Source organism: Acomys minous, assembly GCF_964271855.1.
Source record: "Acomys minous genome assembly, chromosome: 4".
Lineage (NCBI taxonomy): Eukaryota > Metazoa > Chordata > Mammalia > Rodentia > Muridae > Acomys > Acomys minous.
Genome location: NC_140486.1, coordinates 119,945,373 through 120,048,442, shown reverse-complemented (window position 1 = coordinate 120,048,442; position 103,070 = coordinate 119,945,373). Strand labels below are relative to the sequence as shown.

At 37.1% G+C, this 103,070-nt stretch overlaps 1 protein-coding gene across 2 annotated transcripts; it reads left to right on the top strand.

Moving 5' to 3' along the window:
* Positions 1-11,070: 11,070 nt before the first annotated feature.
* On the top strand, positions 11,071-79,032 carry SLCO6A1 (solute carrier organic anion transporter family member 6A1). Of its 2 annotated transcripts, XM_084778776.1 has the most exons (14): positions 11,072-11,602; positions 13,350-13,610; positions 15,249-15,440; positions 17,106-17,202; positions 23,917-24,032; positions 27,935-28,044; positions 31,538-31,682; positions 38,942-39,137; positions 47,213-47,366; positions 58,639-58,826; positions 65,023-65,087; positions 68,170-68,307; positions 73,801-73,958; positions 78,878-79,032. In XM_084778776.1, the coding sequence occupies exons 1-13, from the start codon at positions 11,278-11,280 to the stop codon at positions 73,935-73,937; spliced, it is 2,124 nt and encodes a 707-aa protein (XP_084634902.1). In that variant the 5' UTR covers positions 11,072-11,277; the 3' UTR covers positions 73,938-73,958; positions 78,878-79,032. The 2 variants fall into 2 exon arrangements, 1 of the variants encoding a protein (XP_084634902.1); XR_014778579.1 differs by lacking the exons at positions 58,639-58,826; positions 78,878-79,032 and having other exon boundaries at positions 11,071-11,602; positions 73,801-73,939.
* The last annotated feature ends 24,038 nt before the right edge of the window (positions 79,033-103,070 follow it).

The following is a 103,070-nucleotide window of genomic DNA, read 5'->3' as shown; positions in this document are numbered from 1 at the left end:
ATTGTACCACTGATAGCGCTATTCAGAGTTATTATTCTTTGACTGCTCTGTATGTTTCCTAAATCAGATCCCATGGGACTCTCAGAGTACAGAATTGAAATGGCCTGAGCCTTCACTTGTGGTAAGGGAGCGTTAGTACCAGTGTGTTGAAGCAATAACCCCATTGGTTTGTAGAACCATGGCTAGAGAGATGGAAAACTTAGAGAAAGTGAGTCTTGGCATTGGACAAAATGCAAAGACAATTCTGCAGTTAGATGACATATGACAGTTTTAATCACAACCCACCCCTACCATGAAGATGAACTGGATTACCTGCGTGTGAGTCATTTTGCACTGACTACTTGGAGTTTGTGGCAGTGCTTTGTTTTTGTGCTCCAGTTTGCTCGTTGTAAAATGGAAGCATGTTGTGCTTCTGAGAAAGATTGTTATAACTACCATGACTAAGGAACAATAATCGAGTGCATGTTTCCTGAAAGGTAGTCACATAGAGCAGGGGACTTGCAAGCACACCGTGGGGCTTGATTTTTTTTTTTTTTATTTTCATTACTGGAGACTGTATCTTGGTCCTCATCAAGCTTGGTACTCAGCAAGCACTCTATGGCTGAGTTACATAGTGCAGCCACACCACTTTATTTTAAAAGCACTTGATAGAGATTATTTCTGTTGTGCCATACAGAAATCTTTGAGTAACTAGATGATATACTTTATTTATTTATTTATTTATTTATTTACTTACTTACTTGTTTGTTTGTTTGTTTTTCACTTTACATCCAGATCATAGCCTAATCTCTCCTCAACTCCCAGTCCAACCCTCCATCCCTCTCCCCACCCACATGCCCTATTCCTCAGAAAAGGGGGAACCCCTTTCCCGTTCACCCAGCTCATCAAGTCTTATAAGGGCTTAACATGTCCTTTTCCCCTGAGGCCTGGCAAGGCAGTCCTCCCAGGGAGGAAGTACTTGAAAAGCTGGCAAGAAAATCCATGTCAGAAAGAGCTAACCTCCCCTTGCTAGGAGACCCATATGAAGTCAGAGCTTCCCATCAGCTACGTCTTTGTAGGGGGCCTATGTCCAGTACATGCAAGGTCCTTGGCTAGTGCTTTAGTCTCAGCAGATCCCTCTGGGCACTAGTGAGTTGGCTCTGTTAGTAGTCTGTTGTCACCTCCTGGTCTTTTTCTCATTCCTCCCACTTTTCCACAAGGCTCCCTCTGCCTTGCCCATGTTTGGATGTGAGTCTCCGCATCTGTTTTCAGGTACTGCTGGGTGTAGCCTCTCAGAGGACAACTCTGCTTGACTGCTGCCTAGAAGCATAGCAGAACACTGTGAATAGTGTCAAAGGTTAGTTCTCCCCCACGTGGTGGGTCTTGGGTTGCTCCAGGCACTGGTTGGACCTTCTGTCACTCGATGCTCTATCTGTTCTGTCTTTATCCATGCACGTCTTGTAGGCAGGGTAAATTTTGAGTCAAAGTTTTTGTGGGTGAGTTGGTGTCCCCCTTCCTCTACTAGAAGACTTGTCTAGTTAGAGGGCGTTCTCTTCAGTCTCTTTGGCCCCTGCTACTAGGAGTCTCTGCTAGATTCTCTCTCACATCCTCCTGAAGCCTGCCATGACTTAAGTCTCCAGCCTGTTACCAAGATGCCCCCACCCACAGTTTCACTTTTTGCCTCATGACTTTTCTTTTTATATCTCCACCTCACCCTAGGTCTGATCTCAACCCCGTTGTCTCTGTGTTTCCTCCCCTATATTATTCCCTCCCTCATCTGCTACCTCTGTCTATTCTATTTTCCCTTCTAAGTGAGATTTAAACATCCTCCCTTGGATCCTCCTTGTTACTTATCTTCTTTGATTCTGTGCATTGTAGTATGTTCATCCTGTACTATATGACTAAAATCCACTTATAAGTGAGTATATACCATGTGTGTCTTTCTGGGTCTGGGTTATCTCTCCTCAGGATGATCTTTAAACAGTTCCATAGATTTGCTTGCACATTTAATGATTATTTTTTATTTTTAAAAAACTGAGTAGTATTCCATTGTGTAAATGTACCTCACTCTCTTTTTCCATTCTTCAGTTGAGGGACATCTATGTTGTTTCCAGATTCTGGCTGTTACAAATAAGGCTGCTATGAACATAGTGGAGCAAGTGTCATTGTATGGTGGAGCATCTTTTGGATATTTACCCAGGAGTGTTACACCTGGTTCTTGAGGTAGAGCTAGTCTTAATTTTCTGAGAAAGCACCAGGATGATTTGCAAAGTGGTTGTTTAAATTAGTAATCCCACCAGAAATGGAAGCATGTTCCCTTTTCTCTATACCCCTACCATCAGGTGCTGTCACTTGAGTTTTTTTAAAGGTGCTTTTTTAAATTAAACATTTTTTATTTGTTACATATTTATTTATATTATTTCACATATGTACAATAGACGACCTATAGCAAGAAGATCCATGACATAATCAGGAATTATATAAATGTTATATTTTTAGTGTTTTGTCTTACCCACTCTGACATGTGTAAGATGGAGGCATGTTGTATTTTGTCAAAGGCTTTTTCTACATATAATGAGATGATCATGTGACTTTTTTCTTTCAGTTTGTTTACATGATGGGTTATATTGATGGATTTTCAAATACTGAACCATCTCTGCATCCCTGGGATGATGCCTATTTAATTATGCTGGATGATATATTTGATTTTTTCTTGGATTTGGTTTGTGAGTATCTTATTGAATATTTTTGCATCAATGTTCATGAGTGAAATTGGTCTGAAATTCTCCTTTTTTATTGTTGCGTCTTTGTGTGGTTTGATTACCAGGGTGACTGTGGCTTCATAGAATGAGTTTGATAATGTTTCTTCTGTTTCTATACTGTGGAATAGTTTGAGGAGAGTTAGCATTAGCTCTTCTTTGAATGTATTTTGGAATTCTGTGTTAAAACCATCCAGCCCTGGGATTTTTTGGGTTGGGAGACTTTTGATGATAGCTTTTATTTCCTTAGGGATTATAGGACTGTTTAAACTGTTTACCTGATCTTGACTTAACTTTGATAAGTGAAATCTGTCAAAAATAATCAATTACTCTTAGGTTTACCAATTTTGCAAAATACAAGATTTTGAAGTAAGACCTAACGATCTTTTGTATTTCCTCAGTGTTTGTTATTATGCCCCCCTTTTCATTTCCAATTTTGTTAATTTTGATAATCTCCCTCTGTTTTTTAGTTAGTTTCAGGGGTTTTTCTATCTTGTTGCTTTTCTCAAAGAAACAGGTTTTTTTTTGTTTCATTGACTCTTTGTATTGTTCTCTTTGTTTCTAATTTATTGATCTCAGCCCTGAGCTTGATGATTTCCTGTTGTCTACTCTGCTTTGGTATGTTTGTTTCTTTTTGTTCTAGAGCTTTCAGGTATGTTGCTAAGTTGCAAGTTCCAACCTCTTTATGAAGACACTTAGTGCTATGACCTTTCCTCTTAGCACAGTTTTCATTGTGTTCCATAAGTTTGGGTATGTTGTACCTTCATTTTCATTGAAAGCTAGAAAGTCTTTCATTTCTTTGTTTTAAAATTTCATCCCTGACCCAGTATCATTGAGTAGGGAGTTGTTCTGTTGTTTCTGTTTTTCTTGAGTTCCAGCTTTAATCCATGGTGGTCTGATAAGATGGAAGGAGTTATTTCAATCTTCTCTCTGTTGAGGTTTGCTTTGTGGTTGAGTATTTTGGTGCCCTTGTATTTGGGGCATAGCTGTCCAGGATTGCGACATTATCTTGGTGTATTTTTCCTTTGATGAGTATGAAGTGTCCTTCTCCATCTCTTTTGAGTTTTTTTGAAAGTCTATTTCATTAGATATTCGGATGTCTATATTGCTTCTTGGGTTCATCTACTTGGTAAGCCATTCCTAGCCCTTTACTCTTAGGTAATGTCTATCTTTATTGCTGAGGTGTGTTTCTTGTGTGCCCGAGAATGATGTTTTTGCATCCATTCTGTTAGCCTTTGTCTTTTTTTTTTTTTTTTGCCAGTTGAGGTTATTGATATTGAGAGATATTAATGACAAGTGGTTGTCAATTCCTGTTATTTTGATGGTGCTAGTGGGAGAGAGAGAGAGAGAGAGAGAGAGAGAGAGAGAGAGAGAGAGAGAGAGAGAGAGAGAGAGAGAGCGCTTCCCTTCTTTTGGTTTTGCTGATGTGGGGTTATTTATTTCCTGAGTCTTCTGGGTAGTTAGTCTCCTTGGGAGAGAGCTGTGTGAGGGGGCCTGGATCTGTTGTCCCATCTCCTGGGATGTTACCTCCAATCCAAGAAACATGAATGTTGGTATTTTGAGTTCAACTGTTAAGTTACCCTTAATAACCACAGTCTCTATTCTCCCACTCACATACAGTACACTTTGGCTGCTACCATCTTCATATTAGCTATCAGATTATATAATTTAAAATATTAAAATTGCTAAATTGGTTTTTAGTTTTTCAATGACAATTAAACTGCAAATACACTTTGTGGTTACCAAGCTTAACTGTAGTAGACAAAAATTAACGACAATAATTTGACAAAGAGTATTCACATTATTTGTCAATTTAATGAAAAGTAGATTGCAGTTCTAACCTATATATTAAAACTCATCAATCATATGTTCTCTCCTGTAACATTCATGTCTTCAACACTGTTCTTAATAGCTACTAACCTATTCAGTCCTCATAATATCTCAATGGGACAAGGACAATAATTAGTAGCATTTAACAGAAGATAAAACTAGCCTTCAACCACCTTTCTGAAGCAGACTAGTCTTCTTCATCAATTCTTAATCAAAACATGCCTCTAAGGCATGTTTAGATCAGGGTTATCTATTAGTTTCTTAAGTGAGGCTTCCTTCTTAGATGACTACAGGATATGTCAGGTAGAGAGAGTTAACTGGGACAGGGTTGGTAAGATGTTATAATCCTTAAAGAACGGGAGATACATTCCAAACCATTTAAATGATAGAAATATTGGGTGGATTACGTAATAAAACATGTTCTTCAAAAGTCAAAATTGTATTGCTCTGTGAGGGAATGACTCCTTTGGAGTTTAGATTAGCATCCTCATTCATCCTTTTTTGTTTTTAAGTCAGGATATCTTGCTTTGCTTGGGTCTTAAGCCTGCCTCATCATCATGTTGGGTTCTTTAATGTGGAAAATAAATATTTCATACTGCTGATATGCAGGTATACAGTGCAGACATTAGCTTTTCCTCTCTATAACTAATATCCAAATAAATAAGTAAATAAATAATAAATAAATAAACATAAATATAAAAATATTTTTATTTTGGTGCCAAGTTTTGGAAGTTTCAGTTCCTCTAGGTTGTCCTCATTGCAGTAGGCTTATGGAAATGTAGCCAATGATGATGGAAAATTGTTACTCCCAAACCTTGAAGTATCTAAGTTAAGAGAATGGGATCCTGCTCCTCTCACCAAGGCAGAGACCCACTGATCTGAAGACCTCCTACTAGGTACTTTAGAATGGTGACAGCACCAAGATGTATATGCACATATATATGTGTGTGTGTTTTACTATTATGGTTAATTTAAAAATATGGCCTAATGAATGTTTATTATTAGGATATAATTACTAAAGCAGTGCTTTCTAACCTGCTGTAAATCAATAAAAAATGCAGACACCTCTTATGTTTTAAAACAGCCTTCGTTCACCTGGGGCAGGGCAGATACTAATCCCCTAAACTACCTTCCATATCTCTCTGCCCCCAATCTCATGCCATCTGCTTCTAATAATTTCTATCGAGCTACCTCTCACCCGTAATCCCACATACTTGCTAAGGTTCTTCATTTGGGCCAAACCCTCCATCCATGCCAGATTTGTGCTTCTTACTCCACCTGACCCACATTGGTGATCTCTTTCTTTCTCCTCTTCCTCTCTCTTCTCCTTCACAAGATCCTCTTCCAGTCTCTTACAGCTTCCCTTCCCAAGAACCTCTCTGTCCCCCAAACCTGCAATCCTTAGCCATGCCTAACCCCTTTCCCTGCCTAGGTATATCAGCTTTTTATTAGTCTAACAGGAATAAGTTGTTAGTCAGGGTCACACAGAAATATTTAGGGTACATTAAAAGACTGCAACCAGGAATTAGCATCAAAATACATCAGACTAACCTCAGGAGCTAGCATGAAGATAGAAATTAGAGACACATTAACAAATGGGCTGAAGGCAGAAATTGGTTTAATAAGATAATGGAAAGACTGAGAAATTAAACTGGAAGAATGAAATATTCCCATCAAAATACCAACACAATTCTTTACAGACCTTGAAAGAATAATTCTAAAAGTCATATAAACAACAACAACAACAACAACCCAAAATAGCTAAAACAATCCTTTACAATAAAAGAACATCTGGAGTTATCTTCATCTCTGACTACAAGTTATACTACAGAGCAACAGTAATAAAAACTGCATGGTACTGGCATAGAAACAGATTGGTTGATCAATGGAATTGAATGAAAGGCTCAGAAAAAAAATATCCACTCACCAATGGACACTTGACTTTTGACAAGGAAGCCAAAACTATACAACTTCAAAAGGAAGCACCTTCAACATGTTGTGCTACTCTAATTGGATGCCCATGTATAAAAGAATGCAAATAGGTCCATATTTATCAAAGTCCTTAACATAAATCCAGGATCACTAAATCTATTAGAAGAGAAAGTGGGGAAGAGCCTTGAACCCATTGTCACAAGACACAACTTTCTAAACAGAACATCAACAGCTCAGGATCTAAGATCAACAATTAATGCATAGGACCTCATGAAACTGAAAAGCTTCTGTAAGGAAAAATACACTGTCAACAGGACAAAAGGGCATCCTACACACTGAGAAAAGATCTTCTCTAACCTTATAGCCGACAAAGGAATAATATACAAAAACAAATAAAGAACTAAAAAAGTTAAATACCAACAAACCAAATAATCAAATAAAAAATAGGGCACAGAGCTAAACAGAATTTTGAACAGAGGAATCTCAAATAGCTGAGAAGCACTTAACGAAATGCTCAATGTCCTTAATAATCAGGGAAATGCAAATCAAATGACTTTGAGATTCCATTTATACCCTTCAGAATCCCTAAAATCAAACACTCAAGTGACAGCACATGCTGGTAAGGATTTACTCTTCCTACAAGATATTCAGGGGTAAATATAGAGCAGAGATTCAATGTCTAGCCAATGCATAGCCCAACCTGAGACCCACCCAATGGGAGAAAGCCAAGCCCTGACAATATCGAGGATACTCTGCTATGCTTGCAGATGGGAGCCTAGCACAGCTGTCCTCTATGGTGCTCCCTCAGTAGCTGATCAAAACAGATGCTGAGACTCATGGCTGAACATTAGGCAGAGCACAAAGAGCCTTGTAGGAGAGACAGGAGGAGGGATAGAAGGATCTGGAGGGGACAAGAACTTCAAAAGAAGATCAGCAGAGTCAACTCATCTTGGCCCAGGGGCACATATGGAGACTGAAGTACCAACCAAGGACCATGTATGCACACTAGGCATAGGCCCCCTACACATATGTAGCTGATGGGCAGCTTAGTCTTCATGTGGGTCTCCTAGTAAGGAGATCAGGGGCTGCCTTGCTTGGCCTCAGTCCAAAAGTATGTGCTTACTCCTGATGTAACTTGATGTGCTGGGGTGGATTAGTTGGGGGGGGGGGCTCCCTTTTTCTGAGGAGTAGGGGAGGAGGGGCTAGGGGGAAGAGGGAGGGAGGGTTGGACCTAGAGGAGAAGATGAGGTGACTATGATCAGAATGTAAAGTGAATACATAAATAAATAAGTAAATAAACAGACAAATGAAACTAACACTGTAGGAAATTGCTCCTGTATATATTTTGCAAAGAAAAAGAGAAAATAATATTGCTGATAATTAGAAAAAAAGAGTTTGAGCTGTTGGTGTTCTGTTCAGAAAGTTGTCTCCTGTACTAATAAATTCAAGACTCTTCCCCACTTTCCCTTCTCTTATATTTAGTGTATCTGATTTTATGGAACTAGAAAATATCCTGAGTGAGGTAAACCAGACCCATAAGACACATACAACAGGAGCCTAGCATAATGCCTTCTGAGAGGCTTCATCCAGCAGCTGATGGAAACTGATGCAGAGATCCACAGCCAAACCCCTGGGAGTTTTGTGGAAGAGTGGGAGGAAGGATTAAGAGCGCCAGAGGAATCAAGGACACTGTAGAAGGACCTACAAAGTCAACTAACCAGGGCCCATGAGGTCTTACAGAAACTGAACCACCAACCAGACAGTGTGCATGGGCTGGACCTAGATACCCTACACACTTGTAGCAGATGTGCAGCTGAGTCAATATGTGGGTCCCCTAACAACTGGAGTGGTGACTGTCTCTGATTCTGTTGCCTGCTTTTGGATCCCTTTCTCCTAGTTGGGCTGCCTTGACAGGCCTCGGAGAGAGAGGATGCATTTGGTACATAAGAATTCAGAGGTAATTATGCATTCCTGAAACCTCTGCTGGTCCCTTGTAGGTTACCAAATGTTCTAAGTTCTATTTTAAAAAAAAGAAACATTGTCATTAAAGAGTATTATGATTTAGTCCCATTTACCAGAAATAACTAATTCTGCAGTTCATTATCAGAATAAAAGAAAATTTTCTCATGGAGAAGAAAGGATAATAGAAAAGACGTTTTTTTTTCCCAGAAGGGCAGATAGAAATACAGAAAAGTAGTCTCCCCTGGACAGCACTGGGAAGCATTTCCAGTTGGTAGGCTTTTGATAACTATTTCTATTTCCACAGGAGATAGAGGACTATTTAATTTGTTTACCTGGTCTTGACTGAACTTTGGTAAGTGACACCTGTCAAGAAAACTATCCACTTCATTTAGGTTTTCAAATTTTGTGGCATATAGGATTTTGAAGTAAAACCTAATTATTCTTTGGATTTCCTTTGTGTCTGTTGTTATGTCTCCCTTTTTACTTCCAATTTTGTTGATTTGGAAAGTGTCTCTCTGCTTTTTGGTTAGTTTGACTAAGGGTTTGTCTATCTTGTTGCTTTTCTCAAAGAAACATGTCTTGGTTTTCTTGATTCTTTAAATTGTTCTTTTTGTTTCTAATTTATTGATTTCAGTCCTGTGTTTGATTATTTCCAGCCCTCTATTCCTCTTGGGAATGTCTGCTTTTTTTTTCTAGGGCTTCCAGGTGTGCTGTTAAGTTGCTTATATGAGATGTTTCCAATCTCTTTATGAAGGCACTTAGTGCTATGAACTAAGTAGTCTTAGCACTATTTTCATTGTGTCCCATAAGTCTGGATATGTTGTACCTTCATTTTCATTGAATTTTAGGAAGTCCTTTATTTCTTTCTATATTTCTTGCCTCACCCAGTTGTCATTGAGTAGAGAGTTGTTTAGTTTCCATGTGTGTCTAGGCTTTTTGTTATTTCTGTTGTTGTTGAGGAAACAAAATTTTCTAGAAAACAGTTTTTAGTGCATGGTAGCATTGGTCAGAAGTGTCATCTACAGCAAATCTATTGGAAGGCTAGTGACATAGTGTGCAAATCTATGACCAAATGGAGTTAGATGGTTTACTTAGTGGTTTCCTCCATACAATTTTCTTTTTAGAACTAAATAGATGTTTTAAGTTGACAGTGATGAGATATGATAGATATCGATTTACATTCAGAATTTCAGATACACCAAGATAGGAAAGATGTTTTCTTCAAGGCTGCCAAATACAAATAACCAAAACACTAAGAATGTAACATTTATATAATTCCTGATTGTTTCATGGTTCTTCTTGCTGTAGGTAGTTTATCATATATATGTATAATATATAAATATATATTTAAAATATATAATTAATAAAAAGATATTCTGTTATACTCAAAAAGTAAAAAGTAAAAAAAAAAAGAAAGAAACTCCTTTGTACACAGACATTTAACAAACCTTTTTCACCCAAATTAGCATTGAGAAAAAAACTGCCATGTAAAACCTGACTTTGATTTAGTGTAGAGTCTCTGATTACCAACCTGCTGATAATTAACCCAGACTTTAAAGAGTTTGTGAAGCAGGCATCCCTAGTCAAGAGTTTAAAATAAAATTTAAAAATTAAAATTTTTACTTAAAGTTAATTGTCTAATTTAAAGAATATAAATGTATGCTATTTTAAAAGTTAACCCAGTAGGCACAAAAATATATTGTACACTGTGCATAATAACCTGAGTTCAAGTATGAAAAATAGAATACTAGATGTTACTGAAAATAAAAATTATTTTCCAAAAAGAAAACATAAATATTAAAGTAACAGCAGATAACATCTGTTTGAAACTTCTAAACCTACTTTCTTTAAATTTAGCCAAAATATTAAACTATATGTCCATAGGTGTCAGCAGACCATCTTTTAAGAGCAAATGGAGTCCTTTTTGGCATCTAAGTCACAAAGGAAGTGCTACAAATTTTGACAAACCTTGCAACTTGCAAAATATAGTAACAAGTCAAATAAAGGTTTCCATATCAATTGTGATCACAAGTCTAGATTGATCTCTTAAAGTTGAATTCTCAAGCACCAAATTTTTGGGGAATCTATGTTCCAAGACAATACCGTAGGCAAAGACACACACACACACATACACACACACACACACACACACACACACACACACACACACACACACACAAGAAAACAGGCTATGAAATCCCCATTACAGTGGCTATCTTATGTTCCCTCATTTTTCTCTCTTTTTTATCTTTTTACCTTCTTTCCTTCCTTTCTCTCTCCTTTCTTCCTTCCTCTCTTCCTTCCTCCCTTCCTCTTTCTGCCTCCCTCCTTTTTCCTCTCTCCGCCTTTATTTATTTATTTAGTACTTTTTAACAAATGTATATCAAATATGATTATCCAGTTGTAGAGACACCACACTGAAGCAAGTGTGGAGATTCTGGAGGTTCGCGCTCTGGCCTATGCTTACACATTTCCCCCTTGTTTCATTTAAAAAATATTTTATTAGTTATTTGAGCACTTTGTTTAACATAGTTTAATCATATGTATGTCCTTTCCCTCTTCCTGTTTTCCCTCCTCCCCCGCCCCTCCTCCTTGTTTCTTCGAGAAGAAGGAATACAGCCTCTGAACTTCTGCAACGTCACCCAACCCTTCTGTAGGGACGTTGACCTCCTACATGGCAAGTAACAGTAACGTTCCCTGCAGAGGTTAAGAGTGGCAGCTCGCCTAGTGACAGCGTTTACTCACCTAAACCCAGGGACTACGCGAGTATCTCAAAAACCACCGCAAGTCTCTACCGAGCTGCTTTTGATAAGCCATGGCCCAGAGCCGGGTACAAATGCAAGATCCCGCTAAGGAGGCTCCGGCGGAAGCGGAGCCTGGCAATGTCCAACAGGAGCCTGGGGAATCCAGGAAAGTAAAGCCATATCTGACAGCACTTCCAGCTTCCCTGATGAAGTTTACAAATCTCCAAAGAGCGAAAACGCCTACCTCTTTAGGTGCAAAGATTTTACCAGGTGCAAAACGGAAGGTTCTCCTGGAGGGGTCATTTGGCTTAGGACCTCTGGTTTTCTCTTCTTGCCAGCGGTTCAACAACATTAACTCCTTCCTGGCTTTGTATTGTACTGTGGTCCTAGCTCAAGGTAAGTTGGAGGAGCAGGGTTGCTCTGGTGAGCGGAGGACACGAGTGAGTAACCTCTGGCTTGAGTGGAATAAAAAAAAAGTGAACACAGTTCTGTGTTGTTGCCTCAGGTCTTTGTCCACCTGCTTGGCAGGGTGCACTCCACGTTTTAAGTATTAGGTTCTACTCTCCAATAGAAAGATGATGAAAAGGTGGTGTTAACTCATGTTATTTGATGACCAATTTAAGTTCTGGGATCAATCTTCAAGATGAAAATAAAGTCAAAAACAGCATTGCTATTATGACCAGGTTTCTGCTCACAATTTTGAAACACTGGGTCAAAGCATATTTCTATCTAGATTTTGTTTCCTCACCTGTGAATTGAGGGGGTGGTGAGGTTTTAAGTGGTTAGGGTTAGGGTTCTACATCACAGAAAAACACAAGGGCGTTTTTAACCCACAGATTGCCTCATTTCTCCCTTGTCTTCCTCTTGATCCCCTATTATTTTAATTATATATTTTTATAAGTAATTTTTATTAATATAAAATATCACTTTTTTTTGCATGCAGTCACAGAATTTTATCAACGCACCTGTGAATGCACTTTCACTTGAAAGTGCTCAGATTAGCTTGGAAACTACATTTGCCCACAGTCTTCCTGCTGGCTCTCACGCTTAGCTATTGCCAGTGAGAGGCTGGGGCAGTAGGTAACAGAAGTGTAACCGAGAATCTGCTATGGTTTTCCTGTTTGGGGGGTGGTTTTGAAATCAGGAGCAACACTGAAGATCTTGGAGGTAAAGTAAGGAATAGATACCCTATCATCAGCAATCATGACTGTTTCAGCAGCACTGTTATCCTGGGTCTGGCCCTGGTAAAAGTTGGTTCTTGGAGCTTTAGGAACTTTAGGAAGGATATGGAGTCCTGGATCCCTGCAAACCAAGGAGTGTTTGAGGTACTTGGACAATAGCAGCTATGATGACCGCAGCAATGACATGTGATCCAGCCATTCTGCAGACGTCCCACGAGTTTTCATTTGTGACTATTTTCTGTTTTCACTCCAAGAAACGTATATCTTTTTGTAGCTATTCCTTGTATCAAATTATTTTTGTTTTGTTTAGTACAGCCTTTTTTTTTCTTTCTTAATTCTTGATGATGGTTGTATACACTTTATACTATCATTTATTTAATGCTCAAGAACATGAAACAATTTATATTGAAAGTATGAATTTTTAAAAAAAGGTTGAAATGCTCAGAAGTGTTAAGCCTCAAGCACAAAATCCTAGCTATGGAACAAAACTAGCTATGGATGGGTGTATACACAATATGTTATCATGTATTTAATGCTCAAGAATGTGGAAAAATAATATTGTATGTATACATTTTTAAAAGATTAAAAATACCTAGAAATGTTAAACATCAATCCTAGATATGGAACAAGGTTATATTAAAAAAATACAAGCTGGATTCCAACTGTATTTATAGTTTTAACTATAAAAATTAGATAAATATCCGTTGTGTTATTTATCAACTCTTCATATATAGTATGTTTAAAAAGTGATGAGATGATACAACCATAATTGATCTTTAAGAAACTAATATAGGTAGTCACAGAAAGCTTCTAAAATTTAAGTAAAAATATTCATGGAGGTTCATGAAATCATTTCTGTTCATAGATTTTTCTTCTTCATAATATTATAAATCAGTGTAAATTAATTTTTTCTTTGCATATAATGCTTATATTTCCCTTTTGTCTTTCTTTTGATGTTTTAGGTATTGTATTTGGTCTTACTGATCTGAGTATTGTACATTTTGAGAAGGATTTTTATCTGTCAAACACAGAGAAAATTCTGTTGACTATCTCTTACGATTTAGCATCTTTATTGGTAGCAATACTTGTAGCACACTTTGGACATAGAGGGAACAGGGCAAGATGGGTGGCAGCTGCTGCCTTTGTAGTAGGACTTGGATCAGTTTCACTTGCTGTACCATACTTGAAATATGAAATTGTAAGACCAGTGGAAGAAAGTGAAGGTAAGAATTTTTTTCAAACACACTATCATATACTAACTCAGTATTTATTTAAGTCATTGGCTTAAAAAGTTTAAAATAGTTCATGTTGTCTGTGTGTTCTTCCTTGTTTATGTAACTACACTAATTAACATCTGATTTACCTCTAACAGATACTCGAGGAAAGAATATTGTGGGATAATTTATAAAATTATTTCTCTTATACAATTTTATGTATGTTACAAGTCTCTTGAGAAGGCTAGTAGTTTACTTTATTTCTACAAGATACTTTAATTATTCTCTTCATTTCCTTAGTAGCATAGACCCACATAAGTTCAAATACAGGAATAAGCCTATACATATTAAAAAGGTAATTTTTCTAGATACTTCTACCATTTCAAAAATTGGACACTACTCTTTGACTACCATTTGAGTCTGTAAAGATAGTGGTTTTAGTCAGTCTAAAAATTTTCAGTATTCCTAGTATAGAAGATCTACTTGAAAAATCTTTATATATAATCCCAGATCCTTTCTAATCATGTACACATGTTAATGTACCTGCTAAGCTGGATATCAACAAGACTTAATGAATAAGGGAGATGTATCCATGTGTACAAGTGTATTAGTTAGTGTTTTGGAAGTTTATAATGTGTGGTATATTTACGGTGTTTATAAAATATTAAATTTAACAGTAGTTGTCACAAAGCATAACTATTTATAATAATATAGTTACATACTATTTAATGCATACAAACGTGTTATGTACATCTTTGATATTAATAGAACTGACATTTGCTTCATTAATAAGATGGCTTATGAAAAGCATTTTCTTCCTTTGTTCACTTAACAGTATTTTGGTCAGAAATGGTAGAATCCTCTGGAGCATGATACATATTATAAATATTATAAATTCTGGTCAATAGTTAATATTATGAACTACCTTTGCAGAGGACCTGAGTTTCCCAGCATGCACATCAGGCAGTGAGGAACCATCCATAACTACAGCTCTAAAGGATCTGAGACCCTCTTCTGGCTTCTGCAGGCATTGGCTTACACACACACACACACACACACACACACACACACACACTTTTAAAAATAAAAATAAATATTTAAAATGTTATCAGTGCTGGGAACTTTAGGAAGATATTTCATATACAAACCATGATAGTTATAGGATTTCAAGGGTCTAAACTAGACAATTATTTAATTAAAGTAGTAGAGCACATATAATTTAAAAATTGTTAATAAATTTTTTAAAAGACCTTGAAATGAACTCAGATGGTGGGCCTTCCAAGGATTTCCAGGTACTTTTATTCTGAAGACAAACATTAGAAGAACAGGATGCAAAGTATAGGAAAATGAATATATGTCTTACATATATGTGAATGTATGTGTATTTATATAAGTATATCTGTGTGCATGTAATCCTGTGCATATAGATAATCACACTGTTTCGTTCATAATATGTTTGCCTTCTCCAGTATTCCTGAACATTTTTAGTATGCTCTTTCTATTTAGAATAACATTAATTGTATGACCACACTCGATGTGAGAGTATTAAATAAAAGGAAAAAAAAGCATGATGGTAGCAACTACAAATTAACTGTACATTTTATTTTGAATTCCATTCACTAAAACATAACTCTTATTTTTTGAAAGAGTTGTGCATAGAAGAGGAACTTAGGACAGTGACATTTTGTGGGGAAAACATAACACCGCACAGATCAGAAATTATCTATCTCTTCCTACTCGGCCAGTTTCTCCAGGGATTTGCAGGGATGCCGATTTATATCCTGGGCTTGACCTTCATTTATGACCATGTTTCCACACACTTGGCTGGCATCTATATAGGCAAGTTTGCTTTTTCTAAATACGCATGGTCCATATTGAATGTTTATTGAATTTCTGGATGTTTTAAGCGACACAGAGATAATGTTGTTCTGTGATGACACTGCAATATGTACCGATGGTTTGCCTTTCAACTTCAAAATCATGTTAGTGTGCCTAATTCTGAGATTTGGAACACTAGACAAATCATCTAATATCCCTGATATAGAGGTAGATGTCAAAGATGTAGAAGAATAGAAAATACCTGTAAGTTTTAAGTAACAAAATTTTCTCTTTGTTACTCTTTCTCTCTCAGAGAGAAAGGGGGGGGGGAGAGGGAGGGACATAGAGAGAGAGTTGAACACAGTGTCATCGTCTGTCTTGTGTAAAATGTGTCCTACATTAAGTAAGCATAGATACATCCCCCAAAAATAGTCTATCATTTTAGTACAGTGTCTCTCAAAAAATAGTCTATCATTATTTACTTTAGTATAGTGTCTGGTCCTGGTGGGCCACATTGAAGATGATGCATTTTCACAGAGATAACTAGAAATTATTTTCAAAAATATAAAACAATTTTGTACTTGCTCTTAAGTTATCTCATGAGTAAATAGTATGGAGTTTGCCATCCCAGCCACAAGGAGACTGAGGAATAAGTATCATGAGTTTGGAATCTGTGTCTAGACTGCATAGCCAATAACAGGGCTTCCTCAGTCAGGCATACATGACAAGACTCTGTCCTAAGCAACAAGAATAACAAAAGGAAATAGGTAATAGCTTACATTGAAATAATACAATTTTCCACTGCGAGTAAGAAAATCTTTCCAATAGACTAAAATAAAGAATACTCCTACTTATATATACCTTTACAAAAAAAAAGAATAAAATACTTGTCTTACTAATATTTGTCAAGATTGGTAGAAAATACCCACTATAGTTCTACTAATCAGAACTTAAGATGCATATATGTATAATATAGAGAAAGGCTTATTATATTGCCACCTCCTGATACTCTGGAAGCTTAGGTAAATAATGCAAAAATAATCATGAAAATGTACTATATTACTCTAATGATGAATTAAAGAAAATATACTTTATTTGTGTACATATTGAGCATAGATATAGTTATACTGCATTAAACATATAGTTTAAATAAGATACAATTAAGTTCATAATTAAGTTATCTGAGTATCTAATATTTGATTAGATAAGAGGAAAAGCCACCCAGCTGTACTGTTACACAGTAGTCTAGATGGGTCTCTGCCTTGTCTTAGGTGAGATTAACAGTCACAATCAGTAGACACTGAGTAAAGCAGATGGCATTTATAAGAACAGGTCTCACTGAAGCAATATAGAGTCCTAACAGGGTAGACTGACTGTTGCCAAAGAAGCAGTGATTGTGGCTCAGGACCAGCATCAACCATGAGATTATCATCAGCTCTTGCATGAATTTCCCACCAGCTTCCTGCACTACTTGCTAATTTGGCATTTGTTAGAATAAATTTTAGAAATTATAATTTTTCTCTCTCCCCTTCTTTCATGTCCTTTCCTTACTCCATTTTCCTACCCATTGTGCTTCTCTCAGGTAATAGAAAATAGCATGTAAAAATTTTCAAATATTGTAGATAGTTCAGTTGTTTTTCTTATGACCAAATTAGATTTTTAAGCTCTTTGGTGCTCTGTTTGAAGGTATCGGGGATGCTGTACAAGTACTGGGATATGCTCTGGCTTACATAGTCGGAGCAAGAAATACTAGACCTTCACATAATCACATTCCAGCAGCAGAGTAAGTCATACTATTTACTTTTTTATTTAGTTTACATTGTATAGAAAGCTTGTTGATACTTGTTAATACCATAGTTCATAAATATTACATAGAAAAATGTATGCAACTGTGGATGATGTGTACATTGTGGCAAATTAAATACATTTACGGTATGCATTCATGATTTTATTGTTTGAAATATAACTAAAACTTTTACTTAAATGTTCACTAAAGTTTATGGGTTTTTTCCTTTATTAATTTATTCTTGTTACATCTCAATGGTTATCCCATCCCTTGTATCCTCCCATTCTTCCCTCCCTCCCATTTTCCCCTTATTCCCCTCCCCTATGACTGTTCCTGAGGGGGATTACCTCCCCCTGTATATGCTCATAGGGTGTCAAGTCTCTTCTTGGTAACCTGCTGTCCTTCCATTGAGTGCCACCAGGTCTCCCCCTCCAGGGGACATGGACAAAGGTGAGGCACCAGAGTATGTGAGAAAGTCATATCCCACTCTCCACTTATAAAAAACATCCAATTTTCATCTAATACAATGCAATGGTAGTAGTTATATTCATGGTATGTAAAAAATTTCATAACATTATGGCCTTTCTCGTTCATTCATTAAAAAAAACAAAAACAAAAAAGAAACAGCCCCTACACAATACCCAAAATGAAAAGGTAGGATAAGGTTGGATCACCTGGGCTATTTGTCTTGTCTTTTTCAGTGTCTGGGGTCCTCTTACTCTGCAAAACATATAAACTTTCAAAAGGTATTGTACATTTTTGTATTAAAATATGTATAAGCTGTGTCCTGAGCACAGGTCAGTTTAAGATGATTCTTGGTAAAAAACACATTTCTATCTATGCCATTTAAAACGATGGCATGATAAGGCCTGAGGATTCTGTAGCCAAAGATTTACGGGCCATGTACAGTTCAAGTCCTGGCCGGAGACGTTTTCTTGTCTCAGTCAGTCTCAGACTTGTTCCCAAGTGGAAGGATCAGCAAACTATGTTACCTATCCCGTTTTGTCTTTTTTATTTCCTTCCTTCTGTCCGCAGTCATGCGCTGTCAAGATTTTCAGGAGATCTCTCTCTCTCTGCCAAACCTTACTTCCAAAAGTTTGGGTGGAACACATCGCTTTTTGTTTCTTGAGACAAGAGCATATTTTTTTTCCTCTCCAACACGACACATTCCCTGCCTTCCATTTTGGAATTAGGACCTTTGTATGCGGATTTAATTCATCAGTTCTTTCTAAAATCCATTATGTCTTAGTAGGTATACTTCTTGTCTCATTTAAAAATTTAAAGCCAGCAGATCATTATTTGGTCTATTTTTAGGAGATACTGTATTTCCCTTATATTGTGTGATCATTGTTTAAAAAATATCGTTAGATCTTTTTATTATTGTATGCCCTGTAGGATAATTTATGCCTGGACAGGTTTTATGCCATGTCTAAAAAAAGCATTGTATTCCAATGGATGTACATGCTGCAGCACCATCAGCCCAAATTTACAAAGCCATCTTTAAGAGAGCAACCATCTCTGACAAATATGTAACCTTAGAATCATGCTCTCCAGAAGTTAAGGCAAAAAAAGCCCATTGGAATTCTGAAAAATGAACCTATGGCATGGTACATGTAATTCAGGTCTCTAATATCTGCAATTTTGATTCAAAGATTCCTCCAGTCTCTCTTCTATGGCCTTTAATTTAGCATCTCTTTTTTTTCCAGTCTCTCCTTCCTCCAACTCTCTCTTTTTCTGATCTCTCTCAAAAAAAGAATATACAAAACTGAAATTGTTACTTAGAAAACTATTTGTATGCTGAGAGAAACAAACTCTAATGAAATCCATCAGCACTGTGTTATTGTGTCTTCCATATTTGTTAACATAGAAAATAATCTTGAACCTCAAAAACCTCTTCCTAAGGACTTTACTTTTTTTAGACCTAGCTTCCCTTGTAGACCTTACCAGTTCAGAGGCTTGAAGCTTTCAGTCTGGCTCTGGCTCCTGCTTCCAGAGAGAGGCTTTTTTTTTTCTCTGCTTCCCTCACTAGATCCTGATTTCTTCCCAACTCTGTGAAGTTACTAGGTCTATATGTGTTTGCACTTCTGGCCCTCAAGAGTCAAGCCAGCAAGAGCCCCTTCTCAAATGCTAGAAACAAGCTTGCTTTTTGTTTGCTTGCTTGGTTTTTTGGTTTTTTGTTTGTTTGTTTGTTTGTTTGTTTTGCTTCTCTGGGGTTTGTATGTATCAGTTTTTGTTTTTCTGCAGCCACTGAAGGCCTTGTTGCTCTGAAGTAGTCTGTCTAAGGAGGAAGCTGGGAGCTCCTGCCTTTGAAAACGCAGTGAGAGGAAAATAGAACAGATTTTAGAGCAGACTGGGGGCAGGTGTGGGCAGGAACAGGAGGATTGGGTGGAGAAGGAATAGGGAGATAGGATGGAGGGGAACACAGGGAGAGACAGCTGGAATTCAAGGGCATTTGAGGAGTGATATGGAAACCTAGTGCCCTGGAAACTTCCTCAAATATATAAAAGTGATCCTAATAAGGTCTCCAAAAAAAACGGGGAGTATGGAGTCTCAGATGGTCATTCCTTTTCAACAAGGGAAGTTTCCAGTAGTGGGGCTGGGGTAGAGTTGTTGGCAAAGGGTGTCCTATTGTGATCCCCAAACAACACAGGCTGTTACTAAGGCAAAGGGATGCTCTCCACAGACAGCAGATCCACATTACCAAGGACAAAATCCACATGACTCACCGAACATGGAAGAGTCAAGCTGGTGTTTACATGGAGCCTTATCCTCTAGGTACTAGTGTCTTTATTGTGGGAAGGGACACTGCAAACTACTTGAAAGTGGAACAGGGACTGAGTCACTGAGTCTTCAGGGTTTTTAAAGTATAGAATCTTAGTCATCTTTAAATAGATTTGTTTTCCCCCTTCCTATGTATAATTTCTCCTATTTCTTTTCTTCACCCAGCTGCTTGGGTTAAGACTTTAAGAGCTCTCTTGAGTAAGGGTGCAGAGAGTAGATACTCATTTTTACATTCTCACTGCTGAGGAAATGCTTTCTGATTGAGCTTGTATATCACAGTGCTGGCTGCAGCCACGGCTTATGTCCTTTACTACACTCGTGTCCATGACCCTTGAATACTACTTTTTTGGGGGCTTTATTATTATGAGTGGTTGATCTTTTACTATGGCATTTTTTCAACTATTAATATTATGAGGCTTTTTTTGTCTTTGAATTAATTTCATACACTTTCTAGCAAGTATTAGTAACAAAGAATTTCATAATAAATTAAATATTCTCATATTTACTTTTTCTTTTTTCAAACTCTAGTCTGTCCCACGCATATTTTTCTTATTTGTGTATTAAAACTATGCTTGTTAATATTTTATATTTTATTGTACAGTTTATTAATTCTTTACAAGAACACACAGATTATCAGACTTATCAATTATTAGGGTGTGGTTTTATAAAATTGCTCTTTGGGGATAAAGAGATAGGTCAGCAGTAACAAGCACATGTTCTTTCAGAGGACCTTTGTTGGTTTTCTAGCATCCACATGATGTCTCACAGTCACATGTAATTCCAGTTCCGGGATTTCCAACAAACTTTTGTGAACTGTGCATATGGTGTATTACACGCACACACAGGCAATTATATTTGTATATATATTATGAAACTTTTCAAATAAAGATAAGAATTTTTTAAAATAAACACAATTACTTTTATTGGTAAATTCAGGATTCTGATAATGACCAGAGTACTTAGATTTCAACTGAATTCATGTATCTACTGAACATCATTATTATCTTTCCATGAATGAAGACAATGTGCTGTCATATTTTTCCTAGTCTTTATGATTTTGTTTAAAATAAGTTTTATTATATGCATTATTGAATGTACATTAGGAAACTAATGCATGGGGCTTTCAGTTTGCTGATTGTCTTAAATGGAATCAAAACAGTTTTTAGTTTTCAAATCACTTATTCCTACCATTCAAAAAACACTTTGATTTCAAAAATGTATCTGGTAAGTATGATCATCCTGTCAAAGTCTTTGCTGACATTTAATAGATTAAGGTTTTGCATATAGTTGAGGCTTCCGCTCTTCTAGGTGTACAATTACACATCGTATGAAATAAATGTGTCATATGTGATATGTTATTAAAAACATACAAGTGAACTCAAAGTACTAAGAAACACAAAACTTCTGGATATTACAAACAATGGGGAGCTGAGGGCAGTGGGGATCCATGTACGTTCAAGGTCTTGGGGGATTAAGATGAGGCTGTGCAGCATAGAGTGTCCTAGAAACCTTTCCAAAGGAAAGTCATGGCATTCCTTAATTACAGAGAAATTTAGCATATACCCTCCCATCCTTGCCAGCTGCTCAGGTCAGTGAGAAGTAAAGGAAGCCTTCAAAAAAAAAAGAATAGGGGAAAAATACAAATAGGAAAACCAGAAAGACCAGAGAGGTATAAAGTACATTTCACACAAGGGACTGGAAGGAAGGGATTTCAGATGGCATGTTGTCTCAAGGGTCAGGTGCAGTATACAACAAGGTAACTTATGCAACTCAACAAGGCTTCTTGCTGTAGGGGTTCAGGCACAATTTATTTTTAATTAATTATTCAAATTACATCTTAATTGTTATCCCATCACTTGTATCCTCCTGTTCCTCCCTCCCTTCCGCTTTCACCCTATTCCCCTCCCCTAGGTCTATGACTGAGGGGGACCTCCTCCCCCACTATATGATCATAGGCTATCATGTGGTCAAATATGGGGCACCAGAGTTCATGTCAGAGTCAGTCCCTGTTTTCCACATAACTGTGAATAATGTCCTGTTCATTGACTAGATCAGCGTAGGGGTTTGATGTTTACTACTTGTATTGTCCTTGGTTAGTGCAGTAGTTTGAGCAGATCCCCCTGTGCCCAAATCCACCCATCACGATGTTCTTGCAGGTTTCTAGGACCCTCTGGATCCTTCTATTTCCCCATTGTCCTATATTTCTCTTACCTAGAGTCCCAGTAGGATGTCCTCACATCTATCCCAATCTCCTGGTAAGTGAAGACTTTCATGGGACAAGTCTTTTGGGCTAGTGCCCAATTATAAGTGAATATATACTATGTGAGTCTTTCTGGGTCTGGGTTAACTCGCTCAGTATAATCATTTCTAGTTCCATCCATTTGTCCACAAATTTCAGGATTTCCCTGTTTTTAATAGCTGAATAGTATTCCATAGTGTAAATGTACCACATTTTCTTTATCCATTCTTCTACTGAGAGACACTTAGGCTGTTTCCAGGTTCTGGCTATTATGAATAAGGCTGCTATGAACATGGTTGAGCATGTTTCCTTGTTGTGTGGTAGAGCATTTTCTGTGTATATTCCAAGGTGTAGAATAGCTTGGTTTTGAGGAAACCCTATTCCCAGTTTTCTGAGATAGCACCAGATAGATTTCCTAAGTGGTTGTACTAGTTTGCATTCCCACCAGCAATGAAGGAGTGTTCCTCTTTCTCCACATCCTTGCCAGCATGTGGTGTCACTTGAATTTTTTTATCTTGCCATTCTGATGGGTCTAAGATGGAATCTCAGAGTCATTTTGATTTGCATTTCCCTGATGACTAAAGACGTTGAGCATTTCTTTAAGTGTTTCTCGGCCATTTGATATTTCTCTATTGAGAATTCTCTGTTTAGTTCTGAGCCTCATTTCTCAACTGAGTTATTTGGTTTGGTGGGTTTTTAAAATTTTTATTGTATTAATTTATTCAGATTACATTTCAATTGTTATCCCATCACTTTTATCATCCTGTTCCTCTCTCCTTCCCACTTTCACTCTATTTCTCTCCCCTCCCCTTCTATTCACAATAGCCAGAACCTGGAAACAGTCTAAATGACAATTTTCAGTCTTGCTTTCACTTGACCACCAAACCCCTAGTATCTTTTATGTGGAATTTTAGAGTGTTGAATGTGGTGTTTAATTTCTTGAGTTCTTTATATATTTTGAATATTAGATGTTTGTCAGATGTAGGGTTGGTGAAGATCTTTTCCCAGTCTGTAGGCTGTCGCTTTGTTCTTTTGACAGTGTCTCCTGCCTTACAGAAGCTTCTCAGCCTCATGAGGTCCCATTTATTAATTGTTAACCTTAAGACCTGGGCTGTTGGTGTTCTGTTCAGGAAGTTGTCCCCTGTGCCAATGTGTTCCAGGCTCATCCCCACTTTTTCTTCTAACTGATTTAGTGTCTCTGGTTTTATGTTGAGGTCTTTAATCCACTTGGACTTGAGTTTTGTGCATGGTGACAAATAGGGGTCTAATTGCATTTTTCTACATGTAGACATCCAGTTAGACGAGCACCATTTGCTGAAGATGCTATCCTTTTTTCACCTGCAAGGTTTAAAGGAGCAAGATAAAGATGCAAGACTTGGCTTTCCAGAGGCACAAAATAAAGTGGAGACAATTTTAAATAGGAACAAACAGCAACGTATGCTGCCTGAATAGTACCACTGAAAAGAACAACGGAAATATTGGGCTCTGATGGGAGCAAAACCAAACCATAATGTTGAATACTACCAAGTGACTCTTCAGCGAAACCCCAAAATTAGTAGTGACAAATTACAGAGTGAATGCAAATTAACAGAAAATACTCCCATTCTCCCAACTAATTATGATTTGTTTTTTGTTTTGTTTTGTTTTTTTACATGTCCCTAGTTGAAATGTCCTACTTTTCTCTATTCAAGGGTGACTCATTCCTCTCTATGGTGGCAGATCAATTTTTGGGCTGGCTTTCTTAGTGCCACTGCACTTGCATGGTTGACAATTTTACCACTGCTATGTTTTCCATCTATTCTACCTGGTGAGTATAAGAAAAGAATTAGTTATAGCAGGTCATACCCTCATTTCCCATTCTCAGAGCATAGGAAATCAACATCTCTTTATGAATACACCCTCCTACAGGTATTGTTCTGTATAAAGAAGTGTACTGTCATAGTGTTGTTGGGTTTCTTTTCTTTTCTGTTTCTTTGAACAAATAAAGCAATATCACATTCCAATATTATATTTATGCACTACATTTTATTAGTACATGTTTGCATTGCTCATTATTTCTTTATTATTTAAAGTGCATAGGTGTCTATTAAAAATGAACCATAATCAAATTGACAGTTCTAGTATGAGAGTCAGGATTTTCTTTTTTTTTTTCCTTTTTTTATTAATTTATTCTTGTTACATCTCAATGGTTATCCCATCCCTTGTATCCTCCCATTCTTCCCTCCCTCCCATTTTCCCCTTATTCCCCTCCCCTATGACTGTTCCTGAGGGGGATTACCTCCCCCTGTATATGCTCATAGGGTATCAAGTCTCTTCTTGGTAACCTGCTGTCCTTCCTCTGAGTGCCCCCAGGTCTTCCTCTCCAGGGGACATGGTCAAAGGTGAGGCACCAGAGTACGTGAGAAAGTCATATCCCACTCTCCACTCAACTGTGGAGAATGTTCTGCCCATTGGCTAGATCTGGGTAGGTGTTTAAGGTTTACCGCCTGTATTGTCCTTGGCTGGTGCCTTAGTTGGAGCGGGACCCCTGGGCCCAAATCTGCCTATCATAATGTTCTACTTGTAGGTTTCTAGGACCCTCTGGATCCTTCTACTTTGCTATTCTCCCATGCTTCTCTCATCTAGAGTCCCAATAGGATGTCTTCCCCTCTGTCCCAGGCTGTGGTCCAGGTAGTTTAAAAGAAAGGCTGCCTATGAATGAAAGATCCAAGAACCCTGCAGTCTCTCAGCCCACAGAGATGGGTGTCTCAGCTGGTCTTCAGTATTCATTATAATCCCAAAGAAGTAGATTGGGATGACAATAAAAGAATGGGCTTGCTAGTGAGGGAAAGATCAAGCGGGTGAAGAGCAAAGGCAGCCAGGGAGGAGCTTGAATATTCAGTTATTAAACAAGTAAAACTGGAAATGGAAGACTAAAATACAATATACCTAAACATTTGGGATATATATGAAACAGTTCTGAAAAGGAAAGCTTATCACTTTCAGAACATATGTTTAAAAAAAAATCAGTCAGTCCTTAAGAAACAGGAAAGGACAGTAAATACTTGAGAAATATTCAACATCCTTTCCTTGCATTGAAATTCTATCTCCACTTGGTTAGAACAGCTATAATCAAGAGAACAAATGCTAATGAGGATGTGGGGGAAAGAAAACGTTTTTTCACTGCTGGTGGCAGTGAAATATAAACTTGTAGAGCTATATATGAACTGTGAAGGGTTTTCAAAAACTCATGAAAGTAAGGGAGGTCGGTCACAACCGCCTGTACCTCTGGGCTCCACAGGCAATTTCTCATATGTGTGCACTCGGATGTGTGTGTGTACACGCGCGCGCATGTGCATGTGCACACACATACACATTTACATGTAATTAAAATCCGCTTTTAAAACCTAAAATAAAATTATCATATGACCCCGTTATACCACTCTTTTATGTATATGCCTGAAGATTCTCTCACAGAAATAGCTCTGTATTTCTGCTTACTGCCTCAGTATTTACAATAACTAGAAAATAGAACCAATCTAGTTGTTCACAAATAGTTTTATAGGATTAAAAATAAGTGGTACCTATGTTTTGGGCGCATGAAGGTTCTTGTACCCACAGGTCTCCATAGAAAGCAGGAATGTTAAGCATGAAGGATTGTTCTGTCAAAGAAATTGACATATTACTTGTTCTTCAATCCAGAAATCTGGGAATTGTAGGTGAATAATAGCCTGTTGGTCTGTATTACCTGTTGGGTCCAGGCATATCAAGCTCCTAGAACCAGGACTAGTAATTTAATGACCCTTATATTACCTGTACATCCAGGGCCTCCTCCAAGCTCCCATAATCTGGACCTAAGATATCTTATTGTCTAAATGACTTATATTATCCATATATCCAGGAGCTTCTCCAACCTCTCACAACCAGGACCAGGAGTGGCTGATAACCCAAATGACCTATATGCTGTCGGTATGATCAGGCTAGCTTTTCATTAGGCCGTTAAGCAAATACAAGTAGCCTCTCTCCAGAACCCATCTTCTTGGAAAAGATGACATATAATCTGAGTTGAATTTGGATACAATTATTGCCTTCTTGTGCACCAGCAATTGTATTACACCAAGAAACATTTTTCCAAAATTATATTGTGTTTAAATGTGCTGACAAGAAATTGCTTGGAATCAGACTCCCTGATGTTTGATCCAGGTTAATGAAGCCAATATGAACTGAGTTTGCATTATCGCTTTTTTCATGGTTTGTTTCCCTGCCTGACACCTACAGAGATGTCTTGACCTCTGAGAGGTAGATTTTTATTCAACCATAAACAAAAATGAACCCATAAACACTTTAAGGAAACCGATAGAACTAGAAATTATGTTAAGTCAAACCAATGAGACTCAAAAGGTCAAATACCAAATGGTTTTTATCCACATGTGGAATGTGAATTTTTTTAAAAAATAATTTATGTCTGTATACACGTGTGTGTGTGTGTGTGTGTGTGTGTGTGTGTGTGTGTGTGTGTGTGTGTTGGTGCACATGAGGGGTGGAGAGAGAGGTTTTGAGTGTGACTGAACTAGAACAGTGATCATGTGAGGGTCTAAAGGGAGACTATGGGAAGTTGGCTACACAGTGGTGAAATACAAATAATACAGAATCAGACATTGGGAGTTAGAGGAGACAGGAGTCACTGGAGGGGGACAAGGGCATATTGAAGAGGAATAGAGAACATTAACAATTAAGAGCAGATTATGATGACATAGTGTGACAATAAAGGTATACTTGACAACTTTATATACTATACTAAAGTGTCTAAAAATAAGTGTTTAACAACTTTAGAAATCAGAGACATGCTTATTGAAACTGTTTTGATATCCCACCTCCCACCATACAGGATAGCTATCGTTAAGAAAGTTCCAACTAGACATATTTCACGAGCAAGTAAAACCTTCATTATTATCATTGGACTAAAACAACATTCATGATAGAAAACAAGCCTAGAAAGAAGCATCAAAGAATGATGGATAAGGATAAAGAAAAATTTTTAACCAGTGATGCTTCACTCTGATTAAAGAAAACTCGCAAAACTTACAGGAAAACGATTGACATAGCATACACACTTAGGACATGAAGTGAAAACAGGAGTTTTGTGAGAAGAAAAGATAAAAGGGCTGGGAGAGGGCAGTAAATGTAAGGAAGAAAAAGTGTATCGATATGTGTCTGAGAGTGACTATGTTATATTTGTTCCCATTATTCATACTTCTACAGTGTTACTATGTACTCTTAGCAAAAGTTCTCACTTGGTAGTGCCTTTCACTTACCATAAAATGCTTTGTGATATGTGAAAGTGGCTCTTTGAGGGGGTCATTTTAGAGCTGTGTCATCACATGCTATTTGTTGAATATAACTGTTGAATTCTGCATTAAGAATCAATTAATACAGCCGTAGGGAACCAGTGCCAGTTAAGGTACCCACTTCCAGCAGTTAAGAGACATACATAGTAATTGACTGCAGAATTAGGCAGTGCAGATATGAGAAATTTTCATTATCAAATAATTGAATTTTGTAATACTGTAGAAAAATTTCAATTCTGAAATATACATGGGTTTTAGTTTGTTTTAAAAAATTCACTTGCCTTTTCATGAAACAAACAGATGATTATGTGTACAAATGCATGATTTGTATTTTCTCACTGACCTTGACATATCATAAGATTATTTTCCTTGTGACCTATAGGAGCAAACAAGATAAGATTTCAGAAAAGAATGGGATCTTTCACCATAGACAAAAGCTTTAAAGAAAAGAAATTTGGATCTGGTTGGTCGGATTTGTTTCAAGCCCTTCGGGTATAGTAAAATATTTTTGTTAACCAACTACTTAGAGTGATCTACTTGCACTTCCGTGATAGTTAATTATTTTTCACATTCCATGTACCGTTTTTTTCAGCTATTTATATTTCTTCCTTTAATGTACATTCAGAATGTATGTCCACTTCTAAATTGAATTACATTTTTTTCTTAAGTTTCTTTAGAACTTTACCTGTTTTGTATAGTGATCCCTGGAAGGCAAAGCACATGGCAAGCATTTCCTCCCAGTCTACAGGTTGTCTGTTCACTGCAGTGGCTGCTTTCTTCCCTGCACGGGAGCCTCTTGGTTTTTACATGATCACATTTATCTACATTGTTTCCGTTTTCTGTACCTTTGGAGTCATAGACAAAAAATATTGTCACTGCTCATAAATGATATGGGGTAACCTTTGCATTATTAGGAAAATGTCATTTGTAGATTTATACTTTTTGACCTTACATTCACATTTTAATCAATGTTGAGTTCACTTTTGCTACAGAATGAAGGGCAGGATCAACTTAATATTTTTTGTATGTGGATACCATAAATGGAAGAACCTGTGCCTTCTTCAGTGTATACCCTTTGACTGTTTATCAAAACCTGCTGGCTATAGATGACCAGATATTTGTAGGGTAACCTGCAGAGTTCTACCTTTGGCTCACTGTGCTCTGTGTCTTTCTTGTCATGCTTCTTTGTCTACTGTGGTTGAATAGTATGTCTCAGTATCAGATGTACTGAGACCTCCAGCTCGGTTGTGTAACAGATTAGCTCAACTTATTGGCATCTTTTCTACTACCTTAGGAATTTCAATCTTGTTTTTAATAGTTCTGAAATGACATCACTGGTTTTGTGATTAAGGTTCCATTGAATATACTGATCAGGTTTTTGTTCAGTGTTAATTCTTTCTATCATTATAAAAGATAAAAGATATTTTTGGTTTTTGTGTTTGTACTTTAATTTCTTTCAACAGTATTCTACAACCTTCACCATAGAGATGCTTCCCGTCCAAGGCTCAACTCATTTCTGGGCATTATCTTGACAGGTGTTTTATTTGTGCTCCCATGATTTTTTTCTCAATTAGTTCATTTGGATATTTAAATGCTTATAGATTTTATAGTTTGTGGGTGTTTTTTTTTTTTTACAAATTTCCTGAATTAAGTAAAGTATCAGTTCTAATATTGTTTTAGTATTGACTTTATGTTTCTCTGTACATGAAAGCATAAAATCTTTAAATAGTGTGAATTTGACTATGGGCCTTGCTATTTGTGGACTGTATGTCTAAATCTAAAATTAGATTGTTGACTAAAACATAATCACAAAATTATAAATCACTCAAAAACTCCTTTAACAATGATTCATAAATAATTCATAAAGAAATTTGAACTCAACATATCTATATAGTGAACACTCAGGTAAATTGACAAATGTGCTAATTGTGAAATGGCTATGTCCATTTATGAGAAACTTAGTTCAATTATATATATGCATATGTATGTATGTATGTATGTATGTATGTATGTATGTATACATATATATTTAACACAGTAATAATCAACCATATTGCATGAATCTTATATTCTAAAAAATGAAAATTGATCCAGATTTCATATGGCAGAATACAAGCACAAATACAAGCGGAATAAAAGCACCAGTAATCTAGTAACAATAAGACATTTTAAAAGACCAGAGTAGAAAGAATAGTATAACATTGTTTATCTTCATCTAGATGAACCATAGTTATAGAATAGAAAACTTAACAATTGGATATAAATATATAATTTGCTGTATGATAGAAGCAATTGAAACAATATTGTTCAATGTATGTAATTATAAATATTAATTTTCCTATGTCACATTATATTCACAGACACTTTCCAGTTTTATAAAGCTTTTTAGGTTTAAAAAGGGAGTTGATGCTGATAGTGGGAGATATGTATAGCACAGGTGTGGAAATATATTTTAAACTAGTCTTAAGCAACATAAAGCACAAAATGAAAGTTTATAGGTTAGGTAATATATAAAATCAAGAATATTTGTTCTGTGAATGAATATGTAAACTCTATAGTAGATGAGTAATGGCTATGAAAATCCAAGAAGTTAATACATAAAATAGAGAATGTTTAGAAAATCAACCCCAACCATAAGGGAGTGTAATAGAATATTACATACACATACACACACACACACACGTGAACACACAAACACAATTTCTAAATTATGCGGAAAAATGCACAGGCTCGTGTGTATTTGCATGTGTGTAGATGTTCACGTATGCTCAAGTTTACTTGCAAACATGTACACATACATGTGGAGGCCAGGTGCCATCGAGTTTCCTTCCCCAGGTAGTACCCAACTTTAATTTTTGAGGCTTGCTATGTAATGCTAGACTAGCTTGCAGTAGGCCTCTAGGACCATCCCGTCCCCCATCTCCATCTTTCAGCACTGATGCTATGTGTGTGCAACACAATGTGTGCAATTGTTTTATATGAGTTATGAGATTTAGTTCAGGTCCTTGAGCAAAGCAAGCACTTTACCAACTGCTGCATCTCTCTGGCCCACAAAAAAATGCCCATTTATGTTTAAAACCATAGAAGCACGAAGAAATATTACATTGTGTATGTCTCGATGACAAAATTTTGGAAGCCTACAAATGTTAACATATGTTTGCAAGTGTTTTGAATTATGTGGTCTATGCCAGTCTAAGCTATTGTAGCTTAACACAAAACTGTTTTACTAATCAGTGCAAAATTTGTATGAGCTTATTCCTCTTAGCTGTACATGGGTTTGATTAGAGTGCTTACAGACTGAGGGGTAGAAGTATCTCAAGGCTTCTTCATACTCTGATGTGGCCTTCCTATCAATTATAAGGCCCGTCCATGCTCAGTACTGATGGAATTGTACACTTCTCCAAGGAACTGCCAAATCTGAAATATTGTTCTGATGAATCTTAGAATACATGCTACTTCATTGAGCTGGATTCTATAATATTAAAGTGTTGTTATTTAAAGACAAAATCTGGAGGAAAATCTGTATCAAAAAAATTACTCATAAACTCCAATATCCAAAAAAACACTTTTAAGGATGCACAATTCTAATGATAATTTCACAGGAGATCATGAGTATATACACAGGACTTCTTATTATAGCCATGTTGGTGACATTGCATAGTTGAAAGTGAGATAAATGTTTAATACTACAAGAAGCAGTAAGTCCAGTGAAATCACATGACGCAAAATTACATAACACTCACCAGCTGAGTTAAGTATGAGTGTATCTAATACGGCACCAAAGAAATACTTTCACCAAGCTGACAGATCCAGAGACAAAAATCTATGTTTGCTTTAGAGAGAAACCAAACTACAAGTATTTTAATGAACTTGCCTATTGGAAAACTATATAGTTTGTTTTCACAATTATGTACATTTATGTCAGACTGTAGGAAACTGGCTCTTTTGATTAAGCATCGTTGTACTGTGACCTTCTCTGTTTCAGTGTCTGTTCAGTAACCCGCTGATTTTATGCTATGCGATGAGCAAAGCCACAGAGGCCCTGACTTTTGTTGGAGCTGCAGAATTTTTGCCAAAATATTTAGAAAATCAGTTTTTGTTAACTCCCTCCTTTGCCACTCTGCTCACAGGTAGATGTTTTTGTTGCTATGATGAGTTTAAAGTTTTTGCGATGTGTATATTTAAGTGTGGTGTGTATATTTTAAAAATATGTCAGAGAAGCAGAAGACACAGGGTGCAGTGTACTTAAGTGACGCTTAATAAAACTATAATCTTAAGATAACTTCTCTCTGCCCCCAAGGCAGAGATACAACCTCTATCATCTATGGCTGTTTACAGTGCAAACAAACATGTTTGCAAAGGGTTTAAAACAAAGAGCAGTCTGCTTCAAAAGTCAGTACATATATATAAAACATTTATATAATTCCTGATTGTGTCATGGTTCTTCTTGCTATTGTTAGTCTATTTTATATATGTGTAATAGTATAAATGTATATGTAAACAATAAAAATGTTTAATTGATAAAAAATTAAGCTGATAGGAAAGATATTCAGCTAATAACTATACCTAAACTGTGTGATATAGGAATAGACTAAACATTTTCATAACAGGAAGAAATCATAACACATATTACTTAACTGAAGCTTTCCTTAAATATGGAAACACACCAATGCTGAAAGAAAGATACATAAGAGTATAGTACGTGAACACCAACCACAGTGAATATGTAACTACAGTCATTCTAAACACAATGGCATTCCAAGCAAATGACTTACTTTGTGAAACGATCTAATGGAATAAGAATCAGTAAGTGATGTATATCGTAAAGTAAGTAGACATGCCTAAATAACATGGCTTTAAAATATATAAAACAAAAGTCACAGAAAATAACTGACCCTCTAAGAACTGGTTTCTGTCTCACACTTTCGTTCCATTGCTAGTGCTCTTTCACATCTTGGATTCTAAAGTAAAATAATTTTCTCCTTGATTTCATTAGCAGGAGGTTTACTGTCCACTCTTCCAAAGTCTTTCAAATTAATCTCAATCTACATATTATCTTGGAAATTATTATCCATATGATATATTTCACTTTCTATTAAATGTGTCTATAAAGTTCTACATAAAACATCCACATATTTACTCTTCCACAACATTTTCCAAATACAAAGCAGAAATGCCTTTAAAGGTCCTTTCAAATATATGATGGAAGTGTAATTATTTATATGGTTAATTCAATAGCATCATAAGTTTTTAGAAATCATGTTTTGTTTGTTACACATTTTATTTCTTTATGTTTTTATATGTGTATCTGTGCATGGTCTTGCAATAACACACACATGGAAGTCGCCAGACTATTTGAGGGACTTCATTCTTTCCCTCTACCATGTATGTCCCCAGGACTGGTGGCAAGCATCTTTACTTGTTGAGCCATCTTGCTAGCACCCAAATTAAATTCTTCTCTTTAGCTTGATTTAATCTCTTGGCAAGCCTTTCAACTAATGTTGTTTGTTGAGATGGGGTGGGATGTAGCCGAGGTAGGTCGTGAGCTTGACCTTGGTCTGTACCTTAGGCTGGTTTCTAAGTCTTCCTTCTAGTTTTTGCTATGCTCTCCCATACACAGTTTAATTCACTTTGGTTCAATTTATCATATTTTTCATTTTCAAGCTTTGTATTATTTTTCACAGTCTCTCTTTATTGAGTTGTTTTCTCTTATCTTGAAGAATCTTAATTCGCTCATACTGTTCATCTGTTATATATTGCTGATTTTCATACTTATTTTTTATACTGAGATTTCCACATGTTTTCACATGGAAAATTCTTTACTTTTATATTGTGGCCTTCATAGTGTAGTTTGTAATAATTGATTTCTCATGTAATGTTGATATATTTACAAAAGTACTCGATAATACAATGTTTTATACGTTTTTTTGTGAACAAAGTTTTCGGACACAGACTGCTATGTAAGTAAAGCTCAAATTAGTGATTCTTCAGGTCTTGAAAGAGTGGATAAACTCTGGCACTGCAAACAGATTTGTAGGCACCATAAGCTGTGGCATGCATACTCAATGGTGACTCCAACTGGAGTGATGGCACTGTAGGGAATTGTGGACCTCTTAAGGTATTGCAATGTAACTGTGTCATCTGGGAATGGTTCTTATGTTGGTTACTGCGTTTGTATTGAAGAATCCACGGAATGACGGAAGGGACTTCATGTTGAATGTTAGCAATTAGAAGTGCAGCTTTTACTGAATGACACTCATTACCGGCCTTACCAGCCACATGCAGTCTGCCCTGCTTCAGCTTTGACTAGTATAGATAAAATAAGAAGAAAAAAAAGAAAGAAAGAACATTGCAATATTAAAATTTAAATACAGAGAGGAAAAAAAGCGAGTGAAAACATCTTCCTGGCTAAGATCTTTCTGGATCTTGTAAATCTGAAGTTCACAATGAATAGAATGATAGTAGTAGATTGTATTTTCAGATTATTCTAATTCATCAAATTAGTGGGAACAGAGTCAGGCCATGGCCAACGTCTGACAAAGTCGTGGGGTGTAGACAGTTCTAGGAGTGGGTAGTCTCTGGAGTATTTTAGTCTTTGGTGCCCTGTATATGGATATTAATGGTAGAGCAGTGAGCTTGTCTTGCCACATGAGTGTAGGGAAAATGTAGGCTGCTTTATGTATATCTTCACTTAGGAAGATTTATTTTAACTTATTTTATTATAATTTATTCACATTACATCCTGAATGTTATCCCCTCATACTTATCTTCCCATTCCCACCCCCCATACCTCCTCTGCGCTATTCTCCTCCTCTAGACCTCTGATGGGGGGCCTCCACCCCGATCCTTTGGTCACAGTTTATCAGGTCTCATCAGGGTAGCCTGTATCCCCTTCCTCTTTGTGCCACCAAGGCCACCCATGCAAGGGTCAGTGATCATATCTCAGACCCCAGAGTTCATGTCAGAGGCAATCCCCTCTCCCTCCTCCCCATACACATGGAGCATGAGCTGTCCATCTGCTACATCTGAACAGAGGATCTAGGTACTCTGCATGCTTTGTCCTTGGTTGGTGCATCAGTGTGTGTAGGCCCCCTGGGTCCAGATCCACTAACCTTGGTGGTCTCCCTGTGGAGCTCCTCACCCTTCTGGTCCTTCCATCCCCCATTCCATACAATTATTAGCTCTCCTTCCAAGATCCAGATGCAATTCCAGTATCTGTCCCGAACCCCCACTTGGTGAAGTTTTTCAGAGGACATCTATGTTGGGTTAATATCCACTGATAAAGGAGTATATACCATGTGTGTTTGTGGGTCTGGGTTCCCTCATTCAGGATGATCTTTTCTTTTTTTAAATTTTATTAATTTATTCATATTACATCTCAATGGTTATCCCCTCTCTTGTATCCTCCCATTCCTCCCTCCCTCTTATTTTCCCCTTACTCTCCTCCCCTACGACTGTGACTGAGGGGGACTTCCTCCCCCTGTATATGCTCACAGATCTTTTCTATTTTCACCCATTTGCCTGTAAATTTCAAGATTTCTTCGTTATGATAGCTGAATAGTATTCCATTGTGTAAATACACCACAGTTTCTTTATCTATTCTTCAGTTGTTTCCAGATTCTGGCTATTATGAATAAAGCTGCTATGAACATAGTTGAGCAAATGTCCTTGTTGTGTGGGTGGAGTGTCTTTTGGGTATATGCCAAGGAGTGGTATAGCCGGATCCTGAGGTAGAACTATTCCCAATTTTCTGAGAAAGCACCAGATTGATTTTCAAAGTGGTTGTACAAGTTCACACTCCCACCAGCAATGGAGGAGACTTCCCCTTTCAGTTTTTTATCTTAGCCACTCTGATGGCTGTAAGATGGAATCTCAGTAGATTTGATTTGCATTTCCCTGATGACTAAGGACATTGAGCATTCCCTTAAGTGTTTCTCAGCCATTAGATATTCCTCTGTTGAGAATTCTCTGTTTAGTTCTGTAACCCACTTTTTAATAGGATTATTTGGAATGTTGGTGTTTTATTTATTGAGTTCTTTATATAGTTTGGATATAAGCCCTTTGTAGGATGTAGGGTTGGTGAAGATCCTTTCCCAGTCTGTAGGCTGTTGTTTGGTTCTATTGACCATGTCCTTTGCCTTATAGAAAATTTTCAGTTTCATACAGTCCCATTTATTAATTTTTGACCTTAGAGCCTGAGGTATTGGGTTTCTGTTCAGGAAGTTAACTCCTATGCCAATAAGCTCAAGGCTTTTTCCCACTTTTTCTTCTAACGTATTTAGTGTGTTTAATTTTATGTTGAAGTCTTAAATCCAATCCGCTTGGACTTTAGTTTTGTGTAGGGTGATAAATATGGATATATTTTCATTTATCTACATGTGGCCATCCAGTTAGTCCAGCATCATTTGTTGAAGATCCTCTCTTTTTTTCATTGCATGACTTAGCTTGTCAAAAATCAAGTGTCCTTAGGTGTGTGGTTTATTTCTGGATCTTCAGTTTGATTACATTGGTCAACCAGCCTATTTCTCTGTCAGTATCATGCAGTTTTTATTATTGTTCCTCCATAGTAAAGCTTGGAGATCAGGGATAAAGATTGCTCGAAAAGATCTTTTATTGTACAGAATTGTTTTAGCTATTCTGTCTTTTTTGTTTTTCCAAGTTGAGAATTGATCTTTCAAGATCTGTAAAGAATTTCACAGGTATTTTTCTAGGGATTGCATTGAATCTGTAGATTGCTTTTGGTAAGATAGCCCATTTTATTTTGTTGAGTCTCCTGATCCATGAGCATGGAGGATCTTTCCATCTTCTGATATCGTCTTCAGTTTCTTTCTTCAGAGACTTGAAGATTTTTTCATGCAAGTATTTCACTTGCTTGGTTAGAGTTATATTGTTTGTGGCTATTTTGACCGATGTAGTTTCCCTAATGTCTTTCTCAGCACAATTGTCATTTGTATACAGGAGGGCTACTGATTTTTTGTTGTTGTTGTTGATTTTGTATCCAGCCACATTGCTGAAGGTATAGGAGTTCCTTGGTAGAATTTTTGGGGTCACTTATGTATACTATCATATCATCCATGAATAGTAAAACGTTGACTTCTTCCTTTCCAATTTGTATCCCCTTGATCTCCTTTAGTTTTCTTACTGCTCTAGCTAGGACTTCAAGTACTATATTGAAGAGATGTGGAGAGAGTAGACAGCCTTGTCTTGTCCCTCATTTAAGTGGAATTGATTTTAGTTTCTCTACATTTAGTTTGATGTTGGCAATAAGCTTGCTGTATACTGCCTTTATTATGTTTAGGTGTGTGCTTTATATCCCTGATCTCTCCAAGACTTTTAGCATGAATGGGTGTTGGATTTTGTTAAGTGTTTTTCAGCATCTAAGGAGATGATCATGATAGTTTTTTGTTCAGTTTGTTTATATGATGGATTACATTGATGAATTTCTTTATACTGAACCACCTCTGCATGCCTGCAATGAAGCCTACTTGGTCATGGTGAATGATGTCTTTGATGTGTTCTTGGAGTTGGTTTTCAAGTATTTTATTGAGTATTTTTGCATCAATGTAAATAAGAGAAATTGACTGGAAATTCTCCTTCTTTGTTGAGTCTTTCCATGGTTTAGGAATCAAAGTCACTGTGATCTCATAGAATGAGTTTGGTAATGCTCCTTCTGTTTCTACTTTGTGGAATAGTTTGAAAAGAATTGGTATTAGCTCTTCTTTGAAAGCCTGGTAGAATTCTGCACTATATCCATCCGGCCCTGGGCTTTTTTTGTTTTAGTTGGGAGACTTTTGATGACTGCTTCTATTTCCTTAGGAGATATAGGACTTTTTAATTTGTTTACCTGCTCTTGATTCAATGTTGCTAATTGGTAGCTATCAAGAAAACTTCGGAAGTTTCATTCTGTGTAATGGATATGTAGACAGTATTGGGGCTACAGAAATGTGTTCTTAATAAACACTAAAGTTGAACAGACTGTGGACCATGTGAAATGGGTATATATTTGCTCTGAAGGCTTTTAGTTTTTGAAGTCTGGAGCAGAAAAAAAAGCATCCAAGACATGGTGCATGCCTGGAATGTCCCTCAAGCATGTTTGAACATACACGTATCAGTATGTTGTGTCAGGGACACTCACCCAAGGTCTAACTATCTCGCTGCCTGAGGTTGCTTCTTATCCAGATGAATCACTGAGGAGTCCATGAGAAGTCTGAGATTGTGCCAGGATTTCAAATCTCAGAGTGGCTGAGTGTTTGACAACAGGATTCTCCTCCGGGTAGCTCTTTAGCTGAGCTTGGACCAAGCTTTTGTTAATTTCTTTGTGTAGCTAGCTTGTTTTCAGATGCACAGCTGGGTTTTTATTGAGGCTGACTTGTGTGCAGGATGCAGCCTTCAGTGCCAACTCTTGTCTTCCGCTGTCATGTTACTGCCTTGTGGAGAGTCCACACTCCTCCTTAAAGATTTGTATTCCAGAAGCCAGGGCATTTGCTCACTAGAATTATCATTCACCCTAGTATGTGGAATGTGCCAGGTTTTATTTTCTGTCCAGACAACTTCTAGTTCTCACCCACTCATGCTTTCATGACAAGTTTCAATCTATAATTTTGTTTCCACCCCAAAGAAGAGAAAACTATTGTCAAGTGTACCCATACCACCACCTTGGACCTGAACTTCAGTTTTATCAATTATGTGTTTTATTGTTTACTTTTATTCTTTTCCACCTATCATCTTTATTTCTTCCCTCTTTTATTTTTTCCATTTTTGTGGTCTACATTTAATTTACTATGTTATGCTCAGTTTTTTTTTCCATTTTTCTCTTCCTCGTACTTTTTTTTCTAAGCTATATTCTTTTTGTGATTTTTCTCTTTCTAAATATTTATGTTTAAGGAGAAAAATCATACCTTATACTAGGCACTCTGGAGGCTTACATTGTTGTAAGACTGTTCATGTGGACCATCTGTGATAGGTCCCAGTGAGGTGGTTGTTCCAATTCTTATGCATGGGGTGATTTTAGGACGTGTGTTACTTCATTTCAGTCTCTTGCAATAAGCCATACATTCCAACTCTAATCGTCTAAGAAATAACATGTTTCAATAAAACAACTCCTAACAGCTATGTGGCATAGACTATTCCTGGTTTGTACTAGATACCCAGTAAGTAGTATAGGAGAAAAACATCATCATCACCACCAGAATCTAGAAGAGCTATAATGGTCCCATTCCTATGCAGAAGATTGTACATTTTCAAGTTTGGATTTATTAAAACACTGCATCTTCTGGCCTTTCATTCTTAGTTTCTTTATCTGTATGTGAGTATTGGGAATGGCATCTATAAGTAATTTTTAGCACTCTCCACATATATGTTTAACAGTATTTTCTTTCCCCTTTCTTAGGAATAATTTTAATTCCAGGAGGTGCAATTGGAAATTTCCTGGGAGGTTTCATTGTTTCCAAGTTGAAACTGTCTTGTAAAAACCAAATGAAGTTTATATTGATTACATCTGTTTTATCACTTTTGCTGTTGATATTAATCGTTTTTGTAGACTGTGAGACAGTGAAATTTGCTGGAATCAATGATGATTATGATGGGTAAATATATGTTTGCATACTAGATTTTTAAATAATAAGTCAAGGTATATTTTAGACTAGTAATCAAGTAACATTATATATTTATATAACTCTTAGCATAATTAAGCATGCAATTGAAGTATCAAACATAGTTTTACATTTAAGGGTCCATATCTCACAGAGAAATGTTTATTTATAATGCATTCATTAAGGGATTTATGATCAAAACTATAATTTTGTATTAGGGCGAGTAGCAAGTACAAGAATTTACTAGAATGTGTGTAAAGTGATTTGACCTTGTGTCCTTGAAATGTTCTGTCAGCCTTCTTATGGACATTAAAGAATACATATAAAGTATATTGGAACATGTACATTGTAAATTAAATATCCAAAGTTCAAAGGGCTTGTCATGGGGTAACGTGAAATATGTACAACATAATGCAACTGAAAAACAAAAGACTAAGCAAGTGAAATGATAAAAAAAAATAATAATAATAGCAATTTCAACTATGACTGAATAGCTTACAGCAAACCAACAGCCAATAAATGCCACTGGAGCTATCCATAGGCCTATAAAACATAACTGTAACTTTTTCAGATTCATCCATAGGACTTAGAGGAAGTTGATGATTTTGTAGACATGGCAACAAAAGGTGTATCTGTAACCCAAAGATGATAACTTTATAAAACATAAAAATTAAAACCCTTTTCTATGCAAAAACTTTTGTTATTCTGATGGACTGAGTGTACTAAAGAATAGAGAAATATTAGAAAATTAAAAATTCAGAGAGTTTGGAGCTGGAGAGTTAATGACATGTCAACTGAAAAAATCCCTGACATAATGGCCTCTTCACCACAGCAAGAAACAAATGAAAAAACATATCATTTTTTTAATTTGCTTGCAAATGAACAAATAAAATGCCCAAACAAGTTGCCCAAATATCCAAGGTGAACAAAAGCACTTAGGAAAAAGTATAATTTTACTCATTTAAATTAATACTTAAGCAAAGGTATTGTAGACACTCACATATGTGACTGCTGAATGTTATAAACATGTCACTTCTCTACATATTCGTTTTATAATTATTTATAATCCATAGAATATATTTTAAAATGTATTTAATTATAATGGAATCATACAATTTCCCTCTAATAAACATTTCCACATACCTCAAAAAGCCTATATGCATAGGCAAAGCAAAACCAAATATGAGTGGAGTATACATTCCGTTCAAAACCCAAACAATGCAACCAAATTCAAGAACTCAACAGCAAGAGGTAAGAATTTAATGTGAAGCAAAAACATGTGTGGTGGTATTGTCTTAACTACAGGTCTTTATTAGATTCAGAATACAGAACTCGGTGATACATTACGAATACTTAGAACTTCAATGTATGCAAAGCAGACATTCCAATCTCAAAAGGATGTTACATGTTTTAAAAATATATTCCTGGCAAGTTTGCACATCCAACTGGAAATAGAACTCAGGACACCACTTGCAGTTTTACATAACTCTCCAGTATGTAAGAGATCTACATATGTACAGTAAATCATGTAGTGCTGGTAAAAAACAGAAATTATATTTCTGCCCTACAGCAAGAAAGAATTTACTACAGGAGATAGAATACTTTAAATTTATGAATACATTTGTGTATTTTTATGAACGAAAGTTATGTTATAAACATAAAAACATGATCAATTTATGTCATTTGATGCAAAAAAATTATAAAGGTGTTTCCTTCTAGCCGAGAGAACTTTGGGAAAAATGAGGAGAAGTAACAAAGGTTTATAATATAAGACACTGGACTGCTGGATTATGATTATGTATATTCTTTTGAATGCTTACAAAATAATGCACAATTAAATTTTTTTTCTTAAAACACTACTCTGTCTCAACTTTAATATCAATCTCCTAGAAGACATGTCAAAATATAGGATGCTGTCTCCCATCATTACAATTTTTAATACAGCAAGTCTGAGACCTTGGACATTCCCAGGGAATGGTGACACTGCTAGGGCAAGGGACACCTTTCCACAGCAGGGTTTGGAAACATTGACTGTGAGCAAGAATGGCTCCATCAAGTGCCCTGGAAGCGGCTGAGGGGCCAGTGACATTAGTATTCGCCTTGGGTTTGCTTTCATTATTCGGAGCCATTTCATTTCTCAAAACAACACCAAACACATTTGAAAATTTGTTGCGAACTTACACAGTATAGTATGCGAAAAATTCTTGAAAATACATGTGATATACACACTAGTAATGTTTCCTGGGCTCTATTTTCTATCCATATTTGGTAAATACAAATCCTCTAATTTTCCACGTGTTCCAGCTAGCAATGTACTCGTTAGTTTGTCAGCTTCAAGTTAAACTCTATCACTGAGAGAATTTGTTGCTTTGCCCATCCTTTAGAGCTTTTTTTTTTTTACTTTTGCCAAAAAGATGAAAGTGATCATTGTGTCACATTGTACATAGCATCCTTTATATATGACAGTGAGCTTCAGTCATGAAATCTTAACAATATAGTCCCTGGAAGAAGATCTCTACAGAACAAAGTCAGTTGATATTGCAACATAGAGGGGGAATCTCAGAAGGCTCCATCCTTAAATCAAGAGCTGCATAAAATTAATGGCCATCAGGAAGGGAATATTCAGTCTGGTCCAAGTATGATGTGAGTCCCCTGATTGGTTATCCAACCCAGAGGGCATATATGTGTATATATATATATGTGTGTGTGTGTGTGTGTGTGTGTGTGTGTGTGTGTGTGTGTGTAATGTCTTTTTCAAACATCATAGAGTATGCTTCTGAGAAACAATTTTAGTGTTTTTATATATAAGTTAAGGAAATTTTTATTTTAAAATAAGAATTTTGCAGAAGAATGGTATATGAACACTTGTAACAAATTTATTCCCAATTCGTAATTTTCTTTTGCACTAAAGCTGCCTTACTTTTATTTAGCACATACATGGCTGATGAAAATAAAATCAATTTACTATACCAATTGTATAGATGTTAGGTCAGGTACACACACACACACATATATATATATGTGTGTGTGTGTGTGTGTGTGTGTGTGTGTGTGTGTGTGTGTGTGTGTTTGTGTGTGTAGATTTAAATATCCCTCATTCTCAAGCATAAAGAACTCAGACATAAAAACAAATAAAAATTAGATTTAAATCATACTGTATCAGTGGTACTCTTATTGAACATTCTTATAGAATGCTGTTGCATTTAATACATATCACATATTTTTCTCATCAGAAAGGGGAACATTCTTTAGGATAGACTATACTTTAGGTAACAAAACATGCCTTTAAATGTTTAAACAAATAAAAAATAATGTAATTATATGTTTCCATTTTGCCAACAAAAATAATATAAAATTAGAAACTAACAAGGTAGACTGTGAGCAATGTGCAGATATATCAGAAGTCAATGAATGACATGAACACCGACAATGGATCAGCAAGTAAATTAAAGAGAAAAATTGAAACAAATAAAAATATTGAAACATTTGACATAAAAGCAATAAAATGCAAGTCTATGACAATAAATAACAGCATCATAAATACAGACGAATGCAAAGAAATGATAAGTGCTTAAGGTGATAAATATGTGAATTATTTTCATCTCATTGCCGCATATTATATTCATGAATTTTTAAAACATAGTTTATTAATTTACTTATATTACATCTCAATTATTATCCCATCCCTTGTATAGTCCCATTCCTCCCTCCCTCCCATTTTCCCCTTACTCCCTTCCCCTATGACTATGACTGAGGGAGACTTCCTCCCCCTTTATATGCTCATAGGGTATCAAGTCTCTTCTTGGTAGCCTGCTGTCCTTCCTCTGAGTGCCACCAGGTCTCCCCCTCCAGGGGATGTGGTCAAATATGGGGCACCAGAGTTCATGTGAAAGTCAGACCCCACTATATTCATGAATTTATCAGATAATATAAATTATAATCATCAAAGAATCATCAGGAAAAAAAGCTTAACAAATCCAAATCAATAGATATACTAAAAAAAATTAAAAATGGAATCTCTTAAGGTAGCCAAACACATCTTGGTAAAATTCAACTTCTGTTATTCTTGAGGAGATGAAAATGTTCTACAACACATAGGAAGCTAATGGAGAAGGGTTGTCATGGACCAGAGATCAGCCTGGCTATGCAGTGAGTTTAGGTCAAGTTAGGCTGAAGGGAAAGGATCTGTCACACAAAGGGGAACAAAAAGAGAATGAGAGTGAGAAAGGATGGAAGAAAGGAAGAGGTAAATAAATAAATAAACAAACAAATACAAGAAGTGAGGAAGGAAATGAAGGAAGGAGGGAGGGAAGGAGATGGAAGGAAGGAAAGAAGGAAGGAAGAAAGAATAAAAATTGGGAGGACATGAGGGGAAAAGGAAGAAAATTAGGAAATGATCTGATAATTGACTAGTATTGTGATTTCACATATACACAAATATACTAAAAACAAGATTGTGTACTTTAAATGTCTGGTTGAATATTAAGCAAAAATGTTATTTTTTAAAAAGCATACAGTATACATTTTAAACTGGAATTTAATGATTAGTACTTCAATTCATTATGGGATTCTAAGTTGCTACAGCTAACTTTATAGTTAAAATGTGTGATGTGAATGTTTTTAGTCTGGCCTGTTATTCACATATCGATGGCTTCAACCCCTGTGTATAATATTAGAGGGAACTCTGGGGATGTTATTAGTTTTAGTTGACAGCATAAGGATAAAGATTTCATGAGTCACATTCATTTTCTCACAAGTAGAAGGGTCCAGCGCCCTAACTACTCCATTTGAGGACACACTGAAAAAAAAAATGGTCCCCCGTGACATAGTAACAGGGCTATCATTAAATATGGAACTTGTTCCTTTGGCGTTATCTTGGCTAGTGTTTTTCTCAGTTTGAAAGAAGCTAGCATCATCTGAGAGGAGGGAGTCTCAATTAAGGAACTGCTTCCTTCCATATGATCAGGCTTTATGCAATGCAGTGAAACATTTTCTTGATTAATGATTGAAATGGGACAAGGCCATTGTCGATCATGTTACCCTGAGAAGTGGTCCTGGAGTGTATAAGACACGGGAAGCTTCGTGGAAGAGGTGTGTGGGAGTCGGGGGATAGATAGAAAGACCTGGAAGGGACAGGAGCTCCACAAGAAGCAGAGCCAACTAACTATGGTCCAGAGGGGCCTGCTGAGAACTGGAGCATCAACCAAGGACCGTGCACGGGCTCAACATAGGCCCTTACAAATTTGTACCTAATGGGCAGCTTGGTCTTCGTATGGGTCCCCTAGAAACAGGAGAGAGGGCTGTCTTGGACATGGTCTCTGATGTATGCTTTTTCACTACTTCCCTCTGGTTGGGCTGCCTTGCCAGGACACCATGAAAGAGGAAGTGTGTGTGCAGCTCTGATGGGCCTGGCTATGCTGGTGTGGGTTAGTGGGGGGAACTTCCTGTTTCTGAGGGGTAGGGGGCAGGGAGAAAAGAGAGTGAGGGAAGGGACCAGGAAGAGGGGAGGGAGAGGGCTATGACTGGGATGTGAAGTGAATAAATTAATTAATTAATAGAAAAGAAACCTAGTAAGCCAGGTAGCATCACTCTTTGTGGGGCTCTGCCTTTAGATTTCTGCCTTGATTTCCTGCCCTGACAGTGACATGACAATTGTAACCTGAAATAAACCCTTTCCTCCCTAAGCTGAAATTGGTCAGGATGTTTTATTGCAGCCCAATTACAGCCAGGCACTGCGGCATATGCTGTTAATCACAGCACCTGGGAAGCAGAGGCAGGCAGATCTCTGAGTTTGAGGCTAGCTTGTTCTACAGACAGAGTGAGTTCCAGGACAACCAGGGCTACACGGGGAAAGCCTGTTTCAAAAAAGAAATCAAAACAAAAAGCCTAAGGAAAACATCTTGTTCCTGATTTCACAGGCCCCAGAAATAATCAGAACAGCAACGATGTTTATTTTCAACATTTTATTTTCAAGTTTTATTAGAGGTTTTGCTAAGTTAAGTAAAAGAGGGGCCATTTTGAATAAACATTATCAGTAAAAATGACTGTATACCTGTATGTCCTTGAACTCACTATGTAGACAAAGCTGGACTGAAATGTACAGAGGTACACCTGCCTCTGCCTCCCAAATCCTGAGATGAAGGGTGTGTATTATTATGCCTGGCTTTCAAGGACTTAAAAAACAAACCAAACCAACAAAAAAGCACACACAGACACCTAACCAGGGTCCAGAGGGGCTTGTGGAGACTGAAGCACCAATTGAGGAACTCGCATGGGCTGCACGTAGGTCCCCTACACAGATGTAGTCAATGGGCAGCTCAGGCTTCATGTGGGTCCTCTGGTAAGGGAAGTGGAGTGGGAGCTGTCTCTAACATGGACTGTGTTGCCTGCTTTTTGATCACTTCCTCTTGGGTGGACTTCCTCACCAGGCCACAGGGAAAGCGACATGTTCAGTCTCATTGCCTCTTGATAGGATGTCGTGAGTGGGTGGGTGGAGTGCTCCCCTTTACTGAGGAATTGGAGTGGGGGGATGGGGAATAGGGCTGAGAGGAGAGTAGGAAAGGGGCTATGACCAGCATGGAAAGAGAGTAATTAAACTTTAAAAATTGAAAAAATGTCACAGAGTGTTAAAACAATAAAAATAACACATACAAAATAAAAACTTTGTTTCTGATCATGAAATACAGCTAATAATACTTTTACCAGTAATATAATATACAAAGTAACAGAAATAGACAAATAACTTGAACGACTTTCAGCAAATAATATGCATATACAGATGGAAAGTACGTAGTTAGAAATAAACGCATAGCCAGGCTCAATGGCACACACACGTAATCCCAGCAGTCAAGAAGGCAGAGGCAGGCGGAACATTGTGAGTTCAAGACCAGCCAAGGCTAACACAGAGAAACCCTGTCTCAAAACAAACAGCAAACCAAAAATGAAAAAAAAAAAAAGAAAGAAAGAAAGAAAGAAAGAAAGAAAAGAAAAAGAAAAAGAAAAAGAAAAAAGAAAACAAAAGAAAAAAGAAATCCACTCTCATTGGTCTCTAGGAAAATGTGGACCACAAACCAGAATCTTTTTTTAAATTTTTTATTAATTTATTCTTGTTACATCTCAATAGTTATCCCATCTCTTGTATCCTCCCATTCTTCCCTTACTCCCCTCCCCTCTGACTGTTCCTGAGGGGGATTACCTCCCTCTGTATATGTTCATAGGGTATCAAGTCTCTTCTTGGTAACCTGCTGTCCTTCCTCTGAGTGCCACCAGGTCTCCACCAACCAGAATCTTAACTGCGGTTCCGGTATCAGATTGGCAAAAGCCAATGAAATGATGCTGTTGAGAAGAAATGTGGAGAAGAGTTGAAGATCCTGTGTGCTGCTAGCAGATGCATGACCACAAGCCACATTGGAAAACTGACAGTTTCTTGAAAAGTCTTAAAACATAAGATCACGGAAACATATGTTCACCTAAGAACAAGTGAAGACCCATCTGCGCAAAAGAAGGAAGAAGCACATTGCCTCGTGTGATAACTTTTTATAAAATCTGACAAATGAGCAGGAAGAGAGTATTGATAAGTAGAAGAATTACGAAAGCGTAATGGAAATCTTGTGTGTTAACATGACGGTGGTGGAAATCTCACCACAGTATAAAAAAAACAAAAAAGTCAAGTGATACCTTGCTAAGTTTTAGTTTTAGATTTTGTGTGTGAGTATTCAACCTCCGCGTATGTATATGTACCACATGCATGCATGGTGCCTGTAGAGACCATAAGAGCAGAGCAGATTGCCTGAAATTGGAATTACAGATATTTGTGAGCTGCCATGTCAATGCTGGGAAGGGAATTTTGGTCTACTGGAAGAGCAGGAAGTGCTCTTAAGAACTAAGCTATCTCCTGAGGACTATCAAGTGTTATGCTCTTAAATGTGCATTTTGTTATGTTTTCATACCTTAGTAGATCTGTGAAAAATGTTTCAGTAAGCATATTTGTGGGTCTTACGGGTATCTTGATGCATACGTTACCACTTGAGATGACGGTATTTTATTTGTGTTTAATCTCAACTCCACAGATCTGGTACCTTAGGGAACCTCTCAGCTCAATGCAATGCCCACTGCGGGTGTACAAGTTTAGACTACTCTTCTGTGTGTGGGAGAGATGAGACCGAATATTTCTCTCCCTGCTTTGCTGGCTGCTTAGAGAGTAAACACTTGAACAATGAAAAGGTAAGTGTCAATATGCTTCTTCCTCCCCAGGGACATGCTCAATTTGCAGATAGTTGTTAGTTAGATCCTACTTCTACCTCACTCTAAAATTTGGCTTTTGCATTTTCCTTATTTTAAATAAGGAAACTATTTTAACCACATGGGAAGAAAGCCTGTTTTCTGTTTCCTGAGGTATCTTTCAACAGCACTCACTGAACTTTGGACACGATCTTTGATACACAAAAGGGTTGCTGCAGTGCCATCCTCTGAGTTTTTTTTCTTTAAAAGTACCTTCTGCTGAGAGTCACAATGCCTCCTCTGCATTTCGCTCTGCTGTTTACGTCTGCTCCACAGTAATTCAGATATGACTATTATTTTTTATGTGTATGTGTGTGTGTTGGCGGGTGTTGAATCCAATGCTATACTGCTGAGCCACATCCCCAGTGCCCAGTTGTTTGTGCACCAGATCTTACCATATATAGAAGGCTTTCACAAAACATACCTGATATTCTTGAAAACCAAGACCTATGGAGAGTTCACATGAATGGGAGAAATACGGATTAACTGGATTGTTTCTGCTTTAAAACCTTAGTTACACGTCTTCTGGCACTAACATGAAATTTCTTATTTCCTGGACTGCTACACCCACTCAGAACTAATTTATTATTTTTTCCTAGTCCTTTTCCTGTTGTAGAAAACAAGTACAATTATGCCACTTGTCTATGTTTGTGGGTTTCCCTTTTTTAAATTTTGTGTGCTTGCATGTCTTGGTGTGTGTGTGTGTGTGTGTGTGTGTGTGTGTGTGTGTGTGTGTGCAGATGAAACACATGTGCGCAAGTATGATAACATTTGATATTTAAAAATGGAGAAGGTACTGAGACTCAAAATAGGTAAATAAAGTCATCAGAGGACTATTTCTGCTGCCATTGCTTACGAGCAGTCTACCTTGATTTTTGCAGCATTCTTTCACAGGCTTGGAGCTCCACCAAGTGGGCTAGGATACCTTGCCCCATGTACCTCAGGGATCCACACATTTCTGTCTTTGCATGGGCGGGATTACAAATATACCACTACACTAAAATTTTTATGTGGGTGCTGGGATCAAAGCCAGGCCCCATTCTTGGCACCCCACTGACTGAATCATTTCTTGAGCCCCTGGGTGAATATTTTGTAGTTGTTGATTAAATTTTTTTGAACTGGCACAAAATTTAGGTATATGTTTTTAAAATTCTGTGTTTATTTTCTTCTGTTTCCTCCTTTTTTTGAAGGAAAGAAAACAATAACTAGGAAGATTTATGATTATTGACATTATGTCAACACCTAGAGTTATATTTATGATTTATTATCATAACAAGATTTTAAACAAGCATTAATAGAAAAGAGTTATGCCATTTATAAAAACCATTCTTATTAAATGTCATATATTACACTAGTATTTATGCATTTCAAATATAAAAGGAATTTTAAATGTAGTATAAAAGTATAATGAACTAACATATATAGTTTTACATCATCAAATATTCATTAACTAACTTAAAGTCCATTTCTTCTCCTTACTATGTTAAAATATGTAAATGTGCTATAATTGTCCACCATGCCACCATTTATGGAGAACCTAAGCACAGTATCAGTATTGCGCTACTCTTCTTTGTGGGAAATACTGCTTAGGAACAATAATCATGAAATTCTTTATATTTTTCTTGTATTTCTACAAAGAAATGAGCTTATAATGCACAGCAAAAATAGAAAGATTCCTCAAAATAGTCACACACAGTATGTGATATCATATGTTACTTAAAAATGAAAATAAAATCAAGTAAATAGTGTAGGTGTTAGAAGATGTATAGGAAGACAGTAACCTTTGTTGGAAATAATAGCAATGAAGTAAAATGAAAGACTATGGATAGACAAGTCTGTTATGGATAGAAACAAAGAATGTACAAAATCAGTATTAATTTCAAATGGGAAAGAACTGAAACAACAAAGTAATGAAAAAACAGAGAAACACCGCCTTTATTAAAACAAAAATATGTATTTTCTTAATATTGATAATCTAAACAATAGGACTCTTTGAGACCCTATCTAATGCTTCTTAACAATGCTCACATTTTTTTTACATTTACAAATATATTATATATTAAAAACCCTGGACTTTTCTTTATGATCTTGTACCTTTAGCTGTTTATTATTATTATTATTATTATTATTATTATTATTATTAGCCGATGTAGCTATGAGTATAAGACAGCAAAGCTAAGAACTTCTATCAGTAGCTTCTCTAGTTCAACAGAGACCTCATTTCTGGTAGCAAAAGTATCTGGTTGTAAAAAGTTGGTAGTAAACGTCTTCCTCAGTTGCTCTCTGTCTTAAGTTTTGAGACAGGGTCTGTCATTGCATCTGCTCTTCAATTTTGTTAGGCTGGATGGACAGTAATCTCAAGGGAGCCACCCTTCTCACTTTCCTAACTCCAAACTAGGGGTAGAGATGCACTTTTCCCAAAGCAGCTGTGTATTTAAATTTGGTTCCATTTGATACAGGATGAGCACTTTACTGAACAAGCTGTTTCCGAAGCTCTATTTGTTCATACACTTTATTTTCTGTAGGCAATCCTAACTTTTATATCTAATGACTTATTAAAAATGGAAAATAAGTTTTTTCATACAATAAATTGTGAGGTATCCTGCCTCCTATCCTCTACTAGATCTTCTCCACTTCCTTACTTACTCAAATTTACAACCTTTGTTTCTCTCTATCATTAGAAAGCAAGCAGGCATGTATTAATAATAGTAATAATGATATTATTAATAATATTAATAATAACTACTTAGATTTTTCAAAGCCTAATTTAGTTAGGGTTCTTAAACACTTCAATCTCACATCTAACCCACAGATAAGAGAAAGGGCAGAAAGAATACTAATAGGAAAAATGGGTTGTGGACCTGTTTAGATGTAGTTCCTTGGACCAATTCCACTCTGCATTGTCAGGATACCAGTAGTCTAGTCCAATAGGCAACACCAAACAGCAACACAAATCTATAGAGGTGGCATAACCCAGCAGAAACATCAAGGCTCCTGCTGAATCTTAGCACAAGTCAGTGTAAGTGGCAAGAATCAGCCAGAGTACCAGGAGAAGCTTTCTGGAACATTTCTCTCTGCAAAGCGAAGACCGGCAAAGCATTCCATGGTGTAGCAGTACAAAAATGTCCTCCCATTGTCAGAAAGGTTCTATTTTACTCCTTCCAAATATTGGATGCCCTCTCACGTGGCTGATCCCAGCACAGCATCATATGCCTACTTACAATGCATCTTCCAGAAAAACATAACCTGCCCTCTCACAAAGACAGCTTTCAACAAAGTACCACATGACACAACTGAGTTTTCAAAGATACAAGAAACTTCCATATGATGATGATGATGATGATGATGATGATGATGATGATGATGATAATAATAATAAGAAGAAGAAGAAGAAGAAGAAGAAGGAGAAGAAATTGATGATGATGAAATAAAATGCAGAGGAGGACAAAAGAAAGGAAAGAAAAATCATTAAAAATACAGATACTGAGACACACATTTCACATACATAGAAAACCCATAGAAACAAAACTGAAAACAATACTTTATAAATAAATTATCTGTAGTTAATAAATACCCCCCAGACAAATCATTATGGAGGCGGGGGGCTCCAAAAAAACCACTGAGTTTGAGTTTGTTTTGTGTTGGCCAGCTACTGATGGACATGCAGCCTGCACTTGGAAATACTCTGAATGTCCAGGAAAACTTGGTTAAAGAAAGCTATTTTTTCCTTTACAAGTGAGTGTCAACTGGAGGTGGCTTCTGTGTTATGGATAAGGGCATGTATCTACTTCCTCTATCAGAGCAGAGGACCCAGTCTGGCCCAAACCTATGTATGAAGTCTCTATATGCTCATATGTTCACCAGTCCTATTGTGTCTAGAAGGCCTTGGTTTCTTTGTTTCATCCATCTTCTCTGGCTCTTTAAAATCTTTATTATTCCATGTCAGAGTCAGTCTTCATTGCTCTGGCAGGGCTACCTCTCCAGGCCGCAGGGGAAGAGGATGTGCTCAGTCTTGATGTGACTTGTTATGCTGGGGTGGCGGTGGCCTCCCCTGCTTTGAGGAGTAGAGGAGGAGGAGGAGGGATAGGAGAAACAGGGAAGGAAGGTAGGACCAGGAGGAGATGAGTGAGGAGGCTATGACTGGGATGAAGGTGAATAATTGATTTTAAAAATCTTCTTCTTCTTCTGAAGAGTTCTATGAGCCCCCAGGGATTTGATGGAAACATCCCATTTATGAGTGCGTATTCCAAGGCCTCTCACTGTCTGCAGTTACGTTTTTTGTTTTTTGTTTTGTTTTTTTTGTTTGTTTGTTTTTTTTGTTTTTTGTTTTTTTTTTAGTTATTTTGTTTTTGCTTTTGCTTTTTGTTCCCTTCTACTTCAGGTGGAAGGTTCTCTGATAATGGCTGAATAAAACACTGATCTATGAGTATATCAGAATATCATTAGGAGACATTTTATGTCTATGTTACTTTAGCAGAACAGTAATATTGGATTCTCCCCTGTGTGGTCCTGGCCTGTGTGGTCACATTCTTTTGGCCATTAAGAAGTGCTGGACATGGGTCCAAGTCACAGAGAGTGGGCTTTAAATCTAGGCAGACAATGATTGGTTACTATCACAACATTGGTGCCACTATTGCATCAGCACACCTTCAGGCAGATCACCACTGTAGATGGCCATGTGTGTGGCTAGACTGGTGTTTACCTTTTGACTTTGGTAGAATGTGAGAGTGCCTAATGGTACCTTAGATATGAACACTGGTCCATAGGTGCAAAGGCTGTAGGTAGGCACCAGCTGAACTTGTCCAAGTTCAGAGACTTATTTAAGTATTGTCCTCAGCAATAAGTCCTTAGCATCCCTTTTTGAAGAGCCAACTATATCCCTGGCAATGGCCTGAGTTGTTTGGGAGTTTTCTTGGGACTTCCGTGGCCAGTAACTCCCAGGTGTAACCCATTCCCAGCACTGGAGGTTTCATTTGATGGTGAAAGATTTCTTATAATTGGAGTTTGGTCTCCCCTGCTATTTGGTAGTTCCTTTGAATGCCTTTCATATATGTATATATTTTAAGAAGAATCTACTATATTAGGGTTTCCAGAAGACCTCTTAGGTGCCCAATTAACTGTCCCTCCTTATGTTCCCTCCCTTAACTCTTTCTTGCTTCCCCCTTCCCAACTGATCCTCCCAACTCTGTTTAAAAGTAGTTATTTCCATTAATCTATTTTCCTGTTATTAAATGATCCTATATTCTACAGTGTTTACTCTACTCTTAAGCCTATTTTTGACATTTTAATTTCACTTTTATGATCCAATTATTTCACAGAATACAAATATCTAGCAATATTATGCATACATTCTTTTGCTTGTATTTTCTGATACACTGTTTTTTTTGCTACAAACACAATCAACCATATCATATAAGAGTTTAATGAAATTTGTTGTTTATGTCTTCATTTAAGGCAATTTATTAGTTATTTTGCATTGCTTACAATAGTATTCCAAGTTACGAATATCACATGTAAAAAGATAGCCTGTTATAATTGCACAATTTCCTATTCTCCTCTTGTTTTCGTTTTATTTCTGTGGCTGTATTATGTGTATGGCACAACTGTTACTTCTCATTAATGAATTATTCTTTCTTCATAAAACATTCCTTTCCATGTCTTATAACTAAAGTTTGTCTACAAATATATTTTAACGGTTTTAGATTATTAATGCTAATTTTCTTTTCGTGATTAAGTCTGATTTATACTTCTTATTTGAATATATATTTAAACTTCAACTTTAAATTGTAGACTAGTAGCACTTAATATAATTGATATGAAAAAATTTAGTCTATCTTCATTTTTATGAATATTATTAGTTTTTCAAATAAAAGTCATTGACTCATAAACAAAAATTTCACACACAATGATTGTTAGCCACTCAACTAAGCACTTGCCTAGTTGCAATTTTATTTATTGTTGGAATTTATTATATTTTGCTGCTTCATTTCAATGGCATTTTATTATAACTCATTCCTTCTTATATAAACACTGTTCATCATTACTATATAAATAGTATGTGAAATGGTTTGATTTTTCAACTCTTCTCACGTGTAATTTGCCATTCTTTGTGATGTTTCTAGGTGGTGTGAGGGAAGCCAGAATACATTACCTTCAAGTATGCCTCTTTAATATCAGTATTTTTTCATTTGAGCATACTTAAGACATAGCTCTCTGGCCTCTCAGTTTTGCTAAAAGCAGGGGTGGGGGGAGGGGAGTCCTTGAGAGTGTTGCTATTGCCTTATCTACAAAGGAGAGAAGTTCAGCTCTGAGGTATCTCTTACCAGCTTAGACACAACTCTAAAGGAATCTACAGGTCTCACTTCCTTAAACAGAAAGTTGGGTTTGTTGTTGTTGTTGTGTTGTTGTTGTTGTTGTTGTTTTGTGGGGTTTTTTTGTTTGCTTGCTTGTTTGTTTTATTCTGAGTCGGGGTTTCTTTTTATAGTCTTGGCTGGCCTTGAACTCACAGAGATGCCAAGAGCCGCCCTGTTGAGGGGGCTCACTAGGCATGTGGGCTGTCTAGGAGGTGATCTGGTGTTTGCAAGGTCTTATACCATGATGTACCCCAAAACTACTTCCAGCCTCTGACATGCTGTCAGGAGCCATTGATTTGGGAAAATCCAGGAGGCATGAGAGATCTCTGGAGGTGATCTGATATTTGCAAGGTCTGTATCGTGATGTGCCCCAGAATTGCTTCCAACCTCTGACTACCCTGTCAATTGCGCACTGCTGCATCTCTCTGAAATCTGGCATTAGAGCCGGGCACGGTGGTGCGTGCCTTTAATCCCAGCACCCAGGGAGGCAGAGGCAGGTGAATCACTGTGAGTCTAAGGCCAACTTGGTCTACAAAGTGGGTCCAGGACAGCCAGGACTACATTCAAGGCCAGCCCGGTCTACAAAGCGAGTCCAGGATAGCCAAACCTGGACAGAAACCCTGTCTCGAAAAACCAAAAATAAATACATCTGGCATTGGTGTAAATTGTTATTTTCTGGGTACCGACCAGCTCTGATTGAACAAACTTCCTAGAGGATCTTATTGAAGATGTACTTTTAGTTATCCAGATGAATTAATCCCTGATTATGGAATTCCTGATTTGGCTCAAATAGTTTTAAAAGTTAAAGTTAGTTTATGGCTCCAATAAATACCTTTGTGGACCTCCAGATGCCTCACTAGGATAGCCTACCTACCAGCAGATTTGTGGCTTCAGATAAGCCTCCAACGCAGATGGCACCACGAATCCTGGTATTTCACCATAAATATAGCCAACTTTGTTTAAACCCATGTGAACCTATGTGGAATGAAGTTACCTAGAGATGTCTGAATTTACTCTGTTTCTTAGAATGAAAGACAGACAAAATTATTGTCCTGCACTCATAACAAACTAAGAGATAGCTGGATAATGTATAGTCAGGTCCGTCCTAACTGATAAGTTGTATACTCTTGTAAGTTTCTGACCCTGTTAACCTTAGACCCTGTCAATCTTTGTCATTCTGAACTCGCCATGAACTTATGTAATAGATACATAGATAAGAAATGTTTAGATTTAAAACATGTAACCTGTTGTATTTTTAGAATGCATCTGTTTTGTGATTAATTGTACTGTTTTGACTATGAGGTAATTCCCTGTTCTCAGAAGTATAAGTATGGTCTTCTACAATAAACGAAAAAGAGGAGAGCGAGAGAAAAGTTGAGGAGAAAAAATGAAGCAGCTCAACTTCAGTTGAAGTTAAGATGCCCGACTTCATCCACCTTTTCTCCTGATCCTCTTCTCTTGAATGTATGTGTGTGAGTGGTTTATTTTCTATCTCCCTCTTACTTCTTATTTCTCTATAGATTAGCAAATAAGTTAGCAGACTCAGGGCCATCAGCCTTCTACAGCTAATAAGCCTAAGTTTACACCAACTTATTGGAGATCTCCGTAAAGGGGCCTATCTACAGATCAAAGAGCCTCCTTTTACCACCCCGTGCAGTTTCTAGCCAGAAGCCGCTTTTACAGCCTTAGCCATAGGAAAAAAGGTGGTCAGTTTAAGTTCTCCTCAGCCGCGATACAGCCAGTCCCTAGAGAAGAAACCTTGGGCTCTTATTCCCTTTCGTTCCTTTTTCTTCTTTCAATCCTGATCGGTTGCCTGAGCCATCAGCTCTGGCCACCCAAGAGATAAAGTGAACAAGAAGGGCACCCGCAATCCAACCCCAGAGAGAACCTACCCTGGACCCTCTCCAGAGCACTAGCCGGGCATCAACACAGAGATCCTTCTGTCTCTGCCTCCTGAATGCTGGGATCGAAGGCCAGCACTGCCAAGCTACAGAAAGTATTATTTTATCCGAGCACTTTTATCTTTCATCCTCTGACTAATATCTACCTCAATTTGGAAGTTGCTTTGATTTGGGGAGTCTGAGTCAGTCAGTGACTGTCCCCCCCGCCCCCCCCACACTTGCTTCTCACTAAAAGGCCACGCAAGAGGTAAACATCATTCTTGTTCCTCCGATGATCTCGGGCAAGTTCTGTCCTCTTCTCCTGAGCACCTCTCACTGAGACTTTTCTCAGCAGGATATACTTCTATTGCACGTTCACATTTCATTCAGGTTCAGCCTTGAGACGTTTCCTCTTGCTCCTTGCAGAGTATTTAGAGCTTGGATCACTGACATTCTGTCTAATATGCCTGATAACTTTGAAGTTCATCTGGAGAGCTCACTTGGCTATTACTATAATCCTTCTCTACTTCCTTATCAACAAAAGTGCACACATCCCATTTCATCCAATACACTTCCATGCTTCTACTGATCAAACCCTAGCTATCTTTCCTCGGTCCATGACTTCATTATCAATTATCTCGCTCAACAGCAAGGCCCTTTCTTTTCGGCTCATGCTATTATATGGCCATATCAAATGCTTCAACCCTTATAGCGCCTAGTATCCTGAAATCTCATCAGCTGACCACTAGGCTTTCAGTGTTGGACTCCATCACCTTGGTTCCTGTGCTTTGTAGACAATTACTGTGTCTTGGTTCTTAAAATTTGCTCAGCAAATTTACTCATATGTGCTCTTGACCCAGGCACCAATCGTAATACTAGGGACTCTTCTCATCTGGCATTTGAGTGGATTAAAATATAAAGGAATCCTTGAAGCGCATCAGAAACATAAGAAAAGAAAAGTGAAATTAACATGCCATTTTCTTATTTTGTTGTGCTGCCTCTCTGGAGTAAAAGATCTTAACTTCCTCTGTGGCCTTCTTGTTTGGGCTCCAGTTAATTACGTGGAGATTCCAGGAAATTCTTTTGTACCTACTCTCGACATAACAATGTGTAGGATTATTTTCATTTATATAACTCATTCCCTCAGCACTATATTTTGTTGTACTTTACTTCAATAGCCTTTATGCGATTTGTCAGCTTTTGTCCTTGTCTTTCTGTGACATCAGCCAGTAGAGTGGCTTCTAGGAATAAAGACCAAATTTCCTTAACCTACTTTTGCAATTACCAGGTTTTATACAACTTGTCTCATCCCATCCTGGGTTTTTGTTTCAAATTCTCTCACATTCTTTCTGCAGTAGTTTTTGTGCTTGATCACTGAGACAGACAAGAAAGTTTTATCCCACTTCTTCGTGACTGACTGCTTTTCTTCTCTTACCTGCAACGTGTTTCTTGACAGCCTTGTAATGTTCTTTCACGGGTTCTTTAAGGTTCTTCTCAAATAGCACTCAATTAATTATGCATTCTGTGATATTGCTAAGTACAAAAGATGTTTCCCTTAATACTTCCCGCAATTTTTTCTTGCTCTTTTTTTTTTTTCTTGCAAGTAGCCACATGTGAATCATAAAACTTTGCTTTGTGTTCTCCAATTGTTTGCCTTTCTGAGCAGAAAGTTTTCTAAATGGCAAGCAGATTTCTGTTGTATTGTTTACAATATGTTTGCTCAAAGTAAAATGAGGTTGAGCACGTGGACATTTAGAAACGTTGCTGAAGGAATAATTTTGGTTTGGGTCTTTGTATATTTATATTATTTAATATTTCTACTAATTCATCAACTCAGCTGAGATGGTTTTGTACTCTTCTTTCCCTAAGTACTCAGGCCCAAGCCATCTTTAAACCTCTTATTAGCAGTATATTTATTTTGTCATTGTTTCTCTGCTATAATTATTGTTCTGTATCTCAGGATATTTTAAATGACCTAAATAAATTCCCAAATGATCTCTTTATCTGCAATCACTATATAAGTCTTTTTAGAGTGTATGTGTGTGTGTGTGTGTGTGTGTGTGTGTGTGTGTGTGTGTGTGTGTGCTTCTGCCTCCCAATGCTTGGATTACAATTGTCCTTTTGTGTGTCTTGAAACCATTTGATTCCTAAAGCAATGTGTCTACTGTGCTTAATAAAAATCAAATCTGCCATGATTATACACAAAACAAAATGTTAATAAGGTTATGTAATATTTCACAATTGGATAATTATCCACTTTTCAAATATTAGCTGGAATTTAATTTTATTTGTTATATTATATTTAACTGTCCTTCATTTATATTAACATCCAATGACAGTAAATTTAACATGTTAACTACTATTTCTTAAATTTGTAGAACTCTTTCTTATTTACAACAACTATACACCCACAAACACCTACACAAAAACTACTTCACTGACGGGCAATAATCTCTAATTTTACGATTAATATTATACTTCTAAATAATGTATGGCTGGTTTAGCATGAGAGTATTCATCAAAAATATCAGTTCTTAGCTAGATGTGGTGACATCCAGCTTCAATCCCTGTTAGTCTGTGAGTTTCAGACTAGCCAGGGATAAATGGTGAGAGCCTGTCTAATGAATGCTGAGAGCAGGAGAAACAGCCTTTTCCAGGGAAGAGCACACCAGCTGGTTATTAGTGGTCTACACTGCAGACATGCACATAAGTAGCATAAAGACTGAGCAAGTTAGTGTATACACACATATGTAACAAAAATTAAAAACAAAAGTTGAAAGAGGGACATATGGAAAGTTTTGGAGAGGGTAAAGGAATGAGAAACTGATGTGATTATGTTGTAAATAAAAAATATTACAAGAAAAACAAGAAGTTGGGCAGTCTGCCTTTGTGTGTTGGCTAAAATTTAAATCTTCTAATAATGGGGCTATTTCATCCTAGGTGCTTCTGAAATACTGATTTTTTTCTGTTCAATATTTATAGACATTCTACAATTGTTCTTGCATTCAAGAAGGAGTGACACACTTAGATACTGAAGGTGATTCAATTGATGCCATTCCTGGAAAATGTATTACCAAGTGTTTTACATTGCCTTTGTTTTTTGCTTTTTTCTTTTCTGCGATTGCTTTTTCTAGTACAGCTAGTATACCAATAACCTTGATTATGCTCCAGTAAGTATGTAATTTTAATAATTATTATATTATTATTTAATAATTATATATATATTTAGTATATAAGAGTAATATATTTAGAAATAGTTCTGATTGTTACAGCAAAAGATATGCAGTGTCTTAAAGAAGTAAATGAAGAAGGAAATATTTATATTGTTAAAAGTCCATGTACATGCCTAATTTTTTCCTTTTACTTGTTTAATAACATAATGTGTATAGATGTTAATTTTAGTTTCGCTTAATTTAAAACTAAGTGTACACACTTTTATAATTGCTTATATTACTAATTATTCAGAAAAATGTAAGTATCTATGCACCCATAACAGAATTAGTTTTATACAAACCATAGATTATACACATGAAGAATCTAAAAATGGGAAAATTTTTAATTGTAAATTTGATTCGTTGTAAAGGGTATTTGCTTCTGGTTCTACATTAGCAACTTGACTATGAGAAGCATTAGTGTCATCCACAAAGGAACCCAGTAACTTTTACAGTTTCAGTTTATTATTCTAAATTGAATTACCACTTGTAATTCACGTGTCCTTACAGACTATGTTAATCCCACCTAACACTCAATTTTTATTCTAGGAACAGAATAAAATGTCATTTTTCTAAACTTATTCTGTCAAGTGATTAACAAATATGTCTTTGCCCTAACTATCCTGTAAATGCAGACCAACAAAAATAGAAAAACAATAGTTTATTTATGGCATGTTCTTAGTTAGTTATGGAATGACAGTAGAGACAGAAATGTGTGGAATATCTTAGCAAATACACAATCTTGTTCAATAAATAACTTCTGGAGATATCACTATCCCTGATTTTAAGTGGTACCACAAAGCAACAGTAATTAAAAATCACAAGGTATTGACATAACAACAGACAGGAAGATTAATGGAATTGAATTAAAGACCCAGAAATAAATACACACCTATGAATACTTGATTTTTGACATAGGAGCCAAAACCATACAATGGAAAAACGAAAGCATCTTTAACAAATGATGCTGATCTAACTGAAGGTCTGCACATAGAAGAATGCAAATAATGGGTATTTACTGCCCTGCACAAAACTCAAGTCCAAGTGGATCAAAGACCTTAACATAGAATAAAAAGTGAGAAAGAGCCTTGAACGCATGGGTATAAGGGACCACTTCCTGAACAGAACACCAGCAGCTCAGTCACAAAGATCAAGAATTAATAAATGGGACTTCATGAAACTGAAATGCTTTCGTAAAGCAAATGACAATGTTATAGGATAAAACAGCAGCCTACAAAAGGGAGAAAGATCTTCACCAACCCTACATCCAACAGGGCACTGATATCCAAAATATATAAAGAGCTCAAGAAGTGAAACAGCAACAAAACAAGTAACCCAATTAAAAATGGGAGTAGGGGTTGTCTCTGACTCAGTTGCTTGCTAATGGACCCCTTTTCCATCACTGGACTGCCTTGCCAAGCTCAAGTGGGAGAAGATGAGCTTAGTCCTGCTGTGACTTGAAGTGACTGGGTAGCTTGATATCCCCCTGGGGGCCTCTCCTTCTCTGAAAAAAAAATGAGAGGGAATAAGGGGAAGGACCATGAAGGTAGGAGTAAGAGAAGAAGAGGGAGAGGAGAGGACTGGGGGATTAGACTGTAAAGAGGTTAATAAATAAATGGAAAAATATAAACACTTTATTCTGAATAAGAGAAAAATTAACAAAATCTTGTGAGAATGAGGAAAATACAACAACTACGTGAGTTGGTGGATATAGCTATATTTATGCACCATGGAAATCAGTGTCAATGTTCCACAAGAAGTGAATAGATAGAATTACTCTAGGACTCATTTATACCACTGCATGGTACATTTTTAAGGAATCATGGCACAAAGCGTGACAGCACCTGCACACCATGGTCACTGAAGCAGTGTCTCCAACACCCAATACTGGATAACAAAGGTATGATGCCCAAATTGGAGGACTATTTGGCCGTAAAGAAGACTGAAATCCATGCCATTTGGTGGAAAATTAATAGACCTGAAGATCAACAGGTTGAGTGAATAAGGTAGACTTGGAATGAAAGCACTGTATATGTCTAGATTTCATTTCTTTGAAGTCACGAACTTAGATTCTTAGGGGACATGAAAGGAACAAGAGAGAGGACGTTATGGTAAAGATAAGATGGTGGAACAGAAGTCAGTCTGTTGTGTATTCAGAAGCCATTATTGTGTATAATTGATATATATAATTTAAAAAAAGCAAAGTAGCTGGAGGGTGATAGCATATGCCTACAAATTCAGCAGTGACAGGTGGATATTTGTGAGTTCAAAGCCAACCTGACCCATAGAGTAAATTTCAAGTTAGCAAGGGTTACATAGTAAGATCTTGTCTCAAAACAAATGAAAGCAAAACAAAAGAAGAAAGAAGGGGGAAAAATGAAAGCAACGTTAAGTAGGAATAGTTCTTAAACTACACAGCAATGAACGTGGTTTGCAATGCATAAAGAATGGGGCAATTCAGAGACATGTACTTTTAAATATGTGAATTTACATAAATAAGTGTTGGAACCTCAAGAAAGGAATTAAATTACTAGCCTTTGATAGATTTGGAGAAGGGTGGGTGTGGAGAGAAAGGAGTGGGGAAATTGTCAGTAAATGAGGCCAAGTGTGTAAGGATGAAGATTTCTGGGCTGTGTCCACTTCATCCTGTTTTGCTTTTCAAAGTACGTGTTCATCTTATGTTTAAAAGTCTACAATAAAGACACTTTAAAGTTCTGATCCAAGGGAAAGCTAAAGACGTGAGTTCCGAAATCACTAATCATGGGTAGCAGGCCAAGGTATGGATGGGTGACAGGGTAGATGGGATGAAAAACAAAAAACAAACAAACAAACAACAACAACAACAACAAAAAACGGGCCTGTGTGCTTGGGAAGGGAATTGTAAAAGTTAAGGTAGGAAGGATAGCAGGTTACCAAGAAGAGACTTGATACCCTATGAGCATATACCGGGGGAGGAAATCCCCCTCAGGAATAGTCATAGGGGAGGGGAATAAGGGGAAAATGGGAGGGAGGGAAGAATGGGAGGATACAAGGGATGAGATAACCATTGAGATGTAACAAGAATAAATTAATAAAAAAATTTTTTAAAAAGTTAAGGTAGTTGAACCACATCTTTCAAACGACAGAGGCAAAGAGCTAAAGTACAGAGTGTACCAGTGTGAACTGAGCCTAGTCTTGATGCAGGCCTAGCTAGTAAGAATCCAGTCACAACACAATGATCTTCGCCTGAGGATTGAGAAAAAAAGTGACATTTGCACTAAGTTTTAGTACAGGAGACGGTTCTTTACCAAAAAGCCAGCAAGCATGTGGAGATTCTAATGGGAGAATGCTGCATCATCAGTATGAAGAACGAGGAGGACAGATGGGCCATTTGGGGGAATCGGCCTGGAATAAACTAGATGGTGTCAAACTGATAATTTATGTTGTTTTTATGTTCCTTGGATCTAGAGTGTATTCTAACAACAACTGTGAAGATTATTTTTTATTAATATTCTTAGTAGTAGGCCATAAAACAATAAAAAAATTCATTGCCATAATGGTTGTTGAGAGAGAAGTTGGGAAGCTGTATCTTTCCTTTCAGGTAGATGGTGCAGGCATAGGACGGCCAGTAGTCCTCAGTTGCAGGATGTAGTGAAAGAAGAAAATGGTCACAGCCAGAAAACTTCTCCCCTGGCTGTGGGCTTGCAGTGTTCGTGAAGTTGGGAATACAAGAGGACAAATGGATTTTGTGCAAGACAGAAACTTACGTACAAAAAATGTCTTATAAGAAAGACTAAGGTTGTAAATGTTAGAGGTCACAAGACAAACAGAAGTACCCTTTTACATTTTGGAGGATTTTGGAACATCTCTCATTTGCTTCATGAGTTGTTAAGTCATCACATTATAACTTGGCTGATTACACAAAATCCTTTCTTTTTTTTCATAAGTTTGTTTTAATTCTACTTATCAACTTTTTTTAATTTCTATTTTTTTATTTTTTATTAATTTATTGTTGTTACATCTCAATGGTTATTCCATCACTTATATCCTCCCATTCTTCCCTCCCTCCCATTTTCCCCTTATTCCCCTCCCCTATGACTGTGACTGAGGGGGATTCCCTCCCCCTGTATATGCTCATAGGGTATCAAGTTTTTGTTTACACAGAATCTTTTCAAATGCACTCATTTTGATTAAAACAACAGTATTTACCAAACGTTGCTTTTTATATATGACTAGTATTACTAGCAATTTCTCTGTCTTCCCATCGTGTGTGTGTGTGTGTGTGTGTGTGTGTGTGTGTGTGTGTGTGCATGTGTGCACAGATGCACATGCTGTGGCATGAGTGTGGAGGTCAGATGAGTTGGTTGTGTCCTCCCACCATGAGGGTTCTGGCGACTCACAGCCATGTTTTCACCTGCCACAGAAAGTGCCTTCCCCTGCTGATTGGAGCCTTTCTCCAGCCTCTGCCCTTAAAGTTTCTAGCAGCTGATGCTGGGCACTTGGAGGACTCACTGAGCTTCCAACCAATTTTGTGTATCAGAAAGATGATTGAAATCAAGAATATAGAAATACCTCCTACTAATGTTGTTAATGTATATGTAGTTCAGAGAAATGTTCAGTCATATTACAAGTAAGAAAACTATGCTAAATGATACAGAACACTCTGTTGTGATTAAACCTATTCTAAATACTTCAACTTTGAATGAAAACATTTGCACCAAAATTCTCACCCTAAAATACAACAGTTAGTTTTATTTCTAATCATTGTACTTGTCAAAAGGGCATATCTTATAATTATATTAGAATCTAATTGTTGCCTGAGAATTGGTAATTTTTACTTTTTGATTAATAAAAATTTGAGAAAATATATATATTTGACCAGATCAGTATATGTAGCATTAAGCGTTTTTGTTGTGTTTTTTGGTTTTTGGTTTTTGGGTTTTTTTGAAATTTTCATAAAACTTAGTTCTGGAGTTTTATAAATGAGGCACTTTTTAAAAAGTATCTTAAATTTTAATACAAGAAAGTAAATAGCACAGTGACTTTACAAAGTGCTAGATTAAAATATAGCTCTGTAATTGGGCCTGGTGGCATACACCTTTATTCCCAGCACTCAGGAGACAGAGGCAGGTGAATCTCTAAGTTGAAGGCTAGCCTGGTCTACAAAGCAAGTTCAAGAACAGCTATAGCTACACAGAGAAATTCAGTCTCAAAAACATGTGTGTGTGTGTTGGATATATATGTATAAATATACATATGTATATGTGTGTGAATGTGAGTGTTGTGTGTCTGTACCATTTTTCTTCTTAAACAAATACTTGGTTTAATCAATACTTTCATACATAAATGTATGTAGCAAATTTCAGCTGCTTAAAAATGTCTCCTCTTTTAAATGTTGTAAAGTTATTTTTCATTTATTATAAATTTGATTTGTGAATATAATTAAGGTACCACATGAAAGAAGGGACACCCAGAAATTAGGATGAATAAAGTAAAGTTGACTAAAGTTGCAGTCAAATGTAGGCGGGATGTGAGGAATGCCATTGCCTAGTGTGGTGTGCAGTCATCTCACACTCCAGGGAATAAGAGTGAGGGAAAAAAGAAAACCTGTAAGGAAGATGACCATCCATGAACTCAGTCACCCCACGTAACTATGGGGAAGAAGCCTGAAGGTAAAGAGTGGGCTTAAGTTTTCTGCTCCATTCAAATTGCCGTGTAGGTAGAACCCAATCAAAAGCCAGAAGGTTGCGAGTAGGCTTACTGATGTAGTTTCTTTATGGAGTGCAGAATCTGTAGCAAATAGCAAACTAGAAAAATGTTGGGTAGGCCTAACAAACGTGAAACGAACTCTAAACAATATCGTGCCTGACAGTGAGGAAAGATAAATGTGAAAGGTAGAGAAAGCTGAGTTATTTCAGAAAAAGGAGGCACAGGCAGATTTCAGCCATAAAGTTCTCTCCTGGGAAGAATTAAGGGATTTGGGTTTTTAGGCAGCAAGTTAAAAAAAATGCATAATTTGAAAGATTTACACAATGTTTATAGGCCAAATTTAACTTTTATTAACTAGATAAAGATTTGTAGGAAAAATTGTGATTATGTGTGTGTGTGTGTGTGTGTGTGTGTGTGTGTGTGTGTGTGTGACACCATAAGTAATATCATTGCTGTTTGTTTTCAGAACTTTACCTCACCATTTGCAATCACTGGGCATAGGTGTGACCTACACAATTCTGAGATTATTTGGTATGTATTTTTTCAAATTATCAAATTGTTCGTTGTTGATATATAAATTTGTTTATATGTATATTTAATATTACAAATAAATAATGTAAAATAACACAAGACAAGTTAATAGGAGTTTATTTTGAAAAATTAGGAGCATGTTAATTATAGAAAATATGTACAATTCAAACCATCCTATTAAACAGAATATATATCAATTATATTGCATGACTTGCAACCATGCATTTGGACCTGAACTATCTTTATAATCTCATACAAGTGGACTTGAAGGGTTGTACAAAACACCCATGTACTCAAATAATTCCTTACTTCTTGTATTCTTGTGAAGTCCCCAAATAAAATGAGTTCTTAAAAATGTTTTCATCACCAATGATTCTTAATGGGAGGCTTCTATGGATTTAATTACTCCAAGAACAAATTGAATTTTCTGGGGCCTCCACTGCCATCCCAAATCCATGGTGAGATTTTGTTTTATTTTTATTTTTATTTTTATTTTTAAATTTACACAATAAATTCAATTGTCAATTGTATAATACTGGGAAGTGAAGCAAATTAAAATAATAAGATCTCATTTATTCAAGGTAAATAGTATAATAAGCATTTTAATATATTTGCCTTCATATTCACAATATTGCATAATCAATAACCTGCTCTTGATTTTTAAAATACTAAACTTGAGTTTAAAGGTTCATATGTAGTTAATGATTGGCAAATAATGTATCCACATCTACCCAGTCTTCAACACATTTCCTGAAATATCACCTCTAAATTATAGACACACAGCATTAATTATTTGAATACCTAAACTATTTAGAAATTTTATCCTTCCCAGCTTAGAACACAAGTGAATTCTTCACATTATTGCAAGCAGTCCTTTAAAATCACTTGTGTTCCCCAAGTGAAAATTAAGGAAACCTTAAGATTTATATGGGGAGTTATTTTCTAATTCAAAACCCAGGATTAATTTGTTTATGTATATGGTTGTTCCTGTGGTTCAAATGAGGACTTTTTGCTAATTTTACTGCTGAGAAGGTTTTCATATTGACCTTTAATCTTTTTTCCTTTTTTATTAATTAAAAAAAATTACATGTATATTCATATTATTACACATATATGCAATAAACTACCTATAGCAAGAGGAATCATGACACAATCAGGAATTATATAAATGTTATGTTCATAGTGTTTTGGATAGTTGTATTTGGCAGCCTTGAAGAAAACAACTTTCCTATCTTGGTGCATCTAAAATTATGAATGTAAATCAATGTCTATCATATCTTGTCCATTATCAACATAAAACATCTATCTAGACCTAAAAACATTTTAGCTGGCTTAATCTTAAGTGTCTGTGAATGTGGCAACAGCTATTTTAAGTTTATATTTGCAAAGGCTATACCATGTCGAGAGGAAAGTATTTTGCTGTTCTTCTATCCATCCTCTGGCTTTTTGACATTCCTCCAACCCAGTCTTCTAGATGTTTCCTGAGCCTTAGATAAGAGAAGGGTGACATAGCTGACTTACCTATGGCTCTGTGCGCACAGTTAAATACTATTAGCGCTCCAAATAGTAACGAGTCCTCACCGGCTACTCCCTGCTGCAGCAAGAAGTTTCTCTGGTGCAGATCCAGAGCAGCAAAATCTGTGGAAATAAATAGTATTTAGAGTGCAAGTTCCCTTCATGATCATTTAGAAAAACAGCATATTGTGTCCTTTACTAGTGTTTCCGACTTCCCCGCCCATGTTTTTGGACTATGTTATTGTCAGGTAAAATCAACAGAGTGGTTGAATGTCCCCCCAAACAATATTTTCCGTACTGCACCATGGTTGGTACTGAAGCTTCCAATCATTTGTATATTTAACTCGAAGTATATGATAAAACTAGAAATGGTCCACCACTTGATGAGATGCGTTTGCAGAGGAGGGATAGTAAAGTGTGTGTGAGATGAAAATAGAGAGGGGGGAGAGGGGGGAGAGAGGGGGGAGAGAGGGGGAAGAGAGGGGGAAAGAGAGGGGAGAGAGGGGGGAGAGGGGGGGAGAGAGAGGGGAGAGAGGGGGGAGAGAGGGGGAAGAGAGGGGGGAGAGAGGGGGGAGAGAGGGGGGAGAGAGGGGGGAGAAACGTTGAGGCAGGTTGTGAAGTGATGAAGCTGGACAAGGAAGGACCAGGGACGCCTTAGACAAGATGAAATATTAATGAAGAAGTTACATGGGAAATAATAGTCTTGTCATCTGAGTAAAATTATAATAAAAGACAATGATAGAATTTATGGGATATAAAAATAGGAGAGAATCCTAGGTGCTATAATTTTAAGAAGATAGAGAGGAGGAAGAAGAGAGGACAAACAAACAGGGGATGAGTGAAACAAAACTAACGATTATGATGAAGATTCATAAAATCCCACAAATTTGCAAGCTAAATGAAAATAAAAGACACGAATGGTTTAATTTAACTGATAGCAGCATTTTGAACCAGAAAGTTGTGTGTGTGTGTGTGTGTGTGTGTGTGTGTGTGTGTGTGTGTGTGTGTTTGTATGAATGTATACAGCTTGATGTCACATATGGTTTTCCACAACCAGTGGATAATGTTGGAATATAGTCCTCCAGTATAAGCAAAGAATACTGTGGAGACATAAACAACGGAATGCAATCAGAAAGCTGTAGTAAGTAATTGTCATTCATTAAAATCACAAACTTCTGTATTTCGAAACATACTGCAAGTCCCAAAATCATGTACTTTAGTTCCTTTGTTCTTAATATTTCTCCAAAATATTCCCTGAAAATTCAACAACTGCTTTAGGATACCTTATAAATAACAGCATGGCCAGAATTCTAAGATCATTTCAAACTACTGACATGGGTATACTTGCAGGGACCAGGAAGTTGACTGCAGAGGTTAATGAGCCAATTGATAAAAGACTATTAGAGAGTTTTAAATAATGTGTTTGTAGAAGTGCGTGCATGCGTGTGTGTGTGTGTGTGTGTGTGTGTGTGTGTGTGTGTGTGTGTGTGTGCTTTAAGAAGATATTATTTTAATCCTTCTCAAAAGTATTTTTATGAAGAACTCATAATCATTGACTATTTTATAGGATCCATCCCTGGACCACTGATTTTTAGAGTCACAGCAAATAATTCTTGTCTTTACTGGGATGTTAATAAATGTGGAGTCAGAGGACGTTGTTGGATCTATGACAAGTTAAAAATGATCTTCATATTGATGGGACTATGTAAGTAATGTGAATTGTATAAATTTAAGTAAACAGAATCGACTTCAGAATTTGTGACTGCTTATAAGACAGTAGTAATTAATCATGAGCAAATACTTTGATAATTATAGACTTATACAATTATATAGGAAATATGTTAAAAACATGCACTACAGAATTTATGTAAATGCTTGTGTTGGGGTGTTAAGTGCACTAGAGTCCTATGTTATAAGAGGGATGAAATTTCAATTTGTTAACTAATTTATCCTGTAAATTTATGCAGACAAATTGATTTTCTTTATGAGCTTTTCAGTTTTACACTACTAATATTAGGTACATTTGTATAAAAATGTTATAGGTAAAAATAAATAGTATCTTCAAAATACTATTATAGCTCTGAAGACTAAACCTGATTATTTTCTCTTTTTATACTAATATAAGACATACATTTTGTGATTTTTTTCAGCTACTGAAATGCCACTAAATGACTTAGTATCTTTTTCCAAACACATATTTTCACATGTTATTGCCTAAGGCACAGAGTTGGTGTCCTTTTTTTTTTTTTTTAAATAAACACAAAAGAGAGAGTAAACTGGAAGCAGGACAAAGATGTGCGCTCTCAACTGCCACGCCCACATGGTAAACTTCTTCCTTTGTGGCTGCTCCAGCTCTGGCTAACAGTGCCAACAACCAGGAACCAAGCACTCAAGTCCCTGAGCCTACGGGATCATTCCCATTCAAACTACTGCATTCCACTTTTGGGCTTTCATGGAGCTTTGAAAGTTTCCATAAACTTCAGCAGCCTTAACACCGTTTAATTGATGAATGCCCAAAGTCTCTTTAGAGAGTCAAGGCAACCTCTTAACTGTAACCCCCACAAAAATTCAAAAGGCATACACACTTCTAGTCTTTAAAGGCACATTATACACATTACCTTTCCAAAGGTAATTAGGACACAGTGAGGAAATAAAGACAAAAGCGAGATCAAAACTCGTGAAAGAATCTGATCCTGCAGTTTCATTTGATGGTGTCTCTACCCCTTCAGCTTTGCCTACTGCAATAAACTGCTCCACTTCAGGTTTGTTGCTCTCTGGTAGATGTTTCATTCCTCTGCCTTCCCTGTCATCTTGTGTTCTCCACTGCCTCCCAGGATTTATTTTCACAGTTTCAGACAGTGGTCTTTCATGGCCTCTTGGATTCTCAGAACCTTCCTCCCTCCTGAAAGGACTCTCCTGGCACATGTTTGCTGACCTCAGCAGCATGCTGAACTACTGAAGGAGAATTTAATGCCCCCTCACGTTTGCAACCTTCACATCCCTACAACAGCTTGTGAGCAGCACTGTCAAATCTGTCCTCTAGCTTGTCAAGGATTCTTCCTCCAGGAATCACATATACAGTAGTTTTGTAAACTTCCTCAATGAAGAGTATACTATACTCAGACTTCTTTATAAAATTTGGAAGGTTATCTGTGTGCCGTTGTGGTGCCTTTTGCTTCATTCTAGTGAGAGGTCTCTCCTTACTAGTGCTAATCTCCTCTCTGTCAGCACTTGCCTTGTTTAGAAAGTTAAACTTTCCTAGTACACTCCTTCTTTTCAAACTCTTTATTTTTATTTATTTCTGTCTTATATCCTCTATTTCATCGAAGATCAAAAGAAGAGACTTCAATACCAACCAAGCTCCCTCCCCTAACAAGGCCATCAGCTGGAGGCCAGTGTTCAAATACCTGAGCATGTGGGTCAAATTCTCTACACCACTACGAGATTCTTTTAAAAGCAGGAGTCAAGGGTAGAAGGGCGTGCTCAGGTGGAGTGTGATTACAAAGGTCTAGGAGCGTGAGTGGAGGATGAATATATCAAATAGAATAGGTGAAACCCTGAAAAAATTTTAATTATATTAAGAGGAAGCTTAATGGCGTGCTATACAAAAAGCATATACCTCTAACATAGGGACCATGTGACACTAAGAAAGTAAAGCACCGCCAACACAATGAAGTTTAGTCCTTTATAAGAAGCTGAAGAAACTGCCAGTGTGGAGTAATGAGACCTCCATCCTGGTTCTAGTCCCCCTACCCCCACCAACTATGGCCTGAAGGAGATTACAGAAAAGGCAGAACTCATGACATTTAAATTACAGGCTATTTTGAATAGCATGAGGAAATATGAATCCTGCTTTTTCCCTCCCAGGATGAAAAGCATCTCTTTATCCAAGTACCTTATCTATCTACTAAATTGTCAGCAGTCATCTTGGCTTTAATGTCAACTGCTGTGGTACCTCAGGGCTCGTGGTCAGGTAGCTTTTAATTTAGATAGTAACTGCCTCAAAGGTCTGAGAGAAGCAATGCCCAGTTATGGTGGAGGCGAATAACTGAGTGTTTCTCTTAAGTGAAATGGGAAATAACAACAGTGCTTCATCAGAAAAAAAAAAAAAGGTTATTGGATCAAGTTGCTAAGATCACCACTGAGAACATATCTTCTTAAGAAACTACAAACAAGGGATAAGATTTAAATATTTTACCTAAATATCTAAATGCTAGTTTACCTGAAAGCTTCTGCTTTTTACCCAAAAGCTGAAGAATGATGGACCAGAACAGAATGAATGCTTAAATTTGCAAAAAAAAAAAAAAAAAGTGTGAGGAAAAAAAAAAGTGTGCTTTGTACCAACCAAACACCAAATGTGTTTTAATTTAGTTAATAGCATGTTGAAGCAAAACAGGAAAGTTGTCTGTGTGGTGCATGTTTGAAGGTGAGCAGTGTGAGGCTAAGTACAGTTTTATGCCCACCGGAGCACCCTGAAGTATATTCTCACATTAGGCCGGAACGAAGGAAGACTGCTGTAGACACAAGCAACAGAACGCAATCAGAAGATAATGTGTGAACTGCAGTTCAATTTGGCAGAGATTTAAAAAGAAAAGCAGAACCACCAAGTCGAAATTCAGATCTAGCGCAAGTAATATCAACTGGTAAGCCTTGCAATATCACAGAAAATGGAATTCAGTCTAACCACTTGGTGAATGGACAATGGAAGCATGTCATTACATGTCAAAGATACTACTCTGCCCTGAAAAAGAAGGGAAAAATTGTCTTTTTGCCTATACGGTTAAACCAGAGAGATATCATGTATATTATTATTCTATTCTGATTGGTATTTAAAAAGTAGTGGAATCTTGTTATTGTATAATGAAAAGTTTATTTAGTCTAGAGTTTGGGAGTTTCAAATCCCAAATAGGATAGCAGTTCTGTGAGGGCCATTTTGCAGCATCCTTGGCATAATGTCTGTGTTAGAGAGCTATCACACGATGACACAGGAAGCTGGAAAATCCAGAGCTCAGGTTCAGTGGGAAGAAAATCCATATCCCTACTTCTCTGACTCTCTCACTGCCCTGCGTCTTCTAAAACTCACCGCCATGGTATTATTACAATGGGGTCAAGCTGCCAATTCATGAATCTCCACTCTGCAGCAATCCATCCCTCATCTCCAAGGTCCGTGACCTACTCCTAATGTAAAATATAAAATCCCATAAGCATAGTGCCAAGAACCCTGCAGCCTCTCTGCAAAGCTTAAATCCATAGGTGTAGCTGAGACTCATGATAAGCACTTTCATATATGAGCTGCTGTTTAATAAGCTATATGGCTATGAATTAGAAATGTAACAAGCATGAGACAAAGATCCTTAGTCCAAAGGGAGACGTCAGGAGGTGGAGAGGAATACTGAAGCCATAAGGAAGACTGAAATCTGACATGGCAGTTAATGAACTTTAAAGCTCCAAATCTGATAGCCCATGAACAGCGTGGTGAAGGGCGGGGCCCTGAGGCAGCCTTTGTGCTGTGATTCTGATGATCCTCCAGGACCCCAAGTTTCTCTTCTGTTCTGGCTTTGTGCACTGTCTATAACTGTGTCTGTTGTGGTTGAATATTTCTGACAACTCTGGATGTCTATTGTCTACTTTGCTGTTCCACTTCCAAAGCTCAGCTTGGTGTTGTCCTATTAATGCCTGATCTGTGTAGATTGTAACCAAGCAGCAGATTTCGGTCTGGTCTTCCTGACTTCCTCTGAGAATTTTGTTGAAGATGTCAAGACTAATATCACTTGCATTTCGTTTGCCTGGACAACTAGGGTATTCAAGACTGTGCCACGGCTGCTTAGTGGTACTCATGTGAAAGCAAGGAGAGAAAGTTCCTCTGAGCAGGAGGACAATTCAGAGTTATGAAGCTCAGCCACTGAAGGCCTTTTCTCATTGTTCGCATGCAGGACGACCCACTCCTGTTTGGTCACACAAATCTCATTAGCAAGTATTTACTGGGCCACACTTACGTTTTATTCTTCCAAAAGTTTGGTTTTGCTTTTTCCTGACCAGGCAATGAACTTAGCAAATCTTTCCATTCTGTTTCCTTTTGTTCCCCCTGTAATTCTGAGTAAAAACAGCTAGCAATACCCACAGCATATTATTACTGTCCGCTTGTTTGAAATTCTGCCTTCTCAATATGAGGCACATTTCCTGGTATTTCTTTGCACTTTTTGTTCTGTGCAATCATTCCATTTCAGTCTTTGTAGGATGACAATAGGATGCTCTGCTCAATCACTGATTTTTCTGGGGATGAAGTGTTGTTTTCCATCTCTTGCTCCCAGATGCTATGGAAAATGTACTCTATAACACTGCCATGTTGTTCTTCCCCCTTCTGGGATATTAATTTTTTTATTTCTTTAAGCATTGAAAATTTCAATGTATTGTCTATATTTTTTCTATTGTTGTCAGATAAGTTTCTTCCTTGCAGTGGAAGCAGTACCCTGTGGGTTTATAAAAAAAAGAGTTTGGAAAATAAATGAGGAATTATAATTCCTCATTTATTTTCCAAACTCTTTTTTTCCAAAAGAACATTACAGTCATTCACAACTTATAATTTTCATTGTAATATGACAACTGTATCACAGGTAACTATATCCTTGAGATAATATGCCTTAAGATATATGAATTATTTCATAAATAGAAAACTCATTAACAGTCCTTGTTTTATGATATTGCTATATTATATAACTGGCAATGCTTTGCTACAGCATTTTGACTCTAAAAGAGTTTTTCACTTTTGAAGTTTATTTTTATGTAATATTTTAAACAAAAATTAAAAACCTAGAAAAGCAATTATATTTTCTATGAGTTAGTGCCTGTGTGTGGAAAGTAATCATTATTTCAAACACTAAAGCTTCAGGCAAGTTTCAGTTTCTATTGTTAGATAAATTTGAAACAAATAATTCATTTATGTGTTTTCAATTCACACATTTCAGGAATTCATAAAACATTACCCTTTGGAGGCTATCTGGTTAATATGAAAAATTTTGTAAGCATTTTAAAATATTTAATTTTATATAACTCTGTAATTTTATTTTCTAATTGGGAAATTAATCAATACCTTCAAAAGTAAACTATGCTTATCATTTCTTCAGTTAAATGGTATTCTTTTTAAAAAACTTTTGTTATAAATATAGCTACATTATAACTACTACTTTTTTAAATGCAGGTATTTCTTCCAAATTGGCCACTACCTTGCTTATTCTTTTTGCGTTTCTTAAATATAATGTTGTAATAGTTGACAGCGCTGAGAACCTGGCCATGCCTGTAAGGAAAAAAATATCAACCAAAAGAAGAAAAAAGTAATTTTAACTGATTTCTCCATTGGTAAGAATTTCATGTTTTACTTTTGTCAGTGATATAGTTATATTTAAAAATATGCTTAATATAATCCCACAAGTTTAATCTGAGCATAAAAATATAGTCTGTTTTAAGATTGCTGAAGATATTTGAAACATCCACTTAGTGCCTTTTTTTTTTTTTAACTTCTAAAAAAGTCTGGGTTGTGGTGAATGTCTTTAATCCCCGCACTTGGGAGGCAAAGTCAGGCAAATCTCTGAGTTTGAAGACAGCCTGGTCTACAGAGTAAGTTACAGAACCAAAGCTACATCCTCTGTCTCCAAAAACCAAAACCAAAACAACAAAAAACCAACAGAAAAAAACCCTGCAATTTACATTACATGATTTTATTCATACAAAATATCTAAAAATAAATATATAGCAAACCAAAGGGGTGAGGGCAGTGTTAAGAGCACTGGCTGCTCCTCTAGAGGTCCTGAGTTCAATTCCCAGCAACCACATGGTGGCTCACAACCATCTGTAATGGGATCACTCTGATGCCCTCTTCTGGCCCGCAGGCATACATGCAGACAGAGCACTCATACATAAAATAAATAAACTTTTAAAAAATATTGTAGGTCTTCTTTGTTAACTTTTCATTTAAAATAGATTCTTTTCTTGTACAATATATTCTGATTATGGTTCCCCCTCCCTCTACCCCTCCCAATTCTTCCCCACTTCCCCTCCAGATGTACCCACTTTTTGTCTCTCATTTAAAAAGAACAAGCTTTTAGCAGATAACAACCAAGCACCACCAAATAAAATATAATCAGACAAAAGAAAAACCATCACATTGGGGCTGGACAAGGCAACCCAACAGGTGGAAAAGAGCCCCTAAGACCAGGCACAAGAATCATAGACCCCACTCCTTCAAATACTCAGCAGTCCCAGAAAAACACTAAGCTGAAACTAGATTAGAAGACCTGGGGCAGACCCCTGTGGACCCAGCGATTGCTGCTTTGTTGTCTATGAGGTCCTATAAGACTTGACCCATTGATTCAGAGAGCCTTGTTCTCCTGGTGCACTCCATCCCCTCTGGCTCCTACACCCTTTCCTCCTCTGCTGCCAGTTTTCTTTAGCTCTGAGGAGGAGGACTTGATGGAAACATCCCATTTAAAGCTGTATGAGCCAAGAACTCTTTCTGTCTGCATAAATCTGGCTGTAGGTCTCTGCATCTGTACCTCTCTGCTGAAGAAATAAGCTCCTCTGGTGATGACTGAATAAAGCATTGATCATTGAGTATAGCAGAATATCATTAAGTCATTTTACTGTCGCTTTTTTTTTTTTTCAAAGCAGTAGTGTTGGTTTAATCTTAGGTCTCTGGGCTCTTTAGTGAATGGTTCTTAGTCACTCAAGCAGCATCAGGTATAATTTCTGACTCATGGACTGGGCCTTAAGTCAAATCAGACATTTGTTGGCTGGTTCCTCACATGCTGTACCACCATTGCTCTAGCATATCTTAGATGCAGGACAGACTGTAGGTCAAAGTTATTTGTGGCTTTGTTGGTGTTTATGTTTCTCTTTTGGTATCCCAGAGAGTACCTTCCCACAACAGAAGGAATAGAAAGTAGGAATGGAGGGCCATGTAGGCACCAGCTGGATACATGCCCAGGGAGTGGCATGCGCGTTGTCCTTTTCAATTGGGCCCTGCTGTCATTTTGTGGAAGGAGCCATACTGTCTTAGCAACAGCCTGAGTTGTTTAGTGATTTCCGTCAACTCAGTTGGATGTAACACAGTCCCGCTACCAGAAGCCTCTTTTGAGACAGGACACAGTCTTTTGGACTTTGCCTCCCCCCCCCCCTCTTATTAGAAGACCTCATTTGGATCACTGAGGTTTCCATATCATCCCTCAAATGCCCATCAACTACAGCTCTCTCTTCCCACATTATGTCCTTTAACACAATTTCCACTCTCCCTCTGCATCCATCTGCATCCATCCCTAGTAAACCCATAAAATCTGTTCTGTTTCCTCCTCCCAAGATCCATGTTTCCTCTCTCCTTCTCTTCCTCTATACATACTCTCTCTGTTTGTGTGGATTGTGAGTTGATTGTCATTTATTTAATGGCTAATCATTTATTGAATTTAATGTGAAGTTGGTAAAAGCACTTTCCCATTATGTAGGCTGCTGGTTTGTGCAAATGAAGGTATCCTTTGAGATACAGAAGCTTTTCAGGTTCATTAGGTCCCATTTATTAATTGTTAAACTTTTCATTATTGGTGTTCTATTCTTCTCCACTACCAATATGGTGACAGCTTTTCTCCCAGTTTCTCTTCTGTCAGGTTGAGTGTTCTGGCTTTTATGTTGGTGTCTTTTGTCCATTTGGACTTCAGTTTTGTGAAAGATGATAAATATGCATCTATTTGCATTCTTCTACATGGAGACATTCAATTTGACCAGCACTATTTGTTGGACCAGCACTGTGTTTTTCTAGTGTGTATTTTTGGCTTCTTTATATAAAAAAAAATCTAATGTGCATAGGTGTGGCAATTTATGTCTGGATCTTCAATTAGAATCCATTGATCAAAATATGGCTTTTTAATCCAGCACCATGTGATTTTTATTACCATAGCTCTGAGGTACAATTTGAAATTGGGTATTGTGAGATCTTCAGCAGTTTGTTTTTGTTGCTTTTCAAAGTTGTTTAGCTATACTGGGTTTTCTTTCCATATGATATTGAGGATTTTTTCTTTCAAGTCTGTGAAGAATTGTGGTAGAATTTTGAAGGAAACTGCATTGTATCTATAGATTGCTTTTGGTAGGAAGAACATTTATACTATGTTAATCCTACCAATCAATGATCCTGAGAGATCTTTTCCTCTTCTGATAACATCCTTAAATTATTTCTTCAAATATGTAAAGTTTTTAATTTTGCAAGTCTCTCCCTTGCCTGGTTAAACTTGTCCAAAAGTACTTTATATTATGAGAGGTTATTGTGAAAGGTGTTATTTGCCTGATTTTTTTTTCTCAACTCATTTGCTATTCATATATCGGAAGGCTACTGATAATTTTTTGAGTTAACCCTGTATCCAACCACTTTGATAAAAGTGTTCATTAGCTGTAGGAGTTCCTGGTAGAATTCTTGAGGTCTTTCTTTTATGTACACTATCATGTCATCTGCAAGTAATGATACTCTGACTTCTTTTCTAATTTGTATCCCCTCTATCTCCTTCAGTTGTCCAATTGCTCTCGCTAAGATTTCAAGTGTTACACTGAATATGCATGGAGAAGGTGGATGGCCTTCACTTGTTCCTGATTTTAGTATAATTTTTTAAAGTTTTTCTCCTTTTAATTTGCTGTTGGGTTATCATCTTTCTGCAAACTGCCTTTACTATCTTGACTTATGTTCCTTGTATACCTATTCTCTTCAGGACTTTTATCATGAAAGGGTATTGGATTTTATTAATGGTCTTTTCCCCATCTAATGAGATGACCGTGTGTGTATGTGTGTGTGTGTGTGTGTGTGTGTGTGTGTGTGTGTGTGTGTGTGTGTGTGTGTATGTGTGTCTCACATTGTTTATGTAGTGTCTTACATTGATTGATTTTAATATACTGAATTATCCCTGTATCTCAGGGATAAAGCCTATTTTATATTGGCGGGTGATTTTTGATGTATTCTTGCATTTGCAAGTACTTTATTGAGCATTATTGCATTTGTGTCTATAAAGGACCTTGCTCTCCAATTCTTTCTCTCTCTCTCTCTCTCTCTCTCTCTCTCTCTCTCTCTCTCTCTCTCTCTCTCTCAATTTTTATATAGTTTGGATGTCAAAGTAAATGTGGCTTCATAAAATAAGTTGGGTAATGGTCCTTCTGTTTCTATTTTGTGGGATAATTTGAGGGCTGTTGGTGTCAATTCTTTGAAAATCTTCAAGAACTCAGCACTAAAACCTCTGGCCCTGATTTTTTTTTTTAATTGAGAGACTTTCTATGACTGCTTCTGGTTCCTTAGGGGTTATCTGTCTATTTAAATTGTTTATCTGATCTTGATTTAAATTTGTAGTGGTACCTATTGAGAAAATATCCATTTCTTTTAGATTTTACATTTTGGTGCAGTTACAGGTTTAAAAAAAATATATCCTTATGGTTCTCTGTATTTTCATGTTGTGTGTTGTTATGCCCTCCTTTTCTTTATGATTTTGTTAATTTGGATATTCTCTTTTGTCTTATTAGTAAGCTTAGATAAAGGTTTGTCTATTTTGTTCATTTTTTGAAAGAATCAACTAATTGATTCATTGATTCTTTGTATGTTGTTTTCATTTTGTTGATTTTGGCCATGAGTTTGTTTATTTATTGCCATCTACTTCTCTCAGTTGTGATTAATTATTGTTGTTCAAGAGCTTTCAGGTGTTGCTTTAAGTTGCTGTATCAATCTCCAGTTATTTTTAACCAGGCAAATAGGGTTTCTCTGTGTAACCTTGACTTGCTTTGTAGACCAGGCTGGCTTCGAACTCACAGAGCTCCACCTGCCTCTGCCTCTCTGAGTGCTGGGATTACAGGCATGTGCTGCCACACCTGGCTAGCATAACTATTTCTTATGAAGAAATATTTGCACTTAAATATAAAAATATATCAATTAATATATGGGATTTTTCTAAAGTTAATGTGTGTTTCTAAATAAGTTTTAATTTTCCATATATTATTTTGTTATATATTACAAATACTAGAAAAAAATGATTTTTCTGTAACAAGAACAAATGAGCCAGTTTTCTCTGATGTTCCTTTCTATGGCAGAAATGATAACCCTAATGTGACCTTGGGTGGAAGGGTGGCCCCGTGGCAGGTAGGAGAATGTGTAGGGCAAGAAATATTCACTGTACTCAGACTCCTTATATTGAACATGAAACATTAAAATACATAAACTAGCTTTATGTGAAAACTGACTGATTATTTTTGGTTTAAACCTACAGGACTGGAGAACCTGTGAGGGTCCAGGTTCTAAGGGCAGCAATCTATCGTTTGGAGATTTCATAAGATTTGTGGCTGGGCTATAATTTCAGAAGAGAAAAACAGCATTAAATTATCTGTGCGGATCTTCATTTTAATAATAAAGAATACTTTAAAGAAACACTTCTGATCATGCTTTATGGATCAGCTCTTTTTTCTCTCTCATTTTACTGTGGGAACAATGTATGCCCCTGCCAAGGGCGACTCTCAGCACCCATACCAGCTAAGCCATTTGCTAGTCCTGAAAAAGGATTTTAAAATATTATTTTATGTGTGTAATGTAGATTTTAGTAAGAATTAGTTTTAAATTGTTAAATTATAACTTTAAAATATTCTTACGTCTAATCATATTTGAATATTTATATACCATTAGATAATATTAAAAATTATAACATTCAATATTACTGAATGTTCATGTAATATGTATTAATGCATCAAGGGCATGTTTAGTCTTCATTTTTTCTCTCACTTGAAGAGAAACAAAATGTGTAATACACATTATGAGTTGAGTTGTAGAGTGAAGACGTAAATTAGCTTTTTTTTTCTATAGCAGAACATATGTTATGGTTCACAAATTAACTCATAGAGCAGTGATAAAGAAGAAATAAATGTTGTAAATAAACACTCAGCAACTTCTCTGCTTAAAACCAATTACTGCCTTTGAAATAACCCCAGAAAAAATATCCCAGTATTGGATAAGAGAATTTAGCAAATAAACGATATTTAAAAAGTCAGCACAATAATGAATGTGAGCCTTGCTACCCAAGTATGTGGACCTATATTTGGATCACTACAATTTATGTAAAGCCCACCATGGCACCAAACTTTTGTAGTTTTCACACTCTTATTGTGAATATCTGGAAGCCTGACACATACAGCGGTGACAAAGGAAAGACCCTATCCCAACCAAAGAGGAAGGCAAGGGTCAACATCTAAGACATCGAAGGCTGTTATTTGACAGCACATGCATGGTGGCTCTGTAATTCTCATACATGGACATACACACATGACTATTTCAAAACTCTAATCACAACACACCCCTACACACAAGATTTTTTTAAAAAATCATTACACATTTGAGAGTGTAAATACAGATAAAATTTTTTAAGTATTCTTAATTTTAATGAAGCTGATATCTTGGGAGAGTTCACATTTTGAGTGACTTGTATTCTTTTTGTTGGTGCAATTTGCCATTTAAAAAATGTATTTATTTACTCACTTTACTACCTAATGTTAGCCCCTCCCTTTCCTTCTCCTGATCCCAAACTCACTCCCTCATTCCTTATTTCTCCTCCCTGTTTATCAGAGAAAGAGAGCCCACACTCCTACAAATTCACCTCAACTCAAGTCGCATCAGGACTGAGTGTATACTCTTGCCCTGTGGCATGGTGAGGCAGCCCTGCCAAGAGGAAGTGACCAAAAATCAGGCAACAAAGTCCATGAAATAAACACTCCTACTCTGCTACTAGGGGACCCACATGAAGCCGGAGCTGCAATTGGTTTCATCTGTGTAGGGGCCCTAGGTATGCCTATGCATGGTCCTTGGTTGGTGCTTCAGTCTCCTCAAGACCCTCTCAGCCTAGTTAGTTGGCTCTGTTGGGCTTCTTATGGAGCACTTAAACTTTGACCCAAAATTTTCCCTGCCTAAGTGATGTGCAGGCATTAAGATGAGTCAGAGATTGAGGGACTGTCCAACCATTGCCTGGCCCAACCTGAGACACACACCATGGGAGAAAGCCAATCCCTGACTCTATTAATGATACTCTGCTACATTTGCAGACAGGACTCTAGCAAAGCTGTCCCCAGAGAGGCTACCCTTAGCAGTGGATCTAACAGATGCTGAGAATCACAGCCAAATATTGGGCAAAGTCAGGAGTCTTGTGGAAAGGTTGTGGGAAGGATAAGAGGACCTGGAGGTAACTGGCCATTTTTAGCTGCAGATTTATGAATACTATTCAAAATTACTAAATCAAGTTAAGTGCATCCTTTACCTCAGCTACATCTTGAAAGTGGAAATAAATATACCTTCACAGAATTGACTGACTATGGTGTTGGCTTAAATTGTTGAAGTCTTATCTCTGCTGATACTGGAAATTCATAGCAAACCTCTGGTTACAGTTATATATCCACTTTGTTATTGCTTTAGTTGTTTATATCTGAGGCCTTTTTCCTCTATGTCCATTTGTTTGTTTCTTTTTAGTAATAGCTTAATTAGTAATATTTTATTTTTACTGTTTTTCCTCCTCCTCTCCATGGGGTTCTCTGAGCCCCAAGAAGAAAGATTTGATGGAGACTTCCCTTTTAGGGATGAGTTACAAGGTGTCTCACACTTAGTATAGTTTGGGGTATGTATCTGTTCCCATTTAATACAGGGGGAACCTTCCCTAACACTGATAGATGCTGATCCATAAGTGTGGCAAAATGCCATTAGGAGTCACTTTATTGCAACATTTAAGAGAAAAATGTTATAAGCATATGCATGCTTCTGCATGTGCATGCTCAGGACAGTAGTATTCAGTTTTACCCTAGGCACCTGGGCTATCTAGTTCTCACATTCTTGGTCACCCAAGCAGTGTCAAGTTGGATTCCATCTCTTGGAATAGGGCTTTAGTCAAATCAAATGTTGGTTACTCCCACAAAGTTTGTGCCAATGTTGCTCTAGCATATCTTGGAGACAGGACACCGTTGTAAATCAAGGAGTTTGCTGGTAGGTTGGTGTTTTCCTTTCTCCTTTGGTATCCTGCAGAGTACCTTTCTCTATCAAAGGCCTAGCATATAGATGTACAATGCCCTATGTTGGCACCATCTTGACTTTTCCACATGCATTGTGCAGGTATCATCTTTAGCCATGTGGCCTTGCTGTCAGTTTTCAGAAAGCAACCTGTATCTTGGCAACAGCATGGGTTGTTTGAAGATTCCCATGGGACACATTGGCCAAAAACTCAATTGGATGTAGCCAGTCTCAGCACTGAAATCTTCATTTTATCAGATGTCCAGTTCAAGATCAGCCAATCCCATCCCCATTTTTTTGTGATTTTATTTAGATTACTATCATAAACATTTGTATTTTAGAAAGCTTCTGCTGCATTAGGTTTTACACTACTTCTCATATGGACCATAATCTTTTCTTTCTACCCCCATACTTACTGCTGTATCACCCTCTTGTGACCCTGTCTTTCTACTTGATCCTCCCACTCCAGTCTCCATTTCCATCTACCCCTAACTATTTATAATACTTATTTTTCCTTTCTAGAGATATCTACTTGTCCCCCTCGTGGCTTAATCTATACCTAAACTCTAAGGATTCTATCTTGGTTATCATTGACTTAACAGCTAATTGCCACATATGAATGAACACATACCATATTTGTCTTCCTAGATCTGTGTTATTTCAGGATAATTTCTTCTAGTTCCACCCATTTACCTTCAAATTTTATGATGTTATTTTTTTTTAATAGCTGAGTAGATTTACACAGTAGAGAATTGAGAAATTGTACTCAGGCCATTAAAAAAATCTACATTGTGTAAATTTAACACATTTTCTTTATCCATTCTGTTGATGGACATCTATTGGCTGTTTTTAATTTCTGGTTATGATGAATAAAGCAGCATTAAACAGAGTTGAGCAAATATCTCTGTGGTAGGATGAATCATCATTTGGATTTATTGCCAAGAGTGGTATAGCTGGGTATTGAGATTCACCAATTATCATCATCTTGAGGAGCTGCCACACTGACTTCCATAGTAGCTGTACAAGATTGCATTTTTACCAGCAACAGATGAGTGTAGGCCTTGATATTTTTAGAACCTATTTTATTTGGGTTTTTTAATGCCTCTACCTCCCTTCCTACCCACCTACTCCGTATAGGAGAGAAAAAAAAAACGTTAATAGGGAAAGTGGAAATAGACCTTTGTCCAATGGATGGTATCCTTTGCCTAACATCAACTCCTCAGTTTCATCACTTGTCTATCCTAGTTCTTGTGCTCTGTTCTGTTTAGAATGCCTTTTCCTATTCCAATGGATTTCTCTTCTTTCAGGTTCAGTGCATCTGGTCTTATGTTGAGGTCTTTGATATATTTGAAGTTCGGTTTTGTGAATGGTAATAAATATAAATCTGTATGGATTCTTGTACATGCAGCCATCCAGTTTGCCAAGCATCGTTTCTTGAAGAGGCCATTTTTTTCTAGTGTGCATTTTTCTCTTATCAACAATAAGTTGTCAATAGGTATGTAGACATGTGTCAAGGTCTTCAATTTGATTTATTGGTTTGTGTGTATGTTTTTATGCCAATAATATGCTGTTGTTTTTATTATGATAGCCCTACAGCACAACTAGAAATTAGAGGTGATGATACCTACAGCAGTACATTTAGTGTTAAAGATCGTTTTAGCTGTCATAGGTTTTTGTGTTTCCATATAAATCTGAAAAAATGTCCTTTCTTTCTTTTTTTTTTAATTAAGTTTAATTAAAAGCACAATACCAATCCTTTTGATCCTTCACACTCTCTGTGTCTATAAGAAAATTTCTTTCTAGAGAGAGAAGGACTCTTTCCTGAGAGCATTTATATGGTGAAAGCAATTTAATTACTGTTCCGTGTCATATAGACTGCCTTTGGGATATTCACAGTGAAAAAAAATAAGTTAAAATGCTTAATAATCCTAAAGTAAATTGTTTTCCTAGTCTGATATTTACAGAAGGAAATTTTGAAAAGAAGTATGAACACATATAATTCACAAGTACACGAGTTTTACAGTTTTCAAGAGCATCATCTAGGGATGCTTGCGGTGGACACCTACACCCACACTGCTTTTCCTGGTACTTCCATGTGAAATGTGTCCTTTCCTTTTGAAGAACTATCCAAGCCAAAATGTCCTTTCAAGATCCATGAGTTATTATGGAACTTTGATAAAGATCTGTAGATTGCTTTTTTTAAGATGCCATTTTTACTGTTAATCCTACCAATACATGATCAGGAGAGATCTATCTTCTGATACATTCTTCATTTTCTTTCTTCAATATCTTAAAGTTTTTATCACACAAGTCTTTCAGTTGCTTGGTTAAAATTACCCCGAAGATATTTTATAGCTTTGATGATATCATGAATAGTGTTATTTCCATTATTTCTATCCTGTTCTCTCTGCCATTTTATATATAAGAGAGCTACTTTTTTTTCAGTTAATTTTGTATCCAGTTACATTGCTGAATGTATTTATCAGTTGTAGGAGTTCCCTTGTGGAATTTTTAAGTCTACTTATGTATACTATCATATCACCTGCAAAAAAACCACTTAGATTTTTTTCCTTTTCAATTTGTGTTTATATGATCTCCTTAAGTTGTCTTACTGTTCAAGCTAAGACTTCAAGGACTATAGTAAAAATGTCTGGAGAAAGTAGACAACCTTGTCTTGTTTCTGATTTTACTAGAATTGCTTTGAGTGTCTCTTCATTTAATCTAATGTCGGCAACAGGCGCACTCCGTGAGATGAAACCCATACCCAACATTGCTTGGGTGGTCAAGGATCTGAAACTAGATAAGCCAAGGAAATAGAATAAGACCAAAACTCCTGTCCTTCTAAAGAAACTTAACCATATAATGGCTCCTAAGAACAATCTGTTGTACTCATAGATGGGTGCCTAGATCACCTATTATCAGAGCTGTGTCCTCCTACACCAGATGGGAACAAAAACAGGAACCTGCTGCCAGACATTCTGCAGAGAATGAGAGATGCTGTAACAGTAAGCCCTAAATTCGATGTTTCCACCACATCCCTCTCTTTGGGGTTCAGGGATCTATGCAGAAAAAGAGGAAGAAAGAGTTTAAGAGGAATATGGGATGGGAGACTCCAAGATATCAATGCTTTCTAGATACAATAGACCTGGGACACATATGATCTTGTAAATACTGTGGCAGCATGCACACAATCTGCCTGGATTGTACCAGATGGAGTCCTAAAACTGAGAGGAGAAGGCACATCCCCCCTTGCTTAACCCAGAAGCTATATTCCATTGTTAGCCATTTTAGCAGCTTACTGAGGAAACAAATCACTCTTAATGACTGATAGGGCCCATATCCAGCAGTAGATGAGAGACAAAACAAAACAGAACAACACCCAACTCAACTCAACATTATGTTTGGAAGTTATTTGTCCCATAATGTTAAGTCAGGCCATTTTTTTTTTTTTACCATGAAGTCCTTTGCATATATATCATAGCTTCCAATTTTCTATTTTTTATGGGATTCCTGTGTATGAAACTACATCCATCTCTGTGTCTACATGAGTTTCTCTTTTTTCTTCTTTTTTAATTTTATTAATTTATTCATATTACATCTCAATGGTTATCCCCTCCCTTGTATCCTCCCATTCCTCCCTCCCTCCCATTTTCCCCTTATTCCCCTCCCCTATGACTGTTCCTGAGGGGGACCTCCTCCCCTGTATATGCTCATAGGGTATCAAGTCTCTTCTTGGTAGCCTGCTATCCTTCCTCTGAGTGCCACCAGGTCTCCCCATCCAGGGGACATGGTCAAATGTGAGGCACCAGAGTACGTGAGAAAGTCAGACCTCACTCTCCGCTCAACTTATACTTTTTTGTTGGCTCTTTTTCTTGTAAGTTTGTTTTGTCATATTCCGATTTATTTGTTTTGCTTTATTTTATTATTATTACTTAGATATTTATTTTCTTTCTAAGGGGAGACAGAAGGGGTGTGGATCTATATGGGAGAAGTGGGGAGGAACTAAGAAGTAGGGGGAGGAAAAACTGTCATCAGTCTATAGTGTTTGAAAAAAGTCTGTATTCAAAAAAAGAAAAAACTAAAATACTAGCATCAGATGACCTACATAAAATAATTTTTAATAAAATTATTGTTTTCTGGAAGCTTATAGGCTAAATATTTGATTAGTACCTCAGTTACTAATCAAATAGCTTTTGCTAACTGAAAATTACACTTTCAAAAGATAACTTGTTTTTCAGAAGCAATGATTTCCTGTTTTCCATAAAAGATTTGCATCATAATTGCTAACAAATCTTGGCAAATTAAGTAGTAAATTCATTAAAAATCAAAAGCCATAGAAGGGAAATGAACAATTTGTCTGTGCTGTGTTTGCGTATATTGATTTTAAAATTTTTATGAAACTTACAAGTAGATAGACCTTAATTTTTAAAATCTTTTCAGTTCCATTCACTCAGGAATGTACTTTCCCATACAACGCTGCCCTAACTTTAGAACAAAAGTTGATTTATTTCATGTGTTTGATTTTTATTCTCAATTTCCTGGGTTTTTTTCTTTTTGAAGTTTTCTTTCTCATCTCAATGTTGTTGTTTAATGAAGAAGAAAAACTTTAAATGACATTAATCTGCTTAGGTATGAGTAATAAGAGGCAACAGCAAAACCTACAGAGGTGTTAAGAAAAGGTTAGCATGAGTTCAGAACTTCACATGAGTCATTTCGCAGGGTCAAGCTTTCTTTACAAAGCACTTCAGAAAGCTCAAAGGAAGCCTGGACACCATGAAGTTCTCACTCAAAACCTGCTTTGATGTTTGCAAAAAGTGACCATAGATACGCATTTGTTTCTAAAATACAGAGGACCAGCTCTTATACTATTCTATGAGCATATAGTTTATGAAGGGAAAATTAACTGATTATAAAACATTTTTACTACCTTAGAATTGATAGAAATTCAGTCCTTTCTCCAGTAGTTATCACGTACAGTAAATAAAAACAGGCTTTAGTGTATTATACCTGAAACAATTTGTCTCAATGTATGCAGTTATTTTTGAGCAAGGTTTATAAGTAGAAACTTCATGTCATGAACTGAAAATGATATTAATACTAAACAGTCATTTAATATGAACTGAGGAACTTGAAAGTAATACAATTAATATGAGACATAGAGTCTGTCATTACTCTACTATTAAACATTATAAGGTATTGTCCTTTTCAACTGTGATAGAGCTATTTTATGGTGGGAAGTTATTCCAAGCATTTACTGTTATATTAGTACTTCTGTTTGTCTTTATCTAAATAAGCTGTGGCCCGAGGATTTACAGCATTTATTGAGGAAAAGAAAAGTTGTTTCTTTTAGCTTAGAAGTTAATGAAATAAAATAATCCCAAAGGCGAATTCCTCGTGCCAAAGCAGAAGACCGTTCAGCTCATTCCTCTTGTCCTTTGTCTTTCACATATCACGTGTGACATTTTGTTTACTAAGAAGCTCTTGGGAGGCCAGAAGAGGGAAGGAGTGGGTTATGACGTTAAATGGGTACATAAAGCTGAAATTGTTGGTTATTAGCCATCAGGAAAGAGAGCAGTTAGGAATGTTTTTCCACACACAAAACCATTGTTCTTTGCTTGCAAGTGTACACCTACACTGTGTCCCTAGGCTCAGATACAGATTTTCTCGTTCAATGTGGTTCCCTTGAGACAATTGTTAATTTTAATTCACTGACAGGACTCTTAAGTATACATAGAAAACCATGCCAAATAAAGCTAATGTTATAAATTGTAAACATATGTATACTTAGGAAGGATTTTCTAAAATCCTTCTGACACTGACACTGATGCACCAACTGTAGGAAGAATTCTCTCCATTTCACTGCAATGAGTAAAGTAGGAGAAATGTGTTTCTGGAATACTCAATTTATAGGTATTAATTGATTTTCTCTCGAAAAGAATGTTTCCTTAGAGACTAGATGTGGTTGGAATCATATTACACCACACTTGTAGATATCATCAGTGGGTTGTGGAGCACTAGGACAAAGAGAATATAAGAAAAATACCTAGGTTTTGGTTTACAAGTTCGTATAAGATTACAGTTACAACAGAATACAGCCTATGAAGTATGAAATAACACTACGTTGTCAAAAAAAAAAAACCCACTATCCTCAATGAGACTTTGCATTAATTTGTCAGTTTTAAATGGAGAGATTTTGTAATACTCAGGCTTTCCTGTGCTTAATAACTCTTGCACAGGGTTATATAATAAATGAGTATGTCAGTGCAAATATTCTTACCTTCATAAAGGATATTAATTATCCCTTGGATCCAATAATTGGGATATAATGGCCATTGTTTTGATATCAACAGGTCCTTTCCATTGACAGGAGTGATATTTGACTTTATATATAATCATGCATTAAACTGTTTCCTTATAAATCTAGACACAAATTAGGTAATTAACAAATACTTTCTTACTTGATTGATAAAAGGATTTTAATAAATAGAAAGAAAGTGTTGTTGGACCAGTAAAATGGCTCAAGTGAGCAATGACATTTGCAACCAGTCCTGATGACCTTTAGGTTGGTCCTTAGGACCCACATAGCAGAAGGAAATAACAAACTCCAGCCAGCAATCATTTGGGCTCCACCTGTATGACATGACAAACACACATCCACACACTTACATGCACACACATCTAAAAAAAGTGTAAAAAGCTGTTCGAAAATCAAAATGCTGATTGATATAGCATCCTTTAAGATGTAAGTCTAATTTTGATTCATTATGAATAAGATTTTCTCATTTTCTACATTCTCTTGTCTGTAGAAATAATTTAATATGAAGAAATAAAGTGGACTCTCAGAGATATTTGCAATTCTGTAGAAAGACAGAACCAATAGATGTTAGACAGGCTAAATTAGCAGGAGGGAATAGATTAAGAAAGTTTCTCATAAAAACGGAAACTAGGCAGTCTTGTGATATTCCATCTCTGGTTCAGAAGACCCAGAAAGCTTAGGTAACTGTCACGGCACTGGCACTGCTCACCTCTGCTTTAGACAGTCATAGTAGGAAGACCCCCCGCCCCCCACAGTGATATATTTAGGAGCTGTATGCTACACAGGAAAAACATATTAAGCTTATAGGCCAATGGTAAAACAATCATATATTTGTAAATTTAAAAGTAGGATAAGATTTCATTTGAGTTAGAAGTTTTTTTTTTTTTAAAAAACCAGAAATACTAATAAATTGGGTCATTTGAGTATAGAAACAGAGCTTGCCTGAGCCCTAATATGTTTTCATTCACTTAGCTGAATGAAAGTGACTAACAAGCTTGGGTATTTTGTTTGTTTGTTTGTTGTTGTTGTTATTGTTGTTTTGTTTTTTATGTAGGGCACTGTTCTAGGCATCAAAGAAAGAGTAACCATTGAAACACACAAACTTTCTAGCTTCCAAGTCATTTAAGGGTGTCCACTTTGCCTTACGCCTCTTTATAGTGCTGTCATCCCAACATATGTCTACAGGCACAAGTGCTGAAAAAATATTAGCATGGCACATAGAGATCGGCACCTTGAAGTAAAGCAATAGAAGGAAGCAGGCTAAAAGTGGATGGAGGGGGCCTCAGTCTCTAAGGAAGTTCAGGATTGCGTTCAGTAAAAGGAGAAAGTGCAAATGCCCTGTGTCAAGAGAGCCCTGAAGAACAACAAAGTTCCAGAAACAGGCTTACCTGGAACTTTCTCTGTTGATCTGCCTGCCTGCCTCTACCTTCAGAGTGCAGGGATTAAAAGGCTTGAGCACAGTGTTGAGTGATGTAATTTTTTTTTTCAGTTTTTAAAATGAATCCAGCAGTTAATTAACTTTGTCATTGGGCCTGATTATGGAGTTTAGGCTGGCCCAGAATTAACTAAGTAACCAACACATGCCTGGAATTCACTCTATAATCCAGGCTGGTTTCAAAGTAACTAGTCAAAGTGGGGAAAAAAAAGTGATGAGAGAATGTTCAGCTTTAATATCCCCTTCAAGGCTCAAGGAGCACCATGGCAGAAGGGGCAGAAAGAATGTAAAAGGTGAGGATGAGGACATGTGCAAGAAAAGATATCTTTTGGACGTGACATAACCTCTGCACTAGTAAACCCACCACATCTTCCCACAGGGACCATTGGCATCAATGCTGTTGAGGGAGGAGTGTCACTTTCTTTAGTGATATAGCCCCTGGTAAGTTGGCCTTACCCAAACTCTGGCAATTAGTTCTATTTAAACACAAATGGACACACACACACACAAACACACAAACACACACACACATACACACACAAAAGTATAGAGGTAAGAGAGGGATGGAGACAGGAGAGGGAGATGACAATAAGAAATGAAATTAGCTAAAAATCAGTTATATAAATGTATGATATTTTCAAACAACTAAGACATGCAGTGAAATCAGGATCATCCTGCCCCAGCCCACTGAGTACCGGTGTGTGCCATCACAGCTGTCCACATTTAAGCCCTTTAGATCCTTCACGGTGACAGAATAAAATAAGACTAGGATGGTGAGTCCAGTTGAGAGGTTTTAGGAATCAGACTGTAAATGAAAAGGTGAATTTGAATGATCGCTGTGGAATGAAAACAGTAGTCAGATCCTGGACTAATTAACTCTAGTGGCAGAGATGATGGAGCCGTAGATGGATGAAAAGGAGTGTGAGACATAAACAAAAAACCTAGAAGTCAAGAATCTTAGCCTTGACCCAAGTGTGGTGGCACACGCCTTTAATTACAACACTTGGAGGCGGAGGCAGGCAGATCTCTTAGTTTAAAGTCACAGAGAGTGCTACAGAGCTAGTTCCAGGACACACAGACAGACCTTGTCTTGAAAAAAAAAACCACTCACAAATAATTAAGTAGATGATAAAAAGATAGATTATAGATAGACTGATTGATTGACAGATGGTAGATAATCTTAGCCCTGGGACTTGAATAACAGAAATGTATCTGGGATGGGCAGAGTGATAGAGCAAGATTTAATGATCTGCTGGGGCATTGACATATATCTGTAATCTCAAACCCCTGGGAGTGGCAGAGCCTAGACCATTGCGACAAATTCCAGGCTAGCCTACTATATATAGCAGGAACCAGCATTAGCACGGTCTGAAAGGGGGAACCATCTCATTTCGGTCATGTCATCTTCGAAAAACTCAGTAGACATCAAATGAATGTTTGTAAACAATTTGATATGAGGTTTGTTTGTTTTTTTTAAGTCACAGAAGCCTTGCAAGAAATTAAGCCACAAGACTTAAATAAATACATTGAATAGAAAACTGAGAAAAGTTGAAGACTAAATGCTACAATATTGAGATGTTTAGAAATTTAGAAAAGAAAATGAAGCAGAAAAGAAGACAGTTTGAACAGTCATCCATGCACGAAGGGTTTCCCCATTCCACAAATGCACCACAGTTGCAGTGCTCAGCTTCACCTCCTGTAGCTCAAAGTGGTGCACAGGCCGCCACACTGAAACTAACGGGACACAGCCAGATTTAGCATCCCAGTTCGGCTGCTAGGGGTAACACCTCAATTATCTCCCCAGTTCAGTACCTGCATTACAGAAACCTGTCTGATGATGGCTCAGAAACTGGGATGGCATCAAGCTCTGGAAGACTAGCCGTTTTCCTTTCTAGAAAGTAGATAGTGGGAAAGACAGGCTGTTAGGATTGACTATTGGGCTGTTTGGGCAGTTTTCACATGTGCACATCTGTTCAAACCTGGATACAGCAATAAGAAGTCAGCCACTGAGGAGCCTAGGTTGCTGCCCATCTCTGTTCAGGAATGGACCCTGGAGTCATGGAACAAATAGGCATTAATATGTGGAAAGATCACAAAGTAACAAACTCAGCTACCTGTTTTTAACTTGGATGCCTGATATGCTGCCCAATACATTTTCTAGAATAGTTTTGAATGAGTTATTTCCCCCCTTAGACCTACAAACTCATAAGGCAGTCTTTGGCTTACTGTAAGAAAAAAAATTGTGCATAATACTTAAATTCACAGGCAAGCTGGGTGGTGCTTTAAAGTGTTCTTCAAGTGGTTTTGAATCTTTTAATGCATGAAATTTTTCGGTTATCAGGAGACGAGTATCTCCAGTTTTTCAATGTTGAGAGGTAGGGGTAGGCACTTTTTTAATGAGATGGCAGGCTGTGCTTGCTTTGCTTCACAATGGTAATTTGTCATAACTCAGTAGCATGACCTCCCTTAAAGGTGGTTAACAACTTTGAAATAATGAGATCTTGCCAAAAGTTGGTGGTTGAAACCTGTATTACTGATTATTAAGCAGGATAGTTGTGTTGAACAAATAACTTGGAAAAGGAAATAATCTCTAAACACACAGGGCAGCTTGTATATAGATATACATGAAGTATCCTAGGTTATCTTCCTCTGTCCTAATATTTGATAAAAGTCTTTGGTGTGTGCAAATATTCTCAAACAAAATTAAGTCAGCTCCTGTTTCTCCCTTATCAGTTTCTCCTGAAGTGACGTCATCATTTTTCCTGAGCTTTTAGAAAACTGGCAGTTAGATAGCTTCCTGTTTACAGAAATAATTTCCAACTATATTACCAGAAATTTATGATTCACGCTTATCTCAAATATTAATGTTTATTGCTGGGTAGGGTGGTGCATGCCTCTGATTCCAGCATTTGGGAAGGCAGCCTCTTCTGCCTAATGAGTTCCAGAACAGCCTGGACTACATAGTAAGATCCTGTCTCAAGAAAGAAGAAAGAAAGAAAGAAAGAAAGAAAGAAAGAAAGAAAGAAAGAAAGAAAGAAGAATGAAAGGAAGGAAGGAAAGAAGAAAATAAAAATAAGTCAAAGTACAAACAAACAAACAAAAAATCAAATCTTAAAAGCTTGACACCATCCTTATGAGTGAGTCACTCTGTATGGGTAATTTAAAGGTCTAAACATTCCCTCTTTCCATATTTTTTTTCTTTTGGAAAAAAAATGTAGTATAAGCCACTCTCCAGTGAGTCATGACAACCCTTAATTATAGCATAGGAGTCCCGCCATTACCATCCTCCTGTTCTTTTGAAATGGGATTTGAGGGTACGTTCTGACTTATCACTGGTGTTATGACATGCTACTATACACATGTGTATTAGTTTCTTTTCTGTTGGTGTGATAAAATATTACAATGAAAACAACTTAAGATTTTATTTTAGCTTATACTTTTCAGGGACCCAGAGTCCATAATGGTGGGAGTAATTGCATGGCACACTAGCAGGAGCACGAAGCTGATATACTACACTCCCTCAGCACGCAAGAAGCAGACCGAGATAAAAGAAAGTGTAGTGAAGCTATAAACCCTTAAAACCCATCTCCAGTGACATAATTCCTCCAGCAAACCCCACCTCCTAAATGGTCTATAGCCTCTCCAAAGAGTGTCACCAACCAGGAAACAAATGTTTAAGCTATATGAGCCTATGAACCACATTTCTCATTCAAAATACTACAGTGTAGACCATCTTTTCTGTATTTGTTTATTACTATAACTCAACAACAGTCTTCTTCCCCTTTCTTGTCTCTTCCTGTACCATCAGTGATATATCTATATCTATCTATCCATTTATGTATCTATAGTAATAATATTAGAAATCCACAGAACTGTTTTGTACTTTATAACTCAGAATTTTCAGAAAGGTAAGGAGTGAATTTAGTGTTATCAGAAAATAAATTTTTGCCAGTCATGGTGGCACATGGCTTTAATCCCAGTACTCAGGAGGCAGAGGCAAGTGGCTTTCTGTGAGTGAGTTCAAGGCCAGCCTGGTCAACAGAGTGAGTCCAGAACAGTCAGGGCTATTACATAGAGAAACCCTGTCTTAGAAAACAAAACAAAACAAAACAAATTTTAAATGAGTCATCCTACTATACTTGACATTATTGAATGTTCCAGTTAGAAATCTAAAAGTCTGAATATAGTTATTGAAGTCACTTAATTATATAGCTCAAAAGCTAGAAATCACTTTGCCAAATAAATATGATGAGAAGGAAAAAGTCATACAATCATCCCTTGACTTTTTTGATATCCAAAGAGAAACATGATAACTTTAATCATAGACTTATTATTGTTCATAAATAATATTCATTTGACAGAAATTGCAACTACAAATCCTGTCGTGAATTGCGTCTGAAAAATATTGTTAAGATGAGCCTTTGGATACATGACTACATGGTCTTCCCTCATCACTCCTGATCCTCTGGTTTGTCCCTTTGCCGTGGAATCTTTCATTGTTACTGTTAGTCCATCTTTGTTTCCCTGAAGTTGTTTCTAGAACAATCTTCTTGAGAAATGAATTCAACTACATTGTAGTGTTGTCCTCAAACTTCATAAGCATTTGAATCATATATGTGTATCAATCCCTTGTCTGGGAAAATTTTATTGTTTACTTGGAAACCATTGTTTGTATATATTGCTATATGTATGCTGGGGGTAGGGTGGCGCATCTGTCTGTCTCTGTAAATGTAGAGGAAGGATATCAATGTCAAATGTTTTTATTGTTTTCTACCTTACTTTTTGAGGTAGATTTTCTCACTTTTTTTTTTTCCAACATAAGCTGGCCAGCAAGTTTTGGAGATGCTGCTGTCTCAGTCCTGAAACCCGCTGCTAGAGCTGATTTTGAAGAGGTGTGTGGTATTGTTTGGCTTCTTATGTGGGAGCTAAGGATCCATATTCAGGTCTCTCTTCCTGTTCAGCATAAACTTTACACATTGAGCTGTGTCCTGGACCCAGATGTGCTATTTACTCAGTGCTTAAAATTGGCCTTGATATAGCAAGGTATATCATTTCAGAAAAGTTACTTAAATCAATATGAAGAATTATCTGTGTGTCATAAAGGAAAAATTTTAAAGTGAATTGATTTCAAACCCACTCAGAAAACAACATCAAGAGACCCTCCATAGGCGTCTGTGCTTGAAAACTTGTTTACCAGTTGGTCTCTGTTTCGGAAGGCTGTGGAATCTTGAGGAGATGCAGCGCTCTTGCTGGAGACAATTATTCGTGGGTAGGGATGCTGGAGCTTTTTGTAGCCTGTTCCTACTTCTTGTTTGTTAGCCTCCTGGCTGTGGCTACAGTATGACCAGCTTCTGCCACTTGATCTACTTGCCACTGTGAACAACATCATGTCCAAAGAAACTTTTCCTCCATCAAGTTGCTTCTTGTTAGATTATTTGATAATATCAATGAGAAAGGTAGTTAATGCATCACAGAAAGGCTGTCAAAATGAATGTTGGTTGCGATCATCTTTTTCCAGTTCTTCTAATTGTTATGCTGCCTGAAGTAGTAATTTTTAAAACATTATTCTGGAGCATAATTTTCTTATAATTTGTTTGTTATGTTACATCTTATAATTTGTTTCTTATAATTCATTTCTGATGTTTCCTTCACAATAATAATATAAAAATAAGTTTATCCTAAAGACCTAACTAGATTGATGACAGCAGTATTTAATTCTTATGAGTTTTTTACATTGTGATATGAGTATTTTTATTTAAAAATAATAGCAGCTAGCAATATAATATCCTGAAGTTTATACACACATAAAAATCAAAACTGTATCCTATATACTCAGTCATTATTTTTAAAGTAAAAAATAAATTAAAAGTAAGAATCAAGCCGATACCTGTAATCCCACTACTCAGGGAGGCAGAGGCAGGTAGATCTCTGTGAGTTTGAGGCCATCCTGGTCTACAAAGCAAGTCCAGGACAGCCAAGCCTACACAGAGAAACCCTGCCTTGAAAAACAAACAAAACAAAATAAAAGGTAAGAATCAGAAAATGGCTATTCTTATAGTCTGAAACAACTTTAGACTAGTTTATAGATTATAATAAGTTTCTAAGTAAATGTATAATCTTATGTTTTATATAAATTATAATCTACTTCTTTCCCAAAATAATGTGATAGCTTATGACATACCAATACATTTCCCAATAATGCATACATTTTAAAAATAGTATATTAATGTGAAAATATATTCTGGGCTATACATTTAGAATTATGATATGTATAAAAACAAAACTGAGCCAGGCATGGTGGCACATGCCCTTAACTCCAGCACTTGGGAGGCAGAGGCAGGTAGATTGCTATGAGTTCGAGACCAGCCTGATCTACAAAGGGAGTCTAGGACAGCCAAGGCTACACAGAGAAACCCTGTCTCGAAAACCCAAAATAAATAAATAAATAAATAAATAAATAAATAAATAAATAAATAAAACTGGGAGATTTATGAAATGGCTATGTAGGAATTGGGATCCAGGAGAAGTTTAGGGAGATGGAGTAACCAAGCCGGGAAACAGACTTTGGAGACAGACACCGAGTGCAGCTCTACTTTATTGTGCAGCAGCAAGCGTTTTTATCCAGCCTTTGGACCAACGGGGACTTAGCACGAGCTCTGGGGTAGCCAACCATCCTACCGCCATTACGATGAGGCTCCAAGCCTAGCAGCACTAAAGGGAACTTACACGCATTTGGGGCAAGCGGCCACCTCCCTGTTTTGGGATCCCTCCTGAGGCTCTGCCAGTTTGCTGGAATCCTCCTTTTGTGTCATGCGGTATGCTAGCTGACATGGGCACTGGTACTACTGAGCAGTAGGGCCGCTTCCCTCACCTTCCATCTGGCCCGTCCTGGGGCCTGCAGCACCCACATGGGGTAACTGAGATATGGCACTAACACCAGGTACAACTGTTGGCAGTGGTGATTCATGATTGGGAACCGAATACATGAAAGAAAATAGGAATCTTTACAAAGACTGGTAGAAGCCCATGCTAAGAGTCAAGCTAGAGAGGCTGAAAATGTCATGAGAGCTATTGTTTCTTCTTCAGTATAGGTAAAAATTGATTGGAAAAAAAAAAAAACAAAACATAAAGCTATTTAAGCTCAAAGACACTGCCCATAGCGGTTGTGAGCATTATAGCATAACAATAGGTCGCAACGATGCTTGGGATAGCAACAAATGGCATACAGCCCCGGAAAATGAGGAGAGAGACCGAGGAGATTGTCGAGGGCTGGACTTTTCAGCTGAGGCTTTCAGTGAGGCCTTGATATATGGAGAAGGAATATAGCTCATTCTCAAAACCAGGAACGTGCTTGGCATGCTTCATTTAATTTATTCTGAAATTCTCTGCTGCAGCACACGTCAGGAACACTAACTGCTCCTGAGGGAGTCCACAGGTCTGAGGAGGACTAGTCAGACTCCGTAGCTGGCTGGGTTGAACTATGCTGCCCTCTACCTAAACACCCTCAGAAGGAGTCCCATTAGGAAGACTGTCATCACAGCTCAGGTGCAGAATCTCATTCTTGCTCCCTCTTTAAACCTGTGGTGTTTTCTCCTCACAATTCTCATCTATATGAAGTTCTCTGACAGTCAAGATTACCACGGCATAATATCTCCAAGCCTCCAGAGCTGAAGACATGAAAGTCTGCCTACTTTAATAACTAGGGACCTACAATGTTTAGTCAGTGATTAATAATGAGACTTTTTTCCCCCTAACATAACTGTCTTCTGAGAGGCTTCATCTAGCAGCAGACAGAAACAGATGCTGAGTCCCACAGCCAAATAATCGGCCAAGCTCAGGGAGTTCTTTTGGAAGAGCAGAAGGAAGGATTGAGGGAGTTGGACAGGTCAGAGACAACAATTCAATTGCTGAGGAAACAAACTACCTCTCGGTGATCTAACATCACCTTTTAAAGACAGAAGGATCTTCTCTGAATGAAACTGTGGATTCTACTTTAATTTTTTTTTCTGTAGGCTTTGATCTTTTTAAACCTACTTTATTTGGAATTCTTTAATGCCTCTACCTTCCTTCTAACCAACCTACCACAAATAGGAAAGAAAAAAGGTTGACAGGGAGAGGCGAGATAGACTTTTAACACTCAGTTCCTTGGGGGCCATTCAACTTTTCATCATCAGGATTCCAGGCAGCAATTCAGCAAAAGTGACTCCATCTGCAGCCACAGGAGCCTCACAGAATTCTCTGGGACGTTTCTTTCTCGGAGCATCTCAAATCAGAGCCATGAGCAGCCAAGTGATGTGAAGCAATGCAAAAGTAATTCATCTTTTTTTTTAAAGTTGGGCCATTTATACTCCCCCATGGACCACACAGGATGTTTTTCAACTGGCAAAGACCATGCCCCCACATGAGGCAGTTCCAGAGGACAAACATCACAGGCCCTCACAGGAGGCAGTTGGGATGAAAACAAAAACATGTTTACATCCACTACAGTTTTCTGCTGTATTACCCGACTGCTTTAGTGCCGGCAAGCTCAGCTCTCCTCTGCTCAGCCCAGCATTTACCAGGATTTGTTTTCTCTTAATACACACATACTTGTGATACTCTGTGTAGATTCCTATTCTTTAGTTTAGGAACCAAATACTCTCCAATGAAGTTTTCAGTCAGCACAGTCTTTGTTCAGAATAGGGGACGTTCTGGGATTTGAAATTCTGTAATGCAGAAAAGCAATTATGTCCAGTAGTTTAAACAAAAAGTAGAGTAAGAAAAAAGAAGAATGTAAATTAGAACTTGATGGCCAATTCAACAATTTTTATATTAAATATCAACTTCTTCAGAGAGTTGAATTGCAATGAAAAGAGATCTAACTGGAAAAGAGTAAGAGAGAGCAATGAGCCAGAAAACCAGCACAGGGCTCCCGAAACCTCCCAACACCCCTGAAGAGGTGAAAACAGCTTGGAGTCTCAATCTCTTATAAACAGTGGCTATTTACATTAGAAAAACAGGTAAATATAAAAGGGGTATTCTGTAAGGTGCCTGAAAACAAGTCTGACCCATGTGGGCCACACCCAGAAGCCCATTTTCTATAATATTTTATGACAGAGGCCCTAGGATGCAGATTACCATCAAAGAAGAAGGTCAGAGGATGGTCATTACAATGGAAACATTGCAAAAAGGGGGTTCTTCCTCTCTCTCTCAAGCAGAATTCATGGCATGGATAGTTATTTTCTATAACTATCTGTTTTACAGATAGATTTTATTTCTAAAACCTTTAGTAATGGCAAGGAATTTTTTTCCTAAAGAAAACAATGATAGGAAACCTTCATAAAACCCAGTATATACTATTCTAGAAACTGACACTAAAAATGCCTGTGAGTGTATTGCCGAAATCACTTTTCTCCTTACTTGCCTCTAAAACAAAAAGGGAAATGCATTGTATTATAATTATCATTCCCACGATCTAACAACAAGCTTGTAATTTTTACAGTGTTTAAAATGTGAATTTTATAGCAAAGTCATTGTACAACATAATTAGCATTATTAGCAAGGATGTAGATATTTACAAATGTTTTCATACTTAACTGTGGCAGACAGGAAAATGAGTAGGTAGAATTGTCCTCATTTCTGGAACTTATGAACATGTTATGTTATATGGTAAAGAAGAATTAAGGTGACAGGGGGAACTGGGCATCTAATTACCTGATCCTTAATGTGGAGTATTATGGGTTATCCATTTTGAATGCACTCTCAAGAGGCATATGTAATAGAAGGAAGTACAAGAGCCAAAGACTGACTGACGTGATAAGGAAAAGACTGTATCAGTGGAGCTGCAGACAGAGGGATCCACAGCCAGGGTCACCAGCATACTGAGGAGAGTCTTGGGATTCCCATCTTGGATGTTAGACCTCCAGAACTGTTTGAGCATATATGTATGATTTTAAGTCATTATTCTTTGGTCATGTATAAGAAACAAATACAAATACAGAGACCTGGTGGCACTCAGAGGAAGGACAGCAGGTTACCGAGAAGAGACTTGATACCCTATGAGCATATACAGGGGGAGGTAATCCCCCTCAGGAACAGTCATAGGGGAGGGGAATAAGGGGAAAATGGGAGGGAGGGAAGAATGGGAGGATAAAAGGGATGGGATAACCATTGAGATATAACAAGAATAAATTAATAATAAAAAAATTTAAAAAATTCTCAAGAACTTTCGGATCACAGCATTACATATCTCTGATTCTAGCACTTAGGAGCCTGAAGCAGGCAGATGTCTGGAGGTTTAATGCCAGCCTTATCTACATAGTGACATTCAAGTTAGCTAAAGGCTAATGAGATCCATCTTTAAGACAAAACAGAGCCAATAGGAAAACAAACAAACATACAAACCATAAAACACTAAATACACACGGCCATAAAAGTAGTGGGTCAGAAGAAGAGCCAGGCAGGTAAAGATGGTTGCTGTTGAGCCTCAGTACCTGTGTTCAGTCCCTGAGAACTCACATGATAGAAAGAGAGAGCCAAGCTCCCCAAATTGTTCTCTGACTTCCACAACTTACACACACACACACACACACACACACACACACACACACACACACACACACACACATACCACCACCACCACCACTACCACCACGACTACACCACCATTACCAGCAGCAACAACAGCAACATAAATAAAATAGAATTATAATCACCCCCAAAATATATGTGTAGTATTGCCATTCTCATCCACTATTCTATATTCTATTCTTCCCTGTTCATCTTTTTGCAGTACTTTTAATATTACTAAATCTGATCACTGAAAAGATATGTCATCTTTCAGATGTCACTTACTTGCTTCTGCATCTATAATTGCTCAGATGGACAATTGCAGGATGGTAGTCCTTCTCTTAACCTGGGCTCCTAAATGATTATGCATTGGATTAAACATTCTCCGTGCCATCAATGGATATGCAGCTGGAATATGTTTTCTAAATTATACTAACATCTCAAAGTTTAAAGAAAATGTTGTTATCTCTCTGTGACATCCACAGATTCCAAAGCATAGCTTAACACAGATATTTATAACAGGTCCAACCTTCCTTCGGCCCTTTCCTAAGCCTTCCTGGTTGACAATTACCTTTGGACACCTTTGGAGTACAGAGTCACAATTCTAACTTGTGTTCCCTCATTGATGCCTGAAATGAAACTGTACATTTCACTTTGCAGTCATTTTTTTTTTCCTTAGACCAGACCAGCCAGGTGAAGTTGCAAATATACCAAAAAAAAAAAAAAAAAAGGCTGGGTTATTTTTAACCAACAGATAACCCCACTTCCTCCTGGAAGTGCCTGGGACAGCAAACACCCCAATCCCTGGCAGTCAGCCAGTCTTCTCAAAGACTTGTGACATTCTCATCAGCTTAAACAAATACCTCTTTGACTTTTAGTGTTTACCTGCCAAAGAACAGAAAGTTGTGCTTTTATCTGGGCCTAGAGGTCCTAAGGGGTAAATTGCTGCTCTTTGACCAGTGACTTCTTTTTTCGAATTTTTATTTATCATTAATGTGGGTGGCAGAATGGGGGGGGGGCGAGAGGGGAGATGCATATATGAAGTCAGAGGACAACAGTGAGGTGTGGGTTCTCCTCTATCTTCCTGTGGGTTCCAGGATTGAGTCAGGACGTCAGACTTGCTCAACAGTGCCTTCCTTGTTGAGATAGCCCGCTGGCCCCTGGCCAGTGAATTGTGCTACTGTCATGTGAATTGTTATACAAATGAACCAAAGATGACCCCCCCCACCCCCAAGTTATTTTCTTTCATCCTTTCTTTTATTTCCTTATTTATTTTCCCTACTCCCTAACCACCAGACAGGGTGTCACATAGCCCTGGCTGTCCTTGTCATACAACATTGGTTCTCAAACTGTAGGCCGCAAGCCCTTTGAGGTCCAACGAACCATTAGCAGCGGTCTTCTCAGATCATCGGAAAACACAGATATTTACATTATGATTCATAACAGTAGCAAAATTAGTTATAAAGTAGTGACAAAAATAATGTTGTGGTTGGGGGTCACCACAACATGAGGAACTGTGTTAAAGGGTCACTGCCTTAGGAGGATTGAAAGCCATGTCCTAAAATGTTCTGCGATTCCAAGAGGGGGAGCATCATGTTGGGAGTCAGATCTAGGGCTTTGTGGAGACTAGACAATAATTTTTACACCCCGCCCCCCTGAATATTCAGTCCTAAATTCTGTCTTTCCAGTAGTCTCCAACCTGTGAACTCAAGAGCCTACTGGTGTTGATATGAAAATTTACATACCCAGTTGTTTGTAATATTGCCTCAATAAACGTACTTTTGGCCATTTACAGTCTTTATAATTTGCCTACCAGGAAAATTTGTACCCAGTAGATTCTAGCCATAGATGTACAGCTGTTAAGACCCCGACCTTCTGCTACCTTTTGAAACCATCTGGTTTAGACTTTTGGCTGTGCTGCTGCGGGACATCAAATAGTATGCAGTCTTGGTCATTGCAAGATAATTTGTTTTCAGTGGTAGTTAAATGTCTGCTAATGGAATCATTTTGAGCCAAGATAATCTTTTACAAAGCATTGAAACTAACTGATAAGTAAGAAAAATACTATATCACCAGGATATTAATTTCAGCTTTTTCATTTATTCATACAACTTTGGGCAATTTATTTACCCTGACAAAGTAATTTTTCTTCTTTAAGAAAGCAAAACAGATATCATTGTGTAGAACAATGTGGTATTATTTTGAAGGTTTTGGAGTCATTAGAAAAAAGAGGCTGCGTAGGGGAAGAAGGCCAGAGAGCTAATACTGGGGATCTCACTCTGCCCAATGCCAGACTGTGTCTTCAGCCTACAGATCTGTGTCGTAGCAGAGCATGCACCTGCTGACACTGATAATTTGAATAGTCTTTTCACTCACTATTGTGATTTTTTTCGTTTGTAATGAATACATATGTTGTTAATGAATAGTCTGAAATTATGTAACATTCTTTCCCTTAACATTTTACCCATTAGTTCAGGACCTTAATTATTTCTGTGTCTCTGATTGACAACTCACTGTAAGATCTTTGCCTTTCCTTCCATCTGTGGTCTGTTTATATTTTTTTGAGACAGGGTTTCTCTGTGCAGGCCTGGCTGTCCTGAAACTCACTCTGTAGACCAAGCTGGCCTCAAACTCAGAGAGCTCCACTTGCCTCTGCCTCCCAAGTGTTGGGATTAAAGGCACAAGCCATCACATCCAGGCACTTTATGTTTTAAAAGAATAATTTTGGTACAGCAAGACAACCTAGTGGGTAAAAATGCTTGGCCACACAAGCCTGATGACTTCAGCTCAATACTGGGCTCCATGGTGGAAGGAAAGAATTGATTCATCAAAATTTTTCCTTGAGTTCCTCATACATACCATAGCATATTACATATAAACAGGTGCATATGTACACACACACACACACACACACACACACACACACACACACAGTTAATAAATACAATAAAATAAATGTTTAAAGAATACTGTTGGGTGTTGTGTCAAAAATAAATTGGTGATCTGTAGTGGAACTATGGGAACCTCATAGACAGCTCTGTTAGTCAATTATCTGTCACTATGACAAAATAATAGAGACGATGAGCTTACGATAACAAATGTTTCTTTTGTTTCACAATTTCTGAG

What these genes read in the sequence shown, in the direction of transcription:
- SLCO6A1 (XM_084778776.1), top strand. Translation starts at nt 11,278, where the DNA reads ATGGCCCAGAGCCGGGTACAAATGCAAGATCCCGCTAAGGAGGCTCCG. An exon ending in TACTGTGGTCCTAGCTCAAG is followed by an intron (nt 11,603 to 13,349) that starts GTAAGTTGGAGG and finishes TTGATGTTTTAG; the next exon opens with GTATTGTATTTGGTCTTACT. An exon ending in TTTTCCATCTATTCTACCTG is followed by an intron (nt 24,033 to 27,934) that starts GTGAGTATAAGA and finishes TGTGACCTATAG; the next exon opens with GAGCAAACAAGATAAGATTT.